The sequence below is a fragment of the Lampetra planeri genome, unplaced genomic scaffold (assembly GCF_965212315.1).
Source record: "Lampetra planeri unplaced genomic scaffold, kcLamPlan1.2.h2 scaffold_160, whole genome shotgun sequence".
NCBI classification, from domain to species: domain Eukaryota; kingdom Metazoa; phylum Chordata; class Hyperoartia; order Petromyzontiformes; family Petromyzontidae; genus Lampetra; species Lampetra planeri.
In genome coordinates this window covers 6059-150237 of record NW_027614329.1, presented here as the reverse complement: position 1 = coordinate 150237, position 144179 = coordinate 6059, and the positions used below count along the sequence as shown (strand labels likewise).

The 144179-nt window shown below is 52.8% G+C and overlaps 3 protein-coding genes and 1 long non-coding RNA gene across 9 annotated transcripts in view; 2 read left to right on the top strand and 2 right to left on the bottom strand.

The window, feature by feature from the left end:
* The window catches only part of LOC144739616 (alkaline ceramidase 3-like), a 39599-nt gene extending 13700 nt beyond the window's left edge, over positions 1–25899 (bottom strand). Inside the window, exons 1-5 of the mRNA XM_078622540.1 lie at positions 25705–25899; positions 8797–8907; positions 8577–8629; positions 6365–6417; positions 1702–1783 (exon numbers count right to left, since the gene is read on the bottom strand). Coding sequence (XP_078478666.1) covers positions 1702–1783; positions 6365–6417; positions 8577–8629; positions 8797–8907; positions 25705–25795 — 390 coding nt within the window. The 5' untranslated portion in view covers positions 25796–25899. The remainder of the gene's footprint in view (positions 1–1701; positions 1784–6364; positions 6418–8576; positions 8630–8796; positions 8908–25704) is intronic.
* A 16872-nt stretch (positions 25900–42771) lies between these two features.
* Positions 42772–61626, top strand: AAMDC (adipogenesis associated Mth938 domain containing). Of its 5 annotated transcripts, XM_078622537.1 has the most exons (5): positions 42772–42860; positions 43214–43354; positions 46892–46987; positions 54105–54224; positions 61414–61626. In XM_078622537.1, the coding sequence occupies exons 2-4, from the start codon at positions 43223–43225 to the stop codon at positions 54204–54206; spliced, it is 330 nt and encodes a 109-aa protein (XP_078478663.1). In that variant the 5' UTR covers positions 42772–42860; positions 43214–43222; the 3' UTR covers positions 54207–54224; positions 61414–61626. The 5 variants fall into 5 exon arrangements, with proteins under 5 accessions (XP_078478663.1, XP_078478664.1, XP_078478665.1 ...); XM_078622538.1 differs by lacking the exon at positions 54105–54224; XM_078622539.1 differs by lacking the exon at positions 54105–54224 and having other exon boundaries at positions 43187–43354.
* An 11599-nt stretch (positions 61627–73225) lies between these two features.
* Positions 73226–116358, top strand: LOC144739613 (cyclic AMP-dependent transcription factor ATF-6 beta-like). 2 transcript variants are annotated; one of them, XM_078622533.1, is made up of 16 exons: positions 73226–73718; positions 76665–76747; positions 78652–78748; positions 89994–90091; positions 91251–91407; positions 92526–92702; positions 93021–93199; positions 93571–93762; positions 95874–95962; positions 99367–99516; positions 100570–100668; positions 103039–103129; positions 107435–107502; positions 110241–110355; positions 110775–110862; positions 115789–116358. In XM_078622533.1, exons 1-16 carry the CDS (start codon positions 73673–73675, stop codon positions 115986–115988), a joined length of 1929 nt encoding a protein of 642 aa, XP_078478659.1. In that variant the 5' UTR covers positions 73226–73672; the 3' UTR covers positions 115989–116358. The 2 variants fall into 2 exon arrangements, with proteins under 2 accessions (XP_078478659.1, XP_078478660.1); XM_078622534.1 differs by having other exon boundaries at positions 73650–73737.
* Positions 116359–129091: 12733 nt separating this feature from the next.
* On the bottom strand, positions 129092–135900 carry LOC144739612 (uncharacterized). The gene is made up of 3 exons (XR_013589478.1): positions 135829–135900; positions 135053–135155; positions 129092–129191 (listed from the first exon to the last, which is right to left on the bottom strand). It is a non-coding gene; the product is annotated as an uncharacterized LOC144739612 (long non-coding RNA).
* Between the last annotated feature and the right edge of the window lie 8279 nt (positions 135901–144179).

Sequence of the window (144179 nt, the reverse complement as noted above, 5' to 3'; positions counted from 1 at the left end):
TTCGCGACCAATATCATCCACAATACAGGTCTTTTGGATTCTACCACTTAAAAATATAAATGTGTCGTTAAACCCGCCACCACCCGACACAGCCAATTTGCAAGGTTTGTCACGTAAACAGAACGTGCCAATTCGTTACTAGCACACCGGTGTGTTGGAGAGCCAAGCCACAACATTTACAATCTGAGTACGATGTTTCGCCAGCAATTACAACTAGCATCATCAGGCGACAGCCAGATTTGTGGAGAAGTCCACCTGTTTCGTTCCTTAAATAGAGGGGTAGATGTGATGACAACACTTGTCTTTGTCTTGTGGTTATATTTAAGCAGCTGAGGAGGTGGCGGTGTCTAAGTGTTAAGTTAATTTATGTCAGTTAGGGTGAGGTGAGTAATGTATACGTCTGTAGATGTATGTGTGGTGTTTCAATTGCTGTTAAGTGTTTCAAAGAGATTGCCTGTGTGTCTCTGCGTGTGGCTATGTGTCACTGTGTTAATTTGTGTGTATGCATGTCTCCATTACAGTATTCAAGGGGCTGGTAACCCCGCCATTTTAAAATCACCTTACCAATTAATCACGGTGAACATACTATAATAAGCTTGTCCCGGATTCCCTGAGTGGACGTACATATGTACGTATGTATGGGACAAGCATCTTCTGGCCAAACCCCATTTGGTGGAGCCAGACTATACCCCTCCCCTAGGGATTCTTCCAGAGACAGCAGGAAACCACGGTGGGTGGCCACGTGGAATGTCCAAACGCTCAGTGTGGAGGAGAGGCCGCCACTCCTCTTCAGGAGCTGGACCGGTACTGCCTGAATCTATGTGTGGAATACAGGGGGGTCCAGTGGACCGGCTCTGGCTCCAGTCAGATGAGGGGTGGACAGTCCTCGACTTGGGGCAGGAAACTGCCAAACAATAGGGAGTGGCTCTTCTTCTAAACAATATAATGAAGGGGTGTGGGAGCATGGTGGTGATTTGTGGGAAGCTGTAAGCCCCAGGCTACTGTGGGCTCACCTTCCCATCAATCAGAGGCGAGGAGTGGTGGTGGTAGCTTATGCCCCTTAGGATAGAGTCATCCTGTTGGGTGACTTTAATGCCTGAGCAGGTTCTGATGCTGGCACCTGGTCTGGAGTGATTGGAAGGCATGGGCCAGATCAGCTCAAACACAATGCTACGAGGCTGCTAAACTTCTGTGCAGCCCATGGGCTTGTAATTACCAACACGCTGTTTCGGCATCGGCGCATCCACACAACATCATGGATGCATGCCGGGTCCAAGCAGGAACATCTGCTGGACCACATAGTGACGAAACAGCGGATGTAAGCCCATGTCCTTGACATCAGGACCTACCGTGGAGCTGATCTGCCCACTGACCATTGGCTTGTCAACTTAAGATGCGCCTGCTGCTGAAGCTGGAAAGTGACGGCGATGTTGATGTTGATGGCGATGTTGATGTTGATGGTGATGGCGATGGCGATGTTGAGGGCAATATTGATGGTAATTTTTATGGTGATGCCGATGGTGATATTGATGGCAATACTGATGGTAAAATTGATGGTGATATTGCTGGCGATGTTGATGGCAATGTTGATGGCGATGTTCGTGATGTGGATGGCGGTGTTGATGGTGCTGATATTGATGTTAGTGATGTTTATGTTAGTGATGTTGATGTTAGTGATGTTGATGTTAGTGATGCCCTCACCCCTGTGACGAGGCAGCTGAATGCCACCAGAGTGAGGATGAACGGAACATTCATGAAGTTTGGCTTCTCAAAGCTGAGAAACCTGCAACATCAACAACATCATGATCAACAATATCAACAACATCAACATCATCATCATCAAGCACTCACAGGCAAAGTACACAGTACACCAGTCATCTGTGATGTAGAGGTCATCCGTGATGTTGTAGAGGTCAGAGGTCATCGGTGATCTTGTAGAGGTCATCCGTAATGTGGTGGAGGTCATCAGTGATCTTCTAGTGGTCATCAGTGATCTTGTAGAAGTCATCCGTGATGTGGTGGAGGTCATCGGTGATCTTGTATAGGTCATCGGTGATGTTGTAGAGATCATCGGTGATCTTGTATAGGTCAGTGGTGATCTTGTAGACGTCATCGGTGATGTTGTAAAGATCATAGGTGATCTTGTATAGGTCAGTGGTGATCTTGTAGAGATCATCGGTGATCTTGTATAGGTCAGTGGTGATCTTGTAGAAGTCATCGTTGATGTTGTAGAGATCATCGGTGATCTTGTATAGGTCAGTGGTGATCTTGTAGACGTCATCGGTGATGTTGTAGAGATCATAGGTGATCTTGTATAGGTCAGTGGTGATCTTGTAGAGATCATCGGTGATCTTGTATAGGTCAGTGGTGATCTTGTAGAGATCATCGGTGATCTTGTATAGGTCAGTGGTGATCTTGTAGAAGTCATCGTTGATGTTGTAGAGATCATCGGTGATCTTGTATAGGTCAGTGGTGATCTTGTAGAAGTCATCGGTGATGTTGTAGAGATCATCGGTGATCTTGTATAGGTCAGTAGTGATCTTGTAGAAGTCATCGGTGATGTTGTAGAGATCATTAGTGATCTTGTATAGGTCATCGTTAATGTTGAAGAGATCATAGGTGATCTTGTACAGTGAGGGAAAAAAGTATTTGATCCCCTGCTAATTTTGTACGTTTGCCCACTGACAAAGAAATGATCAGTCTATAATTTTAATGGTAGGTTTATTTGAACAGTGAGAGACAGAATAACAACAACAAAAATCCAGAAAAACGCACGTCAAATTTTTTTTTCATTGATTTGCATTTTAATGAGGGAAATACGTATTTGACCCCCTCTCAATCAGAAAGATTTCTGGCTCCCAGGTGTCTTTTATACAGGTAACGAGCTGAGATTAGGAGCACACTCTTAAAGGGAGTGCTCCTAATCACAGCTTTGTTACCTGTATAAAAAACACCTGTTCACAGAAGCAATCAATCAGATTCCAAACTCTCCACCATGGCCAAGACCAAAGAGCTCTCCAAGGATGTCAGGGACAAGATTGTAGACCTACACAAGGCTGGGATGAGCTATAAGACCATCGCCAAGCAGCTTGATGAGAAGGTGACAACAGTTGGTGCGATTATTTCGCAAATGGAAGAAACACAAAAGAACTATCAATCTCCCTCAGCCTGGGGCTCCATGCAAGATCTCACCTCGTGGAGTTGCAATGATCATGAGAACGGTGAGGAATCAGCCCAGAACTACACAGGAGGATCTTGTCAATGATCTCAGGGCAGCTGGGGCCATAGTCATCAAGAAAACAGTTGGTAACACTCTACGCCGTGAAGGACTGAAATCCTGCAGCACCCGCAAGGTCCCCCTTCTCAAGAAAGCACATATACATGCCCGTCTGAAGTTTGCCAATGAACATCTGAATGATTCAGAGGACAACTGGGTGAAAGTGTTGCGGTCAAATGAGACCAAAATGGAGCTCTTTGGCATCAACTCAACTCGCCGTGTTTGGAAGAGGAGGAATGCTGCCCATGACCCCAAGAACACCATCCCCACCGTCAAACATAGAGGTGGAAACATTATGCTTTGGGGGTGTTTTTCTGCTAAGGGGACAGAACAACTTCACCACATCAAAGGGACGATGGATGGTGCCATGTACCGTCAAATCTTGGGTGAAAACCTCCTTCCCTCAGCCAGGACATTGAAAATGGGTCATGGATGGGTATTCCAGAATGACAATGACCCAAAACACACGGCCAAGGCAACAAAGGAGTGGCTCAAGAAGAAGCACATTAAGGTCCCGGAGTGGCCTAGCCAGTCTCCAGACCTTAATCCCATACAAAATCTGTGGAGAGAGCTGAAGGTTCGAGTTGCCAAACGTCAGCCTCGAAACCTTAATGCCTTGGAGAAGATCTGCAAAGAGTGGGACAAAATCCCTCCTGAGATGTGTGCAAACCTGGTGGCCAACTACAAAAAACGTCTGACCTCTGTGATTGCCAACAAGGGTTTTACCACCAAGTACTAAGTTATGTTTTGCAGAGGGGTCAAATACTTATTTCCTTCATTAAAATGCAATCAATTTATAACATTTTTGACATGCGTTTTTCCGGATTTTGTTGTTGTTATTCTGTCTCTCACTGTTCAAATAAACCTACCATTAAAATTATAGACTGGTCATTTCTTTGTCAGTGGGCAAACGTACAAAATCAGCAGGGGATCAAATACTTTTTTCCCTCACTGTATAGGTCATCGGTAATTTTGTAGAGATCATAAGTGATCTTGTATAGGTCAGTGGTGATCTTGTAGAAGTCATCGGTAAGTTGTAGAGATCATCCGTAATCTCGTACAGGTCAGCGGTAATCTTGTATAGGTCATCGGTAATGTTGTAGAGGTCATTGGTGATGTTGTAGAGATTATCGGTGACTTTGCAGAAGTCATTTGTGATCTTGTAGAGGTAATCAGTGATCTTGTAGAGGTCATCAATGATCTTCTAGAGGTCATCTGTGATCTTCTAGAGGTCATCTGTGACTTTGCAGAAGTAATTCGTGATCTTGTAGAGGTCATCGGTGATTTTGTAGAGGTCACCGGTGATCTTCAATAGAGCTGTCTTAGTGCTTGTGGCACCTCTGGTACAGACTGCAATGGAGTTGAATCTGACCATTGCAGCGATGTGGGGACGTAGCGACCGCTTCAGACGCAGGCGCTCCGTGACCACTGATGTCGTACTCAGGTTTGAGATTGGGGACGATAGTTGGTGGGGTCTCACTATATGTATATTTACATTGACTCAGGGCAACTTCTTTTCGGGAGCAGTGTTAACTCCTCCATTTCGACACAGGTCTGGGGGAAGCAAACCCCTCGCTCAACTAAAGATTTTGCCACGTGGACAATCAGAATGGACAGCGTGGATGCGGTCGAGTGGCGGCGTCTTCATTTGGCAGCCGTGGCGATGAATATCGACGCCCGCCTCCTGCTACCGACGTCGCATCCGGGCCCCAGGTTGATAAAAACTCAGAGGGCAGGCCGGGAGAACGCCGTTGCCTCCCTCAAGTGAGAAACCATTGCCTCGATCTTCACGCTTTAAATTGGTGAAGAACGTCGCGAGAGCCGTGCACAGACCCCGGGTTGACCGGTTGATGGGTGGTCAGAGTGCAGTGGAACTCTTCACGATGCGCCACGGAGGCACAGGGGGAGGCAGGGGTCGCGAGCCGACTCAGAGTGCAGTGGTTGGGGGGAGGCACGTGTTGTGGCCGTTGTGTCACTGTGTTGTGGCAATGGCGTCGTGGTGTGAGGCCGCTGCTCTTTGGGCATTGCTCTCGAAAACATGGCTGCCGATGTCATTCTTTGACAACTAAAAGCCGTGTATGGAGTGATCCTGGCCAGACGGCTCGGCAACATGGTCAGTCGGCAGATCTACAGCGGTGGGTCTGCAGGCGAGGTGTCTCGACACTCCCACAACCTCCTCCTTTGTCTCCTCCCTCCCTCCAACTTCTCCCTCCCTTCCTCCAACTTCCTCCTCCTCCCTCCTTGATCCTCCCTCCTCCTTCTCCTCCCTCCAACTTGCTCCTCCTCCTTCCTCCCCTCCCTCCCCTCCCTCCCCCTCTCTCCCCCCTCCCTCCATCCCTACCTCCTCCTCATACCCCCTCCCCCCTCCCTCCCCCTTCTTCCCCCTTCCTCCCTCCTCCCTCCTCTTCCCCCTTCCTCCTCCGTGTGTCTGCTAAGCAGCGATTGCCTGCCAGTGACGGCCGCTGCAACTGCACCGCTTTTGCCATTCTCTTTGTTTGTGCTCGTCGCTCGGATTGGGCGCGAGTCCGTGGAAAAGAGAAACAGCAGCGATGTCATTTTTCCCAACTGAGCTGCAGAATGAATGGATCGTCGATGCGGGTTTTAGACAAGCCGATGCTAATGGCCGCCAATGCCACCGATGCCCCCGCGCCAACGATGACGACGACGACGATGGCGGCAATGACGAACACCGGATCTCCTGACGGAGCATGTCGCGATGTCCGGTCGCTTGCGGTCCCTCTGCGCGATGTTTGTGCAACGACGTGGGCGAACAATCAACAATAATAATCGTCATTAACACCATTTTGCGCGGCACGAGACTGGGATTTAAAATTACCGTCACCCCCATGTCTTCAAGAGCAATGTTGGTACAGTACTCACGTACAGTGTTGTACAGTATGTACGATGCTCACGGGTAGTGCACAGTGCCGAGAGGCAGTTTGTACAGTATAGAGTGTCCAGCTGTAGTTTGTACAGTATGTGCAGTGTCCCGCGGTCACTTTGTGCAGTGTGTACAGTTCCCCGTGTGTGGGTTGTACAGTATATACAGTGCTCCGGTGCAGCTTGTGCGGTGTATCCAGTACTCACAGGCAGTACACGAAGACGCAGCATGTGTAGATCATGGGTAGCTCATCCAGCAGCTAATAGAACATGACCGACATCAACATCATCAACATCACCATTCACATCATCAACATCATCACCATGACCATAATCATGAACATCATGATCACCATGAACATCACCATGAATATCACCATGAATATCACCATGAACATCATCACCACCATGAACTTCACCCTTCGTATTTGTGGATCAGGCGTAATTGCGTAATTACGTGATGTACAGTAATAGGGTTAGATCGCCTAAATATAAATGTGCCGTTAAACCTGCCACCACCACCGCAAATTTTTGTAAGGTTTGTCGCGTAAACAAAACGTGCCAATTCGTTAATAATTCAGCACTAACCGGTGTGTTGGAGAGTGACAGCCTCATCTGGATTTCGCCTGATGAGGCTGGTTGTTGTAATTACCGGTGAAACGTCACAGTACTCGAATTGTAAATGCTGTCGTGGTTTTACTCTCCAACACACTGGTTAGTGCTGTGCTAGTAACTAATTTGCACGTTTTTGTTTACGTGACAAACCTTACTCGTCAGCCGTGTTGGGTGGCGGAGGGTTTGACGACACATGTTTATATTAACACGATCTAACCCACAAACCACCTATATCAAGGATAACATTGTGGTCACGAAAGTCTCCTACGATGTGTTAATCTCTGTCATACGGTCTCTGTTCTGGATGGCCACAGTCGCATCACCACCACTCCTGGAGCGTTTTTAATTTCCCGTTTGTGCATTCGATTGAGAGTATCTGGCTACTCCTAGAAATGTTCCCGCGGGATGACGATGACGATGATGATAAGCGACTTTGTAGAGCTGCTATCATTTGTGATGGGCCAGGTCGCTTCTGAAAGAGCCTCACAGCTCAGTGGGGCCTTACTACCTCGTAAAATACAAAACATTTTTGCTTATGGGTCTCCGTCTCTCTAGGTATGTCTATGGGTATCTATGTATGTCTATGGGTCACTATGTATGTCTATGGGTCACTGTGTCTCTAAGGATCTCTATATGTCTATGTGTCTCTATGTATCTCTATGTGTCTCTATGTATGTCTATGGGTCACTATGTATGTCTATGGGTCACTGTGTCTCTAAGCATCTCTATATGTCTATGTGTCTCTATGCATCTCTATGGGTCTCTATGTATCCCTATGCGTTTAGAGTATTTGGCTGCAATGCATGTTCACGGGACGATGACGATAAGCCACTTGGTCGAGCTGCTATCATTTGTGATGGGCCAGGTCGCTACACAGCAGCTCAGCGGGCCTTCTCACCTGGGTTAAATACAACATCTGCTGCTGCTGTCATGGTTTGTGCAGTGGACAATGCGTGGGTTAGGGTGGACCACGAGCAGCCTCATACTCTTTGTTTTTTTCGGTAAAGTCATGTAGGTATAAAATAAAATAAATCACGACGTTTCGATGGCAACACAAGCAATCATCACCAGGTGGGAAAGCCACAGCAAGAAATGTTTTTGCTGTGGTTTTCCCACCTGATGATTGCTTGTGTTGCTATCGAAACGTCGTAATTTAATTAATTTTATTTTCTACCTACGTGACTTTACCGAAATAACCAAAGAGTATGGATCCCTGCAGTCCTGAAAACTTCAAATCTAGAATGAGCAGCCTCAGTGAAGATCAAACCCCAGACATATTTCTGCCGTTGGCTCTTTCACAGCAAGGCGGTATCTCTACACAGACAATGATGATGCTGCTGCTTCTTCTGCTTTGTGCACAACAAACATATGCAATGAACGATACAAAAACAACGTGGCTTCACCCGCTCTGGCATACATAGAGGAGGCGTTAAGATGGTCAGACACCAAATAAACACTGATATTATATTGTCTCGTTAGTCACGAACCGGCCATCCGCGATGTTGGCTATCCGATCTCTGAGCTAGTGAATGGGTAGGTAAATGAATAGGTAAGTGAATAGGTGAGAGAATGTATGACTGTGAGGGAGTGAATGCAAAGGTGAGTGTATGCAAAGGTGAGTGAATAGGTGAGAGTGCGTCTTAGAAAGTGAATGAGTGGGTAAATTAATAGGTGAGAGAATAGGTGAGAGAGTGAGTGACTGAGAGAGTTAATGGGTGGGTAAATGAATAGGTGAGTGAATAGGTGAATGAGTAAGTGAATCTGAGCGGGTGAATGGGTGAGTGTATAGATGAGCGAGTCTCACCTGCATCTCGTACAGGAGGGTCATGTGGAAAAACCAAGAGCCGATCCCGACCACTACAGAAACAGAACATCATCATCATCACGACATCCCTCACCATCATCGTTACAACATCATCACCGTCATCGTCATAACATCATCACCATTGTCACCAACGTCATGTCTTTGTCTGTCCCCCCCCCCCCCATGTCTCTCTGTGTCCTTCCCGTGTCTCCGTGGGTACCTGAGATCCCCACAAGCGCCAACAGGTATCTCCACTCCACGTGGGCTCGAGCGCAGAATGGCGCGGAGAGAAGAGGGCCAGCCACCATGGGCAGGTTACTCAGCGTGTTCCCTACACACAGAGAGACACAGGGACAGCAGCACGGGCAGGCGACTCATTCAGCGTGTTCCCTACACACACAGAAAGACAGCAGCACGGGCAGGCGACTCACTCAGCGTGTTCCCTACACACAGAGAGACAGCAGCACGGGCAGGCGACTCACTCAGCGTGTTCCCTACACACAGAGAGACAGCAGCACGGGCAGGCGACTCACTCAGCGTGTTCCCTACACACATAGAGGGGCAGCAGCACAGGCAGGCGACTCACTCAGCGTGTTCCCTACACACACACAGAGAGACAGGGGCAGCCACCACGGGCAGGCGACTACTCAACAGTGCTGCACTGCTGCCCAGCGCGTCCGCAGGTAGCGGGATAGTGGATCGACCTTCCGTGAAGGTTAGCTGCTAAATAAGCAGGGGCCTGATGAATACGCAGTCGTGGACCAAACAGCGATAGCACCACCAGGGTGTGGTTAGGACCCCAGAGTGCAGTGCTTTTCCTCTTGAAACGCCACATATACCCGTTGATGATGCTGTGACATGGCAAGTATAGGCCGCCATTACAATAAGCCCCCAGCTATGGGTTAACAAGTCCTCAACGGCAGCGCAGGCGGAAGAAGATGTGAACATCTCAACGGCTGTGAAGCCGGACGAAGGCTGCAGCAGAATGATATGCCCAATCGTCCTTGGTTTCCTTGCTATCGGATTCATGGTCCCGTTCCGTCAAGAATTGTGTGGAGGCTGCTCTGCAACCGCTTCTCCACAATAAAAGAAATCGTGCACAGGCGTCTTTCATGAAAGGGACAACATCTTCCGGCACGTTCAAATCAAGTCCTTGGACATCCGGCTAGTGATGACTGGAGCAGGATTGTGAAGTCTTGAAGCTTCTAGCTACAAACTGGCGTGACGGCGGCAGCTACAAGACAGTCGTCCAACACTCGGCGGAGACAAGAGTGCATTTGGACAGCTGCAATTGCGACCGAACAGTCCTTTTTTGGATCCACTTTGCTCACCCCACGTGGGGAAGGGCGCGAGAAAATGTTCCCTAAACAAAATCTGTCTCGGCGCTTCCCGACTGGATGACCGCGTCCAGAGGGACCACCGTTGCTGCGGTGGAAACAAAAATTTAAGTCAGACGATATAATTTGGGACCTGGAATGTCAGGAGCCTCATGGACAACCCTAAAAGTGAATTCCCAGAACGCCACACCGCAATCGTGGCCCAGGAACTCAAGACAACACAACATTGACGTGGGGCTGCCCTCAGTGAGACTCGGCGAGCAGGGGAAGCTCAAGGAAACAGGAGGTGGCTATGCTCCCCTCTTCTGGAAAGGCAGCCAGGAAGAACAACAACGGCGGCTGCGCAGAGTTGGTTTCACCATCAAGAATGAACTCATCAATCAGCTTGACGAGTTACTTATCGGAATCAGTGAGCGCTTCGTGACTATGCCTCAAACTCGTGGGAAGTCAATAGTGCCACTGCCATCAGCGCATATGCCCCGACTCTTGACTCCGATTATGAAACCAAGGAAGAATTTTACACCAACCTTTACCGGGTCTTTACGACCGTTCCGCTGGGAGACAAACTTGTTCTTCTCGGTGATTTTAATGCCAGAGTTTGAACGGACTTAAGCCTCTGGAATGGAACCATCGGCAAGGGAGGAGTGGGAGAAGTCAATTCCAACGACATCCTCCTCTTGACTAAATGCACGGAACGTGGACTCATTGTCGCCAACACCGTGTTCCGCTAGAAAAGAAAATACAAAACATCATGGCAACATCCACCATCTAAGTGTAGTGGTGGTATTGACGTGCGCCGACTGTGACAGTGATGGATCACGGGGCGGCGCGGGGTGCGGGGTTGGGCACGCGTTGTGGGCGTGGTGTGGACGCGCGCGCCGGGAGTGACAGATGACGAGGCGGCGCGGAGTGAGTGGTGAGGCACGATGAGATGTGGGAAAAGAGGATCGTAGCCAGCGCCCGGCGATTGGTCGAATAAGCGGGTGCTCGCAGCGACGTCCGCAGGTGGGGTATAAAGGGGGACGCGCGAGAGCACCCGGGGAGAGTTACCCAGTTGAAGACCCGAAGACGGAGCTGAAAACCTAGTGAAGCCGAGTAGCTCAGTGGCGTTAGTCGCCGAGTAGCTAAGTGGATGTTGGTCATCCGAGTAGCTCAGTGGCGTTAGTCGCCGAGTAGCTAAGTGGATGTTGGTCATCCGAGTAGCTCAGTGGGCGTTAGTCGCCAAGTAGCTAAGTGGGTGTTTGTCACCCGAGTACTCAGTGGATGTTGGTCATCCGGGTAGCTCAGTGGCGTTAGTCGCCAAGTAGCTAAGAGGATGTTGGTCATCCGAGTAGCTCAGTGGGCGTTAGTCGCCAAGTAGCTAAGTGGGTGTTTGTCACCCGAGTACTAAGTGGATGTTGGTCATCCGAGTAACTCAGTGGGCGTTAGTCGCCAAGTAGCTAAGTGGGTGTTTGTCACCCGAGTACTAAGTGGATGTTGGTCATCCGAGTAGCTCAGTGGGCGTTAGTCGCCAAGTAGCTAAGTGGGTGTTTGTCACCCGAGATACAAAGTAGGTGTTAGTCACCTGTAACCAAGTTTGATAAAATAAAGAGTGTGTTACCCGTGAAGTCGTCTCCCGTGGAGTTACTACATTACAACTGGCGTCAGAAGTAAACCTGTCTTCAAGAAGTATGGACACAAGGAAGACTACCCGTACCCACGAGCGAGGTCGGGATGACGACGGCGTACCGGGGACACCAACCTCGGGAGGAGAGGACGAGGAGTGGCCGCCGATGCAGCACCTCGCGGTGATGGCCGACGCTCTGCTTGCCTCCGACACCAGCCTCCAAGACGCACACTCCCGGTTGGCGGAGTTGCTGCTCGCCGCCGCTGCAATCTTGGCCGAGATCTCCGTTCCAGCGGGCGGGAAAACGGCTGCGGGGTTGGAGGAAGGAGCGAGGCTGGCGGGATCCCGCCAAACGGCGCTTCGCGCCGAAAGCCTGGAAGTTCCCGCCGTTTTTGAGGGGCCGCCATTGATTGGCGGGAAAGACGGACGCCACGTGGCCGGACACCTCCGCGCAGCGCAGCCCACGTCATCAGCGCGCGCCGGAGCCCTCCATTTTGCGCCTGACAACCGAGCCGACATTTTACACAACTCCAGCGGAGCGCGGGAAAATCTCTCCGACGTCGACGACGATCGGGTCCTCCAGCAAAGATTGCCCGCGCTGTCGGCGTTCAAGGCGGATGGGGGCGACTGGTGAGCCTTCCAACGAAGGTTCCTCGCTCATCAGGAGATGTCGGGGTGGTCCGACACCACTGCCCTGCGTGCGTTGCCAGCGATGCTTGACGACGACGCGCTTGCAGCCTTCACATCTGCTGCAAGGTCGTCCCGCTCTACGCTCCAGGCCGCACTACACCTGATGGCGAAGGTGTTCGGGCCGCCCTCCACGTGCCGCCACCAGTTCTACGATCGGCGGAAGGTGGCTGGGGAAACGACGCTAGCCTACCGCACGGCACTGCTCGCCTTGGCGGACGCGGCTTTTCCCCGCATGGATAAGGAGGGGAAGGACGCCATGGTGACGGAGCAGCTGCTGGTGTTGGCCCACGAGTTGGGGGTCCCCATCAACGTGGCAGACGAGATGGAGATCTGCTCCCTGGCGATCGCCATGAGCATTCACGCGTACGAGGTCCTCAAACGCAAGCCGGGGGTCGTCTGCAAATGGCCGGGGAATGTGGCACTGGCCGCCACGATCGCCGAACCTCAGCCAGCTGCGGTGCAGGAGCGGGGCTTCGCTGCATCGTGTCCGGGGGAGTGGAGAACGGGAGGTCGTTCGCCCACACGTTCGCCCCGCAAGCTGGAGCAACCGAAACCTACGACTTCCGTCGTCTGCTACAACTGCGGCCTTCGGGGTCACGTCGCAGCCGGGTGCCGGGCCCCGCGTCCGCGCGCCGCAGGACCACGTCGGGACGACGACCAGGGCCACAAGTCATCCCAACAAAACCCGGCAAGTCGCGGCACCTCACACGTTCGGTCCACAAACACGGCACATTCGGGTCGCCGCTTCGCGGTGGGGGGTTCGCGGCTGGGTGCCGGGGGTTCAATTCGGCGAGGGGGGTCCGTACGCGGCCCGCAAGCAGTCGAGTGGTCCGAATTGGCCCACAGGATCGTGGCTGCGTCAGCCGGGTCGTCCGTGGTAACGGGGTTCATTGACGGGGTTGAGGTCCGGGTGCTTGTTGACACGGGTGCGTCGGCCACCATCATCTCGGACCTTATTTATAACATTCTTCCCGTCCAAAGTAGACCCCTTCTGCCGGTAGACGTGCCATTTTATGCGGCGAATGGGGGATCCCTGGGGATCATCGGCCAGATTCGGGCGACTATTTGCATTGGGGACATTAAATTAGCGGGCCCTATTTTTGTATCATCATCGCTGGCTGTTCCCTGTTTGCTAGGTACGGACTTTTTGTCAAAAATGCCCATCAAAATTCTTATTGATCAGGCCTGCATAGAGCTTCCGTCAGGTCGGCGGGTTGCCTTCTTGTCGAGCCCTATCAAAGTGCGCACGGTTTGTGCGACGGTGCAGGTGCTGGCGACTCACACTGTACGGGTACCCCCGGGATCGCAAATGTTAGTACCCCTTCGGTTCAGGAAGCCACTCGAGGTGGGTGCGGAGGCACAGGGGGTGCTGTTGGGGCCGTCAAACAGAGCCAGTAAGGGCCTCGACTTAGCGGTTGCTCAAACCGTGGTGAGAGGGGACAGTAAGCCGTTCGTAATGGTCCTGAATACGGGGTCGCGGCCGGCCGTAATTGCGCAGGGAACGGTGCTGGCTCACGCCGCGCCGCTGCCCGTTGAGGAACGGCTCGTGGCTCAAGCAGATTTTACTGTCGAGTCGCATCCTCAAAGTGGTGAGGGGACTGAGTGGTTGGACTCGCTGTGTGCGGGTTCTGATAACTTGTCCGGGGTGCAATTGGGAGCATTGAGGGGTTTGCTCATCGAGTTTGCTGACGTGTTCAGCAAACATAAGTACGATATCGGCTGCACTGACCTGTTGCGCCACCACATAGCTACAGGGGACGCGGCCCCTATTCGTCAGAATCCCTTCCGGCTCAGCCCGGCCGAGAAGGAACATGTGCAATCGGCGGTTAATGATATGTTGGCGGCCGATATCATTTCGCCCTCTTCTAGTCCGTGGGGTGCTCCTATTGTCCTAGTAAAGAAACAGGACGGGTCCTTGCGGTTTTGTGTCGATTTCCGCCGCTTAAACAAAATCTCGATGGCGGATGCGTATCCGCTCCCCAGGATGGATGAGTCGCTGGATGCCTTGGCGGGAGTGCAGTTTTTTTCCACACTCGATCTGCTTTCTGGATTTTGGCAATTGCCACTCGATAACGAGTCTAAACCTAAAACTGCTTTCCGGACACCTGGGGGCCTTTTTGAATTCAACCGTTTGCCCATGGGCTTACATTCCGCTCCCGCCACGTTCCAGAGACTCATGGAATTGGTTTTGTCGGGCCTCCAATGGGATACCTGTTTGATTTATCTTGACGATATTATCGTCTTTAGTCGGACTTTCGAGGAGCACCTCCAGCGACTGAGAGCGGTGTTCCTCAGGATGCGTTCCGCTAAGCTAAAATTTAAACCGGCTAAATGTTTTCTGCTTCGGGAATCGGTCAGGTATTTGGGCCATATCGTGAGTCGTTCAGGGATCTCGACGGACCCTGCTAAGACGCATTGCGTCAGCTCATGGCCAACGCCAACCTCGGTCACGGAGGTTCGTAGTTTCATTGGTTTTGCCTCCTATTACCGTCGTTTTGTCAAGCAATTTGCCACCATAGCCAAGCCCCTGCACGCTTTGACGGCTAAGGGTGTGAGGTTTCACTGGGGGGCAGAGGAGGAGGATGCGTTCTGCTCCCTCCGTGACGCTTTGGTGCAGGCTCCCCCCTTGTGTTACCCCGATTTCACACAACCGTTTTTGCTTGACACGGACGCCAGCAATACGGGTATCGGGGGGGTGCTCTCACAGTTGGTCGGGGGGGTTGAACGGGTGGTCGCCTACGGTAGTAGGGTTCTTTCCCCCGCAGAACAACGCTATTGCGTAACTCGTCGTGAATTGTTAGCCATTGTGTTTTTTACACAGCAATTCAGGCCGTATCTTTACGGCCGTCATTTTACGGTCCGGACGGACCATGCGGCTCTACAATACGCTATGCGCGTAGCGCAGCCATCGGGCCAATTGTCCCGATGGTTGGAGGTCCTTCAAGACTACCAATTCACGACGATTTACCGCAAGGGGTTGCGGCACTCAAACGCGGACGCCTTGTCGCGGTTGCCGCCGTGCACGGACTGCACATGTTTGTTGGGATCAGCGCGGTGCAAACCCCCGGTCGCCGGCACCCCGGGAGTTGCGCTCGCCGCCACTGACACCCCGGGAGAGGACGCCCCCACGGGGAGGGATTCGCTGTTGTCGTTGCCCCTCATTGAGTGGGGCCGCCTCCAGATGTCCGACAGCTCCCTACTTACGCTGCGTCGGAAAGTTGGCGCTCCCGAAGAAGGGGAGGCGCGGGTCGGTTCCTGGGTGTGCAGACAGGGCCTTTTGATGAGGTGGGACAACATGTCCCGGCGTCACGTGCTCGTTGTGCCTGTTGCTATGCGGGGTAGGGTTGTTCTGGCAGCTCATGAACGGCTCATGCATCTGGGTTTTCACAAAACGCTCGCCCTAATCCAGCGAGACTATTATTGGCCGGGGATGGGTAACGACGTGGCGAATATTCTTAAGGGATGCGTAGGGTGCGCAAAAAGGAAACCGCCACCATTGGCAGCTAATCCACCGCTGCAATCCATTCAGGTTTCGCGTATAAACGAATTGGTAGCGTTGGACATCTTGGGGCCCTTTCCGGTTACACCAAGGGGAAATAGGTTCCTGCTGGTTGGCGTGGAATACTTCACCCGATGGCCTATGGCATGGCCGCTCGCCAACCAGTCGGCTGCGGCGGTGGCGGACGCCTTTGTCCAGGGTTATGTGTTGGACAAGGGCGCCCCCGAACGCTTGCTGACGGATCAAGGGAAGAATTTTTCGAGCGTTTTGTTGCGCGAGGTGTGCGACCTGTTGGGTACAAAGAAAGTGCGTACTTCCCCCTACCACCCGCAGACTGACGGGATGGTTGAGCGTCTGAACAGGACGATTACGTCTATGTTGTGCCAACAGGTCTGCGACGATCAGGTTGATTGGGACTTACAGGTGCCGGGGGTACTCGCGGCCTATCGAATGGCCCCTCATGCGGCGACGGGGTTTTCCCCATTTTTTCTTATGTATGGGCGGGAGGCCGATCCGGCCATGGACGTCCAACTGGGGATTTCCCAGCCACGTGCAAAATCTAAATTGGCAGACCACATCAAATTTAATATCGCCAAATTGACTGAAGCGCGGGAGGCGGCAAGGTTGAATTCGCGGTCGCAGCAAATTGCAAACGAGAAATTGCATGAGCGGAGGGTGCATACGCATGATTGGAAACCAGGCGATAAGGCCTGGCTGCATTGTCCACATGCACCGTTGGCTACGTCCCCCAAGTTGTTGAGACCTTGGAGGGGACCGGTGGAAATTGTGCGGGTTGCACGGCCCCAGAGTATACAGATTAAATGGGGGAAACGCCGTTGGTATGTGCACCCCTCCCGACTGAAGCCCTATGCGGCACCGTGTGACCCCGTTCTGTGCCGTGACGACCGGGCGTGTGATGTGACCGTCGACTCGGGGAGGGAGGTGTCGCAGGCTGCTCCTCACGTGTCTCCACCTGACCCACCCCCAGGTGCCTCGGGCTTGACGGCTGCTGACCGTCGAGAGCCTGAACCCCGGGGCACGCACGAGTCCTCGATGCCTGGCCGATGTCTTCCTGAACCGCCGGCACCACCGGACGTTCAACCGCGTCTGGTGCCGTACGACGGACCGGCAAGGCGGACTCGGGCTAGGTCTCAACAATTTTCATGAGGACGGTTTTTTTTTGTGCTCTACACCGAGCTCGCCCGGTGTTCCCCTCTGCCGGGGTAATGTCCCGTTGTAGGGACGCTCGGAAGAAAAGGGGACACTGCACGAGTCGAAAGAAAAAAAAAAATTCCATTTTTTTTTTTTGTATACACATTGCTATTGTCACTCGCCGGTTTGTATATATTGTTCTATTGTCGCGGTGGCATTGGTTGAGGGTTGCGGATGGTGGTGTTCGCGTCGTGTTGTGTTGTTAGCTTAGTTGTTGTTCTTGTTGTTGTGTTGTGTTACGGGGCACACAGGGAGGGTTTGTGTGTTTTTGTAGCAGCCGGGGCGGCTGCGAGCTATGTGGTAGGGGGTGATGTAGTGGTGGTATTGACGTGCGCCGACTGTGACAGTGATGGATCACGGGGCGGCGCGGGGTGCGGGGTTGGGCACGCGTTGTGGGCGTGGTGTGGACGCGCGCGCCGGGAGTGACAGATGACGAGGCGGCGCGGAGTGAGTGGTGAGGCACGATGAGATGTGGGAAAAGAGGATCGTAGCCAGCGCCCGGCGATTGGTCGAATAAGCGGGTGCTCGCAGCGACGTCCGCAGGTGGGGTATAAAGGGGGACGCGCGAGAGCACCCGGGGAGAGTTACCCAGTTGAAGACCCGAAGACGGAGCTGAAGACCTAGTGAAGCCGAGTAGCTCAGTGGCGTTAGTCGCCGAGTAGCTAAGTGGATGTTGGTCATCCGAGTAGCTCAGTGGCGTTAGTCGCCGAGTAGCTAAGTGGATGTTGGTCATCCGAGTAGCTCAGTGGGCGTTAGTCGCCAAGTAGCTAAGTGGGTGTTTGTCACCCGAGTACTCAGTGGATGTTGGTCATCCGGGTAGCTCAGTGGCGTTAGTCGCCAAGTAGCTAAGAGGATGTTGGTCATCCGAGTAGCTCAGTGGGCGTTAGTCGCCAAGTAGCTAAGTGGGTGTTTGTCACCCGAGTACTAAGTGGATGTTGGTCATCCGAGTAACTCAGTGGGCGTTAGTCGCCAAGTAGCTAAGTGGGTGTTTGTCACCCGAGTACTAAGTGGATGTTGGTCATCCGAGTAGCTCAGTGGGCGTTAGTCGCCAAGTAGCTAAGTGGGTGTTTGTCACCCGAGATACAAAGTAGGTGTTAGTCACCTGTAACCAAGTTTGATAAAATAAAGAGTGTGTTACCCGTGAAGTCGTCTCCCGTGGAGTTACTACATTACATAAGCACTGGCACTTTATTGATTATGCCATTGTCCATGCCCGAATTCGGCAATATATCCACATCACTCAGGCTGCTAGCAGCTGATGATTGCTGGACTGATCATCGACTCAACTGTTCAGTTATGTCCAGAAAACTCGCTCCCAAGTGATGGCTGCAGCGGAAGAGATGCCGACGAAAGATCAACGTCGAAGGTCTGAAGGACTCGATTAAGCGAGACCTCTTCCGCCAATGCCTCATTGAAAAACTGTCAAAGTTGAATCGCCAACACTAGGAGTATGTGGGCGGCGCTAGGGATGTCCTTAAGTCCACCACCATTAACACTTGGAGTCTCTACCAAGAATCATGAGATCCAAGAGTTGATAGTGAGACAAAGCCATAAAGAAGGCTACCCTCTCCGGTGTAGGAATAACCAGCTTCAAAGACAATGCGTAATATTATAATCAGAGCATGTCTGTTTGCACATTCACCAAAAGCACTGTGTGTAGTTAATGCAGCAACTTGATTCCTTGAAAAAAATATATATTTTGTGTTTGAAAATCTTAACACCCGTTTTATTTCCAGAAAGGGCACGAAACGTATTCTTACTTTTCATACTTTGATATTGATACCGGCAAAAATGTCCCATGCTATATCCCCCATGATGTAGCGTACTCCAACACAAGCCAGCAAGCACAGAAGTCCCCGCACTGTCCTGTGGGCTGAACGAAATCTCCTCGTCCATGGGAAGTCTGCTGCTGCTGCTGCCCCCTGGACTTTGCCTGCCACGTGTCCCGGCAATCGCTCTTCGCTGGTGTCGTTTCAGTGTCTCCCGATGACGCTGTGCGTGTGTGCAGCGGATAAATGGCAGTGGTTGATGTCTGCTGCTGCTGCTGGCCATGACAGATAGAGGGCTTCAGCAGAAAGACAGTGCATGTCGTGTGGCTGTTCCTCCTCTGTTCAAGGAGCGCAGGCCGCCACAGTGGGCTACCTGCGCAAATAATAGAGGCTAAACGAAGTGGCTTATCATTAACATCATCATCATCATCACGCGGGATTATTTTTTTTATTGCAGTCGCCAAATAATCTAAACGCGTGGCGACGTTGATTCGAAATGTCAAGGGGAAAAAACTGGAGGACTCGGAGGGAAATCCAGTGACCACCACGGGGGGAGAGAGACATGGACTCTAAATATACAGCAGCAGGCATCGTCAGGGGTCGGGATCGAACCCATGAACTCCTGCATACCAGGCGAGGGAGAACACATCTCACCATGGCGAGAGAAAGACGCAGATGCCAAACATACAGCATCAGCCATCGTCTGGGCCGGGATTGAACCGACGACCTCCTGCAGCACACCAGGCAAAGAAATTAACATCTCCTAGCCACTGTGATGATGATGAAAGAGCAAGATACAGACTCCAAATACACAGCAACAGGCATCCTCAGGATTGGGATCGAATCCACGACATCCTGCATACCAGGCGAGGCATTTAACATCTCACCTGGCCATCACAAATGATCGCTCAAAAAATGCGCGTGATGTTGATTCTAAATGTGGAGGAAAAAAACGGAAAAAAATTAACCCGTAAAAACAAAGTTTTTCACTATAAATCCTTTATATGCGTGGCGGCTAGAGTCCTCTCGTCCTCTGGCTTGAGATGGCTGCCACCTATGGGTCAGATGATTACATGCCACCATTAAGCAATTGGTAATTAAATATAAAAAAAAAATCCTAAAATATTGAAAATTTTTGAAAAAAAAATTTTTGAAAAAAATTTTCACGAAAATAAATTGTCACGCACAACGAGTCTGTGTGCAAAATGTCAGCTTGATTGGATCACGGGAAGTGGGTTAAAAACCGACCAAAAGATTTGCACGGTCGTAAGCGCGCAAGCAAGCAAGCAAGTGAACTTAATATAAAGGATTTAAAAACGGAGAACCCGGAGAAAAAACCACGCGACAACAGAGAGAGAGACGCAGACTCCAAATATAGAGCAGCAGGCATCGTCTGGGTCAGGGTCGAACCCACGACCTCCTGTAGACCAGGCGAGGTAGTTAACATCTCCTAGCCGCCGTGATGATGAGAAAGAGACGCAGACTCCAAATATACAGCAGCAGCAGGCATCGTCAGGGTCGGGAACGAACCCACGACCTCCTGTAGACCAGGCGAGGTTGTTAACATAGCCTAGCCACCGTGGCGTGTCGATCGCTCCACCCGGCTTTAACAGCATCCAGCATCGTCACGGCTCAGCAATTTCGACAACAGCCGCCGACATTCGGTGACGTCACTACGTCGCTTGGTGCCAGGCTAGGTGTACCTCGAGGCCGCCACGTGAAGCGTAGAAGGCTCTCGCTGCTGGCAAGAGGTCATAGGACAGACCCAGGTGCCACGGGTTGACTGCTGTGCCAGGCTATGTGCACGAGGAGGAGATCACGGGACACACCCAGGTGCCACAGGTTGACTGCTGTGCCAGGCTAGGTGCACGAGGAGGAGGTCACGGGATAGACCCAGGTGCCACAGGTTGACTTCTGTGCCAGGCTAGGTGTACGAGGAGGTCACGGGACACACCCACGTGCCACGGCTTCACTGACCGAGCTGACCGGCAGATGCCCCCCCACTGTTCATACCCCGCACCGGGAGCTCATTTAGGGCTGAGTCGACCTAGGGGAGGCCTACACCACTGCCCACCCCCCACCACTCCGCACCCCCACCACTCCCCACCCCCCCCCCCACCACTGCCCACCCCCCACCACTCCGCACCCCCACCACTCCCCACCCCCCCCCACCACTGCCCACCCCCCACCACTCCGCACCCCCACCACTCCCCACCTCCCCCACCACTGCCCACCCCCCACCACTCCCCACCCCCACCACTCCCCACCCCCCCCACCACTGCCCACCCCCCACCACTCCGCACCCCCACCACTCCCCACCCCCCCCCACCACTGCCCACCCCCCACCACTCCGCACCCCCACCACTCCCCACCCCCCCCCACCACTGCCCACCCCCCACCACTCCGCACCCCCACCACTCCCCACCCCCCCCCCACCACTGCCCACCCCCCACCACTCCGCACCCCCACCACTCCCCACCTCCCCCACCACTGCCCACCCCCCACCACTCCGCACCCCCACCACTCCCCACCTCCCCCACCACTGCCCACCCCCCACCACTCCCCACCCCCACCACTCCCCACCCCCCCCCACCACTGCCCACCCCCCACCACTCCGCACCCCCACCACTCCCCACCCCCCCCCACCACTGCCCACCCCCCACCACTCCGCACCCCCACCACTCCCCACCCCCCCCCACCACTGCCCACCCCCCACCACTCCGCACCCCCACCACTCCCCACCCCCCCCCACCACTGCCCACCCCCCACCACTCCGCACCCCCACCACTCCCCACCTCCCCCACCACTGCCCACCCCCCACCACCCCCCACCACTCCCCACCCCCCACCACTCCCCACCTATCTTCACCACGTGCTGCGTCCGTGCAGGAATGTGAGGAGCGGTGGCGGAGCGGTTAGCGCCCTGCACCACGAACCCGGGACCTGGGTCGGGGTTTGACTCCCGCTCACGGCCACCAGCGTCAGCGACGGCCATCTCTGAACCGGTTCTGGGCCTCCCCTAAGTCGACTCGGCCTCAAATGAGTACCCGACGGTTGCCGCGGTGGCCCTCGCCTGGTCTACAGGAGGTCGTGGATTCGATCCACGACCCTGACGATGCCTGTTGCTCGTGCTGTATATTTGGAGTCTGCATCTCTCTCCCTGTGCTCGCGTGGATTTTTCTCCGGCTCCTCCTGTTTGCCCCTCCCCACATGGAGACTCAACATCACCACGCGCCTTTCGAGTATTTGGCTTCTGCTAGAAATGTCCACGTGATGATGATGAAAATGATACCAGCCACTCCGTTCAGCCAGCATCTGTGATGGCCAGGGCGCGTTGGAAAAAACACATCGCTCTACATAATAGCTCAGTGGGACTTTGCTGGTAACATTTTTAAAAAGTTTAGTTTTGAATAGTTTTAGTTTAGTGTAGTAACCGTCAGCACTTGGGAGACGAAGGCAGCCGGGCCTGCTGTTGGCAACTCAACCCCCATCGTGTGTCACAGTGCAGCCCTTCATGAGGTGCTCCTGCTACTCGCTCCTAACAGCACTTGCCCCTACAGTCTGTTAGAGGCTACACGGGGGACCTTTATCTGTCTACCTTCATAGGCGCTGCTGCTCGCTACTCACAGCACTTGCCCTTACAGTCTGTTAAGAGGCTACACGGGGGATATTTGTCTGTGTCTACCTTCCAGAGGTGTGGACTCGAGTCATGTGACTTGGACTCGAGTCAGACTCGAGTCATGAATTTGATGACTTGCGACTCGACTTGGACTTGCATAACAATGACTTTGTCCCACCTATGAGATGTGGACTCGAGTCATGTGACTTGGACTCGAGTCAGACTCGAGTCATGAATTTGATGACTTGCGACTCGACTTGGACTTGCATAACAATGACTTTGTCCCACCTCTGCTACCTTCATAGGTGCTGCTGCTGCTCGCTACTAGCAGCACTTGCCCCTACAGTCATTGACCTTTATCAATGATTAATATCGCATGGCTGCTTAGGTACGGTGGGAAAGAAATTCGGTTCCAACTAAATTCTTTGAGTGGTCATTTGCGATGGCGAGGTCGCTTCTGAAAAAGTGCTACACAGCTCAGTAGGGGCCTTACCTCGTCAGTTGGGAAAAACATAGTGAATATGTCATTGTATTCATGTTGTCTATTTGTATTTAAAGTTATTGTTTACCTTGCATATACTTTGCAACGCCCACCGTGTCTGTTGTAACGTTCTGAGCCCATGCCCCTACTGGAACATCCGTGACAACAAAAAGCTTTATAGCTCATCGGATTCCTCCTGCGGTCTATGAATACAGATCCTGAAGTTCACGTGTTAGCCGTGGTGGGGTCACGGTGGGGTCACGGTGGGGGTCCAGGCGCAGCCCTGCAAGTGCCCACTCGCTCGACTGGAGCCGAAAGAAGCCCCCCCCCACAGGGTGGGAACTTTGGTCTACTCGTCTATGCCGGGCTGGACTAAAAACTAAACTATTTTTTTTATATTCGCTTTTATTTAACTCACTCTGTCTGTTGTATCCTCAAATCTTGTAACTCAATGTGCTATCGACTGCAAACTTTGTATACTTACGTCATACTGATGACAATACTATATTCTATCATAAAAAAAAATTTAAACAATCTTTTCTATATTTTATGTTTCGGCTTGGTTCTAATTGTCCACGCTCAACTGACGTTGGCTATAATTGGCCACGGTCCCCTTACGTCATGGCAAGCTTCGGGGCCACTTGCTGGAGTCGTGGAGTTCAGCCATTACTCGTACGGTTCATTAAAGCGTGTTTTTCAATAAGTATTTTTAAAGGTTACTTATTTTTTACGTAACCAGGTACGGCCCACCACTGAGCTGTGTGGCTCTTTTTCAGAAGCAACCTGGCCATCACAGACGATAGCTCAACGAAGTAGCGGCTTCTCGTCGTCATCATCATGCACGTGGCAATGTATAGCAGTAGCCAAATACGCGTGGCCTTGATTCTAAACGTGGAGGGGAAGAGCCGGATAAAGATCCACGCGACCACGGGGAGAGGGAGAGACACGATATGGACTGTGAAAATATTTTTTTGGGTTAGATTGCGAAAATATAAATGCGTCGTCAAACCCGCCACCACCCGACACAGCCAATGAGGGAGGTTTGTCACGTTAACAAAACGTGACAATTTATGCGTTGGAGAGTAAACCCGCGACCTCCTGTAGACCAGGCGAGGTAGTAAACATATCCTAACCACCGTGATGATAATGAGAGAGAGATGCAGACTCCAATCGTCAGGGTCGGGGATCGAACCCACGTCCTCCTGTAGACCAGGCGAGGTAGTCAACATCTCACGCTCCACCCCCACACGCTCCACCCCGACACGCGCCACCCTACCCACGGCGGAGTGGAGCCGCTCTCAGCCACGAGTCGCAGAGAGTGGAGGAGAAACTGGTTTCTCCGGATCCAGAAACCGGTTCGACTCGCCGAAGCTGGCTGCATTTTGGGGGCCAAATCAGACAGAGCCGCACACAGACAAAGGTGCCCCGTGTAGCCCTGTGCAGATTGCAGGGGCAAGCGCTGCTTGCCAGCAGCACGGTTACACGCCTCGGGCGAGGGGCGGCAAATCCACCGCGCGCCCGGCCGCCTTCGTCTCCCGCCATGCCCACGTCTACGACCGCACCGGATCTGATTTGTGGCCGAGTCAACCCAAGGGAGGGCCGGTTACCGGTTCAGACATTCGCCTTCACCGCTGGCTGTGGTGGCGAGCGGGAATCGAACCCGCGCCCTCTCCGCTCCGGGGGCGTCGTTCGCCATAGTGCGCTAAGCGCTCCCCCACCGCTCCCCGCGCTACTCTGCTCGGGATGAATCCACACTCTTTGGAGTGACTCATGCAGCCAGCCATTGCTACAGGGTTTGGTGGTACATGTTGTTTGTAGTTTATTGTGAAATTTCGGTCACAGTTCCTATGATCACTGTTACATTGCTTTTATGGTTTATTTTGGTGATTTCGAAAAGTTTTTTTGGTTTGGCCATGTTTGTTTGTTGTAGTACGGAGTTAGAATGATGGCTTTAATCTAAGTTGTCTTGTGGTTGTTGTTGTTTGACTTGCATCTCACTGGGATTTTTGCACATCGTTGGTGTACGGTGCTTTTTTTCTGGAAGACTTTGCAGTTTTTTCCTGGATTTTTCTGTTTGCGCAAAGTCACTTTAAGAAGTTTTCTTGTTCATGTTTTTGTTTGTTGCGGTTGCACCCGATTCAAGAGCCGAATGGCTCACAGGGCTATACCTAATAAATACAACTGAAACTGGTTCTTTCGGTAAAGTCACGTAGGTATAAAATAAATTAACTCACGACGTTTCGACTGCAACACAAGCAATCATCAGGTGGGAAAACCACAGCAAGAACATTTGAAAAAAGATTGCTTGTGTTGCAATCGAAACGTCGTGAGAATTTTATTGTTTTATTATTATTTTCTTATTTCCCTTCTACGTGACTTTACCGAAAGAACCAAGAATGTGAATCCCTGCAGTCACGAAAGCTTTAAATCGGAATAAATCTGTCACGCTCAGAGCCTCCATTCGACAACACGACAAAGAGACCCCCCCTGCCCGCCCTCAGTGTAGCCTCGACAAGCTCTTGGGGCAAGTGCTGCTAGCCAGTGGCGGCACGGCGCGCCGCCTTTGTCTCCCCTGGGCGATGCTTACGGTGCATCGCACCGGGTTACTCATTTGAGGCCGAGTCGACCTAGGGGAGGCCCAGCACCGGTTCAGAGGATCGTCACCGTTGGTGGTGGTCGTGAGCGGGGTGCTAACCGCTGCGCCACCGCTCCCCACCTCCACCTCTCACAGCCTGAAACTCACCCCGCAGTCACCCCCCACGTGTGACTACTCAGTCAGTCAACCCCCGTGAGTGACTCACAGAGGCAGTCAGTCACCCCACAAGTCACCCCCCGTGTGAGGAGTGACCCACAGAGTCAGTCACCCCCCGTGGGTGACTCACAGAGTCAGTCAGTCACCCCCCGTGAGTGACTCACAGAACTCGGCTACGAAGGGCGAGTGGTCGTAGTTGTCCTCGCACCAGTCCAGGGTGGCTGTGGGGGGGCCCCAGTAGCCGAGAGGCGCCATGGTGAGCCGGGGTGGAGCAGCAGCAGGAGTCGAACTCAGGTGGCCGGGTGGGACGAGAGTTCCCCACGCCCACTAGAGATGTAACCACGCCTACTAGAGATGTAATCACGCCCACTAGAGATGTAACCACGCCCACTAGAGATGTAATCACGCCCACTAGCCAGGTACCCACGCCCACTATAGGTGTAACCACGCCCACTAGCCAGGTTATTAAGAAAACTCTTCGGAATTTTCAGTAGTCACGTAGGTAAACCAATGAAAATAAATCTATTAAATTACGACGTTTCGGAGGCAACACAAGCTTCCTTCGTCAGGCGTAAAAAGGCACAGCAAAATAACTACAGTTATAACTACAGTTATTTTGCTGTGAAGGAAGCTTGTGTTGCCTCCGAAACGTCGTGATTTAATTGATTTATTTTCATTTATTATTATTTTATTATTATTTTTAACTTACGTGACTTTACTGAAAAACCTAAGAATATAAATCCTTGCAGTCACGAAAGCTTCAAATCTAGGTTATTAAGAAGTCAATTTAATTAAGTAGAACGTGTTATCTATATTTATTTAAAGTTGCGCATTTTGATGTGACGTCACATTTCTCAATCCCTCGTCACACATCGTCACAAATGTCTGACCCCCCCCCCCAGGTGCGTGACGTCATTTATGGACGGCCCCAAAGGGGATCTGCGCGGTTTATTTGTGGCAAATGCATCGTTGTGTGCAAGAAGGAGTGATGCTGCCCGATCCACAAACGCGACGTCGCGACTGCTCCTCACGTGGTTTGTCCGTGGCTGGACCGCCTCAAAGTGAAATTGGAGTCGTTCTTTGGAGAGGCCGAAACCGAAACTACATTTCTGGTTTCGGCCGAAACCGAATATCGGTCGGCCTCTAGTTCTCGAGTCGGTTTAACACACACAGGCTCACCAGGCGACAGCAACACATCTGACTGTCGCCTGATGAAGCTCGTTGTGATTACTGGGGAAGTGTCGTGCTTAAGATTGTAAATGTTGTGGCTTGGCTCTCCAATACACCGGTGTGCTGTACTAGTGACGAATTCACGATGTACTTACAAAAAAATCCGCAGACTACCTGCTGGATCACTTCTCTGTTTCGAACCAATGTGACCTAAGGTCTTCGCTCATTTACCAGCTTCACATTCCTTATTGCCGTACAAATACTGGAGGAAGGTCCTTTGCTGTTGATGCCCCTAGGGTCTGGAATGCTATCGCCAATAAACTGAAACTTGGATCACTACCTGTGAGATCTTCACTCAAAACTGCTCTAGAGGAGCTGGACACCGCTAGCTGCCACTGCTATTCAGAGTGGCCTGAAATCAAATGTATCGCCCCGGATGACCGCTGCAAAGTATGATCTTGAGTTTTGATTATAGTGTGCTGATCTTTAAAGGTGCATTGAAAATTTGTGATACTCCTACTGATACTCCTGCTGTTATGGAGTGACTCATGCAGTCAGCAATGGCTGCAAAGTTTGGGAGTACATGTTATGTACAGTGAGGGAAAAAAGTATTTGATCCCCTGCTGATTTTGTACGTTTGCCCACTGACAAAGAAATGATCAGTCTATAATTTTAATAGTAGGTTTATTTGAACAGTGAGAGACAGAATAACAACAAAAAAACCCAGAAAAACGCATGTAAAAAATGTTATAAATTGATTTGCATTTTAACGAGGGAAATAAGTATTTGACCCCTCTGCAAAACCTGACTTAATACTTGGTGGCAAAACCCTTGTTGGCAATCACAGAGGTCAGACGTTTCTTGTAGTTGGCCACCAGGTTTGCACACATCTCAGGAGGGATTTTGTCCCACTCCTCTTTGCAGATCTTCTCCAAGTCATTAAGGTTTCGAGGCTGACGTTTGGCAACTCGAACCTTCAGCTCCCTCCACAGATTTTCTATGGAATTAAGTTCTGGAGACTGGCTTGGCCACTCCAGGACCTTAATGTGCTTCTTCTTGAGCCACTCCTTTGTTGCCTTGGCCGTGTGTTTTGGGTCATTGTCATGGTGGAATACCCATCCACGACCCATGCCCTTGCTGAGGGAAGGAGGTTCTCACCCAAGATTTGACGGTACATGGCCCCGTCCATCGTCCCTTTGATGCGGTGAAGTCCTGTCCCCTTAGCAGAAAAACACCCCCAAAGCATAATGTTTCCACCTCCATGTTTGACGGTGGGGATGGTGTTCTTGGGGTCATGGGCAGCATTCCTCCTCCTCCAAACACGGCGAGTTGAGTTGATGCTAAAGAGCTCCATTTTGGTCTTATCTGACCACAACACTTTCACCCAGTTGTCCTCTGAATCATTCAGATGTTCATTGGCAAACTCCAGACGGGCATGTATATGTGCTTTCTTGAGCAGGGGGACCTTGCGGGCGCTGCAGGATTTCAGTCCTTCACGGCGTAGTGTGTTACCAACTGTTTTCTTGGTGACTATGGTCCCAGCTGCCTTGAGATCATTGACAAGATCCTCCTGTGTAGTTCTGGGCCGATTCCTCATCGTTCTCATGATCATTGCAACTCCACGAGGTGAGATCTTGCATGGAGCCCCAGGCCAAGGGAGATTGACAGTTCTTTTGTGTTTCTTCCATTTGCGAATAATCGCACCAACTGTTGTCACCTTCTCACCAAGCTGCTTGGCGATGGTCTTGCAGCTCATTCCATCCTTGTGTAGTGGTGATACGCGCTGGGGTAGCGATCAGGTGCCAGCGCGTTGTGATTGGATGTGTGGGTGGTGACGCGCGCTGACGGTGTGGGAGGCTGTTGGTTAGCAGCCGGGACGGCTGCAAGCTATGTGGGGGGGGGGGGGTGATGTAGTGGTGATACGCGCTGGGGTAGCGATCAGGTGCCAGCGCGTTGTGATTGGATGTGTGGGTGGTGACGCGCGCTGACGGTGAGGGATCAGGGGCCAGCGCGGGATCGTGGGTTGTGTGGTGTTGATTGGCTGGGTGCCGGTGACGTGCTGGTGTGGGAGTGATCGAGTGGCAGCGGGGCGTGATTGGTTGGTGAGTGAAAACACGCGTTGGGGAAAAAGGATCGTAGAGATAGCGCGTTGTGATTGGTTCACTAACAAACGATGCTCGCATCGAGGTCCGCATCTGCTCCGTCTCCCGGGAGGAACGACTATATAAGGGGATGCGCACAGGCGCACGGGGAGAGTGTAACCAGCGAAGACTGAAGACGGGAGGAAGAGCCAGGGCCCTGCGGTACCTAGTCCCGCTGTCCTGCGAGGACCGGGACTCTGTGTAACCCAGAGGCGGGGGTAGTGTGAGCATGCAGTGTCAGCATGCCGAGTGTGTAGCCGGGGCCTAGAGTCTACACGAGACGAGTGATATGGGTGTAGCCAGAGGCGTAGGGTCTACACGAGACGAGTCTACACAAGAAGAGTCTACACGAGACGAGTGAGGCGTGTGTAGCCAGAGGCATAGGGTCTACACGAGGCGAGTCTACACGAGACGAGTGAGGCGTGTGTAGCCAGAGGCTAGAGTCTACACGAGTTCAGTACGGTGTGTTATAAGAAGGACAGAGGTTACGAGTTGTACCGGTGTCTGGTGACCGTACGCGGAAGAATAGAGACTACACGCTGTATCGAGATAAGCGAAGATTTAATAAAAGAAGTGTGTTACCCGTCAAGGAGTTTCCTGCCGTCATTTCCAATACTTCACTTGTGTAGGTCTACAATCTTGTCCCTGACATCCTTGTAGAGCTCTTTGGTCTTGGCCATGGTGGAGAGTTTGGAATCTGATTGATTGATTGCTTCTGTGAACAGGTGTCTTTTATACAGATGTAACGGTGTAAGTAGCGCAGGAGACGGTTGACGGAGGCAACACGTATTTATTAACAAATGCGTACTATCTTCTTGGTTCTTTCGGTAAAGTCACGTAGAAGGGAAGTAATAAAATAATTAAAATAAAACATGATACAATAATTCTCACAACGTTTTGGCCACAACGCAAGCAGCCGTCCTCAGGTGAAGAACAGGTCTGTCGAGAAGCCAGAGTCTGAATGACAACCCCAGGCTTGGAGCGTCTTTTTAAGCTGGGTTGGAGGGGGTAAGAGCGCCTTGACAAAATAATTAGCATATCAAGAGGAATTTAGCATATATATATATAAGCTGGGTTGGAGGTGGAAGAAGAGCGCCTTGACAAAATAATTTGCATATCAAGAGGAATTTAGCATATTTATGGGAAATGCGTAGGAGGTGGGCTGGGTGGTTTCAAAGTCATATTATGCCCATGCATTATGCAGGATTAGCAGCATCAAAGGGAGGGGGTAGGGGGTAGCATTAACAAAGGGAGGGAATGTTAATAGTATGTAGAAGCAGGAGACCCGCAGCGGAGCAAATAATGCATTCCCTGTGGAGAACACAAGATACACAGTCAATTCCAGTGAGTGGACTGCGGTCTGAAAGTGACCGTAAACGTGAACAACAATCAGTTAAGATCCAAAATGGTTTATTACGTCCTTCCAATGATTGCTGAGCCAGAATCCATCTTCTCGGTTGAAATTGTCTCTGTGTTTGTATATGTGGATCGCCTCATGAACGAATCTCTCATGGTAGCCAGATGGCTTGCAGAGAACCTCCGTCTTGGAGAAGTAAATGTCATGTGAGCCCACTGAATTGTAACAGTGATCTGCCACGGCTGAGGTGTTTGTCCTACCGTGTTTCAGGTCTGCTTTATGTTCACGGATGCGGTCCGAGACATGTCGTTTGGTTTCTCCAATGTAACTGCTGCCACAGAGGCAACTTAGTAGACGCCAGAGTACTGTATGTCTGGAACCACGTCTTTTACAGACGGGACCAGATCACGGATTTTATTTACTGTGTTGAATCGGACCTGGATCTTGTGTTTAATCAGGATTTTGGAGATCTTTTTTGTGACCCCAGCAATGTAGGGTAAGGAGATGGTTTTGATAGGCTCCTCAACAGGATCCTTCTTGATGGTTGGAGTGATGGCCTTGCGGATTGTGTAGTCGGAGTAACCATTAGCCTTAAGAGCTTGGCGTACGTGTTTGAGTTCACTGGGAATGTGTTCCTGGTCGGAGATGCATTGGGCTCTATGGTATAGAGTCTTGATGAGGGAGTTCTTCTGGGATGGATGGTGGTGGGAATCCAGTTTTAGGTAAGCATCCGTGTGGGTGGCTTTCCTGTAGACAGAATGAACCATCAGGTCTCCTTTTAATTAGGACATCCAAAAAGGGTAGCTTGCCATCTTTTTCGACTTCCATGGTGAATCTGATGGCTGGGTGTATGGAATTGATGTGGTCGAGGAATTGGTCTAGAGCAGGCCGGCAATGTGGCCAGATGACAAAAGTGTCATCTACGTACCTCTTCCATAAGGTCGGGCGTAGAGTGGCAGTCTGGATGGAGTCGGTCTCAAATTTCTCCATGAAAACATTGGCTACAACCGGAGATAGGGGGGAGCCCATTGGGGTACCCTCAGTTTGTTTGTAGAAAGTTCCATTCCAGGTGAAGTATGTATTGGTTAAGCAGTGTCTCACCAGGGGGGGTACCCCAGCATTCAGTCCTTGATGAACCAAGTCTTCAATGATTGCGATGGTGTCAGGTACAGGAACTTTGGTGAATAAGGAAACCACATCAAAACTGACAAGCAGGTCGTCTGGGGACAGGGAAATCCCCTTGATTGTCGATACCAGGTCAGTAGAGTTCAGTACCGCAGAGGTGGGTTTTCCAGTGAAAGGCCGTAGGATTTCAGACAAAAAACGAGCCAGTTTGTAGGTGGGGGAGTTGATAGTAGAGACAATGGGACGAAGAGGTGTATCTTCTTTATGTATCTTTGGCAAGCCGTATAATCTTGGTGGCCTGGCTGCAGAAGGTTTCAACGAGAACTGTTTGGTCTGATGGCAGATCACTGTTACAATTCAGTGGGCTCACATGACATTGACTTCTCCAAGACGGAGGTTCTCTGCAAGCCATCTGGCTACCATGAGAGATTCGTTCATGAGGCGATCCACATATACAAACACAGAGACAATTTCAACCGAGAAGATGGATTCTGGCTCAGCAATCATTGGAAGGACGTAATAAACCATTTTGGATCTTAACTGATTGTTGTTCACGTTTACGGTGAATTTCATACCACAGTCCACTCACTGGCATTGACTGTGTATCTTGTGTTCTCCACAGGGGATGCATTATTTGCTCCGCTGCGGGTCTCCTGCTTCTACATACTATTAACATTCCCTCCCTTTGTTAATGCTACCCCCTACCCCCTCCCTTTGATGCTGCTAATCCTGCATAATGCATGGGCATAATATGACTTTGAAACCCCCCAGCCCACCTCCTACGCATTTCCCATAAATATGCTAAATTCCTCTTGATATACAAATTCTTTTGTCAAGGCGCTCTTCCCCCCCTCCAACCCAGCTTAAAAAGACGCTCCAAGCCTGGGGTTGTCATTCAAACTGTTTTCTCGACAGACCTGTTCTTCACCTGAGGACGGCTGCTTGCGTTGTGGCCGAAACGTCGTGAGAATTATTTTATGATGTTTAATTTTTATTATTTTATTACTTCCCTTCTATGTGACTTTACCGAAAGAACCAGAAAGATGAGTCCCTGCAGTCACGAAAGCTTTAAATCGAAATGGGTACTATACAATACGTAGCGCACCCTAACACAGGAAGGGGTAACGGCCCCTTCACCCGGTCTGTCCGAGGCAGTGTCCCTCGGCTAACGTTTCCCCGTTAGCTCCTACACTCCTCTAACCCAGACCATCCTAGTAGAGGCTAACTCACCTGGCCCAGCTTCGGCTCAGGTCCGACCCTCAGCCACACGAGCCCGGTCCTCACAAGGACACAGACCTCGCTGCTCTGAAGTCGCCCCTGGCTTGCCCTGCTCGGCTCTTATCAGAGTAGCGAGTCAGGGTAGTCCCAGGGCTAGCTAGCTGGTCTTCAGTCTTCACTGGCTCTTCTGCTCCAACGACTGCCTCGAGCTCTCTCGCGCACCGCCTTATATACCCAACTGCCCCCCGAGGGGCGGGGCTGTATGCGGACGTTGATTTAGACACCCCACGCACGGACCGTAATGTAGACACCGCAACGTAATGGCTTGCTACACCCTGGTACGTAACACCTCTACACAGGTAACAAGCTGAGATTAGGAGCACTCCCTTTAAGAATGTGCTCCTAATCTCAGCTCGTTACCTGTGTAGAGGAGTAGAGGAGAGTGGTGGCGTCATGTGCGCTGTCCGGTGCGGTGACATCACGGGACGTGGGGTCGCACATGCTGGGCAGTGCACGTGACGTCACGCCTCAGAGGGTATTTAAGGGAGACCCCGTGACGTAAGCGGGGTCACTGGAGGAACGGGGATAGTAGAAGGGGTGAAGAGGGAACCAGGGATAGTGATACGTGTTAATAAACCCTGGCGGAAGCCCTTAACTCACCTCCGTCTCCGAGTACCTCCGTCTCCTACTCAACAACTGGTGTCAGTAGTTTACACCGTCGCCAACATGTCTAAAGCGGGCGCACGGCATAAGAACCCACCGGCACATCACTTGGAGGGTGCCGAAGGCAGAGAGGAAGCTCCAGCAGTGACCCCGGAGCCCGGGACCCCGGTGACGGTCCCCATGGAGACGAGCGGGCCGGAGCGGGAGGAGTCGGCTGCGGGGAGTGCCAGCTCACCGCCGCCGCCAGAGACGGAGAGCGTCCCCACAGCAATGCTGCAGCAGGTCCTGCAGGCGGTGGGGCAGCTGACCGTCAGGTTGGCCGAGGTGGAGGCGCGGACGCAGCCAACCGGCCCGCACTCGGGATGGGAGCAACCGTCAACCGCCATCGTTGAAACCGCCGCCGTTTTCCCAGCGACCGCTCCACCGGAAATGGCCGCCATTTTGGCTGCGACGCAATCCGCGGCGGCCATGTTGGCTCGGGAGCCGTATGCGGCCGCTGCTACGGCTGCGACGCGGCGGCCGGTGGACATTGTTGCTGCGACGCCGCAAGTCGGCGCCATGGCTGCCATGGCGACCGCGACGCCGCGTCTCTCCACCGACGCGGCCGGGGTTTCTCGGCACGCCGCTCCTGCGGGACCAGCCGCCGGCGACGACGCGGCTACACATCAAGCTGCGCCCGCCGGGGGGCCCCGGGTAAGTACGCGCGTGCCGTCCTTGCCGGGCCGCCGGGGTGGCCAGCGGCGGCTGCCGCTGCCCCGTACATCGCCGTGCCGCCGGAATGGGCCGCGGGTGCTGCCGCGGCTCCACCTGTCGCCGCGCTCACGGGGCCGGCCACCGGCGATGCCGCGGCTCTGCACCTCGCCGTGCCTGCGTCCCTTGTCATGGATGCCGCCACGGCTCCGTGTTATACCGCCGCGTCTTCGGCGTGGCCCGGGGAGGCCGCAACGCCGTGGTGCCTCGCCGCATCGCGAGAGGTTGCCGCGGCTACGGCCGCTGTCCCGCACCTCGCTGCGCCGGCGGGGTGGGCCGCGGGGGCCGCTGCAGGCCCGAATTATACCGCCGCGTCTTCGGCTTGGCCCATGGAGGCTGCAACGCCGTGGTGCCTCGCCGCGTCGCGAGAGGTTGCCGCGGCTGCGGCCGCTGTCCCGCACCTCGCTGCGCCGGCGGGGTGGGCCGCGGGGGCCGCTGCAGGCCCGAATTATACTGCCGCGTCTTCGGCGTGGCCCGTTGAGGCTGCAACGCCATGGTCCCTCACCGCGTCGCGGAATGACGCCGTGGCTTCGTACGCCGCCGCTGACAGGTGGGTCGCGAAAGCGCAGGCGCCTTCACACCTCGCTGCATCTACGGCGTGGCCCATGGGGGCCGCAACTCAGCCGCACTTCGCTGCATCTACTGCGTGGCCCATGGGGGCCGCAACTCAGCCGCACTTCGCTGCGTCTACGGCGTGGCCCATGGGGGCCGCAACTCAGCCGCACTTCGCTGCGCCTACGGCGTGGCCCATGAGGGCCGCAGCACCACCGCAAGGGCGGCGCATCCGCCAAGGCCGTGCGAAGCGCCACAAAAGCTGCCGCCTCCTCCGCGCCCCAGTGAAACCTTTGGCCTTTGGCGGAAAGGGCGTGCAGTGGCTTCGCAATTGTCGCAAAATCGCGGACAAACCGGCGATAGTATGATGCGAAGCCAACGAAGCTACGCACCTCCGCGACAGATGTGGGAGTCGGCCACGTCCGGACACAAGCCGTTTTATCCGGGTCCATGGCGACACCTGACGTGCTAACAATGTGTCCCAAATACTTCACCGATGGTTGTAGTAAGTGGCATTTCTGGAGTTTGAATTTCAAGCCAGCAGCACGCACTTTGACGAACACCGCCTCAAGGCGTTGCAAGTGCTCGCCAAACGTACGGCCAAAAACAATAACGTCATCCAAGTAGATTAGACAAGACTCCCACTGCAGCCCCGCCAAGACCATCTCCATGAGACGCTGGAAGGTGGCCGGGGCCGAATGGAGACCCATAGGAAGCCGATTGAACTCGAACAACCCCTGGGGCGTGCGGAACGCTGTCTTGGGTCTAGAGGCCTCATCCAGTGGCAATTGCCAGAAGCCGGAGAGCAAATCTAAAGTCGAAAAGAACCGCGCGCCCGAGAGGGCGTCCAGGGAATCATCCATGCGAGGCAATGGATATGCATCAGCCACCGAGATCTTGTTCAATCTACGGAAATCGACGCAGAACCGGAGACTCCCGTCCCGTTTTTTGACTAGCACAATGGGGGCACCCCAAGGGCTAGTAGATGGGGAGATGATGTCCGCCGCCAACATTTCGTCGATAGCCGAGCAGACATGATCTTTTTCCGCTGGGCTAAAGCGGTTGGAATTAAGTCGAATAGGAGCCGCGTCGCCCGTGTCTATGTGGTGGTCCAAAAGAGTAGTGCGACCCAGATCAAACTTACTTTGGCTGAACACATCGGTGAACCGCTCGATGAGGTCGCGGAGTTGCCGACGTTCCCCGGAGGACAACGAGGCATTCTCGTCGCACAACGTGGCGATCCATTATGCGTCGGGGTCCCCCGTGCACATCACGCCCGCCACGACCCCTCCATCCGGGGCAGCGCTCTCGGGTGGAGGAGCCGGGGTCGCGTGTGCCAGGACGGCGCCGGCCGGGACTACGACCGGCAAGGGTCCAGAATTGAGGACCTGCAAAAAAAGGTACTGGCCCCCCGACACGGCTGTCAAGGCGCCCACCAACCCCTTCGTCCTTGAAAAGTAGCTTGACAGGGACAGGAGGATACCCGTCTCCGTGGAGCCCATTTCGAGCGGTTTGCGCAACCTAAGGGGTATCAGGATTTGTGACGCCGGTGGTACGGTCACCGGCGCTTTATTCAAGGCCCGTACACCGGCGACCAAGGGAGACAGGACGGTAGGCGATTGTAGGAATTGCAGCCGCCTCCCTGACGGCATTTCCACACAGCCCTGGTCAACGAGAATTCGGATGGGCATCCTAGACAAAAAGTCGGTCCCCAAGAGGCATGGCACTGCCAAGGTCCTGGAGACCAAAACAGGCCCGGCCAACTCAATCTCGTCAACCCGAACCAACGCTACAACGTGGCCCAACATGCCCAAACTGCCGCCGTTCGCGGCGACACAAGCCCCGCGAACCGGCATTTAACAGACCCACGCTGCGGGGTAGCAGCCCTAAAAATGGCCTCAGAAATAATGGTGGCCGATGCCCCCGTATCCACCAGGAGGCGAACGTGCACCCCTTGCACATATCCTGCCACCGCTGAGGAGCCGGCAGCTGCCGCCACCATCCTATGCGCAAGCGCATCCCAGTGGCGGGTCTGTCTGGGCCATTGAGGGGGTGATGATGATGGTGCACCCGACCCTTCGAGGACAACCCCATGACGATGGGCCCTAGCCCCGCTAGATGCATGAGGTGAAGGGAGCGGCTGCGCAGATGATGCGTCGCGACTCGCCTTGGGCCCCGGACCTGATGCCAACGAGTGTCTGGGAGAAGGTGGAGTCCCTTTTCCAAAGGCCCCCGGGGCATTCCGGCAGCCCCGCTCAATGTGGCCCCGCTGACCACAGCGGAAGCAGGCCACAGTGTCCGCCTCCTGCGGACGGGAAGGTCCCGGCCGCCCCCGCTGCTCCGGACGGCGACCACCCGCCCCCCTTCCTCGATGATCGGGCATCGCCAGGGCCGCCAGGGTGTCCACCCCCTGAGAGGTGGCCCCCCCGTCCGGCGCCGAGACCCCCGCAGATGCCGCCATCTGAGGCCGTTGGCGGAGGGAGAGATGCGCCTGAATGTTTTCGGCGACCGCCAAGGATGTGATCTGCCGATCATTGTTGATCGACAGAGCAATTCCTAGCTCCCTTGCCAGGTCAAGCAGCTTCCCCAAGGCCATAGAATCAAGTGCCCTGCCGTACAGGTCAGGGTATGCAGCCTGCGCCAGGGCCAGAAGCGAGCAGCGGAAGGCCAGCGGCAGTTCCCCCTCCTCTCGCCGCCGCAATGAGAACTTCAGCTGCGCGCAGGACGGCGGCTCAAAAACGTTGGCCATTTGGATATGGGCCGCCGGGAGTGTAGCCCGATTGGCCGGATGGATGGACTTGAAGGCCTGCAGAGCCCTTTCGTCCAAGCAGGTCAGAAGCGCTGGCAAGGCCTCCTCCATGGACCAGCCGACCGACATGTATGCCGCGTCGAACCGGTCCTGGAAGGCCGACCAGTCGCCCCCTTGCGCGACAAACGGCGCAACGTCGGGTAACCGGCGCTGCCATTGGCCGCGCGGCGCCGCGAGGTGTGGAAGCCAAGCGGCACCTGCAGGCCACCCGGCGGACGCGACGTGGTGCGGCGGTGGCAGCGTTGCGGCTCCCGCGGGCCACGCCGAAGACGCGGAAAGGTGCGGTGGCTTCGTTGGCTTCGCATCGTACTATCGCCGGTTTGTCCGCGATTTTGAGACAATTGCGAAGCCACTGCACGCCCTTTCCGCCAAAGGCCAAAGGTTTCACTGGGGCGCGGAGGAGGAGGCGGCTTTTGCGGCGCTTCGCACGGCCTTGGCGGATACGCCGCCCTTGGGGTACCCGGATTTTTCGAAACCCTTCCTGCTCGATACCGATGCCAGCGACACGGGAATTGGGGCTGTCCTGGCCCAGGTGGTCGACGGGGTTGAGAGGGTGGTAGCCTATGGCAGTCGCGTTCTGTCCCCGACGGAACAGCGATATTGTGTGACCCGGAGGGAGCTTTTGGCCATAGTTTATTTTGTTCAGTTGTATAGACCATATTTGTATGGTAGGCTGTTTACGGTCCGAACCGACCACGCGGCCCTGCAATATTCGCTGAAGATTAATCAGCCCTCGGGTCAGCTGTCTCGCTGGCTCGAAGTGCTCCAGGATTACCCCTTTGATGTAATCCACAGGAAGGGGACACAGCATGGAAATGCGGACGGTTTATCCCGATTGCCGGCAGGCGGCGGGTGTGCTTGCGCCCTGGGCTCTAGCCGTTGCAAGGCCCCAGGGGACGCCGCGGTCCAGTTGGTCGCATCGGCCGAGGCGGACACCCCTCCAGGTGCGGCGGCGCACGCGGATTTCGGCCTTGGACTTCCCCGGGAGGTATGGTCCAGCTTGCAGATGGAGGATTCCTCTCTGCTGAAGCTACGGCGCCGTGTCGGACATAAGGCCCGGAGCTCAGCTTCATCGGCTGCCCCGGTGATCGCCGTGCATGACGGACTCCTCATGCGTTGGGATGCCCAATTGGAACGCTATTGTGTGGTTGTGCCCACTAGCCTGCGTGGTAAATTAACCCGAGCCATTCACGAGAAGCTTATGCACCTTGGCTACCACAAGACCTTATTGACCCTTAAGCGGGACTATTACTGGCCGGGTGTTGAGGGTGACGTGGCACTGATTTTGAAGGGTTGCCACGACTGCGCACGGAGGAAGGCCCCAGTTGTCCGGGACCGGGCCCCGCTGCAGTCCATCCGGGTTTCTTGCGTTAATGAGCTCGTGGCGCTCGACATTTTGGGGCCATTCCCTGCATCCCAACGGGGTCACAAATACCTCTTGGTGGGTGTTGAGTACCTCACACGTTGGCCCATGGCATGGCCTTTGGTCGATCAGTCGGCCTCTTCTATCACCAAGGCCTTCGTCCAGGGGTACGTGTTTGACAAGGGCACGCCGGAACAATTGTTGACTGACCAGGGGCGGAATTTCTCGTCTAGGTTGCTCAAGGAGGTGTGTGACCTCCTTGGCACCAAGAAAATCCGCACCTCGCCCTACCACCCCCAGTCAGACGGGATGGTAGAGCGCTTGAACCGCACCCTTACGTCCATGCTGTGCCACCAGGTGAACACGTCCCAGTCAGACTGGCGTATCGGTTGGCCCCTCATGCCTCCACGGGATTTTCGCCTTTTTATTTGATGTACGGTAGGGAACCGGAGCCCCCGGTGCACGTCCAGAGGGACGATGGCTCCTCCAAGAAGGAGTCGGCGGTGCCGACCCCTTTGAAGGTCGCGCTTGACCGGCTGCGGAGGCGCGACAGGCCGCTGCCGAGAATTCCGCAAGCCGGCAGGCGGCTAATAAGCGGATGCCCAAACACCAGGCAGCTGGCCTCCCGTGGGTAGCGGGTCAAAAAGTGTGGCTGCATTGTCCCCAGGTCCCCGTTGGCACATCGGCCAAATTGCATCGCCCTTGGCAGGGCCCCGTGGAGGTTGTGGAGGTCCGCCGGCCGCAATGCGTCCGGATTCGGTTCGGTCGCCGGCAGTGGATAGTGCACCCGTCCCGGCTCAAACCTGGGGGATCCACCCCCAATTCCGGAACGGCCGGCTGACGATGTATCCGGCGTGCCTGACCGGCCGGGTCTCGTTGACGGAGGTGACGTCCGACCTGTGTGTGTGCCCCCAGGTCCCTCTCGAGTGAGGCCGACAGAGACCCCCCGGTCACCGGAGGTCACGCCGGTGGGCCTGTTGCCCGCTGACGGGCCACCTGCACGGGTGGCGGACACCGCTCGGGGGAGCGGGCCAGCAGCGCATACCCGCTCGAGGGGGATGCGGCTCCGGTGACGGCCCTGATGGCCGTTCAGCGGGCCCAGCCCCTGGCGCCCGTTCGGCGCTATCCGGCGGATGAGGCCTTCATGCTCTATTTGTTTTGTTTTTTTGTTGTTATGGTTGTTGTTGCTGTTCTGCTTGAGGGGCCGTGCTGCCCTAAGGTTGAGTTTTCTAGCAGCCGGTTTTACCTTCAGGCACACGAACTCGAGATTATTCGGTCTTCGGTCCGGTGTGGGGCCCCGCTTGCGGGGTGATTGCAGCCGGGTCGGCTGTTTTTTTTCACGGGGGGGGGTGATGTAGAGGAGTAGAGGAGAGTGGTGGCGTCGTGTGCGCTGTCCGGTGCAGTGACATCACGGGACGTGGGGTCGCACGCGCTGGGCAGTGCACGTGACGTCACGCCTCAGAGGGTATTTAAGGGAGACCCCGTGACGTAAGCGGGGTCACTGGAGGAACGGGGATAGTAGAAGGGGTGAAGAGGGAACCAGGGATAGTGATACGTGTTAATAAACCCTGGCGGAAGCCCCTAACTCACCTCCGTCTCCTACTCAACACCTGTGTAGTGGTGATACGCGCTGGGTGTATATGTCGTGTGCCAGCGCGTATGTACGGGTGTGTGTGTGGTGACGCGCGCTGACGGGGAGGAGCAGGCGTCAGTGCGCGGGTGGGGGTAGTGCTGCTGATTGGCTGTGTGCCGGTGACGCGCCCAGAGGGAGTGATCGGGTAGCAGCGCGGTGTGATTGGTCGGGGAGTGGAAACACGCGCTGAGCGGAACCGGATCGTAGGGATAGCGCGTGGGGATTGGGTAACTGAGGAGCGGTGCCGACGTTGAGGTCCGCATCCGCTCCGTCTCCCGGGAAGAAGGGGTATATAAGGTGATGCACAGAGGAGCAGGGGCAGAAGTGGAACCATCTAAGAAAGGAAGACGAAGGTGCAGAGATAGAGCCCGGAGAGGAGAGTAATGGAGAGTAATGGAGAGTAGAGGAGAGTAAGGTATAAGTGTGTAGCCAGCGAGAGAGAACGGTCTACACGAGCTGAGTAATGTATAGTGTGTAGCCAGCGAGAGAGAACGGTCTACACGAGCTGAGTAATGTATAGTGTGTAGCCAGCGAGAGAGAACGGTCTACACGAGCTGAGTAATGTATAGTGTGTAGCCAGCGAGAGAGAACGGTCTACACGAGCCGAGTATGCATACGGTGTAGCCAGAGAGAGAGGAAGGTCTACACGAGCCGAGTATGCATACGGTGTAGCCAGAGAGAGAGATGCAAAGTCTACACGAGGCGAGTGGAGAGTGTAGCAGAGGCGCAGAGTCTACACGAGGCGAGAGAGGAGTGTAGCCGAGGCGCGAAGTCTACACGAGGCACAGAGAGCCGGCAGCACAGAATCCAGAGTCAAGAGAAGCGCATTGTGAAGAAGAGAGGCCACGCGTTGTATTGTTACAAGTCAAGATTTAATAAAAGAAGTGTGTTCCCGTCAAGGAGTTTCCTGCCGTCATTTTCCAATACTTCACCTGTATAAAAGACACCTGGGAGCCAGAAATCTTTATGATTGAGAGGGGGTCAAATACTTATTTCCCTCATTAAAATGCAAATCAATTTATAACATTTTTGACATGCGTTTTTCTGGATTTTTTAAAATTGTTATTCTGTCTCTCACTGTTCAAATAAACCTACCTTTAAAATTATAGACTGATCATTTTTTTGTCAGTGAGCAAACGTACAAAATCAGCAGGGGATCAAATACTTTTTTCCTTCACTGTATATCGTTTATTGTTAGATTTGATTCACAGTTCCTATGATCACTGTTACATTGTTTTTATGGCTTTATTTTGGTGATTTCGAAAACGTTTTGGATTAGCCATATTTGTTTGTTGTAGTACAGAGTTAGACTGATAAATTTAATCTAAATTGTCTTACGGTTGTTATTGTTTGACTTGCATCCCACTGGGACGCTTAGTAACTTGAAGATTGCACCCGATTCAAGAGCGGAATGGCTCACAGGGCTATAACAAATAAATGAACTGAAATGAACCGAACTGAATTGGCTTGTTGTGTTTACGTGACAACCCTTACTAATTGGCTGTGTCAGGTGGTGGCGGGTTTAACGACACATTTATATTTTTACACGATCTAACCCAACAAACCTCTGTTATCGCTCTGTCGTCTCTGCATCTAACATCAGCAGCCGTACGACAGAAAAACAGCCTTAGTCCGCGCAAAACTATTCAACTGAAACGACGAGTAACATTTGTTTTATTAAATCCTTTATATTAAGTTCACTTGCTTGCTTGCATGCTTACGACCGTGCAAATCTTTCGGTCGTTTTTTAACCCACTTCCCGTGATCCAATCGAGCTGACATTATGCACACAGACTCGTTGTGCCTGACAATTAATTTTCGTGAATTTTCTTTCTCCAAATTTTTACACTTTTAGGATTCTTTTTAATTTTTAATTACCAATTGCTTAATGACCCATAGGTGGCAGCCATCTCAAGCCAGAGGACGAGAAGACTCTAGCCGCCACGCATATAAAGGATTTATAGTGAAAAACTTTGTTTTTACGGGTTATTTTTTTTTACCACTTTAAAAGGCCCCACTGAGCTATGTATCTCTTGTTCAGAAGCGACCTGGCCACCACAAATGATAGCAGCTCAACCAAAGCATCATCATCATCACATGAAATTTACAGTAGCCGCCAAATCACTCTAAAGACGCGTGGTGATGTTGATTCTAAATATGGAGGGAAAAAACGGAGGACCCGAAGGAAAATCCACGCGACCACGGAGAAGAGAGACGCAGACTCCAAATATACAGCACCCCCCACGTGCTACCCCCCCCCCACGACATGCTCAACCACCCCCACGTGCTCCCCCCCCCCCCCACGTGCTCCCCCCCCCCCCCACGTGCTCCCCCCCCACGTGCTCCACCCCTCCATGTGCTCCTACCCCCCGTCATCCCGCCCCATGTGCTCGACCCCTTCCACGTGTCCCCTCTCCCCCGTACTCCCCCGCCCCCCGTGCCCCCCCCCCCAGGCGGCACTCCGTGACGTCACTTCCGCCAGACCCCCACGTGTTTTTCTCGGAGCCGAAAACTTCGCGAGGCTCCGCATCGCGAAGTGGTGAGGAGTCAATCAGTCAGTGTCGACCTCGTGTGTGTCAGTGTCCACCTCGTGTGTGTCAGTGTCCACCTCGTGTGTGTCAGTGTCCACCTCGTGTGTGTGAGTGTCCACCTCGTGTGTGTCAGTGTCCACTTCGTGTGTGTCCACCTCATGTGTGTCCACCTCGTGTATGTGTGTCCACCTCGTGTGTGTCCACCTCGTGTGTGTCCACCTCGTGTATGTGTGTCCACCTCGTGTATGTGTGTCCACCTCGTGTGTGTCATTGTCCACCTCGTGTGTGAGTGTCCACCTCGTGTGTGTGTGTGTGTCCACCTCGTGTGTGTCAGTGTCCACCTCCCGTGTGTCTGTGTCAGTGTCCCTGCATGGCATCTCCGCGAGTGGAGGCGCTGCGGTGGGGGGAGCTGCGTGTCTCTGGCGCCAGCTGCGTCTACAAGGACTGCAAAGTTTGGCCTGGCGGCAGCCGAGCCTGGGACTGGCGGGAGACCGGCACAGACGTCAGTCCCTCATCCTCCTCCTTGCCCCTGCAGCAGTAGCAGCAGTCGCAGCAGTCGCAGTGCTAGTACCAGTCGCAGGAGGAGTAGCAGCAGTAGTAGCAGCATTAGAAGTAGTATCAGTAGTATTATCAGTAGTAGTAGCAGACTAGTAGCAGTAGTAGTAGTAGCAGTCGCAAGAGGAGTAGCTGTCACAGTAGTAGTAGCAGTCGCAAGAGTAGCAGCAGGAGTAGCAGCAGTAGTAGTAACAGGCATAGTAGTAGTAGCAGTCGCAGGAGGAGTAGTAACAGGAGTAGCAGTAGTAGTATCAGTAGCAGCAGTAGTACCAGGAGTAGCAGTAGTATTATCAGTAGTGGTAGCAGGAGTAATAGCAGTAGTAGTAGCAGTAGTGGTAGCAGGAGTAGTAGCAGTAGTAGTAGCAGTCGCAGCAGTAGTACTAGGAGTAGCAGTAGTATTATCAGTAGTGGTATCAGGAGTAATAGCAGTAGTAGTAATAGCAGTAGTGGTAGCATGAGTAGTAGCAGTAGTAGTAGCAGTAGTGGTAGCAGTAGTAGTAGCAGTCGCAGGAGGAGTAGCAGTAGCAGCAGTAGCAGAAGTAGTACCAGGAGTAGCAGTAGCAGGAGTTGCAGTAGTAGTAGCGGAAGTAGTAGAAGTAGTAGTAGTCGCAGGAGTAGTAGTAGTAGCAGCAGTAATAGTAGCAGGCATAGTAGTAGTAGCAGTCGCAGGAGGAGTAGTAGCAGGAGTAGTAGCATTAGCAGGAGTAGTAGTGGTAGTAGCAGTATCAGGAGTAGTAGCAGGAGCAGTAACAGGAGTAGTAGCAAGGGAAGTAGCAGTCGCAGGAGTAGTTGTAGCAAGATTAGTAGCAGGAGTAATAGCAGCAGTTGTAGCAGTAGAAGTAACAGTCGTATCAGTAGTATTAGCGGTAGTAGTAGCAGCAGTAGTTGTAGCATTAATAGTAGGAGAAGTAAGAGCAGCAGTAGTACCAGTAGTATTAGCAGCAGTATTAGTAGCAGCAGTAGTTGTAGCAGTACTAGTAGCAGCAATATTCGTAGCAGCAGTAGTAGCAGTATTATTAGCAGTACTAGTAGCAGAAGCAGTAGTGCCATATTTTCCTGCATATAGCCCGCAGACACAAACACCCCGCAAAAATAGCGTTTTGTGTAAAACTAATTTCAGATAGCCCACACCTCCATATACCCCGCATGCATTCATATCTTTAACGTTGTTAACGCAGCTTAATTCCATATTAATACAAAGTTTACATTTGTAATACATTCCACTATCAATTGTTAACATAAAAATCATAACGTGCACAAAGAAAACAAACTAATTGGAAACGAGTGAACTTAAAACAGTAAATAAGTAGCAAAAGTAAATATCCAATAAATAAGTAAAACAAAACTGGTAGATACGTAAGTAAGCGTACTGTTAGGCTTACCAGCATTCGACCTCATCATTACAGCTACTGGACTGGTAGTTACCCCTGTACAGTTTTAGCACTAGTAGATTGCGCACTGCGCAGACAATAGCGGCACTACGGTAACGCCATTGCCTCCTGGCAACAAAGCCATTGGAAGTTTGAAACAAATCTCATGGTCGCGACTGTATAGTGCTCAGACAATAGCAGTGGCCTAAGGGACTCAGCAATTACCGGTATGATTCCGTGTCTAGTAGACGCTTGTTAAGGCCCTTCCCCATTGTGCAATCCATAGCCTCAGCTGAAACTTTTGCACCCCTCTACAGCCACTGAAAGTGTTACGGTAAACAAAGTGCGCCCACTTCAAACATTGTCGTTTCATTGTACAAACAACTCGAATAATTTAAAACGTGATAACATGCAATTTTAGTGTGGGTGGTTTATCCAGCAGTGCTTTAGTCAAAGGTAAGTGTTATCATGAAAAAAATAAACGAGTTATGACATGTCACACGTGTAGAATATTTTTGGGATAGCCCGCACCTCTATATACCCCGCAGGGTCTTGTTTTGTTTCTAAAAAGTGGTCTACCCCGCGGGTTATATGCGGGAAAATACGGTAGTAGTGGTAGTAGCAGCAGTAGTAGCGGTAGTAGTAGTAATACAGGGTGACCCAAAAAAAACGGGCCCCAACTCTAATTAGGCCCCGTTTCCTAGTGTTTTGTCCGAATGAAATGAAACTTTGGTCATAACTAGTTTATTATATTCAAAACATCAAATCAAAACACTAGGGTCTTTGGCCTTTTTTTCTCCGTTCTACAGCATGTGCTCTAGATGGCCTCCATTTAGCTCCGTGCATTTCTTGAGGCGCAGCACGAAGTTGTCCATGACGTTCTTACAGACTGAATTGGTAATGGCTCTCATCTCCTCCCTGATGGTTTCCTTGAGTTCCGTGATGGTTCTGGGTTTCCCTGCGTAGACTCTGTCCTTAAAATAGCCCCAAAGAAAAACATCTGGGGGGCTTAGGTCCGGGCTATGGGGTGCCCACTCAAAATCAGTCTTGAGACTGATCACTCGGCCTCCGAAGTTCTCTTTCAGCCAATCTCGGGACAGGTTTGAGGTGTGAGAACTTGCTCCGTCTTGCTGGAACCAGAACTTGCTCATGAGCGACGGGTAGAGGGTCTGGAGCTCACTCTTGAAGGTTTTGAGGACCTCCACATACCGCTCCTTGGTGACTGTCACTGCTGCGCCAGATTCTTCGATGAAGATTGGTCCGATGATGCCTCTGGCCGAGATTGCAGCCCACACCGTGCACTTAGGAGAGTGCAAGGGCTTGGTGGCTACTTCATTGGGTCTGGAGGACCCCCAGAAGACATTTGTCTTGGAGTTCGCCTTTCCGTCAAGATGGAAGTGGGCTTCATCTGAGGTCCAAAGGAGGTTAAGGAAACTTGGTGTCTCCTCGATCTTCTCGAGCATCTTGACTGCCATAGCGCTCCTCTGCTTCTTGTCTGAGGCTGTAAGGGTCTGCAGCGTCTGTATTTTGTATGGGTAAGCCCTGATATCGTTCACCAGCACTCTCCTGCAAGTCTCACGGGACATACCGAGGGACTGACTTCGCTTACGCACAGAGCGTTTCGGACTCTGCTGGAGAGACTCTCTCACACTTTCGACCAGCTCGGCTGTTCGCTTCTTGGGACGTCCCGAGTGGCTTGGACGGTTCTCACTGGCAGCGTTGAGGTTCTCCACGGTCCCATACTTCTCGAAGTGTATTAGCAGCAGTCGTAGTCATAGCAGTAGCATTAGTAGTAGCAGAAGTAGTTCTAGCAGCTACCAAGTCTGGGGAATCCATAGACTTGCACATATACCCATAGATTCACACAGAGACCTATAGAGTCACACAGAGACCTATAGAGTCACACAGAGACCTATAGAGTCACACAGAGCCATAGACTCACACAGAGACCTGTAGACTCACACAGAGACCCATCGACTCGAAAAGTGACGTCCCACCTTGTAAGTAAGTCGATGTCTCCTCTGCAACCAATTGCAGAGGAGACATCCACATCTTAAGCTACTCAGCTGCATGCAATCGAAGGGGCGTCCACTCCCCACTATGCTATATTGCAGCACCGGCCCGGCGTGCAGCCAGCCGACTTGCAGGAGGTGCTGGATGCCGGCATTGAGACCCTTGTGATCGGATGCGGTATGAACCAAGCCCTGCAGGTGAGCGCAACAACAACAAACTCAACAATAATTCCAACAACAGCCATTCACCACTGAGTGACGGTGACGTCACCACGGTGCCTGTGCCAGGCCAGGTGCACATCGAGGCCATGTGAAGTGTCGAAGGCTCTCTGCTTGCAGGAGGTCACGGGACATACCCAGGTGCCATGGGTCGACTGACTGAGATGACTGGCCGATGCACCACCTGTGCCCCCTACTGTGCCAACTTTCTGTGTTTTAGCCACCAGGCGCTCCGGTCGTTGTTGTGAGCATTGTTTCTCTGCCCTTCATTGTTGCTGGAGGGTGACTGCCTCCAACTGCCAAGTAGTAGTGTCCTTCACGAGCATCCTCCTCTATAGAGGCCGATCTTGACACCGCTGGTACCAGTCATCGGTAGGTCCACTCTGTTTTACATCTTCCTGTACCGCATCAGCTCCATCTCTTCTTCAGCCCATGAGCGCAACACACACACATAGACAAATGTGCCCCGGGTAGTCCACCCAGCTTGCTGGGGGCAAGTGCTGTTAGCTGGTAGCAGTGCCTGTGAATGCCGGCACGGCGCATGAGGTGTGTGTGTGGTTAGCACTACGCTGTGCTCTGAACCCGGCAGAGACCCGAGTTATATTCCCGCTCACAGCCAACACCAGTGATTTATGTCTGACCTGGTATTGGGCCCCCCTAGTTCAACCCAGCCTCACATGAGTACTTGGTGCGGTGTGTAAATATGTCGCCACTAGGGAGACAAAGGTGGTTGGGCGGGGTGCCGGCCACCCACCCCGTCATGAATTTCAACAGGATCTACATCTCTGCTTTATTGACCTGGTCAATGCCTATGATACCATTAGTATTCCTAGGCTCTGCGTTGTTCTCCATGCTTTGGGGGTCCCTGACTCTGCTCATATTCATTGAGGACCTTCAGGATGGTGGGCAGGCCCGGGTAAAACCACGTGGCTGGGATTTGGAGCCATTCCCTGTTCATCTTAGTGTGCGGCAGAGATGTCCTCTGACTCCCACATTATTAAGCATCATCTTTGACCACGTAGTTCGAGAAGCCTTCCATGGCTGTGCTGGAGGAATCTCCATCTGGTAAAGATGGAGATTCCTCCCTATTGATCAATAATGTTATATATGTATGCTAACGATTTGCTTATTGCTGCTTACTCTGAGTAGTTGGAGGTGCTGCTGCTTAACCTGGAGCTTGCCACTAAGAGGTGGGGCCTTCCATCATCCCCACCAAAACTAAGCACCTGCCTGGGTATTTTGTGTTATCAAACACTTCAATCCCGCAACTCCCAATCGGTGATCGGGCAGTTGTGGAGAGAGTGGAGAGGTTTACGTACCTGGGCAGTGTGCTTTTGACCAGCTCCGGTTTGACAGCACAGGTCTTACTCAGAATCAGTCGGGCAGAATTATCGTTTAATAGGCTGCGTAATGCTGTGTGTAAGTTACCTGACCTGTCATTCCACATGAAGCTTCGGGTCTTCTCAGCCATGGGTCATGCCCTCCATTCTCTATGCTTGTGAAACGTGGACCCCCCTAAAGGAACATTTTCGACGATTATAAAGTCAGGCTGGCCTGCCTACGATTTATCCTGAGTTTAACCAGGCCAGATTGTGTGAGGAACTCGCATATCTTGGAAGTATCTGGAGAAAGTCCCATCGGTGAGTTCCAGTAAGCGACGCTGTGTTGGTTGGGTCATGTAGCCTGCATGCCCAACCACCGCATGCCCAAGCAGCTTTTGTTTGGCTGGATAGATGGGGCTAAATGGGCATGACACGGGCTAGAGAAGAGATTGACTGATGCGGTACGGGAGGTTGTGGAGCTGAGTGGATTTTCCGATGACTGGTACCAGCGGTGTTAAGATCGGTCTTTGTCGAGGAGGCTCGTGAAGGTCGCTATTGGGCAGTTGGAGGCAGTCGTCCTCCAGCAACAACGGAGGGCAGACGAGCGATGCTCACAACAATGAGCGGAGTGCCGGGTGGATAAAACACAAGTTGGCACAGTAGGGGGCACAGGTGGTGGTTCATCTACCAGTCATCTCAGTCAGATAACCCATGGCACCTGGGTCTGTCCTGTGACCTGTCAGAGTGTCTTCCACACTTCACGTGGGCTCAAAGTGCACCTGGCTTGGCACAGGTGCCATGGTGACGTCACCGCCACTCAGTGGCGAACGTCGATGGCTGTTGTTTCTGTTGTAGTTGTTGTTTCTGTTGTAGTTGTAGTCGTAGTAGCAGTTAAGAGTAGTAGTTAGCAGTAGCTGTAGTAGTAGTCGTAGTCAGTAGTATCTGTAGTAGTAGTTGTAGTAGTTAACAAAAGAAGCAGTAGCTGTAGTAGTGGTTAGTAGGAGTCGTTGCCGTAGCTGTAGTAGTCGTAGTGGTTGTAGTAGCTGTTGTACTTTGTAGTAGTAAGTAATAGTAGCTGTACTAGTAGTTAGTAGTAGTTATGAATATTTGTAGCGTGCTCAACTTGGGTTCATGCAGGTGCCGCGCGCCACCCAGGACTTTGTCCATGCCCACGGGGTTTCGCTGCTCATGCTAGTTAAAATAAGTAGTTAGCAGTAGTAGTTATTAGTAGTAGTTAGTAGTAGTAGTAGTCAGGAGTAGTAGTTGTAGCGTGCTCACCGTGGGTCCGTGCAGGTGCCCCGCGCCACCCAGGACTTTGTCCGTGCCCGCGGGGTTACGCTGCTTGTGCTGCCCACGGAGCGAGCCGTGGACGAGTACAACCGCCTCATCGTCGGCGGTGCCACCGCCGCCGCGACGGGGGGGCACGGGAGGGGCTCCCCCCGGGTGGGGGGGGTCTTCCACTCCACCTGCTAGAGCCCCCCCTCGCCCTTCCCCTCTCAACACAGTGCCATGTGTTTTTCAAGCGAGGCTTGGTGGCGCTACGATTTTTACGCTGCATGATCCGCATGTCGCTTGCGTGTGGTTAGCACGTATCTTTCCGGCGTGTAGTTTGGCATGATGTCCGACATTTCGCTCCGCTCGCTGGGGAGCTAATTCAGGTGCAAGGTCATTGGGTGCCTCAGAGGTTGTTCTTCCAGACCCATAGACGCTCTCAGAGACATGTAGACTCATTAAGAGACCCATAGACTCACACAGACCCACAGACTCGCATATAGACCTACGAGTGACTCACAGATATTCCACGTGTCACGGTCACCCTGCATCACCGGAGGCGCAATTTGTGTAAAAAATAATAACATGACTTAAACGTTAATTAATCAGCTCGCAACCCCTCCGTGTCTCCGTGGCGCGTCGCGAAGGGTTCCGCTGCACTGCGACCGCCCATCAACCGGTCAACCCGGGGTCGGTGGACGGCTCTCGTGACGTTCTTCGCCAATTTATAGAGTAAAGATCGAGGTGGCGGTTTCTCACTTGACGGAGGTAACGGCGTTCTCCCGGCCTGCCCTCTGAGTTTTTATCAACCTGGGGCCCGATGCAAAAAAACACTCTAGACCCTGGCACTGTTGACGTCGGTGGCAGGAGTCGGGGCGTCGATGTTCATCGCCACGGCTGCCAAATGAAGACGCCGCAACTCGACTGCATTCGCGCTGTCCATCCTGCGCTGCCGATTGTCCACGCGGCAAAATCTTTAGTTGAACGAGGGGTTTGCTTCCCCCAGACCGGTGTCGAAATAGAGCAGGTAGCACCTCTCCCAAAAAAAGTTGCCCTGAGTCAATCTATATATAAAAATAAAAGTAAAAAATTGTGGCGGGGTTTGTGGGTTTGTGTGTGGATTTGTATGTGGGTTTGTGTGTGGTCGCGCGCCTGGCTCTCCAACGGTGGGGTTTATGTAAAGAAAAAATAGCCAGGTACCACGCCGTAAGCCCCGCGGTGTCCAAGCGCTATTCCTTTTTCACATCCGTCAACTTTTAATTAGTTTAATTAGCGAGTTTGTGAGATTTTGTGCGCTTTTATTTTATTTATTTATAACGCCTGCACGACCGTACCAACTCACGCACCTTTGGTGAAGGGAACGGCCCATGCCAAGTCGTACGCCTTCGGTGGGAGTGAGGGGGACATTTTCTTTTGCGTTAAAAATGCTATAAAAATACACTAAACGCTGACATAAATTCTTCACTGTGTAATGTCCCCCCCACCCCGATGCGTGCAGTTACTCATATATACAGTCGCTAGATGCTATCACTATAGGCCGTACATATTACTGCAGAGCGGCCGGGGAGATCGTGGCTGTAGGGGGGGCAGGGGTAGCAGCCCAGCCCCAGCCTGCCAAGGTGCCACCTCGGCCGGCTGGACAATCTAGGTGAGGCCGGAGGCTCTGCACGGCACTAGGCCTCACCAAGCCACACTGTCAGGTGAGTACTTTGTGCTATACAGTCGATAAATACTGCTATAGAGTCAGCATGTACTACTGTAGTGATAGCAGGTACTACCATAGTATGTACTGCTGTAATCAGAGCAGGTACCACCACAGTCGGTATGCACTGCTGTAATTGGAGCAGGTACCACCACAGTCGGTATGCACTGCTGTAATCATAGGTACCACTACAGTACGCACTGCTATTAGATTTTTAAGAGTAGTTTTGAAATATTTTTAGGACCCGGGCAACGCCGGGTACTTTCCGCTAGCATAAATATATATATAGAGAGACCCCGCAAACTGTCGTCCCCAATCTCAAATCTGAGTACGACATCAGAGGTCACGGAGTGCCTTCGTCTCAAGCGGTCGCTCCGTCCCCACATCGCTGTGACGGGCAGATTCAACCCCATTGCAGTCAGCGTACCAGAGGTGCCACAGCACCAATAACCTCTACAAGATCACTGATTACCTCTACAAGATCACCGATGACCTCTACAAGATCACCGATGACCTCTACAAGATCACCGATGACCTCTACAAGATCACTGATGACCTCTACAACATTACGGATGACTAGCACGCCGCAGCGTTGGTTGGCCTTAATCTCTCAGCCGCCTTCTACACCATCGACCATGAGATACTCATCGGGCGGCTAAGGTTCAGTGTATCGGGTACGGCACTGGGGTGGATTGAGTTGTAGCTACTCAATACGGTCGATCGCAGTTCGTCAAGCCGGGTGATGAATAGTCATCGCCTGTGCCATACCTAGCCGGTGTACCATAATGGTCCATCCTCGGGCCCTTCCTATTTTGAACAAACGTCTCTCTCCGATCGCCGACGTCGTCTCATCACATGACATCACGTTCCACGGACGTGGTGATAACGCACGACTGTACACCACAGTCAAGTCAAAGTTGGTTATGGAGAGCCTCGGTAGCCGCGGTGCACGTGTGTGGTTTGCACGAAACGAGACGCCGCTGAATCCAGGAAAGTAAGGAGGTTTCCGCTGGTCGGCACTCGGGCTTAGGCGAAAACATTAGTGGGAGGATCAGGTGTGGTGCTCACAGACTCCAGGACTCCGTTTCCTCCACATCTAAAGAGCCTCAGCACCATACTCAATCAAAATATATAATTTGATCACCGCATGCAAAATTTCGTCAGGTCCTCAAATGTTTATATCAGGGCTCCACGACACATTCCACCACTATTGAGTCGTGACAGCCAACGCGGTGGCGTGTAGCGTCGTATTGTAGACAAGGCTCTATTATTGCAAATCGCTACTCTACGGGACGTCTGGCAAGCTGCAGCGTGTACAACATTGCCTGGCACGTGTCATGACGGCAGGGGCTGTTTCTTCATTAGGGCGATTGGGCGACGCACCACCAATGTCATTCAACCACAGAGTCACGCTAGCCGTCACCGTCAGCCTCTGGATATAGTCCAATCAGCGTCATGTCACGTTCTGTGGAGTACTGCCTCTTTTTGGGCGATTTCACTACGGCTGAGAATCGCCCCGAGTGGCCCCATAGACTTACATTCAAAGATGTTTTTTTTCGAACGGGGGCGCTGCAATGCATTCTCTATGGCTTCCGGGAGGGCATGCACTAACGTGCTTACGTCATCATACGTGCTAACGTCATCATACGTAAGCACGTTTCATCCAACAATATAATTTATCGCCACTTAGTGGAATCTTTAATAAAATAAACTTGAGTGGTTTGTTTTAATAGTGAGTATATAAACAAACAAGATGTATTGTAAGAGTCACTTTATTTTTCATTAATATTAAAGAAGTGAAGTTGCCTTTACATGCTTAAGCTGTTAATTTATTCATTGCATGGGTGGACCTTATCAATCATCCAGACATTTGCCCCCCCTGAGAGATTTTGCAGGAGCCGCCACTGCATGACGGGGTACTGCTACAACATCTGACCGTGTCCGTCCAGTGCTCAACGAGCTGCATTGGCACCGGTTGCACTCTCTACACACAAAGTGATTGTAACAAACTAACCACAACACGTCGCTAATCTCAAGGAGTGTAAACCATCACACGAAGTCTGGCTTATGGCGAACCGTTGAACAAAGACGGTCACCGCGTTGCCCGGTGCTTCCAGATGTGCCTTTGCGGCCGTCTGGAACGCTCTTCCAATATCAGGAAACCACTGGAGCTATGCACTTTTAAATTTCATGAGAACTGCTTTTTGTATACAGTTTGATGTCCTTCCCCGAGCCTCCGATCAGCACGTTGCGAAGTTTAACATACATAACTGTTTCACGTTGAACCCTACAACCACGAGAGGCCACTATATTCACCAGATGTTTGAAAAAAAAAATGTATTGCATTGTGCGGGTGCTCGAATGAGGTTGGGAGGCGATGATGCAAGGAACGTGTGAACTATTATCCGTGCTCACTTTGATAGTGCTGTTTGTTGCTGGCCGTTTGACGTTTTGGGCCATCTTTAAAGCCTGTGCCCATTAACAGCAGTGCCCCACAGTGGGTGGGTGAATGAGTGGCTAAGGCCCAGCCCACCGTATGCCCAAACCAGCTTCTGTTTGTCCGGATCGAGGGCGATAAATGGGTACGGCATGGGCTGGAGAACAGATGTAGCTGATGGGTGAGTGGGTGAGTGACTGGGTGAGAGGGTGAGTGAGTGACATGGGCTAAAGAAGAGATGGACTGATGGGTGAGTGGGTGAGAGAATGAGTGACACGGGCTGGAGAAGAGATGGAGCTGATGTGGTACAGGAGGATATGGAGCTGAGTGGAATTGCCACTGACTGGTTCGATTGGTTTCAAGATCAGCCTCTGGAGGAGGAGGTTCGTGAAGGACGCTGCTACTGGGCAGGTGGAGGCAGTCGCCCTCCAGCAACAGCGGAGGGCAGAGGAGCGAGGCTCATAACAACGAGCAGAGCACCAGGTGACTAAAATGCAGCAATTTGGCACAGTAGGGGGCACGGGTGGTGGTGCATCCTATTGTTGTGTATCTGGTGTTGTGTATCTGTTGTTGTGTGTTGTGGTGGTGGTGCATCTGTTATTGTGTATTTGGTGGAAATAATTATATTCCGATGAGACAGACAATCAAGAGGAGGAGTTGTGGCAGTGTATGTAAACAATTACATTACTTACCATGCATTCAAATTACTGCTGTATCCGACCCGGGCACTTTTGAATGTATCACACTCATAATTTCTTCTCAAGGTAACAAAAATTTTACTCCTGATGTGTTACTGTAGACCAACAAGTAGCACACATATAAAATGGATCATTGGATAAAATTACATCACCCCTTCCGAAAGGTGAATGATTGATCATACGGTACCAAAATTGGAATTGGATAAACCTACCACATGATGCATTAATTTGACTTTACAAACCAGTGCAATCTATATCAAGTGATTACCGTATTTTCCCGCATATAGCCCGCAGACACATATACCCCTAAAAAATAGCGTTTTGTGTAAAAAAATTCAGATAGCCCGCACCTCCATATACCCCGCATGCATTAATATATTTAACGTCGTTACCGCAGCTTGATTCCATCATATTAATTACATTTGTAATACATTCCACTATCAATTGCTAACATTAAAAGCATAACGTGCACAAAGAAAACAAACTAACCGGAAACGAGTGAACTTAAAACAGTAAATAGGTAAAAAAAACAGTAAATAGGTAAATATCCAATAAATAAGTAACACATAACTGGTACAGGTAGGTTCCACACTGCCCACCAGGGATTATTTGTCTGTCGTGCATAGCCCCTCCCAAACAAGTGCGTCACGTGACCGCGAGCTTTCTGTCGAGCACAAATGCGCTGTCCAACCAAGTTCCTACCTGCCCACTCCGAAGGAACGTGTTAGATACGTAAGTACAGTTTTAGCACTGGTAGATTGCGCACTGCGCAGATAATAGCGGCACTACGGTAGCGCCGTCGCCTCGCCACCAACCCCCTACCTCTCTCTCCCCCCAGCTGCCCCAACCCCCCACCTCTCTCTCCCCCCAGCTCTCCCGTCGCCGGTAAACAGTGCGCGCACTTCAAACATTGTCGTTTAACTGTATAAACAATTCATTTAAAACTTGATAACATGTGCAATTTTAGTGCGAGTGGTTTATTCAGTAGTGCTTTAGTCAAAGGTAAGTGTTGCATAGTGGATAGTCTTACCAAGAAAACATTTAATGAGTTATGACATGTCACACATGTAAAATATTTTTGGGATAGCCCGCAGCTCCATATACCCCGCAGGGTCTTGTTTTGTTTGTAAAAAGTGGTATACCCTGCGGGTTATATGCGGGAGAATACGGTACTTCAACCACTAGACCCACATTCGAGATTTGAAGCTTTCGTGACTGCAAGGATTCATACTCTTAGGTTTTTTCGGTAAAGTCACGTAGGTATAAAATAATAATAAATGAAAATAACTCAATTAAATCACGACGTTTCGGAGGCAACACAAGTCTCCGTCTTCAGGTGGGACCGTCACAGCTAAATTTACTGTATCAAGTGAGGAGAAATCCAAGAGACAAGAGCGTTTAACAGTACTGTTATTTTGGATTTGGCAGCCAACATCGGCCGTAATCCAGATTGAGGTTCTCCAATTGTACCCTCCCTTCTAGCCCCCCCCCCCCCACCGTTTCAGTCCCTGACTACCACATTTAAATAAGCCCCTCCCCCCTCCCCTTAACTTATATTTAAGATCTTGTCTCTTGGATTTCTCCTCACTTGATACAGTAAATTTAGCTGTGACGGTCCCATCTGAAGACGGAGACTTGTGTTGCCTCCGAAACGTCGTGATTTAATTGATGTATTTTCATTTGAACTCAACTTTTAAACCATTGCGAAGCCCTTGCACGTGTTGACGGCGAAGAACCAGAGGTTTTATTGGGGACCCCTGGAGGAGGAGGCATTTTAGCAGCTGCGCTCGCGTCTGACAGACGCACCACCATTGGCCTTTCTGTATTTCGGCCTCCCCTCTATCCTGGACACGGACGCCAGCGATGTAGGCATCAGCAGCGTCTTGTCACACATCCAGCAGGGTCGGGAGGTGGTTATCACCTACGGCAGTCGCGTGCTGTCATCAGCGGAGCAGCGGTACTGCATCACACATAGGGAGCTCTTGAAGGTCGTCCACTTCATGCAGCAATTTCGACCCTACCTGTATGGTCGCAAATTTACGGTCCGCACTGACCACGCGGCCTTGCAGTATTCGCTCCACATCGACTAGTCTTCGGGCCAGCTGGCCAGGTGAATAGAGCGCCTGCAAGAGTACATGTACCAGGTGGTGCATCGCAAGGGGACAAGACACGCCAACACGGACGCATTGTCAAGGCTGGCGCCCCAGGGCCCTTGTGTGCATGCACCACAGGCGCGGCACGCTGCAAGGAGGCAATGCCGGAGGGAACGGTCATCGCTCCCGTACACACGGCAGAGGGCGCACAGGATGAGGTCCAGCTGACCGACCACGACTACAGTAGGAGGAGGCCCCACTGCGAGCGCTACACGCCTCAGCGGAGGTAGGGGGGGGAAGGAGTATGTCATATGGGAGGACCCCCTCATGCGATTGGACTCGCAGGACGCCAGCGATGCCTGGTGGTCCCGGAGTCGCTGCATCGACAATTGGTCATGGACGTGTAGTGAGTCCAACTGAGTCGCAGACGTTGTCTTGGGAGCAACACGTTTTCTTAAACTCTTAGCACAACATACTCCAGGCTATTAACACAACACACTCTCGGGTGGTGACCACCCAACTAACCACGCTACGGCGGAACTAGACACGGTTCCACTATCCCGTTCCGGACCATAAGCTGGGTCCCGGTCCGCGTGGCTGGAGGCTTCTTGAAGCTTGATGTGGACCTCCTGCCTCTCCAACAATAAGAACCCCAAGCCCCTCACAGGGCCCCCTTCATATCGGGCCGGGCTGGGGCTGGCTCCACCTCTCGCCCCGCCCACCTTCTCCAGCTCTCTCGCCCATGCCCGAAGGCTCTCAAGAGTTCTTCTCGGACCATGTGACCACCCATTGGCTCCCTCCACCGGTGGCCCCCCTCCAGTATCATCCGGTCACGTGTCCCCAGGTCAGCCAGAGTATCATGCCCCCAACGTAACCCCAGCTGGCTGACACTCTCTCCGCACTGCACGCTGTGCCTGGCCACCGCGCTTAACCAGCGCTCACCAAAGCCCCCACTAGGGCTGGTACTACACCCCGTGTCCGGGGTGTACACACAACAAAATACATCCCGCCGTGGCCTCGCAAGCCTGGCACCACACAGTGACATTCCCAGTCACTACAGATGTGCACTGCCGTCAGCTGATACACCTGGCTGGGCGGAAGACACTATCCACATTATGGGGTCAGTACTTCTCGCCAGGCATGACTGCTGATGTGCACCGATGGGTCGCAACCTGCGTCGAATGCGCGTGGCGTAAGCCACCACCCCGGGTAACCTGGGCGCCCCTGAGCCTATTACAGTGACCAGGGTCAACGAATTGGTCATGTTGGACATCCTGGGACCACTGCCGGTCACGCCACGGGGAAATAAATACTTGTTGGTTGGAGTCGAGTATTGCACAAAGTGGCCGATGGCGTGGGCCCTCCCGGACCAAACGGCACAACCCATTGCCGATGCCTTCGTGCGGGGGTATATTTTTGATAAGGGGGCTGTTGTGTATATGCCCCCTTTTTATTTTTTTAAATATTTTTTATTTTTTTAAGAATTATTCTGCCAACATATATAATATCGTTTTTTTAATAGACACGCGGCAACGTGGGAATGAACACGCCCCCACACTTCCACATATGCGCATACCTCATATCAAAAGACTAGAGGGCATGAAAGAGGGCAATAAAGGTAATAAAAACTCCCCTAATTTCACACAAGAGGAACAAGGGAGGGGGGAATTGCAGGCGGGGGGGGGGGTCAGGAGGACATCCTTTCGTTAAAAAAAACCCTTTGATAAATACAAAACCAGGCCACGAAATATATAATTATATTCTTAACAAAGGAAACAACATTGACGATAAAAAGCACAGACGGGTTTTTAACCATGTTAGATAAACAAGTTACCAACTTAGCCATGAAGAGTAAGCAAACAGTATCTATCCTTACTCCAATTGGAAACCAGACTACAGTCTGCACCAGAGTCGCGATTCATCAATTGTTAATTAAATACGGACATTATTTACCTTAAATAATTTCTACGCGGCCGGGCCGAAGCATCAAAGAATAATTATGGCTTGGGTCGCTCCAAAACAAAATTCCTAGCCGGGATATCAGATTAAATAATCACAAGAAGTCAAATAATAAGTACGGAATTAAAGTAGAAGAGGAGCTAAGGGCGGAGAAGTCTCCCATAATTAACCGAACGCAACACGGCCGTCTTTGTTTTCCCGAAGAGGATCTCCACACCCACACACCAGGGGCCAGGAGATTGCCCCAATAAAGGTTGGAACACATGCCTCCGAAGATAAATAAATAAGCGCATGCGCCGGGTGCTTCCACCGTGGAAACAACCGTCTTTGTCTCCCCGCAACACGGACAGCAAAAATTGCACACGCGAGCAAATAACATTTCCATGGGAGATCGGGTCACGATGAAACATCGTGAACACGGTTTCGGCATAACTTGGGCATAATGGAAATAAGTCGCATTTCAACTTCCAAACCAAAACAACTTAAGCTGTGTGAGACAAAAGATATGATCCCCGAGCAAGGGGGGGAATAATTAAGCTCGCTTAACGCGTAGGTTTTCGCGACAAATATTATTCAGTAACAAAAACATGGATTCGAATATTTTTTTTTATATATAACTCGATGCGAACGCGAATCATCGGTCTGGTTAATGGATAACTTAGGTGGCGCCGTCACGAGGCCCCCCCCCCACCCCTTCTTCCAGAACGACACACAGCTGTGTCTTCAAAGCTAATAAACACACGGACAAACACGCACGCGAAACACACGGACGGACACGCACACGACACACACACGGACGCAGATGGTTCACCCCCACAGGAATGTTTTATGACACAGCCTTTTGGACAACTCGGGAAACTGAGTGGAATTTCCCAATATAAGCCAAGGAAAAATCCATCCAAAGCAGATCGTCAGGGGCTCTGGGCCCCATCTCGTCACGGGGCGTCGGCCCCATCTCATCTCAACGCCGACAACGAAGAAGTTTTCGTCATCCAGAATGACGAGGTTTGCGGGGTAGCGACGTGCAGCTACAAGCCGAGGTCTGCACCACCTGAGAAGAATCGCTACCCTGAGTCGCCAAGCTGCGAGTGAAGCCAACAAAGACGCCAACGTCCACCCTGCCACGAACGAAGCATCGCTCCTCGTCAGAGTGACGACCAGCGAACCACCCGCAGGAAAGGCGGAGATCGCCAAGCGAGCAAAGCAGAGAGCGCGAAGCAGTGGAGAAAGCCTGGTCAAACGGCTGTGAGGAGGAGGACAGCGCTGTCGAATGCGCCGCGTGTTTAAAACACACACCGACCAACGGCCAGTGAGAATAGACTATACGTCCAGAGCGACGGCGAGCATCGTGCCGACTCAACAATCGTCCAGCAGTGGAGAAGCCGGGGGCTGCCACCAAGAGAGAGCAAGAGCTATCGAATGCGCAGTGTGTTTGATGCACACCAACACCCAGTGAGCACCACAAGACGTCCCGCAGCGAGGACGGGATCATCGCGCAACACGACGGCGAGCGTCGTGCAAAATCAATCGAGCAGTGGAGAAAGAGAGTCAAAACCTTCAGAACGAGCGCCGCCAAGCGCCGCCGCTCACCTCGCAGCGGAGAAAGTCTCGGCTGCAACTCGCACGGACAGAGGAATCTCCTAATCGGTCGTATCGCTCCCCACACACAGACTCAAGGAAGCACACAGGAATCTATCTTGTCAAACCGGTTTCTTTGTCCTAGAGTTTCGCCGAAGAATTAATTAAAACAGAGCTAGATTCGCCCTCACACCACTACACACGCCCTCACCCACCATTATATCAAACATTCCGTTAAAAGGATTTTATACTTGCCGATGAATCTATTGACATATACCTTCGCCTCTGGGATACAATAAGTGCTTTTATTACCGCAAAATGAAGTGTGTCATGCTTGTTTTCAAACTCGGCCAGTCGCCGATTGTGATCGATACAAAAACGAACTAATGAGATGCCTGGTGGAAAGGTAGAGGTTACGATTGTTAGAAGTGTTTTAGTCATCCATTTTCGTTAATTGCATAATCTTGCCCATGAATTATTGACGCATGTTTGACCTGCATGATAGAATGTCACATGCTTGTTAGAATAAAATTGTTATCACAGAAGCATATCGAGTGTTCCTTCCAAGTCCATGCAAAACTATCTTATTCTTGATAACTGTATCCTGTGATGAGATATGAAAATGGAGACCTAAAATATCATAACACACACTAGGATAATCGGTAAACGTTTAATCGATGATAATCGTGTTATCCTGATTGATATAACACTGGATAAACGAAGCTAAGCTTAAATATCACAACTGCACACATTAACATAATCGCAAGCATCCGCATAAATTACTACGATTATCTCTGTGATTATCATAATGTATGCATATAGTTACACGCATTATCATAATTTATGCATATTAATACACACATTAACATAATAAATGCGATTTGCGCATTTTTCGGAAAATTATTAATTTTTATTATTTTTATCAAAATTTCACAATCCAACATATACAACAGGGCACTGGAGCGGTTGCTCACAGATCAAGGCAGGAATTTCTCCAAGTGGCTACTAAAGGACGTCTGGTCTAGCCTGGGCACTAAAAAGGTCTGAACATCTCCATATCATCCCCAGACCGATGGGATGGTGGAGCGGCTTAACCGCACCATAGGTCGTTGAAGCACTCCAACCTCAGTGCGTCCAGGTCCAACTAGGCAAGCGACGATGGTTTGTGCACCTCACCCGCCTTAAGCCAAACAACTCTCCACCTCCATCACCACCATCGTCATCGCCATCGTCACCGCCATCATCACCGCCATCATGATCACCCCTACCCAGGCCAAGGTCGCCGGCCACCACTCGCCGACCTGCAGGGGGTTCAGTGCCCTGTTGTTCCCTTGTCACCTACAGCGCCCCATGTGAGGCCCCGATGGAGAGGTGGCACGACCAGGGGTCGCAGGGGCTGGAGAGATGGCAGCACTGGACAAGGCGACACCGACACCACCGAACCAGGGAATGCAACGAGAGGGCCTCCGACAGAGGGAGCTGCCGCGGTTAAAGGGGGCAGAGAAGGCTGGGGACGAGTGTGGACTGGGGGAAGAATAAAAGACGAACCCCCTGCAACCTTGTGTCGGCTCTCCTTTACACTTGTGTAGTGACATCTCTGGATGTCACTGTGTGAAGCCGGCCTGGGAGAGGCACGGCGTGCAATGTATTGACTTTGCGGACACCACTGAATGTGGATGCAGTACCGGCCCTAGTAGGGCTCAGGGAGCACTGACTGGCAGTGATGGAGGGCATCACGCTCTGCATTGCAGTGCCAGCCCCTACAGGAAAGGGTGCGAGAGTGCCGGCCATGGAACGGGGTTGCAAGGGGCCATGGCACTCTGGTTGACCCCAGAGGACACGTGACCGGAGGTGTCTACCATGGGACCCCAAAAGTGGGGCTGGGGTGATCACGTGTCCAGGTGGAGATCCTCCTCGAGGATTCCAGAAGGGGGTCGTAGCCAGGGGCAGAGCGAGCCCCGCAACAGGGATATAAGCGGGTCCCCCAGTGGAACCGGCATTGTTATCCAAAAGAAACTTTCATCGGCGTTCTACATTCTGCAAAAGTCTACAACACGTGGACCTGGACCCAAGCTGAGGTCCGGTCCGTTGTGGCCAGTGACAGTGTAATTAGTGCAGTTAGCCTGGTGGTCCACCACCATAGCTTGTTATATGGCTAAGGGGCAGTTACCCCTTTGTGTTGGTAATAATACATGTGTAGTGGGTTCACAGGCGACAGAGACGGTGTAGTCGAGGCACACTATTTATTTTAACTTTACACTTGGCACAGGGCAACGTATACAACACTTGAAGGGGTAACGGCCCCTTCACCCGTACTGGACTGGGATACACCCCTATGCTATCTGCCTAACTGGTCTGCTCCCAGGTCCTCCGCTAAGGGTGCTAGGGGAGGCTATCTGACCCAGCCCTGGTCAAGGCACAGGTCACGACACCCAACCAGACAGACCCGGCTCTTAGAAGAACATCGGCTCTGAGGCTCTGGGGCCACGCCACTGGCTTGCCCTGCTCGGTCCTGAGAAGGACGGCGAGTCAGAGGAGTTCCAGGGCCTATCTGCCCGGTCTTTAGTCTTCACTGGTTCTTCACTCGTTAGTTTTCCAACACTGAACCACGAGCCCTCTCGCTCCCCGCCTTTTATACCAATTTGCCACCGAGGGGTGGGGCTGTGTGGGATCCCAGCATCCCCCCTCAGCCCCCCAGGGTGGTAACTGTTTGCGGACGTGGATGTGGACACCCCTGTGTGCTTGTCCGTTTCCCTCCCGTAACACCCCTACACATGTGTTGCCTCCAAGAATACGTCTGAATCTCTGTTTGAGCCCACTACACTAGTATCAGGTAAATCTTTTCACGGAGTCAAACAGAATCTCCAACACAATAAAACAATGTATTCACCATCAACTGTCACCACTAAAATTGCTCCTAAATCCTTTAAAAAACGAAGATCATGGTCGTTTCCTCAAACAAAAATCCGGTTTCATTTTCTTCACCTATTACTGATATCAGAAACACCATAATTGAACAGAATGCTTCCAATACTTGGGTTTACTAATATATTAAAAACGTACATTCCAACCCCATATTGATTACATCTTAAAGAACATAAAATAAAACTTTAGATTTTTATACCGAAACTAAAACTTTGCATTCCCCATTCTATTACACCTGCAAATTATTGAAGCTATCTTTCTACTACTGTTTGACTACGGTTATGCTGCTTACAGATAAGCTCCTAATGAATTACGAAACAGACCTCTACTTGTGACCTCTACTTAAAATCCAATCTCTCATCACTTGAAGGCATCTACATTGGGCACTGTTCATCCATAAAGTGCTTATTGTCAAATCTGCGCTATACTTAGCTGATTCATTAACCCCATTATCAAATCTAAGAAACCTAAGGCGTGTCCAGGTGGAGATCCTCCTCCTCCTATCCCAAGAACAAGAATTGGAATAGGTGACACAAAGCCTTTGCCATTGCAGCACCAACGTTTTGGAAAAACTTTGTTTCCTTCCCTTAACATTATAAATGTTCCTTAAAAAATATTTTGAAGCAGAAGATTAGTGCTGGCCACACCGAAGGATCGTAACCTTATCGTGGTGGTGAGGTTTGTGAGTTCCAATGACATTCAGAGCTACGTCGCCTGGCGTCTTGTACTCCTGGTAGGCTCTCCTGTTGGCAAACAGGTCTGGGGAGAGGTTCCAGACAAATAACGGTCCAAACAAAAACACCTTATGAATTGTTCTTAAATATAAAGAGACCCCCTGGAGCCAGGCCTGGGGGTGGTGTTCGCCGGTAAGCACCTGGTGGCCGGGTGACCCACGTAACCCGGTCGAGCCCAGCCCGAAATGGCTATGTAGCGCCGTCCTGTTGGCCCACCATCCTTTGGGTGAATGGTGAGGGGCGGGTGCAATGCCAGTATGACAGGGGGAGGGATGGTCTCGGACGGACTGGACCTGGGCAATGGACACTAGCTATTGGGACGTGGAATGTCACGTCACTGGGCGGGGAAGGAGCCGGAGCTGGTGGAAAGGTATCGACTAGATATCGTGGGCCTCACCTACACACACAGCATTGGCACTGGTACCAACCTTCTCTATTGGGAGTGGTCTCTCTCCTATTCCAGAATAACCCTGACAAGGTGTGGGGATACTCATAAGCACCTGGCTTGGCGCTGTTCAGTTGGAGTTTGTGCCAGTGGATGAGAGGGTTGCCTCAATGAGACATCGGGTCTTCACCAAACAGCAGTTCAGAGTATTTGGCCTTCTTGGGGACGGGTGCGGTTCTCGAAAGATTGCTGCCTACCGACTCCATAGTTTTACTGGGCGACTTCAATGCTCACGTGGGAAATGATGGAGATACATGGAGATGCGTGATTGGGAGGAATGCCCCCCCCCCGTTCTGAACCCGAATGATGAGATATTATTGGAATTATGCGCGAGTCTTGGAATGTCAATAACAAACACCATGTTCGAACACAAGGATGCTCATAAGTGTACTTGGTACCAGAGAACCTTGGGCCAAAGGTCAATAATTGACTTGATAGTTGTATCATCGGACCCAAGGCCGCATGTTCTGGACACTCAGGTGAAGAGAGGGGAAGAGCTGTCAACTGATCACCACCTGGTGGTCAGTTGGATCTGACGATTGGGGCACAGACAGGATAGATCTGTTAGTGTGTGTCGTTGTTGTGTATTTGTTGTTGTGTGTCGTGTGTCGTTGTTGTGTATGTGTTGGTGTGTTGTTGTTGTGTATGTGTTGGTGTGTGTCGTTGTTGTGTATTTGTTGTTGTGTTGTGTATGTGTTGGTGTATGTTGTTGTTGTTGTGTATATGTTGGTGTGTGTTGTTGTTGTGTATCTGTTGGTGTGTTGTTGTGATTGATTAATTTTATTTTATACCTATGTGACTTTACCGAAAGAACCAAAGAGTATGTGTTGTTGTTGTGTATCTGTTGGTATGTGTTGTTGCTGTGTATGTGTTGGTGTGTGTTGTTGTGTATGTGTTGTGTTGTTGTGTATCTGTTGGTGTTGTGTATGTGTTGTTGTTCACGGCCAATTGGTGACGATTATTTGAACCAGTCCTGGGCCTCCCCTAGGTCGACTCAGCTTCAAATGAGTACCTGGTGCGGTGTGTAGTAAACATCGCAACTAGGGAGACAAAGGCGGCCGGGCGTGGTGCTGGCCACCCACACCCTCGTGTGCCGTGCCGACCTTCATAGGGGCTCGCTACACAGGGGATCTTTGTCTTTGTGTATGTGTATGTATATGTGTGTACCAGTGTAGATGTAGTAGGTTCAAGAGAGACTTGGACGACGTAGTCGGAGGCACACTTATTTATTAACCGTTCCACTCTATACAGGCCAAGGTATACAACACTTGAAGGGGTATCGGCCCCTTCACCCGTCTAACAGGGAGATCCCACGATCTCTATCTCGGCTAGCCTACTCCCAGGTCCTCCACTACAGAGCTAGGGGAGGCTAGCTGATCCCGCTCTGGTCAAGCTGGGATCACAGCACCCTGACACACCAGACCGGCTCTTACAAGAGCATCGGCTCTGGGCTCTCGGGCCCACGCCACTGGCTTGCCCTGGTCGGTCCTTAGAAGGACAGCGATCCAGGGGAGTCCCAGGGCCTCTCTAGCCGGTCTTCTTGCTTCACTGGTTAAAGCTAACACTCAACCCCGAGCCCACCGGCTCAACGCCTTATATAGCAACTCCCCCCCCGAGGGGTGGGGCCGTGGGGGATCACAGCGCCGTTTCAGCCCCCCCGGCTAAACGATGCGGACGTGGATGTAAGCATCCTTCCGCATGCGGGCATAACCACCCCTGGTGTGTTTGTTCGCCCTCCCGTAACACCTCTACATCACCCCCCCTTGTACAGCCCGCAGCCGTCCCGGCTGCAACAAAATTCACAATAAAGATGCATCTCCCCCCCTTTACCCGTGTGTGCCTCGCGTAAAAACAACAACAACAAGAACAACAACCGAGAGAGAGAAAAATATCCCGACGCACCCCCCCAATAAATACCCCATCCCGTAAAAAAAACAACATATGTACAATTTCAAGGACCCCTCACCCCCGCGATCCCAGCAAAGGCTGCACGAGCGGCCGACCTCACAAAAGCCTGCGCGTTTTAGCGCGCGTTCTTGCAGCGGGACCGTCACAATGGGCAGCCCCGGGTGCGAGAGTGTCTGGCTTTGCCGACGAACGACCCCCGACCCCCCCCTGGGAGGGGTTGACGGTCGCGAGCACGTCAATCCTGGTGCACCTGGAGGCGGAACAGTCGGTGACAAGTCAGGCGAATGCAGCGAAGTCGGACTCCGGGAGTCGGTGGACCCCTCACATGTTTGGCCATGTGTGAGTGTAGTAGGAACATGGGGCGCAACGAACGGTTTCAACCGCGAGGGGTGCACGAACCACCGACGCTTCCCCCACCGGATGCGTACACATTGTGGCCGCAAGACCTGCACCACTTCCACAGGCCCCCGCCATGGCCGCAACAGCTTGGAGGAGGTCGCCAGCGGAACTTGGGGACAGTGCAACCACGCCTTGTCACCCGGTTTCCACTGGAGTACATGTACCCGGCCCAGCCTGAGCCTTTAATTCGCCCTCTGGCGGAGGTCTGAATTTTGGATGGCCGCCTCCCGTGCCTCTGTCAATTTAGAGATGTTGAATTTGACATGGTCGACCAATTTGGATTTCGCATGCGGCGCCGAGATCCGCAGCTGAGTCGCGACAGGCGGGTTAGCCTCGCGACCGTACATTAGGAAGAAGGTCGAAAATCCGGTCGCCGCATGAGGAGCCATTCTGTAGGCCACCAAAACGCCCGGAATGTGAAGGTCCCAGTCGGTCTGGGATTCAGACACCTGTTGGAACAGCATGGACGTGATAGTCCGATGCAGACACTCCACCATCCCGTCAGTTTGAGGATGATATGGGGAGGTACGGATTTTGTTCATACCCAGGAGCTCGCACACTTCGTAGAGAAGTTTACCCAAGAAATTTTTCCCCTAGTCGGTCAGCAGCCGCTCCGGAGTACCTTTGTCGAGGACGTAGCCCTGGACAAAGGCCTCCACGATGGCTGCTGCTGACTGGTTGGCGAGGGGCCAGGCCATAGGCCATCACGTAAAATATTCCACCCTGGTCAATAGGTATTTATTTCCCCTAGGTGTAGCGGGGAATGGGCCCAAAATATCAAGTGCGACGAGTTTGTTAACCCGGGAAACCTTGATAGACTGCAATGGTGGGTTGGACCCCCTTGCTGGTGGCTTCCATTGCGCGCACTGAGTACAAGACCCTACAAGATCATCCACGTCCCTTGCCATGCCCGGCCAAGAAAAATCCAGCTGGAGCATGGCAAGGGTTTTGTGAGTCCCCAGGTGTAGGAGTCGCTCGTGAGCAGCCCACACCACTCTAACCCTCAGTGTGGAAGGCACCACCAGCCGGTGTCGGCGGGACCTCCCATCCCAATGCATCAGGAGACCCTGGACCAACCACCACGAGTCGACATTTTGCACCCCCCGATGCGACGGCGCAACGCGAGGAGGGAGGTGTCCTCCATTTGGAGGCGCCCCCACTCCGCAACAGATAATCCCAACAAAGAATCCCTCCCTTCTTGCTCAATAAGACCCACAATTAAAGGTGCATCAGCGGCGGCCCCAAGGACCGAATCCGAGATTACATTCGGAGGTCTGCAACGCCCCGAACCCAGGAGGCAAGCGCACTCGGAGGTGGGCGGCAAACGCGACAGAGCATCTGCGTATGTGTGGCGAACGCCCTTACGATATGTAGTCTCAAAGTCGAAGTCTTGGAGAATCTCCAACCATCGGGACAATTGTCCCGATGGCTGTTGAACCCGCAAGGCGTACTGCAGCGCCGCATGAGCTGTGCGGACGGTGAAATGGCGACCGTACAGATATGGGCGATATTGCTGAACAAAGTAAACGATTGCCAACAGTTCCCGACGGGTAACACAGTACCTCTGTTCCGCCAGAGACAAAACCCGACTGCCATATGCTACTACATGCTCTACACCCCCAACAACCTGGGAAAGCATGCCCCCAATTCCCGTGTTGCTTGCGTCCGTATCGAGCAAGAAGGGTTTAGAAAAGTCGGGATAACTTAATGGCAGGGCCACCACTAGGGCGTCCCGAAGGGAGCGAAAAGCAGCCTCCTCCTGTCCCCAGTGAAACTTGACCCCTTTTGATGTCAAGGCATGTAAGGGTTTAGCGATCGTCGCGAAATCGGCAACAAACCGTCGGTAATACGACACGAAACCAATGAAACTCCTGACCTCCCCCACCGAGGTGGGAGTCGGCCAGGAGCTGACACACTGCGTTTTGGCGGGATCTGTGGCAATACCTGACCGTCCGACAATGTGGCCAAAATACCGCACCGGTTCGCGGAGCAAATTACATTTCTGCGGCTTGAATTTCAAATTAGCAGCCTGCATTTTGAGGAAAACAGCCCGCAACCTCTGGAAGTGTCCGTCGAATGTTTTACTAAAGACGATGATATTGTCTAAGTAAATCAAACACGAATCCCATTGCAACCCAGCCAGGACCAATTCCATTAATTGCTGGAAAGTTGCCGGTGCTGAGTGGAGCCCCATCGGCAAGCGGTTAAATTGGAATAGGCCGTGCGGCATACGGAAAGCTGTTTTAGGTTTAGATTCATCATCCAGAGGGAGCTGCCAGAACCCTGACAGTAAATCCAATGTGGAGAAGAACCGCGCCCCCGCCAGGGCGTCAAGCGATTCATCCATCCGAGGGAGCGGATATGCATCGGCTACGGAGATCTTGTTTAGCCAACGAAAATCAACACAAAACCACAAGGAGCCATCGTGTTTTTTCACTAACACGATGGGTGCACCCCAAGGGCTGGTAGAAGGGGATATTATATCCGCAGCTAGCATGTCGTCTACAGCCGATTTGACATGATCCTTTTCGGCGGGACGCAACAAAAAAGGATTTTGGCAGATTGGTGCGCTGCCACCCGTGTCAATATGGTGTCTCAGCAGTTTAGTACAGCCAATATCATATTTGTGTCGACTAAAACCGTCGGAAAACTCGCGCAGAAGGGTTCGTAGCTTCTCACGCTGTGAGTCGGACAGGTCCGTTGATCCCGCGCAAAACGCATCCAGCCATCCCTCATCACGGTCCGAATGCGGTTGCGACGATGGAGTGGTGCTCACATTTCCAATGACCGGTTCCTCACAGGGTACCAGCATTGCGTACGCAAGCACGGTCCCTTGAGGAACCACAGCTGTTCGCAACCCAACATTGAGGACCGCGATGAAGGGTTCCCCGTCCCCTTTCACAATGGTCTGGGTCGCTATTAAATCAGGTCCGTTGACTCCGGCCCTAGACGGTCCCAACAGAACACCCCGATCCCCAATCCCCTTAGCGAATGGTCGCCGCAGCTTAAGAGGCATGAGCATCTGAGCCCCCGGCGGTACGCGTACCGTCCTTGTAACGAGCGCTTGTACCGTCGCAAATGCCGTACGGACAGTAGCGGGGGAAGACAAGAACATCATACGTCGGCTCGATGGGAGTTCGATGCAACCCTGGTCGATCAAGATTCGAATTGGCATTTTGGCCAAGAAATTCGTCCCCAACAGGCACAGAACTGCCAGTGAGGAGGAGACCAATACCGGCCCAGATAATTTGATGTCCCCAATACAAATTTGCGCGCGGATCTGACCGATAATGCCCAGCGAGCCCCCGTTGGCAGCATAGCATGGAACATCAATGGGGAGCAAAGGACGGCTTTGAACGGGAAGAATGTTATAAATTAAATCGGACACAATGGTCGCCGATGCCCCCGTATCAACTAAGACCCGCACCTCAACCCCATCAATATGCCCCACAACGACCGACGACCCCGCCGACACGGCAACAACGCGGTGCGCCAACTCAGACCACGGGTCCGGTTGGAACGCCCTCCCCATCGCGGCACATTTAGACGCAACAACAGGCGATTTCTGAACCCTGTTCGTTGCAGTGCATGAGTGTGTCACAGGTGTGTGAATAGGCCAAACATGTGGGGTGCCACGACTTGCCGGAGTTTGCTGCGAAGCCTTGGGTAGAGACGCGTCGTCCGGCCGAGGCGTTGCACCGCGCTGTCGAGGAGCCCGGCATCCCGAAGCCACATGGCCCCGGAGCCAACAGTTGTAGCACCGCGTGAGTGCCCCAGACGGCTTGGGCTGATCTTGGTGGCTCGGCCCGTCCCGAGCTGGCCGGCCCCCGGATCTCCACTCCGTCGGGCGACCCACAGCGCAGACCTCTTCCGATGGGAGGCTGGTTGCAGCCATGGCATGCCTGGCCGCCGCCTTGCTGGCCTTGCGACGCTGGGATAGCAAGTTTGCGTGGATGTGCCATGCGGCCCGCAGGGAACACATCTCTTTGTCGTCTTGCGCCAAGATTACGATGTCCAAATCGTCCGCCAACAGCAATATCTTCTCCGCCACCATAGCGTCCACCCCTTCCTCGTCCATCCGCGGGAAAGCCGTCTTCGCCAGGGCCAGGAGAGCTGTGCGGTATGCCAGGGGCGATTCCTTGGCGCCCCGCTGACGATCGTAAAACAGCTGTCTGCAGTCAGAAGGTGGTCCGTAGACTGCAGACAGGAGTCGAAGCGCCGCATGCAGCATGGTGCACGCCGATCTCGGCGCCGTAGTAAGAGTGGCGAAGGCGTCACTGTCCAGCATCGCCGGCAGCGCGCGTAGCGCCTCGTCGTCCGTCCATCGCGACATTTCTTGGTGGGTGAGAAAGCGTCTTTGGAAGGCTCCCCAGTCGCCATCTTCCGCCACAAACTCTTTGAGGACCGGCAATCGCTGCTGGAACGTGGCCTCCGTAGCCGTAGATCGCCAACCGTTGTTCCCGCCAATCAGTACAGTATCGGCGGGAATGGCGGACGCCATTGGCGGTCGCACCGCTGGTGACGTGCTGGCCGCTGATTGGTGTTTGCCGTCGCCGGCCACTGGTGATGACGTGGCGGCTTCTGGTCGGCGACTGTCGGTCACATGATGTAGCCCGGCCCCGCCCTCAGCACCCACTGTAGTGATGGCGGCAAATCCAACCTCCAGCCCCGTTGAAATGGCGGGAACTGGCTTTGCGAGTCGTCCGACGTCACCCCGTGCTGCTCCTCCAACCCCCAGGCGAGTGATTTCCTCCAACGTGGCGGCTGCCGCGTAGAGTAGCTCCGCCAGGCGGGAGTGGGCCACCCGCAGTCCGTCAGCCGACGGTCCCCACCCGTCCGGCCGCTGCGGTGTGGGTGGACTCGGCCCCGGTTGCTCGGATTCGCCCTCGGCGATTTCAGGCTCTGAGTCGGCCGAGGTGTCCTCCTCCCCAGGTTCCTTGGTACGAGCCGTCCATCTTGTGTCCATCTTTAGAAGACCACTTCTGACTCCAGTTGTAGTAGGTTGAAGAGAGACTTGGACGACGTAGTCGGAGGCACACTTATTTATTAACCGTTCCACTCTATACAGGTATACAACACTCGAAGGGGTATCGGCCCCTTCACCTGTCTAACAGGGAGATCCCACGATCTCTATCTCGGCTAGCCTACTCCCAGGTCCTCCACTACAGAGCTAGGGGAGGCTAGCTGATCTCGCACTGGTCAAGCTGGGATCACAGCACCCTGAGTCACCAGACCGGCTCTTACAAGAGCATCGGCTCTGGGCTCTCGGGCCCACGCCACTGGCTTGCCCTGGTCGGTCCTTGGAAGGACAGCGATCCAGGGGAGTCCCAGGGCCTATCTAGCCGGTCTTCTTGCTTCACTGGTTAAAGCTAACACTCGTCCCCGAGCCCACCAGCTCAATGCCTTATATAGCAACTCACCCCCGAGGGGTGGGGCCGTGGGGGATCACAGCGCTGTTTCAGCTTCCCATGCTAAACGATGCGGACGTGGATGTAAGTACCCTTCCGCGTGCGGGCATAACCACCCCTGGTGTGTTTGTTCGCCCTCCTGTAACACCTCTACATAGATATAATGGGAGGCTGATCGATGCCCGGGTGCGATCAAGGGATGGCTCCCTATTGGTCAACCACGTTATGTATGCCGATGATTTGGTAATAGCTGCTCATTCAAAGGAGGAGTTGGAGATGCTGCTGCTGAGACTGGAGCGTGCCACTAAGAGGTGGGGCCTTACCATCAGCCCCACCAAAACTAAGCACCTGCCTGGGTATTTTGTACCATCGGACACTCCACCCCCACAACTCCCAATCGGTGATGGGGCAGTAGTGGAGAGAGTGGAGAGTTTCCCATACCTGGGCAGTGTGCTTATGACCGGCTCCAGTTTAACAGCAGAGGTCTCACTCCGAATCAGTCGAGCGGCAATATCTTTTTATCGGTTGCGTAACGCTGTGTGGAAGCTACCTGGTCTGTCTCTCCGCACGAAGCTTCAAGTCTTCTCGGCCACGGTCATTCCCTCCCTTCTCTACACTTGCGAAACGTGGACACCCCTAATGGAACATCTTCGCCGGTTGGAAACATTTAGGCTGGCCTGCCTACGATCCATCCTGGGTTTAACCAGGTTGTATTGTGTGAGGAGCTCACAAATCCTTGAAAGATCTGGACAAAGTCCCATCAGTGAGCTCCTCCAGCAGGCAAGTCTGCGTTGGCTGGGTCATGTAGCCCGCATGCCCAGCCACCGCATGCCTAAACAGCTTTTGTTCGGACGGATCGAGGGGGCAAAACGGGCGCGGCACGGGATAGAGACGAGATGGAGTGATGTGGTGCAGGAGGATGTGGAGCTGAGTGGACTTGCCGATGACTGGTACCAGCGGTGTCAAGATCGAGCTCTGTGGAGGAGGATCGTGAAGGACGCTACTGGGCAGTTGGAGGCAGTCGCCCTCCAACAACGGAGGGCGGAGGAGCGACGCTCACAACAACGAGCGGAGCGCCGGGTAGCTAAAGCACAGCAAGTTGGCACAGTAGGGGGCACAGGTGGTGCATCAGCCAGTCATCTCGGTCATCTCAGTCAGTCGACCCGTGGCACCTGGGTCTGCCCCGTGACCTCCTGCGAGCGGGTGTTCGACACTTCACGTGGCAGCCTCAAAGCGCACTTAGCCTGGTACAAGCGTCGTGGTGACGTCACCGCCAGTGGCGAATGGCGGTTGTTGTTGATGTGCGGGTCACGTGCTCGCGCTCTATTTCTGGCTCGACCCCGTGACGTCACGACCCGGAAGCGGTGGCCGCACGGCACTGACGTGTCCCTAGCGCTGCCTCATTCACTCGCCTCGTCTCCCTCCTTCTTCACTCATTCACTCGCCTCGTCTCCCTCCTTCACTCATTCACTCACTCGCCTCGTCACTCATTCACTCGCCGTCTCCCTCCTTCACCCGCCGTCTCCCTCCTTCACCCATTCACTCGCTCGCCTCCTTCACCCATTCACTCGCCGTCTCCCTCCTTCACTCATTCACTCGCTCGCCTCCTTCACCCATTTACTCGCCGTCTCCCTCCTTCACTCATTCACTCGCTCGCCTCCACCCATTCACTCGCCGTCTCCCTCCTTCACTCATTCACTCGCTCGCCTCCTTCACCCATTCACTCGCCCTCTGCTCCTCGTCACCCTCTGGACTGGCCGCGTCCGCGCGACGCGGCCCCAGCCATGGAGTCGTTCTTAGCCCCCAACCACCTGGGTGTGGACGACTGGGGTAACCACACACACACAGGGTAACCACACACACACAGGGTAACCACACACACACGGATAACCACACACACACACGGGTAACCACACACACACACGGGTAACCACACACACGGGTAACCACACACACGGGTAACCACACACAGGGTAACCACACACACAGGGGTAACCACACACAGGGGTAACCACACACACACGGGTAACCACACACACGGGTAACCACACACACGGGTAACCACACACAAGGGTAACCACACACACGGGTAACCACACACACACGGGTAACCACACACAGGGTAACCACACACACACAGGGTAACCACACACAGGTTAACCACACACAGGGGTAACCACACACACAGGGGTAACCACACACACAGGGTAAACACACACAGGGTAACCACACACACGGGTAACCACACACACAGGGTAACCACACACACGGGTATCCCCACACACGGGTATCCCCACACAGGGTAGCCACACACACAGGGCAACCACACACACAGGGTAACCACACACACCCACAGGGGTAACCACACACCCACAGGGGTAACCACACACCCACAGGGTAACCACACACACACAGGGTAACCACACACACAGGGGTAACCACACACAGGGGTAACCACACACACACACAGGGTAACCACACACGGGTAACCACACACACACGGGTAACCCCACACACAGGCGTAACCCCACACACACACAGGGTAACCCCACACACACACAGGGTAACCACACACACAGGGTAACCACACACAGGGGTAACCACACACACGGGTAACTACACACACACAGGGGTAACCACACACACAGGGTAGCCACACACACAGGGGTAACCACACACACAGGGTAACCACACACACAGGGGTAACCACACACACACAGGGGTAACCACACACAGAGTAGCCACACACACACAGGGTAGCCACACACACACATGGTAACCACACACACCCACAGGGGTAACCACACACACAGGGTAACTACACACACAAGGTAACCACACACCCCACAGGGGTAACCACACACACAGAGTAACCACACACACACAGGGTAACCACACACCCCACACCCCACAGGGGTAACCACAAACAGGGTAACTACACACACACAGGGTAACCACACACCCCACAGGGGTAACCACACACACACAGGGTAACCACACACGGGTAACCACACACACAGGGTAGCCACACACCCCACAGGGGTAACCACACACAGGGTAACCACACACCCCACAGGGGTAACCACACACACAGGGTAACTACACACACAGGGTAACCACACACCCCACAGGGGTTACCACACACACAGGATAACCACACACAGGGTAACCACACATACAGGGGTAACCACACACCCCACGGGGTAACCACTCACCCCACAGGGGTAACCACACACAAACACAGGGGTAACCACACACAAACACAGGGGTAACCACAAACACAGGGGTAACCACAGACACAAGGTAACCACACACACACAGGGGTAACTACTGTACAGTGTTACCTGAGATGAGCTGTTCGGGGTAGTGGTGGCTGTGATGGTTGTGGTAGTGGTAGTAGTGGTGATGGTTGTGGTAGTGGTGGTGGCTGTGATGGTTGCGGTAGTGACGTTAGGGGGGATGGTTGTGGTAGTGGTGATGGTTGTGGTAGTGGTGATGGTTGTGGTAGTGGTGGTTGTGGTAGTGGTGGTGGCTGTGATGGTTCTGGTAGTGGCGTTAGGGGGGAAGGTTGTGGTAGTGGTGGTAGTGGTGATGGTTGTGGTGATGGTTGTGGTAGTGGCGTTAGGGGGTGATTGTTGTGGTAGTGGCGTTAGGGGTGATTGTTGTGGTAGTGGTGGTGTAGTGTGGGGAGCGGTAGTGTAGCGATGAGCACTGTACTACGAACCTGGCGACCCAGGTTCGATTCCCGCTCACGGCCAACACCAGTAATAGTGATTATCTGAACCGGCCCTGGGCCTCCCCTAGGTAGACTCAGCCTCAAATGAGTACTTGGTGCGATGTGTAAACATCGCCGCTGGGGAGACAAAGGCGGTCGGGAGTGGGAGTGGTGTTGGCCACCCACCCCCTCGTGTGCCGTGTCGGCCTTCATAGGTGCTCGCTAACAGCACTTGCCCCAACAATCTGTAAATATTACACGGGAGATCTTTGTCTTTGTTGTAGCGGTGGTGGTGGTGCTGTGTTGTCCGTGGGGTCACGTGCTACACCCCGACATCCCCTCGTCCCCCCCTCTCCCCCATGTGACCACTACAGCTGCCTCCACATAAAACTTCCTCTGGGGATTCCGAGACCCCGGTGATTTGCTTCTCGAGCTTGACGGTGGTGATGGGCCTCAGGACAGACACGTGGCCTGGCTGTCGATTCACACAGAGACCCAGATACTAACACAGACACGCATAGACCCACACAGAGACCCATAGACTCACGCAGAGACCCATAGACTCACACAGAGACCCATAAACTCACACGGAGACCCATAGACTCACGCAGAGACCCAGATACCCACACAGACACGCATAGACCTACACAGAGACCCATAGACTCACGCAGAGACCCAGATACCCACACAGACACGCATAGACCTACACAGAGACCCATAAACTCACACGGAGACCCAGATACTCACACAGAGACCCAGATACCCACACAGACACGCATAGACCTACACAGAGACCCATAGACTCACGCAGAGACCCAGAGACTCACGAAGACCAATAGACTCATGCAGAGACCAATAGACTCGCACAGAGATCCATAGAATCACACAGAGACCCATAGACTCACTCCGCTGTGAGGAGCTGGAGCGGTACCATCTGAACCTCTGTCACTGCCACTTGGTGATAGGTGGTTGCTGCTGTTGTGTGTGTGTGCACGTAAACAGCACTGCCCCAACAGTCTGTGTTAAAGGCTACCCGGGTGCATCTGTGTCTCTCTATGTAGAGATGGGGAACTTCGATCTGGAGGAGGAGATGGATCTCAACGAACTCAACGACATTTTCCGCGCGCTCAAGAGGGACATGGAGGTGCGTGGACCTCGATCGCTCGCTCATGCACTCGATCGCTCAATCGCTCACTCGTTCGCTCATTCGCTCGCACGCAGGGGCGCGACTCTGGCGGGGGTGGGTGTGTTTGCCCCATAGGTATGTCTCGTCGGCCACAAGGGGGGTGTGGAGCCCCCCATATGAAGCAGATATAATAGACAAGTAACAACCAATGTGAAGACAAAAATAAATTCCAACATTTTTGATTTAAAGCTTTCGTGACTGCAGGGATTCATATTCTTGGTTCTTTCGGTAAAGTAACGTAGAAGGGATGATTGCTTGTGTTGCAGTCGAAACGTCGTGAGAATTGTATTGTTTTATATTTTTATTATTTTATTATTTGCCTTCTACGTGACTTTACCGAAAGAACCAAGAATATAAATTCCAACAGTTATCTGTAAACGCATTGAAAAATGAGAACACGGTGTGAAAATGCAGCAGCCGCTACTGCCGCTGCTGCCGCCACCACTGCTTGTTCCTGAACAGCAGCACCAGGATGTTGTTGCCGGCTGACGTGCGCATGACAGCAAGACGCAGGACTTCGTGTATTATTATGAATACCGTCGTCCGCGGTCAGAGCCATCTCCCTCTGAACTCCAATACACGGCGCAACTGAACTAAAATCTGAGTAGTTAGAGCCTGCGTATATCACTGTGCATGCGGAGTTAAACATCCCTCCGCCGTAACCACTTCAGTCACAGTGAGTTGGGAGAAAGGAGGGCGGCCCACAGTCGCATCTTGCATAGCCCCCCTTCCGCTTCTCGCACAGAAAAAGGTCCCCCAGGTAGGCCGTTGGGGCAAGGGCTGTGAGCGAGTAGCAGCAGCGCCTACGAAGGCCGGCACTGTGGCGCACACGAGGGGCGTGGTGCGGCCAGGACTGCTCCCAGCCTCCTTTGTATCCCCATTAGCGATTCTCACCACACCAATTTATAACTTGAGGATGAGTCAACCTCGGTGTCGGTAGACGTGAGCGAAAATTTTACTTTGGGTCGCCGGGTTTAGTGGCGCGGCGCGCTAACTGCTGCGCCGCCGCTCCCCATAGACACAACACAAAGACGAAGATTTCCCCCCCACTTTGTAGCCTTAATAGACCGTAGGGGCAAGTGCTGTTAGCAAGGCCGTAGCCATGGAGTCAACATTGGGGGGGACCAAATCTTCCAGGGTGTCTGGCGGTCCCAACCCAGAAAAATATCTAAATTTGAAAACGAAATTTCCTGCCTAAAATATTTAAAAATTCACTAACACATGGGAAGGACTTTTCATTTTTTTTTTTATAATAATGTATAATAGTGTATTGTATTACATTGCTCTGTTTTTACAGAGATTAGGGATTAATAAAGTACAACCATAACCACAATCATATTAAAACGAAGACAAGTCCAGATATTGTGGCCAAGGTTTAGCAAATTGTTGTTTTTATTTACATAGCATAGCAATTATTTTTCTAGTAATATATTGGGGGGGGGACATTTTGAGCATATTTGAATATTGGGGAGGATGTGTCCCCCCCAATATATATTATAATTACGGCCTTGGCTGTTAGCAAGTAGCAGCAGTGCCTTTCAAGGCTGGAACGGCACATGACGGGGCGGGTGGCCAGCACCACTCCCGACCGCCTTTTGTCTCCTGATACTCATTTCAGGCTGAGTCCACCTAGGGGAGGACCAGGGCCGTTTGCGTTTGTTCAGATAATTATCGCTATCATCGGTGTTGACACGAAGGACAATGAGACACCAACATTCACGCACCTCGGGGCTTGTGTGTCACGGGCCGTCCCGTGGTGTCACGTGTCGTCCCCTCGCGCCCCCCCTCGGCAACCCCCCCACACACCGACCTCACCACCCCCCCCCCCACACCCCCCCCCACACCCCCCCCCCCCCCGCCAGCTGGAGGAGGACGTGGAGCTGGACATGGAGGCGCTGGCTGCTGCTGCTGTCGACGTAGCGGAACCGTGGAGCGACATCTACAAGCAGATCTTCACTGGTGGGGGCACGCGGGGGGCGGGGGGGAGAGGGAGGTGCCTCTTGTAGCAGGGTGGGGGGTGACGCGGTGGGAGGGAGAGTGATGGGGGGGGGGGGTGACGCGGGGTGGGGGGGGTGACGCGGGATGGGGGGGTGATGTGGTGGGGGGATGACGCGGGGTGGAGGCATGCGAGAGTGGAGGGGGGATGCTCCAGAGGGGATCCCAAGGCCTGACTCTAGGGGAGTCTCTTGTAGGGGAGTCTCTTGTAGGGGAGCCTCTTGTAGGGGAGCCTCTTGTAGGGGAGTCTCTTGTAGGGGAGCCTCTTGTAGGGGAGCCTCTTGTAGGGGAGCCTCTTGTAGGGGAGTCTCTTGTAGGGGAGCCTCTTGTAGGGGAGCCTCTTGTAGGGGAGTCTCTTGTAGGGGAGCCTCTTGTAGGGGAGCCTCTTGTAGGGGAGCCTCTTGTAGGGGAGTCTCTTGTAGGGGAGCCTCTTGTAGGGGAGTCTCTTGTAGGGGAGCCTCTTGTAGGGGAGCCTCTTGTAGGGGAGCCTCTTGTAGGGGAGCCTCTTGTAGGGGAGCCTCTTGTAGGGGAGCCTCTTGTAGGGGAGCCTCTTGTAGGGGAGCCTCTTGTAGGGGAGCCTCTTGTCGGGGAGTCTCTTGTAGGGGAGCTGTTGTATCCTAACCCTTCTTCCAAACTTGATATTTTTATATATTATCATCATTGATATATAATGAATGAAAACACACCAAAGCGCAGTAAACTGCAAAACACCAGGTGTTGTAGTAATGAACGGGAGGAGGGCTAAGATGGCAGAATTGCAACCTTGCTTCAGGGATAGATAAGGCCTGATAAACGGACACCTGTCACCCGTGCAGGCGGCAGAGACAGTGGGAAAGTCAGCCAGACATAGCTAAGGCAAAAAGCCCAACCATCTATGACCTCAGCACATGGGCGAATAATGGAACAGTGTCGACTCGAATGCAATGAAAGGAAGCAGAGGCGCCTTTGTCTGGATCACGGCCACAGAAGGCCGGGGGGGTCATCACTGATTGTGTGTTAGGGATTTCGAGCTAATTGGAACACGTGCACACAGAGAGGAGAAACACGCCTTGTTCTCTGCAGCTGAAAAAGCCAAGATAAACTCAGCTCAAGGTTGTGTATACAGGAGAGGGGGCTGATTAACAACCACTGCACGTCTGAACGTGAGGGGGCCTTGTCCTGAAATTAATCACACTCCCAGAGCAGAAGGTTGGATGACCACAGTGAGGCGAAAATAAGGGTGTTGCTCTCTCTCTCTCAAGGCTGCAGGCTCAGCTGAACAGCGAGGCTGCGGGGGGGGGGGTTACCAAAAGTTCGTGTTTGCCTAGTTAAGTCGAAAAGCTCAATTATTCTGTATTGCTATTAAAATAACGTTAAAGTCGGAGTTTAACAACAGGGTAGGCTAAAGTTATTGATACAACTCGACCCGAAGCATAACGGGATAAATCACCACCAGGTCGAATAAATACATAATAAAAGAGCGATGTTAAATCCAGGGTCGGAGAGAAAGGGAGATCCCGGCCGTCTTTGTATCCCCGCAGCGCGGGATGGGAGTGTGTATGTGCTCGGGGAGGCACCGCCACTTGAGTCAAGCACCACGATGGGAAACGACACACCTTAGGCTACATACAGAATCATAACTGGGAAATGGTAAGGGACAAATGTTAATTTAAAACTTTTAACCATGTCTTTGTGTGCTGTGAGGATCGGAGGGAGTGTGCCCCTCCCTCCAGGTCGTGCAACACGGACAGAGGTGCCTATGAGACGATTTGTACGTCTGTGTTTTGGTTCATGAAGAAGGCCAAACAAGGGATAAATCGCACCCAGACAGAGAGACGACCTCGAGGCAATTTGTAACACCTGATTGTTTGCTCGTGGATTTTATGGAGGGAATATGATCACGGGATATATCGTGGGTGATGCACACAAGGACACACGGACGTACGGACACACACATGAACACACCTACACACGGACAGATCCTGACACAGTAAATCAAAAGAAAACCCCGCCTTGTGGGCAGGACCCAAAGGGATTTTTCGGCATAAAAGAAAGGACTCTGAGCATTGGAAACCAGTTGGACCAGAGGAGTCAACTCATCACGAGTGCGACCAACGGGTCGACTCATGAGCGAGCTCGACCGGAAGGGTCGGCTCGACTCATCAGCCGAGTTGGACCAGAGGAGTCAACTCATCACGAGTGCGACCAACGGGTCGACTCATGAGCGAGCTCGACCGGAAGGGTCGGCTCGACTCATCAGCCGAGTTCGACCAGGAGTCAACTCATCACGAGGGCGACCAACGGGTCGACTCATGAGCGAGCTCGACCGGAAGGGTCGGCTCGACTCATCAGCCGAGTTCGACCAAGAGGGTCGAACTCACCAGCCGAGCTGCGACTAACGGGTCGGCTCGACTCTTCAGCTTCTGGGACTCAGCCGAGTTCAGCTGGCTCTCGGGGCTCGACTCAAGCAGCTCCCCGTCTCCTCTGCAGGCGGGCAAGACCCGCTTGACAGCTCAACCTGCCGCGTCAGAGGCCCCTGCTGGCAGCCAGGGTCGCGGTCTGGTGACGAGAGGACGACGGTGCGCTGCGAGCGAGCTGCGGGCGCCACCTACCGACCGGGTTCCGAACTACGACAGCGTATCAACAGGCATCCAACCAATTCCCCACGGCGACAGAGGAGCGACTAATACGTATGACGCGCACCGCCCCCTCACCACACGACCACCAGGCGTTTGTTTGACATAAAGAACCGACTCCGAACACTGACTATTGAAGACAACTCTTACCACTCAAACCCACTCGAACCCATAAGCCATCCGTGGCTGTGAAGAAAAACTCGAGACCGAGTGATGGCCATCCGTCATTTGTAAGAGTATTATCTTTAATATTTAGTGGACTGTACTCTTAATCGCATAAATTCCCAACAGATCCATCAATACGAATTGATTCTTGGCACCTCCTTCCGCCGAGCCACTCTGTTGTCAGATAACCTGCGATGTATCTGTTGAGATTGGTGCCTTTAAGAATAATAACTGTTTTGATTGTGTTTTATCGCCGTATAATCTTTCAAGTATCTTTCATTCATTAACGTTAAGGTTTTCTTAGCATAGTATTTGCATGTTTTAACGACTCTCTCCCACTAACAACCATCGCGTTACGCGGGATCCATGTGCCGTTGTCAAGTGAAATCAGACAATCATTGATGATACTGTATTGATGCCGTGTTGACGTTCCGGGATTGAGAGTTCGCATACTATATCATAGTCGAAGTTGAATTAGTAATAAATTGATTAATACAGAAGTGGTTGTGTGATTCTTTCCTGAAGTCTATGCATAAGATCTGCTTCTGCGTTGAGATCTGAACTTGGTGACCTTAATAAACACACTAACACATACTCAGTAAATGTTAAAGCGATAACGGGGCGAACCGGGGACCTAAATAAGCGAGAATGAGACGAACCTAGACAACGAGGCCGAGTTAATCTAAGTTAATCTTGTATACTTACACCACACCTGCATAACTGCATACGATTAATTGCCTTATTCCGATCGATAACCCACCCTCGTCACCGAGGCGGGGTCTGGTTATCATAACGACTTGCATTATCATAATTACACCCACTCGCATAATTACTACAATTACCTCTCGAATTGGCATAATTAAATGTGCGTAATTACATGGATTAAAGTATTTCCGGATAATTACACCTTTGGCCAAATTTCGATTGATTATTATTTTCACTGAATATTCATAACCCACATATACAACATAATAATTTCACCCACGCACGCATACAACACATCAAAATTTTCACACCCCACATATACAACATAATGGGGGCTCTTGTCCGGGATTTCTCGCAGACAGTTTGTGCATGAATTCAGGAACGAATCACTGTTGTGTTAATCAAAGTGGTGTGAACTAACGTTGCCTTGTGATTGTAAACGGGCGTAAAACAAAACAAAACGCGCTCTGAAGGGAAATACCAGAGTAGCAGAGTATAACAAAGACAGCTGGGCTGAAATTATTTGCTCGAGTTGAACTGACGCATCCTGTGATACAATTGTTTATAAGTGCTCTGAAGGGGAATTCTAGAGTAACTCCTGCCACTTGAGATGATAGGATTAAGAATAATTTTTGAATTGGTGACGGGGTACGGGGAGCTCGTATTAAAACGTACCGACCAATCTGTTACAAAGCAGTACAGTCAGAGAGACATATGGGGAGGGAGCTGTATCGATAACACGAACACACCTCGGAGGAAACTAATTGACTGGATAAAATGTAACAGAGGCGAACACGATGCAAAAGCTGCAGAGAAGGCAGGACAGGACTCATTCCTCCTCACACAGGCATACAGACAGGGATGGTGGAATAAAGGGAAATTTGGAAAGGAAACGGGAGATAAATCGTCTCTAATAAACGAGGAAAAATGTCCTCACACCATCGTAAGGGAGGAGAAATCAGGGCTCGCGACACCAGCGGAACTCACAGACGTGGATCCACAGAATAAATATGGAAGTAACGTTAAATCACACTCATTCGAGAGAAGGGATGGAGAGATACATATGCAGACAGGGACATGTGAGATTGACGGCTTCACAGATAGAGGGAAGCAAAATGTTAAAGTAAAGTCGACAGGACGTGCTCCGCTAAGGGCAGAGGCAAAACTGAAGGGAAATGGCAACACGAGCGACACGGCACTGGGCACGCACACAGAAAATGCACACTGCTTAATCACGCCCCACGCAGAACAGATAAAAGTGACAGATTGCCTGATGATAACTTGTTTGATGATGACGCTGACGGCGACCAACTTTCGGAATACTTTTTCAACAGTAAAACCCTTAAATTGATGGACAAGGCTCTAGTCAGAATTCCCGATTTTGACCCCCACAATAAGTCCATGGATATCCACACACATATCGCGACAGTGGAAGAGGAGGCAATGATTAGAGGGTTGATGAGACGGGATGAAAAAGCGAGTTTGTTGAAACGAAGCTTAAATAAAGATTCTATTACATGGGTAAAGTCACTACCACACAAGGTTGGAAATGATTTTAAACAACTGAGCCTGGCAGTGATTCGGAAGTTTGGAGAATATTCGACACTCACTGAGGGGTTTTATGCTGTAAAATCGATGACCCAGGGCATGGACCAAGATCCACGTGACTACCTCGTGCAATTTAAAAGAGCGTATTACGCAGGCGATGTGAATCAATACCACGAAGGAGATAAAATGTTCAAAATTATGTTTTTTGAATCCTTGAGCCCAGAGATTACAGAAAGGGTGAGAATGGTTGTGAATCCAGAAACCGCATCCTTACGCCGCATAGAGAGCAAGGCGTACATGGCATGGTTATACAGAGCTAAGAATCATAATTCGGATCCAGAACACAGGGAGAGGGATAAAGAACCCAGCCTCTCAGAGAGGAATAAAAATCACCGAGCAGTCCCACAATGCAGGGCGGAGCAAACAAACACGCACACATGGCAAAATAACCCAGAGAGAGGTTGGCACGAGAATGAGAGCGGCATAAAGCCGGACATTCAGAGGAATCGTAGGGGGGGGAGGTTCAGAACAGAACCATATCAACACCATCCAGCGGGAAGGGGTTACACAGACCGCGGAGGTATGGATGCGAACATTCAGAGTAATCGCGGGATGGGAGGTCAAACACAATCGATCCAATTCCGACCAATTCCTCCACCGGCTATACCAGGAGGGAATAGAGGAATAACACAGAATGCGGTCCAAAGACTTGATGAACTACCCATAGTGAGCGCGAGCGAGCGGCCAACACGCGCCCCACCCGCCGAGGTATTAAACCCTGAGCTCAAAGGGGAATACAGGCAGAGTACAAGTGACAGGGCGGGCAGAAACGTGGACAGTACTCCCGTAAGTGACGCGCGGATCGAATACAAGGACCGGGTTGCATTGAAGCGGGATCGGACAGTACAAAAACCGACAGCAGGGACACGCCCTGAGGAGCGCAGGCATGAGCCTTTGAATGGAAAATATCCAAGGGAAACCAAAATTTATGTGGATCGGAGTGCTAAAATGGAGACGAATGTCCATGACGTATCGGGAATGGTGTTGAAATCCAACACACTCGTAAAAGCAAAGAGGGCAACATTACGAGGGACAGAATTAAATCGACACACTGACTCGGCAAATGTGCATGTAATCGCAGAGAGAGCGAATGCCAGTGAGGACGGAGTACAGAAGTTGGTTGTGTGCGCGAATTCTGATTATGTGCAGCACAATTTTACACCCCACACTCCCACGACGCGAGAGAGTGAGAGGGGAAATTACAAAAACGAACCGGAAAACCGTGATCGAATGATCAAAGTGATAAGTGGTAAACCAGACACTTGGAACTTGGTAAAAAGATTGCCAGGATGTAACAGGAGGGAATTAACGCAAAAATGCGTTCGAAACCGCTACCTAGCGTTTCCCAGGATTTAACAAAAACAAGAAAATTAATATCCGTCGGAGTTATGAGGGATGAGAACCATGTAACTGGTGATACCGATGTTAACGTTGTGTTTTATTTTTTTTTGCTTATTTCAAAAGTAACCATGTTACGATTGTGATACATAGGCGCGCGTCGTAAGAAATAACCGCCGAGAGTGAGGGCGGCTTATAGATTCATAACACAAGAAAAGGGGCATTTACGTGGTTTGAAAATTCGCCAGTGGCCAAATCGACCCCTGATAATTTTCAAACGGCCGGATTGTTGTGTCTATTTTTTTTAATTAAGAACAATTCAAAAAAAATATAATAATTTTTTTAAATTTATATATATACCTTTTTTTAATTAATTAATGAAAACAACTCACTTCTCCTCACAAGAACACCAGGAATCCATGAAACATGGAGGGCGGTTAAAGTGTTGAGAGTTCGGTCACAAAGAGGTCATGGACATCCAAATGGACAAAAGATGTATGGACTAGCCTCCCAAGACATCTAGAGATACAGATAAGGGCAGAATAAATAACGGTTGAAACTTCGCGTTTTCTTAACGTTTTCCGTACCGAAAAGTAGAAACTTAACAAAGATAATTAACCAACAAACAATACTTTTTTATTATTATATGTTTCCTACCTATACGACCTTCCAAAAAAAAATAAAAATAAAAACTAAAGGGTACGAATTCCAGAAAGCTTAAGTGGAAACATAATAACGCTTAACCTTAGGACATAAAAAAAATTAACTCAGAATAAAACACCAATCTCTGGGGAACTAAACTAATGGGCATATCACACTACGATAATATGTAACATGTTTTCCAGGAAATGGCAGCCCTCCTGCTCACGCTCCTGCTAACGTACCTTGCCAAGCTAGAAGGGAGCCAAGGCCTGATGATGCCACCCAAGAATAACCGTAGAAACTATATTTTTAACGATATCTCCTATAACACGTAGTCAATAGAATAATTTCTCCCTCCCTTATCGTGTTACCTTCCTTTAGAATTTTTTTTTTCCTCCTCTCTCTTGTCACATATAACCATGTTAAGTTGTGACACGTACGCGCGCGTTGTAAGGAAATAGCAGCAAAACTTGAGGACAATCGATGGTTCATGATGGAAGAAGGGTATACATTTTTTTTAAAATAACCCGTGGCCATTTGACCACTGGCCATTTTTAAAAGGGCGGAATGTTGTATCCTAACCCTTCTTCCAAACTTGATATTTTTATATATTATCATCATTGATATATAATGAATGAAAACACACCAAAGCGCAGTAAACTGCAAAACACCAGGTGTTGTAGTAATGAACGGGAGGAGGGCTAAGATGGCAGAATTGCAACCTTGCTTCAGGGATAGATAAGGCCTGATAAACGGACACCTGTCACCCGTGCAGGCGGCAGAGACAGTGGGAAAGTCAGCCAGACATAGCTAAGGCAAAAAGCCCAACCATCTATGACCTCAGCACATGGGCGAATAATGGAACAGTGTCGACTCGAATGCAATGAAAGGAAGCAGAGGCGCCTTTGTCTGGATCACGGCCACAGAAGGCCGGGGGGGTCATCACTGATTGTGTGTTAGGGATTTCGAGCTAATTGGAACACGTGTACACAGAGAGGAGAAACACGCCTTGTTCTCTGCAGCTGAAAAAGCCAAGATAAACTCAGCTCAAGGTTGTGTATACAGGAGAGGGGGCTGATTAACAACCACTGCACGTCTGAACGTGAGGGGGCCTTGTCCTGAAATTAATCACACTCCCAGAGCAGAAGGTTGGATGACCACAGTGAGGCGAAAATAAGGGTGTTGCTCTCTCTCTCTCAAGGCTGCAGGCTCAGCTGAACAGCGAGGCTGCGGGGGGGGGGGGTTACCAAAAGTTCGTGTTTGCCTAGTTAAGTCGAAAAGCTCAATTATTCTGTATTGCTATTAAAATAACGTTAAAGTCGGAGTTTAACAACAGGGTAGGCTAAAGTTATTGATACAACTCGACCCGAAGCATAACGGGATAAATCACCACCAGGTCGAATAAATACATAATAAAAGAGCGATGTTAAATCCAGGGTCGGAGAGAAAGGGAGATCCCGGCCGTCTTTGTATCCCCGCAGCGCGGGATGGGAGTGTGTATGTGCTCGGGGAGGCACCGCCACTTGAGTCAAGCACCACGATGGGAAACGACACACCTTAGGCTACATACAGAATCATAACTGGGAAATGGTAAGGGACAAATGTTAATTTAAAACTTTTAACCATGTCTTTGTGTGCTGTGAGGATCGGAGGGAGTGTGCCCCTCCCTCCAGGTCGTGCAACACGGACAGAGGTGCCTATGAGACGATTTGTACGTCTGTGTTTTGGTTCATGAAGAAGGCCAAACAAGGGATAAATCGCACCCAGACAGAGAGACGACCTCGAGGCAATTTGTAACACCTGATTGTTTGCTCGTGGATTTTATGGAGGGAATATGACCACGGGATATATCGTGGGTGATGCACACAAGGACACACGGACGTACGGACACACACATGAACACACCTACACACGGACAGATCCTGACACAGTAAATCAAAAGAAAACCCCGCCTTGTGGGCAGGACCCAAAGGGATTTTTCGGCATAAAAAAAAGGACTCTGAGCATTGGAAACCAGTTGGACCAGAGGAGTCAACTCATCACGAGTGCGACCAACGGGTCGACTCATGAGCGAGCTCGACCGGAAGGGTCGGCTCGACTCATCAGCCGAGTTGGACCAGAGGAGTCAACTCATCACGAGTGCGACCAACGGGTCGACTCATGAGCGAGCTCGACCGGAAGGGTCGGCTCGACTCATCAGCCGAGTTCGACCAGGAGTCAACTCATCACGAGGGCGACCAACGGGTCGACTCATGAGCGAGCTCGACCGGAAGGGTCGGCTCGACTCATCAGCCGAGTTCGACCAAGAGGGTCGAACTCACCAGCCGAGCTGCGACTAACGGGTCGGCTCGACTCTTCAGCTTCTGGGACTCAGCCGAGTTCAGCTGGCTCTCGGGGCTCGACTCAAGCAGCTCCCCGTCTCCTCTGCAGGCGGGCAAGACCCGCTTGACAGCTCAACCTGCCGCGTCAGAGGCCCCTGCTGGCAGCCAGGGTCGCGGTCTGGTGACGAGAGGACGACGGTGCGCTGCGAGCGAGCTGCGGGCGCCACCTACCGACCGGGTTCCGAACTACGACAGCGTATCAACAGGCATCCAACCAATTCCCCACGGCGACAGAGGAGCGACTAATACGTATGACGCGCACCGCCCCCTCACCACACGACCACCAGGCGTTTGTTTGACATAAAGAACCGACTCCGAACACTGACTATTGAAGACAACTCTTACCACTCAAACCCACTCGAACCCATAAGCCATCCGTGGCTGTGAAGAAAAACTCGAGACCGAGTGATGGCCATCCGTCATTTGTAAGAGTATTATCTTTAATATTTAGTGGACTGTACTCTTAATCGCATAAATTCCCAACAGATCCATCAATACGAATTGATTCTTGGCACCTCCTTCCGCCGAGCCACTCTGTTGTCAGATAACCTGCGATGTATCTGTTGAGATTGGTGCCTTTAAGAATAATAACTGTTTTGATTGTGTTTTATCGCCGTATAATCTTTCAAGTATCTTTCATTCATTAACGTTAAGGTTTTCTTAGCATAGTATTTGCATGTTTTAACGACTCTCTCCCACTAACAACCATCGCGTTACGCGGGATCCATGTGCCGTTGTCAAGTGAAATCAGACAATCATTGATGATACTGTATTGATGCCGTGTTGACGTTCCGGGATTGAGAGTTCGCATACTATATCATAGTCGAAGTTGAATTAGTAATAAATTGATTAATACAGAAGTGGTTGTGTGATTCTTTCCTGAAGTCTATGCATAAGATCTGCTTCTGCGTTGAGATCTGAACTTGGTGACCTTAATAAACACACTAACACATACTCAGTAAATGTTAAAGCGATAACGGGGCGAACCGGGGACCTAAATAAGCGAGAATGAGACGAACCTAGACAACGAGGCCGAGTTAATCTAAGTTAATCTTGTATACTTACACCACACCTGCATAACTGCATACGATTAATTGCCTTATTCCGATCGATAACCCACCCTCGTCACCGAGGCGGGGTCTGGTTATCATAACGACTTGCATTATCATAATTACACCCACTCGCATAATTACTACAATTACCTCTCGAATTGGCATAATTAAATGTGCGTAATTACATGGATTAAAGTATTTCCGGATAATTACACCTTTGGCCAAATTTCGATTGATTATTATTATTTTCACTGAATATTCATAACCCACATATACAACATAATAATTTCACCCACGCACGCATACAACACATCAAAATTTTCACACCCCACATATACAACAGAGCCTCTTGTAGGGGAGCCTCTTGTAGGGGAGCCTCTTGTAGGGGAGCCTCTTGTAGGGGAGCCTCTTGTAGGGGAGCCTCTTGTAGGGGAGCCTTTTGTAGGGGAGCCTCTTGTAGGGGAGCCTCTTGTAGGGGAGCCTCTTGTCGGGGAGTCTCTTGTAGGGGAGCCTCTTGTAGGGGAGCCTCTTGTAGGAGAGTCTCTTGTAAGGGGGCCTCTTGTAAGGGAGCCTCTTGTAGGGGAGTCTCTTGTAGGGGGGCCTCTTGTAGGGGAGCCTCTTGTAGAGGAGCCTCTTCTGCCTGCCAGTAGTTGCAGGAGCTGTGAGCGAGCAGTTGCAGGGGCTGCGCCTTTACCGCTCACAGACACGGAGGTGAAGGAGGAGAAGGAGGAACCGGTGGCATCCTCGCCGGACTCGCGCTGCCTGGGCTCCCCGGCCTCCATTGGCCCTCTGGGGCCCGAGGTGAGAGCTTGCACAAAGACAAACGTCCCCCGTGTAGTCTCAACAAATCGTCGGGGAAAGCGCTGTTAGCGAGTAGCAGCGCCTATGAAGGCCGGAAACTGTGGCACACAAGGGGGTGGGTTGTCAGCACCACGCCCGGCTGCCTTTGTCTCCCCACTGGCGACGTTTACACATCGCACCAGGTACTAATCTGAGGCTGAGTCGACCTAGGGGAGGCCCAGGACCGGTCCAGATAATCGTCACCGGTTTTGGCCGTGACCAGGAATCGAACTCGAACCCGAGTCGCCGGGTTCATAGCGAAGCGCGCTAATCGCTGCACCACCGCTCCCCACTCACACACACACTCAACGCACACACACGCACCCCCGCTCACACGCACACACGCACTCACACACACTCACACACGCACTCACACACACAGGCGCACACACACGTGCGTGCTTCACCGTTCCGTGGCTGTATGTACATACGATATGTTGAACTTCTTTCGCACCGGAGCCAACCGCCTGATGACGATTGCTTGCAGTGCGATCGAAATGTCGTGATCTATTATTTTTTCTACCTTCGTGACTTTACGGAAAGAACCAAAGAGTATGGATTCCTGCAGTCACGAACGCTTCAAATCAAGATTGAGGGACAACAAACTAAACACAACAACAACAAGCAGCAGCAGCGGTTCTAAATAAACGAGTTTGTCAATCTAAATGATGTAAAAGTGCAGCATAGCTCCAGTGGCTTCCTAATATCAGAATGCAAGATCATTCCAGACGGCCGCAGAAGCAGAGCATCTGGAAGTGCGCGATGTGGTGGCCGTCTTTGTTTAATGGCTAGCCAGAAGGAGTGTATGGTGTATTGTATATTGTATAGTGTAGTGTATAGCAGTGTAAAGCGTAGTTTATAGCAGTGTATAGCATAGTGTATAGCATAGAGGATAGTGTAATGTATAGTCGTGTATAATGTAGTGTATAGTAGCATATAGTGTAGTTATAGTAGCGTAGTGTATAGTAGTGTAGTGTATAGTAGTGTAGAGTATTGTGTAGTGATAGTAGCATAGTTATAGTAGCGTAGTGTATAGTAGTGTAGTGTATAGTAGTATATAGTGTAGTGTATAGTAGTGTATATAGCACGTGAACGCGCCGCGCGGTGCTGTGACCGTCAGGACGTGAAGGGGGAGAGCGGTCCGCCCACCCCGCCCACCTTGCCGGGTGACGTGCCGTGTCCGTCCCCGCTCCCCACCGTTGCCGGCAGCTCGGCAACCGCCGCAATCGCCGCACTCCGGCCAGAGGAGCCGCGTGGTTCGGCCGCGCGCACCGGTGGTGAGCGGCACGGCACTGCACCACACGGACACTACGAGTTGTGTGGTGTGGTTGTGTGGTATAGAAGTGGTGTGGTTGTGTGGTATAGAAGTGGTGTGGTTGTGTGGTATAGAAGTTTGTGGTGTGGCTGTGTGGTATAGAAGTGGTGTGGTTGTGTGGTATATAAATGTGTGGTTGTGTGGTATAGAAGTGGTGTGGTAGTGTGGTATAGAAGTGGTGTTGTGTGTGGTATAGAAGTGGTGTGGTTGAGTGGTATAGAAGTGGTGTGGTTGTGTGGTATAGAAGTGTGTGGTTGTGTGGCATAGAAGTGGTGTGGTTTGGTATAGAAGTGTGTGGTGTGGTTGTGTGGTATAGAAGTGGTGTGGTTGTGTGGTATAGAAGTGGTGTGGTTGTGTGGTATAGAAGTGGTGTGGTTGTGTGGTATAGAAGTGGTGTGATTGTGTGGTATAGAAGTGTGTGGTGTGGTATAGAAGTGGTGTGGTTGTGTGGTATAGAAGTGTGTGGTGTGGTTGTGTGGTATAGAAGTGGTGTGGTTGTGTGGTACAGAAGTGGTGTGGTTGTGTGGTACAAAAGTGGTGTGGTTGTGTGGTACAAAAGTGGTGTGGTTGTGTGGTATAGAAGTGGTGTGGTTGTGTGGTATAGAAGTGTGTGGTGTGGTTGTGTGGTATAGAAGTGTGTGGTTGTGTGGTATAGAAGTGTGTGGTTGTGTGGTATAGAAGTGGTGTGGTTGTGTGGTATAGAAGTGGTGTGGTTGTGTGGTATAGAAGTGTGTGGTTGTGTGGTATAGAAGTGTGTGGTTGTGTGGTATAGAAGTGTGTGGTTGTGTGATATAGAAGTGTGTGGTTGTGTGGTACAGAAGTGGTGTGGTTGTGTGGTACAGAAGTGGTGTGGTTGTGTGGTACAGAAGTGGTGTGGTTGTGTGGTACAGAAATGTGTGAGTGTGTGGTTGTGTGGTATAGAAGTGGTGTGGTTGTGTGGTATAGAAGTTTGTGGTTGTGTGGTATAGAAGTGGTGTGGTTGTGTGGTATAGAAGTGTGTGAGTGTGTGATTGTGTGGTATAGAAGTTTGTGGTTGTGTTGTATACCAGCGGAGTGGTTGTCCGCCGTACCCTCCACCAGGCCCCCTGCTTCTCCCACGGTGCCCGGGGCTGTCTGGCGCTGGCCCGGCTGGCCCGGCTGGCACCGTGCCACCTCTGCCCGTGCTGCTCACGCCGGTTCCCCTCCTCGCTCCGGCGACAGCCGGCCCACGCTGCACCGCCACCCACAGCATCGCCGCTACTGCGATGGGACCAGCAGGTGACTCCTGCAGCCACAAAGAGACTCACTCAAACATCCATAGACTCACACAGAGACCCATAGACTCACACAGAGACCCATAGACTCATCACACAGAGCGTGTGTGCGCGCGTGTGTTTGTGCGTGTGTGCGCGCGTGTGCGCGCGGGCGCGTGTGCGTGCGCGTGCATGTGTGTGCGTGCGTGTGTGTGTGCGCGTGCGTGTGTGTGCGTGCGTGCGTGTGTGTGTGCGTGCGTGTGCGTGTGTGTGCGTGCGTGCGTGTGTGTGCGCGCGTGCGTGTATGTGCGCGTGTGTGTGTGCGTGCGTGTGCGTGTCACAGCCCGCACCGTGGTGTTGCGGTGCCCCAGCCAGCTGCTGGCTCCTGCTGGCTCCAGCGTGGTGGCCGTGCCGCTCCCAATCACCGCCAGGAACGTCGTGGTGCCGGCATCAGCATCGGCAGCCAAGCCCATAGTGCCAGCACCGGCGGCTTCTATACCCTCCGCCCCCGCTGGCGCTGACGTACGTTACCCCCTCTCGCCACGGTGGCCGTGTACACAAAGTGTTTAAATGCGATCGCACCTTAAGTCTGTGGGTCTCTGTGTGATGAGTCTATAGGTCTCTATGGCTCTCTGAGGGAGTTTATGGGTCTCTGTGTAAGTCTGTGTCTCTGTATCAGTAATTTCTGTGTGTGTATGGGTCTCTATGAATAGTGCATGAGTCTATGAGTGAGTAAACCCATTCACCCACGGGACCCGTAACTCGGACAGGCAGTATGAGAGAGGTGACTGACCGTGTGGGACCGGTGACCCCCGACTAGTGACTCCTGACCAGTGACCCCTGACCGGTGACTCGTGACCCCTCACCCCCCCCCCCCCCCCCCCCGTGGCCAGGAGCGAGTGTGGAGGCGGCAGCAGCGCATGATGAAGAACCGGGAGTCTGCGTGCCAGTCGCGAGCGCGCAAGCGGCAGCAGCTGCAGCAGCTGCAGGGGCAGCTGCAGGCAGCGCTGGTGGAGAACGCGGCGCTGAGGCGCGAGAACGTGGCGCTGCGGAACCAGCTTGCTCAGCTGCTGGCGCTCGCACAGGTACACGCACAGACACAACAACCGCCATTCGCCACTGGCGGTGACGTCACCACGACGCTTGTGCCAGGCTATGTGCACCTTGAGGCCACGTGAAGTGTCGAACGCCCGCTCGCAGGAGGTCACGGGGCAGACCCAGCAGGTGCCACAGGTCGACTGACTGAAATGACTGAGTTGACTGGCTGATGCACCACCTGTGCCCCCTACTGTACCAACTTGCTGTGCTTTAGCCACCCGGCGCTCCGCTCGTTGTTGTGAGCGTCGCTCCTCCGCCCTCTGTTGTTGTTGGAGGGCGACTGCCTCCAACTGCCCAGTAGCGTCCTTCACGAGCCTCCTCCATAGAGGCCGATCTTGACACCGCTGGTACCAGTCATCGGCAAGTCCACTCAGCTCCACATCCTCCTGTACCACGTCACTGCATCTCTTCTCTAGCCCGTGCCGCGCCCGTTTAGCCCCCTCGATCCGGCCGAACAAAAGCTGTTTAGGCATGCGATAATTATGCATGCGGGCTACATGGCCCAGCCAACGCAGCCTTGCCTGTGTGTGCATGTGTGTGCACACACAGGTGTGTGCACACACAGGTACACGCACACACAGGTACATGCACACACAGGTACACGCACACACAGGTACACGCACACATGCACAGACACACAGGTACACACGCGCACATACAGATGCATGCACGCGCACACGCACACATGCACACACACACAGGTACACACACACACACACAAATGCAAAGCTCCCACGTAGAGCCTGTAGCAAACTGTTGGGGTAAGTACTGTTGGCGAGCAGCACCTATGAAGGCCGGGACAGCACACAAGGGGGTGGGTGGCCTGCACCACACCCGGCCGCCTTTGTCTCCCCAGTGGCGATGCTTATACATCGCGCCATCTACTCATTTGAGGCTGAGTCGACCTAGGGGAGGCCCAGGACCGGTTCAGATAGTAGTCACCGGTGTTGGGCGGGAATCAAACCCGGGTTGCACACACAGCTACCCACACACCACGAGGGATCTTCGTCTGGTGTGTGTCTGAGTATCGGTAGACCCATACATGTGTAGTAAGTTCAATGAGACGTGGACGACGTAGTCGGAGGCACACTTATTTATTATAACGTTTCACTCAGCACAGGCCAATGTATACAACACTCAAAGGGGTAACGGCCCCTTCATCCATCTAACAGGGAGACCCCACTATCTCTATCCCGGCTAGCCTACTCCCAGGTCCTCCACTCGAGAGCTAGGGGAGGCTAGCTGATCCAGCTCTGGCCAAGCTAGGATCACGGCACCCTTAGTCACCAGACCGGCTCTTACAAGAGCATCGGCTCTGGGCTCTCGGGGCCACGCCACTGGCTTGCCCTGGTCGGTCCTTAGAAGGACAGCGATCCAGGGGAGTCCCAGGGCCTATCTAGCCGGTCTTCACTTTTCACTGGTTTAAGCTGAACACTGAACCCCGAGCCCACCGGCTCACCGCCTCATAGAGCAACTCCCCCCCGAGGGGTGGGGCCGTGGGGGATCACAGCGCCGTTTCAGCCCCCCAGGGCTAACCGATGCGTACGTGGATGTAAGCATCCTTCCGCGTGCGGGCATAACCACCCCTGGTGTGTTTGTTCGCCCTCCCGTAACACCCCTACACATGAAATGAAACTTAATTTTACCAAGTAAGAAGGCCCCACTAAGCTCCGTAGCTTTTTTTACAGAAGCATCTTGGCTATCACAAACGATAGCTCAACCAAGTGACTGATCATCATGATCATAACGTGGAAATTTATAGCAGGGATCAAACAATCTTAACGGGTGGTGACGTTGATTTTAAATGTGGAGGGAAAAACCGGAGGACCCAGAGAAAAATCCACGCGACCACAGGGAGAGAGACGCATACTCCAAATATACAGCAGCAGGCATCGTCAGGGTCGGGATCGAACCCACGAACTCCTGTAGGCCAGGCGAGGGAGTTCACATCTCCTAGCCACCACGGGTGTGTAAGCTAACACGGGGGACCTTTAACTGGTGTGTGTGTGTGGGTATCGGTACACCCATACACACTTGCCCCACGAGTGTGTGAGGCTACACGGGGGATCTTTGTCTGGTGTGTGTGTGGCTGTGGCAGGGTGGAGGGGGTGGTGCTGCCCGCACCACGAAGGCTGTCTGTGCCATGGCGCTGCTGGCGTTCATCGTCCTGGGATACGGCCCCCTCGGGTGAGTGGTGGTGGTTGGTGATGGTGGTTGTGGTGGTGATGCTAGTGGGTGATGGTGGTGATAGGGGTAGTAATGGTGGTAGTAATGGTGGTGGTGATGAGACCGGCAAAAACAACCCCCTAGCTCCTCGTGGTGCCAGACCCTGTGGTGGGCAGTGCCATGGGGGGAGAGCTAATTTAATTTGCACTTTCCTCTCATGGCGTTTGTAACCACCGCAGCGGCCAAATGGGGCTTTGGATGCATGCGAGGGGCTGGTAACCCCTCCAACTTCAATTAATTACCACTAAAACACGACTGAAAATTGTGATTAATAAGTTTGTGCCAGAGGCCCTGGGGGGACAGGTGTCTATGACGTCTCTTGGCCAAACCCCATTTGGCGCACCCAGGAGACTGAATCCTTACCCTCGGGGCTCCTCCAGAAACAACAAAAAACTACTACGTGTGGCTACGTGGAAAGTTGGAATACTCACTGCGGAGGATAGGCTGCCACTCCTCTGTCAGGAACTGGACCGGAACCACCTGGATCTCTGTGGTATTCAGGAGGTCCGGTGGACCGGCTCTGGCTCCTGCCACCATGAGGGGTGGACAGTCCTCTTCTCGGGGCAGGAGATTGCCAAACAATGGGGAGTGCTCTTCTTCTGAACAAAAGAATGAAGGTGAAATGGGAACATGGCTGTGAGGTGTGGGAAGCTGTAAGCCCCAGGCTACTTCGGGCTCGCCTTCTCATCAACCAGAGGCGAGGAGTGGTGGTCGTGGTTACTTATGCCCCCACTGAAGACGAACATCCGTGGAGGGATGCAGGCAAGGCCGATGAGTCAGATGCCTTCTATGACCTCCTGTCACAGGTGCTAGCTAAAGTGGCCCCTCGGAATAGAGTCATCCTGTTGGGTGACTTCAATGCCCACGAGTTGGTCATGATGCTGGCACCTGGTCTGGAGTGATTGGAAAGGAATGGGCCAGATCAGCTCAATAACAACGGCAGGAGGCTGCTAGATTTTTGTGCAGCCCATGGGCTTGTAATTACCAACACGCTGTTCCGGCATCGGCGCATCCCCACAAACATCATGGATGCATGCCGGGTCCAAGCAAGAACATCTGCTGGATTACATAGTGATGGAACAGCGGATGGGGGCCCATGTCCTTGACACCAGAACCTACCGTGGAGCTGATCTGCCCACTGACCATCGACTTGTCATCCGTAAGATGTGCCTGCCATTCTTCCACTCCGGTGGTGGGTGTACACCCAGGACCTCATTCAAACCCTTAGTGGCAAGGTCTCGGCTAGCTGATGAAAGTTGCAAGCAAGAATTTAATCATCGCTTGCGGCTATGGTTTGCATCGTCCCCCACTCCTGATGTCGAGGGGAAATGGGCTAGGTTTAGGACTGTGGCTCATGCAGACCTCAGAGACCCTGGCTGACAGAGGAGGTGTTCAGGGTGGCTGAGAAAAACCAAAAGGCCCACTCTCATCGGCTACAGCATCCCAAGTCGGAGAATGAGGAGGCTTACCGCAGCCTTTTAGGGAATTCCAACAAGACCTACATCTCTGCTTTATTGAGCTGGTCAAGGCATATGATGCCATCAGTAGGCCTGGGCTCTGGGTTCTTCATGCTTTCGGAGTCCCTGACCCGCTGCTCACGATCATTAGGGACCTTCATGATGGTGAGCGGGCCGTAGTAAAACTACGTGGCTGGGAGTCGGAGCCATTCCCTGTTCACTTTGGGGTTGCGACAGGGATGTCCTCTGGCTCCCACATTATTTAACATCTATTTCGACCACGTAGTTCGTGACGCCTTCAATAGCTGTACCGGAGGAATTTCCATCTGGTACAGATACAATGGATGCCCGGGTGCAGTCAAGAGATGGCTCCCTATTGCTCAACCATGTTATGTATGCCGATGATCTCGTAATTGCTGCTCACTGCTGAAGCTGGAGCTTGCCACTATGAGGTGGGGCCTTATCATCAGCCCCACCAAAACTAAGCACCTGCCTGCGTATTTTGTACCATACTCCACCCCCAGAACTCCCAATTGGTGAGAGGGCAGTTGTGGAGAGAGTGGAGAGTTTCCCATACCTGGGCAGTGTGCTCATGACCAGCTCCGGTAGAACAGCAGAGGTCTCACTCCGAATTAGTCGAGCAGCATTATCTTTTCATCGGTTGCGTAACGCTGTGTGGAAGCGACCTGGTCTGTTGCTCCGCACGAAGCTTCAGGTCTTCTCGGCCACAGTCATTCCCTCCCTTCTCTACGCTTGCAAAACATGACCCCCCTAATGGAGCATCTTCGCCAATGACTGCTACCAGCAGTGTCAAGATCGGCCTCTGTGGAGGAGGCTCGTGAAGGACGCTACTGGGCAGTTGGAGGCAGTCGCCCTCCAATAACAACGGAGGGGGAGTAGCGACGCTCATAACAACGAGCAGAGCACCGGGTGGGTAAAGCACAGCAAGTTGGCACAGTAGAGGGCACAGGTGGTGCATCAGTCAGTCATCTCAGTCAGTCGACCCGTGGCATCTGGGTCTGCCCCGTGACCTCCTGCCAGCATGCGTTCGACACTTCACGTGGCCTCAACGTCCACATAGCCTGGCACAAGCGTCGTGGTGACGTCACCGCCACTTAGTGGTGAATGCACTGCGCTACGAACCTGGCGACCCGGGTTCGATTTCCGCTCACAGCCAACACCAGTGGCGATTAACTGAACCGTTCTTGTTCCTCCCCTAGGTAGACTCGGCCTCAAATGAGTACCTGGTGTGGTGTGTAAACACTGCCACTGGGGAGACAAAGGTGGCCGGGCGTGGTGCTGGCCACCCACCCCCTCGCGTGCCACAGTGCTGGCTTTCATAGGTGCTCGCTCACAGCACTTGCCCCAACAGTCTGTTAAGGCTATATAGGGGATATTTGTCTTTGGTGATGGTGGTCATGGTTAACGATGTTGACAATGATGAGGTTGACAATGATGATGTCGATGTTGACGATGTTCATGTTGACGATGTTCATGTTGACGTCGACGATGATGACGATGTCGATGTTGATGTTGACGATGTCGATATTGAAAATGTTCATGTTAACGATGTTTACAATGATAATGTCGATGTTTACGGTGGTGACGATGTTGACGATGACAATGTTGACGATAGTGACGATGACGATGTTGACGATGTCGATGATGATGATGTTTACAGTGGTGACGATGTTGACGATGAAGATTTCCATGGCGATGATGACGATGTTGACGATGTTGACGATGATGATGTCGATGTTGGCGATGTTCATTTTGACGATATCGACGATGTTGATGATGACGACGATTTTGACGATGATGACGACGATGTTGACGACGATGATGACGACGATGTTGACGACGATGACGATGACGACGTTGTTGATGTAGTTGTTGCTGCTGTTGCAGGCTGGGCCCGCTGGGGGAGGCCCCCCACTCCCCTGCCCCCCACCCCCGCCTGCTGCCCCCCCTGCCCGGGCGGAAGCTGCTGGGGTACGAGGAGCGGGCACAGCCACCCCCCTCGACCCCCCCCACGGAGGCGCAGCGCCCACACAGCCGGTGAGGGGTCACGCGGAGGGGTCAACAGCAAGCTCACAGCTCCCTTCATGCCAACTCGCCCACCCACTCACTCACCCACTCATTCACCCACTCACCCCTCACTCACCCACCCACTCATTCACCCACCCACTCACTCGCCTACCCACTCACTCACCCACCCACTCACCCACTCACCCACCCACCCACTCACCCACCCACTCACCCACCCATCCACCCACTCACACACCCACCCACTCACCCACCCACTCACCCACCCACCCACTCACCCACCCATCCACTCGCCCACCCACTCACTCACCCACTCATTCACCCACTCACCCCTCACTCACCCACCCACTCATTCACCCACCCACTCACTCGCCTACCCACTCACTCACCCACCCACTCACCCACTCACCCACCCACCCACTCACCCACCCACTCACCCACCCACTCACCCATCCACCCACTCACACACCCACCCACTCACCCACCCACTCACCCACCCACCCACCCACTCACCCATCCACTCATCCACCCACCGACCTTCACTCTTTACTTACTGTGTGTGTCTCTGTGTGAGTCTCTGGGTCTCTGTGTTAGTCTATCGGTATCTGTGTGAGTCTATGGGTTTCTGTGTGAGGCTCTAGGTCTTTGTGAGTCTATGGATATCTTTGTGAACCTGCAAGTCTATGTGAGAGTCTGTGAGTTTGTGAGTCTCTGTGTGAGTCTGTGAGTCTCAATGGCTTGCGGATTCCTTTATCCAGCATGTTAGCGCTGCCCTGCGCTACGAACCCAGAAGAGACCCGAGTTTGATTCCCACTCACGGCCAACAATGCCAGTGACAGCAATGATCTGAACCAGTCCTGAGCCTCCGCTAGGCTGAGCCCTGTCCTTCAAATGAGTACCTGGTGCAATGTGTCGTAAATATCAGCACTGGGGAGACAAAGACGGCCGGGCGTGGTGCTGGCCACCCTCGTGTGCCACAGTGCCGGCCTTCGTAGGTGCTTACTAACAGCACTTGCCCCTACAGTCTGTGTGAGGCTACCCGGGGGATCTTTGTCTTTGTTGTAGTGCGCGCTGGGCTGACTCGGAACTGGTCCTGAGGAGGGACGACCAAGTTGTGATCCTACCCCAGTCCTGCATCCAGCTCAACAGCAGCGAGATCCTGCGGTAGCTCGCTCACCACTCGCTCACCACCCGCTCACCACTCACTCACCACTCACTCACCACCCACCAACCGCTCACTCACCACTCGATCACCACTCTCTCACCACTCACTCACCACACACTCACCACTCGCTCACCACTCACTCACCACCCACCAACCGCTCACTCACCACTCGATCACCACTCTCTCACCACTCACTCACCACACACGCACCACTCGCTCACCACCCACCAACCGCTCACCACACACTCACCACTCGCTCACCACTTGCTCACCACTCGCTCACCACTCGCTCACCACTCACTCACCACTCGCTCACCACTCACTCACTACTCGCTCACCACTCACCACTTGCTCACCACCCACCAACCGCTCACCACTCGCTCACCACTCGCTCACCACTCGCTCACCACTCGCTCACCACTCTCTCACCACGCGCCCACCACTCACCACACACTGACCACTCGCTCACCACTCACTCATCACTCACCACTCACTCACCACTCGCTCACCACCCACCAACCGCTCACCACTCACTCACCACTCGCTCACCACGCGCCCACCGCTCACCACTCGCTCACCACGCACCCACCGCTCGCCACACACTCACCACTCGCTCACCACTCGCTCACCACGCGCCCACCGCTCACCACTCACTCCCCACTCGCTCACCACGTGCCCACCGCTCACCACGCTCACCACTCACTCACCACTCGCTCACCACCCACCAACCGCTCACCACTCACCACTCGCTCACCACACGCCCACCGCTCACCACTCGGTCACCACGCGCCCACCGCTCGCCACACACCACTCGCTCACCACTCGCTCACCACGTGCCCACCGCTCACCACGCTCACCACTCGCTCACCACTCGCTCACCACTCGCTCACCACTCACTCACCACTCGCTCACCACTCGCTCACCACTCGCTCACCACCCACCAACCGCTCACCACTCACTCACCACTCGCTCACCACACGCCCACCGCTCACCACTCGGTCACCACGCGCCCACCGCTCGCCACACACCACTCGCTCACCACTCGCTCACCACGTGCCCACCGCTCACCACGCTCACCACTCGCTCACCACTCGCTCACCACCCACTCACCACTCACCACACACTCACCACTCGCTCACCACCCACCAACCGCTCACCACTCATTCACCACACACTCACCACTCACTCACCACTCGCTCACCACTCGCTCACCACTCGCTCACCACTCACTCACCACTTGCTCACCACTCACTCACTACTCGCTTACCACTCACTCATCACTCACCACTCACTCACCACTCGCTCACCACCCACCAACCGCTCACCACTCACTCACCACTCGCTCACAACACGCTCACCACGTGCCCACCGCTCACCACTCGCTCACCACGTGCCCACCGCTCGCCACACACTCACCACTCGCTCAGCACTCGCTCATCACGCGCCCACCGCTCACCACTCACTCACCACTCGCTCACCACCCACCAACCGCTCACCACTCACTCACCACTCGCTCACCACTCGCTAACCACACACCCACCGCTCACCACTCGCTCACCACTCGCTCACCACGTGCCCACCGCTCATCACACACTCACCACTCGCTCACCACACGTTCACCACTCGCCCACCGCTCACCACTCGCTCACCACTCGCTCACCATGCGTCCACCGCTCACCACTCGCTCACCACTCGCTCACCACTCGCTCACCACTCGCTCACCACTCGCTCACCACTCGCTCACCACTCGCTCACCACTCACTCACCACTCGCTCGTGTGCGTATTTACGTGTGTGTGTGCGCGTATTGACGTATGTGTGTGCGTATTTACATGTTTGCGTATTTACGTGTGTGTGTGTGTGTGCATGCGTATTTACGTGTGTGTGCATGTATGTGTGCTCGTATGCGTGTGCGCGCGCATCTGCGTGTGAGTGTGTGTGCGCGCGCGTGTGTGTGCGTGCGTGTGCGCGCGCGTGTGTGTGCGTGCGTGCGCGCACGCGCGCGCGCGTGTGCACGTGTGTGTACGTGTGTGTGTGTTATGGGGAGCGGTAGCGTAGTGGCGAGCACGCGCTGCACTACGAACCCGGCAACCCGGGTACGGTTCCCGCTCACGGCCAACACCGGTTACAGCGATTATCCGAACCAGTCCTCGGCCTCCCCGAGGTCGACTCGGCCTCAAATGAGTACCTGGTACGTTGTGTAGTAAACATCGCCACTGGGGAGACAAAGGCGGCCGGGCGTGGTGCTGGCCACCCACCCCCTTCGTGTGCTGTGCCGGCCTTCATAGATGCTGCTCTATAATAGCACTTGCCCCTACAGTCTGGAAGGCTACATGAGGGATCTTTATATTTTTTGCATGTGTCTGTCAGGCTGTCTGGGGAGCTGCATGGATGGATTCTGCGGCACGAGCGGCAGCGCAATCGCACCGTGCTCACTCCAGCGGCACGCTCAACCCCCCCGGTGATCACTCACAGGGATCACTCACTGACTCTCACAACAACAACAACAACCGCCATTCGCCACTAAGTGGCGGTGACGCCACCACGATGCTTGTGCCAGGCCATGTGCATCTTGAGGCCATGTGCATCTTGAGGCCACGTGAAGTGTCGAACGCCCGCTGGCAGGAGGTCACGGGGCAGACCCAGGTGCCACGGATCGACTGACTGAGATGACTGAGATGACTGGCTGATGCACCACCTGTGCCCCCTACTGTACCAACTTGCTGTGCTTTAGCCACCCGGCGCTCTGCTCGTTGTTGTGAGCGTCGCTCCTCCGCCCTTCGTTGTCAGAATCAGAATATGTATTATTCTGGAGGAAGCCGATGAGCTATACAGCTCTTTTTCAAACAGGGCGACTGCCTCCAACTGCCCAGTAGTGTCCTTCACGAGCCTCCTCCATTGAGGCCGATCTTAACACCGCTGGTACCAGTCATCGGCAAGTCCACTCAGCTCTACGTCCTCCTGTACCACATCACTCCATCTCTTTTCTAGTCCGTGCTGCAGCCGTTTAGCCCCCTCGATCCGTCCGAACAAAAGCTGTTGAGGCATGCGCTGGCTGGGCATGCGGGCTACATGACCCAGCCAACGCAGCCTTGCCTGCCGGAGGAGCTCACCGATGGGACTTTGCCCAGATCTTTCAAGGATTTGTGAGCTCCTCACACAATCCAGCCTGGTTAAACCCAGGATGGATCGTAGGCAGGCCAGCCTAAATGTTTCCAACCGGCGAAGATGCTCCATTAGAGGGGTCCACATTTCGCAAGCGTAGAGAAGGGAGGGAATGACTGTGGCCGAGAAGACCTGAAGCTACGTGCGGAGCGACAGACCAGGTAGCTTCCACACAGCGTTACGCAACCGATGAAAAGATATTGCCGCTCGACTGATTCGGAGTGAGACCTCTGCTGTTAAACTGGAGCCGGTCATAAGCACACTGCCCAGGTATGGGAAACTCTCCACTCTCTCCACTACTGCCCCATCACCGATTGGGAGTTGTGGGGGTGAAGTGTCCGATGGTACAAAATACCCAGGCAGGTGCTTAGTTTTGGTGGGGCTGATGGTAAGGCCCCACCTCTTAGTGGCATGCTCCAGTCTCAGCGGCAGCATCTCCAACTCTTCTTCTGAATGAGCAGCTATTACCAAATCATCGGCATGCATAACGTGGTTGACCAATAGGGAGCCATCCCTTGATCGCACCCGGGCGTCGATCAGCCTCCCATTATATCTGTACCAAATGGAAATTCCCCCGGTACAGCTATTGAAGGCTTCACGAACTACGAGGTCAAAATAGATGTTAAATAATGTGGGAGCCAGAGGACATCCCTGTCGCACCCCAAGGTGTACAGGGAAAGGCTCTGACTCCCGGCCACGTAGTTTTACCCGGGCCCGCTCACCATCATGAAGGTCCTTAATGATCGTTAGCAGAGGGTCAGGGACTCCGAAAGCACGAAGAACAACCCAGAGCCCAGGCCTACTGATGGTATTATAGGCATTGACCAGGTCAATAAAGCAGAGATGTAAGTCTTGTTGGAATTCCCTACACCTCTGCTGTAGCAGATGGACAGAAAATATGGCATCTGTGCAGTACCGCCCTTTCCTGAAACCGCATTGGGGCTCCGCAAGCCTCTCCTCAGCGTGCCTAGCAAGGCAATGTTGAATAATCCTTGCCAGGACCTTTCCCGGCACACTGAGGAGTGAGATGCCCCTGTAGTTATTAAAGTCTGTGCGGTCCCGCTTCTTAAAGAGGGGGACCACCAGGGTATCCTTCCAATCCTGCGGAACCCGTTCAGTGGTCGTGACTGTTGTTATGATGTCATATAGGGCAGTCTGTGCACAAACGCCACCCTCCCTCAGCATTTCGCCTGGGAGATCATCTCTGCCCGGTGCCTTTCCTGGTCTCAGACTCTGGATCGCCTTCAGTACTTCCTCAACAGATGGCACCTCAGCCAGCCACTCACAGGGGGTGACCTCTTCCAATATTTGAGGCACCACAGCCTCAGCAGGGTTATCCCCACTTTGTGCCATGATGTTTTCCTGGCTGAGGAATTTCCCCTCCCCCAGGACCTCACAGAAATGCTCAGCAAATCTGCAAACCTGTTCCTGGGGGTCGGAGATTGGATCACCGTTTTTTCCCCTAATGATGGTAATAGGTGTGGCGCTGCAGGTTACTTTTTTGATGGAGTTAAATAATGATTGGTGATCGCTGGCCACTGAGGCAGACTCTATCTCCTCAGCAACCCGCGACCACCACCCATCCTTGCAGCGCCTCACGGCTCTCCGAACCTCCGAGCGAAGGCTGCGGTAAACCTCCTCATTCTCTGACGTGGGATGCTGTAGCCGATGAGAGTGGGCCTGTCGCTTTTTCTCAACTAACCTGAACACCTCCTCTGTCAGCCAGGCTTTCTGGGGAGGTCTGGACCGCGTACCCGAAGCAGCCATTGCAGCTACATGAGTCACAGTCCTAAACCTCGCCCATTTACCCTCGACATCAGTAGGAGTAGGGGACGATGCCAACCCCAGCTGCAAGCGATGATGAAATTCTCGCTTGCAACTTTCATCAGCTAACTGAGACCAGGCCACTTTTGGTTGGAATGGGGTCCTGGGTGTACACCCACCACCGGAGTGGAAGAATGGCAGGCGCATCTTACAGATATCTCGTCGATGGTCAGAGGGCAGATCAGCTCCACGGTAGGTCCTGGTGTCAAGGACATGGGCTCGCATCTGCTGTTCCATCACTATGTAGTCCAACAGATGTTCTTGCTTGGACCCGGCATGTATCCATGATGTGGTGTGGATGCGCTGATGCCGGAAGAGCGTGTTGGTAATTACAGGCCCATGGGCTGCACAAAAATCTAGCAGCCTCCTACAGTTGTTATTGAGCTGATCTGGCCCATGCCTTCCAATCACTCCAGACCAGGTGCCAGCATCATGACCAACTCGGGCATTGAAGTCACCCAACAAGATGACTCTGTCTCGAGTGGCCACTTTAGCCAGCACCTGTGACAGGAGGTCATAGAAGGCATCTGACTCATCGGCTTTGCCTGCATCCCTCCATGGATGTTCGTCTTCGGTGGGGGCATAAGTAACCACGACCACCACTCCTCGCCTCCGGTTGATGGGAAGGCGAGCCCAAAGTATCCTGGGGATTACAGCTTCCCACACCTCACCGCCACGCTCCCTCGCCCCCTTCATTCTTTTGTTCCGAAGAAGAGCCACACCCTGTTGTTTGGCAGTCTCCTGCCCCGAGTGGAGGACTGTCCACCCCTCATGGTGGTAGGAACCAGAACCGGTCCACCGGACCTCCTGAATGCCACAGAGATCCAGGCGGTACCGGTCCAGCTCCCGACAAAGGAGTGGCAGCCTCTCCTCTGCAGTGAGCGTTCGAACATTCCACGTGGCCATCCGTAGTGGTTTTTCGTTGTTTCTGGAGGAGCCCCGAGGGTGAATATTCAATCTCCTGGCTCCGCCAATTGGGTTTTGGCCAGGAGACCTCATAGAAGCCTGTCCCCCCGGGGCCTCCGGCACAAGCTTATTTGTTACAAATTTATGTTTAATTCGTAGTTTAGTGGTAATGAATTGAGGGTGGAGGGGTTACCAGCCCCTCGCACCCGTCCAGAGCCCCCGTTTAGCCACTATGGTGGTCGCAGACGCCATAAGGGGAGAGGCCAATGGGCATTGGCCCCCCCCCCACAGCGCTGTCCATGACTCACTCACACGCACTCACTCACACGCACTCACACGCACTCACTCACACGCACTCACTCACACGCATTCACTCACACGCACTGACTCACATGCACTCACTCACACACACTCACACTCACTCACACGCACTGACTCAAACGCAACTCACACACACTCTCACTCACAAACTCACTCACTCACTCGCACTCACTCACACGCACTCACTCACACGCACTCACTCACACGCACTCACTCACTCACACGCACTCACTCACACGCACTCACTTGCACTCACTCGCACACACGTACTCACTCACTCACTCTCAGTCACACGCACTCACGCACACACTCGCACGCACTCACTCACATGCACTCACTCGCACGCACTCACTTGCACGCACTCACACGCACTCACACGCACTCACTCACACGCACTCACTCACACGCACTCACTCACACGCGCTGACTTACACGCACTCACTCACACACACTCACACACTCACACACACAATCACTCTCACTCACTCACGCGCACTCTGACAGGGGGGTCACTCGTTGTGTGTGCGCGCCACTGTCCGTGTCCCCGCAGAGGAGGTCTCAGCGCCGCTCCCCCCCACTCATCCCCCCCACGGCCCCCACCGACAACAGCGCAGAGAGGTACCCCTGCATACATACGACATACTATCTACATACTACTTGCATACATACTACATACTACCTACATACTACCTACATACTACTTACATATGTAATGGGTTCCGGAGACACTTGTAGAGGTAACTTCTTTATTACGATACAACACTCCAAAAGTCCTGATACTCTGTTACAGCCTAGGGACACAGCCTAGGGACACAGCCTAGGGACACGGCCAGCGGCCTAGGGACACAGCCTTCTCCTAGCGTGCCTGACACTGGCTACGCTATGGGGTCCTCCGGCTACAATTACCCTAGGGGAGGCTACCTGACCCGACCCAGCCAAGGTGCGGGTCTAGACTCTGGCTTCCTCGGAACTCGCCCTTACAAGGACGTAGAGCCGGGAGTCCCACCACTGGCCCGCACAGCGTCCCGGCCCTTACAAGGACAAGCGGGGTGAGGGGGTCCAGGGTCCTCAGCTGGCTTGTCTTGGGTCTTGAGCTGCGACTGGCCCCCAATCGGCTGGGGAGCAGCCCTTTTATCCCTCTTGCCCATCGAGGGGTGGGGTTGCGTGGGATCCAGATCCCCCGCAGCCCCCCGCTGGTGGCCCCAAGGGGCTCAGCTGTCTGGGTTGTCTGGGATCCTGAGGCCCGGCGCTGAGGGCTTAGCTGCCTAGGATCCTAGAGCCCCCAGCAGCCCCCCCCCCTCTTGGGCTGGCACAGTGGCCCCTCCCCTAGGGGTCCGAGGTACCTGCAGATGGGCCCTATCCACCACTGCCGGTAAGTGTGGCCCATCTACGGCACTACACATACATACTACATACATACTACTTAAATACTACCTACATACTACATACTACTTACATACTACATACTACCTACATACCTACTTACTCTCCTTACCAATATACCAGCCTACCCCCTACCAGCCTACCTCTACCCTGTTACCCCTCTACCCCTCTACCAACCTCCTCCCACACTCCCTACCAACCGAGAGCAGTGAGGACATGTTACCTCCCTCGCCTGGTATGCAGAAGGTTTTGGGATCGATCCCGACCCTGACGATGCCTGCTGCTGCTGTTGTATATTTGGAGTGTGCGTGTCTCTGTCATCATCACGGTGGCTAGGAGATGTTAACTACCTCGCCTGGTCTCCAGGAGGGCGTGGGTTCAATCCCGACCCTGACGATGCCTACTGCTGCTGCTGTATCTTTGGAGTCTGCGTCTCTCTCTCATCATCACGGTGGCTAGGAGATGTTAACTACCTCGCCTGGTCTACAGGAGGTCGTGGGTTCGAACCCCGACCCTGACGATGCCTGCTGCTGCTGGCTGTATCTTTGGAGTCTGCGTCTCTCTCTCATCATCACGGTGGCTCGGAGATGTTAACTATCTCGCCTAGTCTGCAGGAGGTCGTGGGTTCGAACCCCAACCCTGACGATGCCTGCTGCTGGCTGTATCTTTGGAGTCTGCGTCTCTCTCTCATCATCACGGTGGCTAGGAGATGTTAACTACCTCGCCTGGTCTGCAGGAGGTTGTGGGTTCGATCCCGGCCCCGACGATGCCTGCTGATGTATATTTGGAGTCTGCGTCTCTCTCTCCCTGTGGTCGCATGGATTTTTCTCCAGGTCCTTCGGTTTTAGAGTATTTGGTTGCTGCTATAAATGTCCACATGATGACAAGCCACTTGGTTGAGCTCATCTCCCTTCCGATATTAGGAAGCCACTGGAGCTGTGCACTTTTAAATAATCAACGAGATCGAAAACTCATTTCTTTAGAACTGCTTTTTTGTTTAGTTTGTTATCCTTCCCCTGCACCTCCAGTTAGCACAGTTGGCTACTTACGGTGCGAAAGAAGTTCAACATGGAGAAAAACACATGCAGACTCACATACTCACTGACCCACCCTCCGATGAGCACGGTTGGCTACACATGGTGCGAAAGTTCAACCAATATTACCAATAACTGCCATTCGCCACTAAGTGGCGGTGACGTCACCAATGCGCCTGTGCCGGGCCAGGTGCACTTTGAGGTCACGTGAAGTGTCGAAGGTTCTCTGGAATGAGCTCATGGAACAGACCCTGCAGGTGCCATGGGTTGACTGACTGAGATGACTGGTAGATGCACACCAGCTGTACCCCCTACTGTGGCAGCTTGCTGCTTTTTATCTGCCCAGCGCTCCGCTCGTTGTGAGCGTCGCTCTTCTGCCCTCCGCTGTTGCTGGAGGCTGACTTTCTCCAACTGCCCAGTAGCCGCGTCATGAGCCTCCTCCTGCAGAAGTTCAACACAAAGACAAAGATCCCCCATACAGCCTTACAGACTGTTGGGCAAGTGCTGTTAGCGAGTAGCACCTATGAAGGCCGGCACGGCACACCGAGGGGGTGGGTGGCCACCTTTGTCTCCCTAGTGGCGATGTTTGCACATCACACCAGGTACTTATTTGAGACCGAGTAGACCAAGGAGAGGCCCAGGACCAGTTCAAATGATCATCACTGGTGTTGGTCGTGAGTGGGAATCGAACTCGGGTCTCTGCCGCTACACCACCACTCCCCCCACACACACACATTCACGCACACTAACACGTACACACAGTCACACACACACTAACACTTACGTACATTCACACACACACACTAATACGTACACACATTCACACACACACTAACACGTACACACACACACATACATCATTTGTGATAGCTCAGTGGAGGGAGGGCCCTTGCACACAGAGGCCACCAGCGTGGCCTTGGTATCTCGTGGCTTGCCCAGGGCGCTGTCCAGCCAGCTGCAGGTGCCGGGCGAGTGGCGCTGGCGCCAATCCTGGGACTTCCTGGAGCTGATTGGACGCCGGGACGACACCTTCTACGTGGTCTCCTTCCGACGGGTGAACCTCCCGACCAGCGGCACGGGGACCACGCTGATGCTGCTGTGGCTACAGTCACACTAGACGTTCGGTTGTACGGTCGTGCTTCTTTACTGGTGGACAGTGATACAGTCACTCCATCCTACTGGCGTACAGTCGTACAGTCATGTCGTTCGACTGGCGTACAGTCGTACAGTCACGATAGCACAGTCGCATTGTCGTACACTCACCCATCCATACAGTGTCATTGTGTTTCTTTACATCACGTTCTATTGCATTGTTGTCGTGTTGCAATGTTGTGTTATTGTGTTGTCGTCTTGCAGTTGTTGTGTTGTGCTTGTTGTGTTGTTGTCGTGTTGTAATGTTGTATTGTGCTTGTGTTGTTGTCGAGTTGTTGTGTTGTGCTCACAATCGTGTTGTTGTTGTCATGTTGTGTCCAGGACCACCTGCTTCTCCCGGCCCGCGCTCACAACCACACACGGAGGCCACGCATGTCGCTCCTCATGCCCGCCATGGCCCCGCACAACGGTGATGCTCGCACGGTCACACGCACGATCACATGCACGGTCACACAACAACAACCATCATGAAGGTCCCTAATGATCGTGAGCAGAGGGTCAGGGACTCCGAAAGCACGAAGAACAACCCAGAGCCCAGGCCTACTGATGGTATCATAGGCCTTGACCAGGTCAATAAAGCTGAGATGTAGGTCTTGTTGGAATTTCCTACACCTCTGCTGTAGCAGACTGACAGAAAATATGGCATCTGTGCAGGACCGCTCTTTCCTGAAACCGCATTGGGGCTCCGCAAGCCTTTCCTCAACGTGCGTAGCAAGGCGATGTTGAATAATCCTTGCCAGGACCTTTCCCGGCACACTGAGGAGTGAGATGCCCCTGTAGTTGTTACAGTCTGTGCGGTCCCCCTTCTTAAATAGGGGGACCACTAGGGCATCTTTCCAATCCTGCGGAACCCGTCCAGTGGTCCAGACTTTTGTTATTATGTCATGTAGGGCAGTCTGTGCACAAACGCCACCCTCCCTCAGCATTTCACTTGGGAGATCATCTCTGCCCGGTGCCTTTCCTGGTCTCAGATTCCGGATCGCCTTCAGTACTTCCTCAACAGATGGCACCTCAGCCAGCCACTCACAGGGGGTGACTTCTTCCTCCAATATTTGAGGAACCGCAGCCTCAGCAGGGTCGTCCCCACTTTGTTCCACGTTGTTTTCCTGGCTGAGGGATTTCCCCTCCGCCAGGACCTCACAGAAATGCTCAGCAAATCTGAAAACCTGTTTCTGGAGTAGTTCAATCTTAATTTTAGAACTTTCGTGACTGCAGGAATTATTATTTGGTTCTTTCGGTTAAGTCACGTCTAAAGATAAAATAATAAATTAAATTAAATAATAGAATACGACGTTTCGATTGCAACACAAGCAATCATCATCAGGTATAATGAAATAGTGACATAATATCTAACCATAAAACTATAGACAGACATATTAGCAGACAGATATCACCAAGATACATACATAGCGAGAGCAACACAGGTAACAGAGAGGGGTGATCGTCTCTGTGGGGTGGCCTTAAATAGACAGAGGGGGGGCAGAGGCAGAGAGAGGGAGGGGGGTTAGAGAAAAAGTTAGCATATCAATGAGTGGTCAACAAAACGTGGTGCTGCAAGTACGATGACACGGCAAGCAAGCCTGAAAATCAGGAGAAAGACACACTAAAATTAAATAACCTAGTATAACCTAGTAAAAAATTTCGATATTTTACTAGGTTATTTAATTTTAGTGTGTCTTTCTCCTGATTTTCAGGCTTGCTTGCCGTGTCATCGTACTTGCAGCACCACGTTTTGTTGACCACTCATTGATATGCTAATTTTTTCTCTAACCCCCCTCCCTCTCTCTGCCTCCGCCCCCCCTCTGTCTATTTAAGGCCACCCCACAGAGACGATCACCCCTCTCTGTTACCTGTGTTGCTCTCGCTATGTATGTATCTTAGTGATATCTGTCTGCTAATATGTCTGTCTATAGTTTTCTGGTTAGATATTATGTCGCTATTTCATTATACCTGATGATGATTGCTTGTGTTGCAATCGAAACGTCGTATTCTATTATTTAATTTATTATTTTATCTTTAGACGTGACTTAACCGAAAGAACCAAATAATAACTGTTTCTGGAGGTCGGAGATTGGATCACGGTTTTTTCCCCTAATGATGGAAATAGGTGTGGCGCTGCAGGTTACTTTTTTGATGGAGTTAAATAGTGATTTGTGATCGCGAGCCACTGAGGCAGACTCCATCTCCTCAGAAACCCGCGAACACCACCCATCCTTGCAGCGCCTCATGGCTCTCCGAACCTCCGAGCGAAGTCTGCGGTAAGCCTCCTCATTCTCTGACGTGGGATGCTGTAGACGATTAGAGTGGGCCTGTCGCTTTTTCTCAACCATCCTGAACACTTCCTCTGTCAGCCAGGGTCTCTGGGGAGGTCTGGACCGCGTACCCAAAGCAGCCATTGCAGCTGCATGAGTTACAGTCCTAAACCTCGCCCATTTACCCTCGACATCAGGAGGAGTTGGGGGATGCCAACCCCAGCTGCAAGCGATGATGAAATTCTCAATTGCAACTTTCATCAGCTAACTGAGACCAGAACACCTTAGGTTGGAATGGGGTCCTGGGTGTACACCCACCACCGGAGTGGAAGAATGGCAGGCGCATCTTACAGATATCTCGTCGATGGTCAGAGGGCAGATCAGCTCCACGGTAGGTCCTGGTGTCAAGGACATGGGCTCGCATCCGCTGGTCCGTCACTATGTAGTCCAGCAGATGTTCTTGCTTGGACCCAGCATGCATCCATGATGTTGTGTGGATGCGCCGATGCCGGAACAGCATGTTGGTAATTACAAGCCAATGGGCTGCACAAATATCTAGCAGCCTCCTACCGTTGTTATTGTTTAAAGTCACGGCAATTAAGAAACATTTCCCGAAGGCAAAAGTATACGTCAATTAATTCATTGGCAAGATTATGCAATTAACGAAAACGAATGCCTAAAATACTTCTAAACGACCGTATCCATGTAACTCAATGGGCAGTAATGCTTTTTATGATCAGTTTATATTTAACGCACCACCTTGGAATGGCAACCCTTCTTGAAACACAAAGATAACTTTTTGGAACAATCTTATTAGTCCCGATATGCGTGTTATGTGCGTGTGTCTTCTTTGATCAATTCTTTGCGTAAAGCAGACGCCGAGGTTGGGCATTCCTTGTACCAAAAATGTAGTTTGTTCCCTGCAGAGCAGTGAGCGTGTGAGGGTGGGCGTGTCATACAAACGGCTTCGTTCGTCCCCGTCTCGCTTGGGGCGTCGTCTGCAGCTGTTTGTTCGCTGCTGGATGACGAGTCGGCATGACGCTCGCCGTCGTGGTGCGCGATGATTCCGTCGTCAGATAGCGTGCGCAGCTCGTCTGCTGGTCACCGCTCCTCACTCTTGCCTTGGTTCCCAGCTGGTGCTTGTCGGTGTGTGTGTGGGTCGAACCCACGGCACTCTCGCTGGCGCGGACACTCTTGCTCATGGGCGGCTGGTCAGGCTCTTTCCACTGCTCCGTGCTCTCTCCTTGATCGTGCAGCTGCCAGCTTCACATGGACACCTGCCCTTACTTCAGGGCTGCGCTGGCTCAGGCTCTTTCTCCTGCTGGATGAGCTGAGTCGGCACGACGCTTGTAGCTTGTCCGCTGCCAGCTGACTTTGCTCAGTGGTGCTCAGTGGCGCTGCTGCGTGCTGGCTTAGTCGATGCTTGGTGCTTTCCGCTCTTTCTCGAGGTTGATTGCTTGACGTTGCTTGTCAGATCAACTCGAGCTGCAGCTGCCCGTGGGAGCTGGCACTCAGTGTAGAATAACTTTGAGCGATACTTCTTCTGTCAGCGCTGAACTCGTACTCGTTGACCCATCGCTACTCGGCAAGCCTCGCCATCCTTGTCTGTCGCTTGCAGTGCTAAACTCTTTGCGTTGACTTCGTAGACTCGTGGCTTCTGCTGTTGCAGCTCGTTGACGATGTGCCAGTCACGGGGGCAGGTTCCCGAAGCCTGCCAATCGCAGCTGCTCGTGGGAGCTGGCACTCGCTCTCAAAATTTGTGAATTGTATTCGCACACCTCTTAAACAACTGTGAAAGCTTAGTACAATACAACTTGTCGCAATCCTTGACTTTGCAAGCGACTCAAAACATCAGGATAAATGTAGAATTAAACTTTCAGCGATACTCTGTCGGTCCATGCCGAACTCGGCACCGAGCATCACCTCGCCCCTCTTCTCTGTGAGACACCACACCCAATGCTAATATCGAGGCCAAGCCCCACAGCCTGCTCCTTTGCAAGACTCTATGTTGCTTGTTGTAGAACTGGTTGCATGATCTGCGTCGTTGGTTATATCCGAAATTCTCTCCCCTCTCTGCGCGTCTCTTGCGAGAGAGGAAAAAAAACAGATGCCCTCTATCACTGTCCTCTCTCCGTGGCCACGCCTGATTGCCCCCCCCCTCATCCCTTCATGACCCCGGGCAGGCTGTTTTCCGTCGAAGTTTATGCTTGTTTGCATCCCCCCCCCCTTCATAGTGTTTGTTATCTTGAGGCCAGACACCCTTCTTACGTATTTGTACCATGTGTTTGTGTCAAATTGTTGTTAGACAAAAGTGGCCGGGGAGGATTTGATTCCATGGAATACATATTATCTGGTCTTGTGTGTGTTGAACCTATTTCTTGTATCTCTTATGAGTTACCCCTGGTCTAATATCTCGTGGTTATTATTGGGTTCATGTTTAACCAAGATTCGTAATGCCCCTCGTTACCACCATTATTCCGAGGGTTTTGCCAAGCTTTGTTATATGTCTTTGTCGCCAGGGATCGGTGTTTTATTTTGGAGTTATATTTGATATCCCGAGGCTGGAGATATAACCAAGCCCTCACTTTCTTGACTGCCAGAATTCACATGGATAGAAAGATACAATACAAAATAATATATGAATTTAATAAGGGTGAAATAAAATAAGTAATAATAAAGCCACTAATATAGACTGCAGTCTATAACGTCGATTTGTTCTTTTTGCTGAGTTTCAAACTTTTACCGTTAACGAAAACCCGAGTTGTAACGTCCGTTTGTCTCTACTATGTGCGTGTTTTTTTATGGCTCTGTTTGTGTGGCGAGGTCATGGCATGCGGTCCTTTGACAATCTGGAGATTTTGCAGATAGTCGTTAGCCTTCCTTTGCCCCGGAGTTTATTATTTAATGGCCTTTTACGACCTCCTGATGCTTGGTGCGGCTTGTGAGGGGTAGCAGAGTGTTGGTTTCATTTATTTAATATAACAAAAAATATTGGCCTAATTATTCTTAATATGAAATAATGGAAAAAGGCCTATATATACAACATGATGACGACGAAGGCGGTTGTTGTTGTTGTGACGTAGACTCGGTGGTCCAGGAGGATGTGGGAGAGTCGATGATGCAGATCGACTGCGAGGTGACCAACACGCGGCTGCTCCACGCGAAGACGCGGACCACACCCTCCTCCTCACCACCCTCCTCAGCATCCTCCTCACCACCACCCTCCTCACCGCCACCCTCGTCGTCATCGTCGTCGCTGCACACGGCACGCGGACGAGGATGAGCCAATCGGAGACGAGCGGGGTCCGACACACACAGCCAATCATATTCGAGACATGCAGCCAATCGGAGACAAGACACGCAGCCAATCAGATACAAGACATGCAGCCAATCAGATACAAGACATGCAGCCAATCATTTTCCAGACATGCAGCCAATCGGAGACAATACACGCAACCAATCAGATTTGAGACATGCAGCCAATCAGAGATAGTGGTGCTCCGTGAGGCGACTGCAGGGGGTCTGTTGACCCCTGGTGCTCCGCGCGGCTACTGCAGGGCGAGTCCACGGAAAAGAAAAATGAGAACATCCTCACCAAGGAAACGTACAAACATTTCCTTGGAAAATCATGCGGCAAATCACCCGACCATGGATCACACACAGCAGCCATCGTCGCACCCGTTCCCCCGCCTTCCCCCTTCCCCTCTCCTTCCTACGCGCTGTAGACTCATACCCTGGTCTCCGGAGCTCCCTCAACCTGTGTGACACAACAATGAAGTTGAAGCTTGAGATTATCATACTCTTAGTTCATTCGGTAAAGTCACGTAGGTAAAAATGAAATTAAAATTAATAAAAATAAAACAATAAATATCACGACGTTTCGGAGGCAACACAAGCTTCCGTCTTCAGGTGAAACCGTCACAGCAAAATATATTTACCTTATATAGTGGTTAAGGGGGGAGGAGCCAGGAAGGGCAGCGGGGGAGGAGGAGTCGGGAAGGGCAGCGGGGGAGGAGGAGTCACAACTCCTCCTCCCCCGCTGCCCTTCCTGGCTCCTCCCCCCTTAACCACTATATAAGGTAAATATATTTTGCTGTGACGGTTTCACCTGAAGACGGAAGCTTGTGTTGCCTCCGAAACGTCGTGATTTTTATTGTTTTATTTTTATTAGTTTTAATTTCATTTTTACCTACGTGACTTTACCGAAAGAACTAAGAGTATGAATCCTTGCAGTCACGAAAGCTTCAAATCTAGAACTTGAGATTATCCACATCTGCCAAATGTGAAATAGAGACTCATATATTTACGAACGAGTTGGGTTCCAGAGGTCTGTTTGTAAGTCGATTTGTTTGTGAGTCCAACTTTAATCATGTCTATTCCAAACATGGTGTACGACATGTACACTAAACACGGGGAATGGCTTTAATAGTTGTATAATCTCCTGTAGATGCCACTGGTTCTTCATGTTCTGCAGATGTAGATACCACTGGTTCTTCATGTTCTATAGATATAGATACCAATGGTTCGTCATGTTCTGCAGATGTAGATACCACTGGTTATTCATGTACTGCAGATGTAGATACCACTGGTTCTTCATGTTCTGCAGATGTAGAAACCAATGGTTCTTCATGTTTTGCAGATGTAGATACCACTGGTTCTTCATGTTCTGTAGATATAGATACCAATGGTTCGTCATGTTCTGCAGATGTAGATACCACTGGTTATTCATGTTCTGCAGATGTAGATACCACTGGTTCTTCATGTTCTGCAGATGTAGAAACCAATGGTTCTTCATGTTTTGCAGATGTAGATACCACTGGTTCTTTAAGTTCTGCAGATGTAAATGCCACCACCACCATTTATTGCGCGGTGGTGGAACTTACGACTCTCGGTCCGAACGGGCAACTGGACATATGGACAGGTTTGTTCGTATCTCTGAAAGTTCGTAAGTAGCGGAGTCTCTTGTACATTTTTTTACGATATTACAATTTACGATCACATCATTGGGACAGCCTGACAGATGCCTCCCTACTGGCTGCGAATTCTCGCTCTCAAATCCTCGGGGAAACAGAGTTGCCTCTGTGCCGCACAGAAGCAGCTGCCACTGGGGGTGCCCCCTAGGCTAAAAAATAAACACCCAGTACAGTCAGTTCTGCTATTGCGCGTTGCTTCCTTCAAGTGAATTGGATGATACAACGCGATGAATGTATTCAGGGAAAGCATTTTTTTTATATAACGCGGATGCCAATTGAATACGTAATACGATCGAGTGAATGGAACTACGTCGCAGTGCGAGTAAGAATAAAGCGGTGGTATGTACGGCTGCTGCCTCGGCATAGCATCGTCATCGCAAGAGGATGCTGCTGGATGCAGCTTATGGACGCTACCTGCCACCACACGCCTCGGTCTTTGTTCGGGCCCTGCGTTACACCATCGTCTCCCGCGTTATCGTGGACTCTGCTTTACCCGCCTATATCGATTATTATTATTAATTATAACGCGGTGTTCTTCAGGAACGCAACTACCTGAGTGTGGAGAGGTAGTGTCGTGGTTAGCGCTACCCTGTTCTACAAACCCGGCGACCCGAGTTCGATTTCCGCTCACGGCCAACACCAGTGACGATTATCTGAACTGATCCTGGGCCTCCCCTAGGTCGACTCAGCCTCAAATGAGTACCTGGTGTGGTGTGTAAACATCGCTACTGGGGAGACAAAGGTGGTCCGGCGTGGTGCTGGCCACCTACCCCCTTGTGTATCAGAGTACCGGCCTTCATAGGTGCTACTCGCTAACAGCACTTGCCCAACAGTCTGTAAGGCTGTATGGGGGATCTTTGTCGTTGCAAATCTTCTGTTTTGTACTCTCCGTCATGGAGATCCTTTTTTCCCACGCCACAACCGAGCCGTAGCCAAGCCGGCCACCCAGCATGGCCAGGGGGGCAGGGGGGCGCTAGCCGTAGTTTTTCCACTGCGGAGGCCAGTCGATGTCGTGACTCGGTGCGCCGAGTCGTTAGCCCAGCCACCCCTCCCCCCCCTTCCTGACCCTGCTTTGCCCCCAGCCAAACTCGGACTTCTTCTAAGGGTGGTAGCAGCTACAGTAGCAGCGGCGTAATTGTCGCGGTTCAGTTCTGGCATGGCTCGGATGCACCAGTGGGCAAACCAACACTTGTACCGTGCTGGCCCTGCACTGGCTCGGGTGTGACCAAGGGGAAAACCACCATCTGTACTGTGCTGGTGTAATGTAGTAACTCGGCGGGAGACGACTTCACGGGGAGCACACTCTTTTATTTTACCAAACTCGTTCACAGGTGACTAACACCCACTTAGTATCTCGGGTGACAAACACCCACTTAGCTACCCTGGCGACTAACGCCCTCTTAGCTACCCTGGCGACTAACGCCCACTGAGCTATTCGGGTGACTAACACCCTCTTAGCTACCCTGGCGACTAACGCCCTCTTAGCTACCCTGGCGACTAACGCCCACTGAGCTATTCTGGCGACTAACGCCCACTGAGCTATTCGGGTGACAACCACCCTCTTAGCTACCCTGGCGACTAACGCCCTCTTAGCTACCCTGGCGACTAACGCCCACTGAGCTATTCTGGCGACTAACGCCCACTGAGCTAATCGGGTGACAAACACCCACTTAGCTACCCTGGCGACTAACGCCCTCTTAGCTACCCTGGCGACTAACGCCCACTGAGCTATTCTGGCGACTAACGCCCACTGAGCTATTCGGGTGACAAACACCCTCTTAGCTACCCTGGCGACTAACGTCCTCTTAGCTACCCTGGCGACTAACGCCCACTGAGCTATTCTGGCGACTAACGCCCACTGAGCTATTCGGGTGACAAACACCCACTTAGCTACCCTGGCGACTAACGCCCTCTTAGCTACCCTGGCGACTAACGCCCACTGAGCTATTCGGGACACTCCCTGCCCGGGGTGTCCGTCTTGACTGTGGGTCCCCAGCCCGACCCACGTGGGCGTCGGACCCCGGGTCCCACAGTCTCGCCTCCGAGCCACACAGGGCCCCGGTCCCCACAAGGACGGCGGGACTAGGGGTCTCGGGGCACCTGGTCTTCAGCTCCGTCTTCTGGTCTTCAACTGGGTAACTCTCCCCGAGTGCTCTCGCGCGTCCCCCTTTATACCCCACCTGCGGACGTCGCTGCGAGCACCCATCCTATTCGACCAATCACTGGGCGCTGGCTACGATCCTGTTTTCCCACATCTCAGCGTGCCTCAGCACCCACGCCGCGCCGCCCCGTCATCTGTCACTCCCGGCGCGCGCGTCCACACCACGCCTACAACGCGTGCCCAACCCCGCACCCCGCGCCGCCCCGTGATCCATCACTGTCACAGTCGGCGCACGTCAACACCACCACTACACTGGCACCACTCTGGCTCAGGTGTGCCATTGGAAAAGGGGCACGTGAGATGCATCCGCGCGGTTGTGTTTGTACGAGGCGGGGGGGGGGGAGGTCTGGACCGATTCCCTGGCGCTGTGCTCATCACGGTTGTTGGTATTTAACAAGTGAGCAAGCTTGTCATTATTTATGCCGGTCGGGTGGCCCCTTGCCGCGGCGACCTGACTCTGCGACCGGGAGAGGGGCGCGCCCATCGCCGGGCTCTATGCCGCAAAGACACGGCTCTCTCTCATGATGCTCGAGAAATAAAACCGCATGCGTGGACGCTCGGACACCCTCGTTTGTCGCTCGTGGAAATATTCAGCCCACACCGTCGCCATGTTCAGTAAAGGTGTATTCATTAGATGACCCACGGGTAACGTCCCCGGTCATACGGCCAGGTAACTCACCGCGGCTGCAGCCCTCCACAACAAGAACTCCCCTCTCCTTGCTCTCTCCCCCTTTTAATAATAACTAGCTTTTACACCTTGCGTTGCTCTGGCCAATTTTTTTTCTAAAATATTAAAAATCTAAAATGTCCCCCTCACTCCCACCGAAGGCGTGTGACTTTGCATGGGCCGTCCCCCATCAAAGGCATGTGACTTGGTCTGGCCGTGCACGCGTAATAAATAAATAAAAAGACAGTGCAAAAAAATTGCACTAAATCACTAATTTAACTTATTACATGTTTAAGGATGTGAAAAAGGAATAGCGCTTGCTCACGGGCGGGGCTTACGGCATGGTACCTGGCTATTTTTATTTAACATAAACCCCACCGTTGGAGACCCAAATCCTTTGCAAGCGCGCGAACACACAAAGCCACAAACCGACAAACATTTTTTTACTTTTATACATATAGATAGAAGATTAACATTGATCTGTAAGGCGCCTTGTAAGAATAAGGATAAAGGAAAGGTGAAGAGAGACAGAGAAGCTAAATAGAATAAACGGACTTCAGGAGACATAGTTTTAAGATAAGACTTAAATATATCCACATTTGTCGGATTAACGAATTTCCAGCAGCAGGGAATTCCACGGCCATGGCACAGATGCAGGAAGTTGCCGCGCACCCCAGGAACGCGACCGAGATCGAGATTTGCGCAGTAGGGTGGAGTCTGCAGATCTCAACGACCTTGAGGGGGTGTACGGATGAATTAACTCATGAATATATGGTGATGCCAGCCCATGCAAAGCTTTAAAAACTAGTAGAAGGCCATACTCTTTGGTTATTTCGGTAAAGTCACATAGGTATAAAATAAATTAAATCACGACGTTTCGATTGCAACAAGCAATCATCAGGTAAGAAAATGATTGCTTGTTTTGCAATAGAAACGTAATTTATTTTATTTTATACCTATGTGACTTTACCGAAAGAACCAAAGAGTATGATCCCTGCAGTTAACTTCAAATCTAGATAGTAGCAGGCTCTTAAACTCCACTACTGGTTTCAAGAAGGGGAAGAAATTTGGTCATGTAATGGGGTTTGGGCGAGCACGTTCTTTACCAGTTAACCATTTCCCAGAGCTTTGTGTCCCTGAAGATGACTCGCTGACCAAGCGTGTCCGAGTCTTAATACAGAACTCAGGGCTTTGTGTCCCTGAAGATGAAGTTGGGGGGGGCTCTTCTTACCCCCCCCCAACTCAGCGTCTATATAAGCTCCCAGCTTGACAGGTTCTCATTCTTTACCTGAAGACGGCTGCTTGCGTTGTGGCCGAAACGTCGTGAGAATTGTTTTATTATGTTTTATTTTTATTATTTTATTACTTCCCTTCTACGTGACATTACTGAAAAAAACCAGGAAGATGACTCGCTTACTAAGCGTGTCCGAGTCTTAATACAGAACTCATATCTGCCCAGGGGCTTTTGTCTCAGGTGCCTGCCGAGAGTCTCCCCCCGACACTTGCAGCGCTTGCCGAGCGCCGGCCCAGCGACGCAGAGCGGCCAGCGCAAACTCCAGACAGCAGCGGGCATCGGTGTCGGGGTTGAACCCACGACCTCTTGCATACCAGAGAAGGGAATGAACACAGTGGTGTGACTGTACAACAACACAGCGGTGATGTGCTGCTGCTGAAGCTGCTGAAGCAGCACATCACCGTTTGTTCGCGACGTCACAACACAATCACATTCACTGTGCCGGGTGGAGAAGAGGTGCACGACACAACGTTGTGCTCGGGCGGCGATCCAAACCCCAAAAATTTCCACGGAGAAGAACGACTGCGAGTCGGGAGTAGAGCGAGGGTGGTGTTATACCGGAGACGAGAGGGAGGCCACAGAGACCAATAAGTAGCACACCTATTACTAAACTATTGTAAGGGTGTCAGGGGAAGGATTCCCACTAATAGGAGGGTTAGTGGGAGGGGTAATCGAGGAGATATAAGGGGAGAATGGGCAGGAAGAAGGGGCCTTTGGCGGGAACGAGATTGGGACGGCTGGGGTCAGGTGTGGATGGGAGAAAATGATTAAAAGACGAACCCCCTGCAATCTTGTGTCGGCTCTCCTTTACATCTGGTGGCAGCGGTGGGATTTACAATGGCTACGAAGAAGAATCCCCGCGGAAAAGAGCCAAGGGAAGAGGAAGCATGGGCCGGGGATCCTTCCCATCCTGGGCAACAAGGGGGCCTTCTACCAGAATCAGCAGCAAGGGGCCCGGATCGCCTGGAGGACCCTATGGAGGACCGCATGGCCCGCGTGGAGAGGGCACTCCAGGAGCTACTGCAGAGGCTCCCTATGGGGGGCCCGCCGGCACCGGGACCCCCACGCGTACCACGGGAGGAGAGGTCACGGGACCCGGAGGCCGACCAGCCAGCCGGGCAGGAGCCGCAACCAACCTCGTCACGCTAGCCTCCGTCGCTCCCGCCAAAACCCCCAGGGCTAAACACCCAACACGGAGAGCAGGTGGCAGGATGGGTGCGTCGACTGGGGCCCGTCGACAAGTTCGTGGCCGAGGGAGGAGATTGGGAGGCGTTTGTCTGCCGATTGGAGGCTGCCTTCCACGCTCTCGAGTGGTCAGATGAAGAGGCATTATGAGCGTTTAATCTGTTCTGGACGACGATGCGCTCTCCTCTTACACCTCCCTTCCCTCGCACAGCAAGACCACGCTACAGGCGGCCTACGAGGCTTTGGGGGAGATCTGCCCAGCTGAAGGAGCCTTTAAACGATTCCAGGACCGCCAGCGAGGGGCTAGAGAATCCCCTTTAGCCTACAGGGGTGCACTGCTCGTGTTGGCGAGGAGGGCTTTCCCTCGCCTGACTTAAAAAGTGCTCGAGGACCTCGTGGTCGAGCACCTCATCGCCTACGCTTGCCGCGCTGGCGTTGTAATGCCCGTGGTGACGCCGGGGGAACACACCTCGCTGTGGGCTGAACAGGTCATGGGCCGGGCGCCACCCGTGGGCCAGGTGGCGGGCGTGGCGGGGGGGAACAGCTGAGCCGTTGCCGTGGCGCTACTGGGTCCAGCGACACCAACCGCCGAACCTGCACCATCGCCGCAGGCTGCCTGTGGGGCAGCTGGGAACGGACTCCCGACATCCGAGCCAAAGCCATCACTGCGGGAGGTGTACGCGGCGATCTGGGAGCTGGCGGGAGCAGAGAGACCAGGGGCGCGACCAGCCGCCGCGTCACTGGAAGCCGCCTCTACAACACCGCGCCGAGCCACCCCGACGGAACGCCCTGTGGGTCTGCCACCGTTGTGGTCGAGAGGGGCATGTGGCGAGGGGGTGCCGCACGGAGCCGGAGGCTGCCAACCCCACCTGGAACCCGCCGGGGCCGAACACTGACAGGATCCAGGCGAGTGACGCCTCTTGGTCGGGCCGACCAGGACAGTGGGGCCCCGGGCCCCACTGTCCTGGTCAGAAGGGGATCGCGCCGGGGCCGGGGACCGCGCCGGGGCTGGGGATCGCGTCGCGGACTGCGATCGCGTTGCGGACTGCGATCGCGTCACGACCGGAAGCAAACGGACGTGACGTCGTGGCCCGAAGTGACGATGCAGCCGGAAGTGGTGTCGTGGACCGCGCCGGGAATCACATCGGGGCCAGGAACCGCGCCGGGAATCGCACCGGGGCCGGGAACCGCGCCGGGGATCATGCCGAGGCCGGAAGTGACGTCGCGGCCAGACGTGCCGTCGCGGGCGGGCGTGGTTTCGCGGGTGGACGTGACGTCGCAACCGGAAGTGACGTCACTAGTTACCTGCGACGCCGGCGAGTTGCCAGGGGCAACGGCCCCTGGGCTGAGGCAGCACACACAATTGCCGTTGCGCCCTGGAGCAGTTCCACGCCCCGCCTCACCATCGCTTTGCGCCGGAGCGAGACAGGACCAGGGGGACCACACCATGAAGGGGGCCCACGCCCCCGTGACAAAGGAAGGGGAGAAGGGATGGGCTCACGGGAAGGCCCACCCCCCAATCCCCACCACCCACTACAATGGGGGGGCCCCTCCACACCACAAGGGGGGCCCATCCTACGTCACCAAGGGGGGGGCAATTTGCACCACATAGAGAGCCCAGCCCGCACCCCAGGGGGAAGCCCACACTATGTAACAAGGGCGCATTCACCGTGCTGCGACACACTCCAAAGGGGGGGGGGCCCATCCTACGTCACCAAAGGGGGGCAATTTGCACCACATGGGGAGCCCAGCCCACACCCTAGGGGGGAGCCCACACCATGTAACAAGGGCGCATTCACCCGGCTGCGACGCACTCCAAAGGGGGGAACCCCATCTTCGGTCCATTCACATCCATCCCCCATCATTTCACCATGCACCGCAGGATAACTAGACGCCGCCTGGTCAGTGGCCGGACTCAGCCACACAATGGAGGAAGCTGGCAAGGCGGGCGGTAGCGACCATGTCAGGAACCTCGGTCCTGGTTGGTGAAATCGCGGGAGTGTCAGCACGTATCTTGGTTGACATGGGGACATCAGCCACGATCATCTCGAGCACCATGCACGAGATGCTGCCAGATAAAAACTGACCTTTATCCCCCATCAAGACGACATTCATTGCAGAAAATGGAGGCAGCATGGGCTTCCTGGGCCAGGTTGAAGCCCCGATACAGATTGGGCAGCTTTCGGTAGCAGGACCCATCCTTGTCTCCGCAATGTTGCCCGTACAATGCCTGTTGGGGACGGACTTTCTGAGTCGGATGCCAATGAAAATCGATCTGGCCAATGGGCGGGTGGAAGTCCAGGGAACGCATCTCCATTTCCTGAAGGCGGAGGGGGCCGGCCGGGGTGTACCCTACGTGCAGGCTCTGGTCAGTAAGTCTGTCTCCATTTCCCCGGCAGCCCAGATGCTGATTCCGCTGCGATATCGGTCCTCCCTCGTGACAGCCCGGCCGGACTCACCCATGCTGGTGTCTCCGGCATCAGCTGCCACGGATCGCCATGCACTGGTGGGAGCCGAAACTATTGTCCAGAGGAACCAGCATCTGTTCATTCAGGTGCTGAACACCTCCAATAGGCAGCATCAGCCAGTCCGAGGACAGAGGGGACGAATCGTGGATGGACCAGCTGGCGGGGCCTGAGCCGGGATTGCCGCCCGACCAGAAACACCAGCTGCACTCGTTATTGCATGAGTTCTCGGACGTGTTCAGCCGGGGACCGTTCGACCTAGGACACACAAATCTGTCGCAGCACCACATCAACACGGGTGACGCCGCACCCCTACGCCAAAAAATATATAGAATGAGCCCGATGGAAAAAGGGCACATTCAACAAGCGGTGCAGGAGATGCTGCGGGCCGACATAATTTCTCCGTCCTCGAGTCTCTGGGGGGCACCGGTGGTCCTATTCAAGAAGTCAGACGGGTCATTGAGATTCTGTGTGGACTTCCTACACCTCAATGCCGTCATGCTGGCCGACGCATATCCCCTACCACATATCGACGACTCATTGGATGCACTGGTGGGAGCAACATTTTTCAGTACGCTGGATTTATTGTCCGGGTTCTGGCAGGTTCCACTAGACGCGGACTCCCGGCCTAAAACAGCGTCCCGGACACCACAGAGCCTGTTCGAGTTCAACTGCCTGCCTATGGGCCTCCAGACTGCGCCGGCGACGTTCCAACGCTTAATGGAGTTGGCCTTAGCAGGCATCCAATGGGAAACGTGCTTCATCTACCTGGATGACATCATTGTCTTCAGCCGATAATTCGAGGAACACATTGACCGATTACGTCAGGTATTCCTGCGGTTCCGGAACGCAAACTTGAAGCTCAAGCCGTCGAAGTGCCACCTTATGCAGTCGTCGGTACGCTACTTGGGCCACGTCATCAGTGAGTCTGGAGTGGCTACAGACCCAGAAAAGATGGCCTGCGTGAGGGCCTGGGCTGTTCCCACAATGGTTCCAGAGGTACGCCAGTTTGTGGGTTTCGTTTCTTACTACCGCCGATTTGTACCCAACTTCGCAACCATTGCCAAGCCCTTGCACGTGTTGACGGCGAAGAACCAGAGGTTTTATTGGGGCCCTCTGGAGGAAGAGGCATTCCAGCAGCTGCGCTCGCGTCTGACAGATGCACCACCATTGACCTTTCCGGATTTTGGCCTCCCATTTATCCTGGACACGGACGCCAGGGATGTGAGCATCGGCAGTGTCTTGTCGCAAGTCCAGCAGGGTCGGGAGGTGGTTATCGCCTACGGTAGTCGCGTGCTTTCATCAGCGGAGCAGCGCTACTGCGTCACACGTAGGGAACTCCTGACAGTCGTTCACTTCGTGCAGCAATTTCGACCCTACCTGTATGGTCGCAAATTTACGGTCCGCACTGACCACGCGGCCTTGCAGTATTCGCTCCGCATCGACCAGCCTTAGGGCCAGCTGGCCAGGTGGATAGAGCACCTGCAGGAGTACAGGTACCAAGTGGTGCATCGCAAAAGGACCAGACACGCCAACGCAGACGCATTGTCCCGACTGGCACCCCAGGGCCCTTGTGCATGCACCACAGGCGGGGCACACTGCAAGGAGGTGAGGCCGGAGGGGACGGTCATCACTCCCGTATGCACGGCGGAGGGCACACAGGGTGAGGTCCAGCTGACCAATCACAACCTGGGGCTGACCTTGGACGATTGGAGACGTCTACAGCTGGAGGACGCCCCACTGCGAACGCTACGTGCCTCAGCAGAGGCAGGGGGGAGGAGTACATCGTATGGGAGGAGCTCCTCATGCGATGGGACCTGGCAGGGCGCCGGCGATGCCTGGTAGTTCCGGAGTCACTGCGTCAACAATTGCTGCACCTGGCAGGGCGGAAGACACTGTACACATTACAGGGTCGGTACTTTTGGCCAGGCATGACCGCTGACGTGCACCGATGGGTCGCTACCTGCGTCGAATGTGCGCGGCGAAAGCCGCCACCCCGGGTAAGCCGGGCGCCCCTACAGCCCATTATGGTGACCAGGGTCAACGAATTGGTTGCGCTGGGACCACTGCCGGTAACGTCACGGGGAAATAAATACCTGTTGGTCGGGGTCGAGTACTGCACGAGGTGGCACAGACCATCACCGATGCCTTCGTGGGAAGCTATGTTCTTGATAAGGGGGCACCGGAGCGGTTGCTCACGGATCAGGGCAGGAATTTCTCCTCACGGCTATTGAAGGACGTCTGCTCTATCCTGGGCACTAAAAAGGTCCGAACATCTCCATATCATCCCCAGACCGATAGGATGGTGGAGCGGCTTAACCGCACCATAGCGGCCATGCTGTCCCAAGTGGTGGACGAAAACCACTCCGACTGGGACCTCCACATTCCATCGGTCTTAGCGGCGTATAGGGTGGCCCCGCACGCGGCAACGGGGTTCTCGCCATTTTTCCTGATGTACGGACGGGATCCCGTTCCACCTATTGAGGTGCAGCTGACGGACATTCCCGCAAGAGCTGACGCATGGCCAAAGGCACTAAAGACCTCCATCATTTATTTGAGAGAGGCCCGCCAAGCAGCCGAGGCCGCATCGGCCACGAGCCAAGAGAGTAATGTACGGATACGGGAGAGGACAGTGACAGCCAAGCCCTTTAAAGTCGGGGACCAGGCATGGCTGCACTGAACTCAGGTGCCGGTTGGCCTCTCACCAAAGCTGCACCGACCCTGGAAAGGGCCGGTCGAGGTCATTAAAGCACTCTGACCGCAGTGCGTCTAGGTCCAACTGGGTAAGCGACGATGGTTTGTACACCCCACCTACCTTAAGCCATACATCTCTCCACCACCATCTCCACCATCATCACCGCCAACATCATCATCATCATCATCATCCCTACCCGGGCCAAGGTCGCCGACCACCACGCGCCGACCGGCAGGGGGTTCGGTGCCCTGTGTACCCTTGTCACCGACAGCGCCCCATGTGAGGCCTGATGGGGCGGCGGCACTACCGGGGGCCGCGGGGGCCGGAGAGACAGCGGCACCAGGCAAGGCGACACCGGCGCCACCGAACCAGAGACCGCGACGAGAGGGCCTTCGAAGGAGGGGGTCGCCACGGTCATCTGCTGCCTGTGGATGTCCGGGCTGTTACGGGACGCTGGCTGGAGACCCAGGCAGGCCACGCTATTGATTTTGTTGTGTTATATTGCATTGTATGGTTATGGGGGGGTTAAGGGCTGTTGTCACTGTCAGTGGGGGGAGGCATAGGGAGACTTAAATGGTCCATGAGGGAGGCAGAACCGAGGACGTTTTTTTTTTCTCCGGGGGGGGGGGGGGGTGGGGGTGATGTAGGGGTGTCGGGAGTAGAGCGAGGGTGGTGTTATACCGGAGACGAGAGGGAGGCCACAGAGACCAATAAGTAGCACACCTATTACTAAACTATTGTAGGGGTGTCAGGGGAAGGATTCCCACCAATAGGAGGGTTAGTGGGAGGGGTAATCGAGGAGATATAAGGGGAGAACGGGCGGGAAGAAGGGGCCTTTGGCAGGAATGAGATTGGGACGGCTGGGGACAGGTGTGGATGGGAGAAAAGGATTAAAAGACGAACCCCTTGCAATCTTGTGTCGGCTCTCCTTTACACTATTTTGTACTCGCCCGATCATTGTGCTGCCGGACAGTGGTTGACTGTCCTGGTCGACGCCGTCGGTGCAATGCGGACAGGGTCGTGTCTGGGACGGGTCGTGCGGCAGCCTGGTCGTGAGGGAGAGAGAGAGAGGGGGCCCGAGTGGTGGCATGAGCTGTTACAACTCTGTGGGTTCTCATGAAATTGTCTTTTCCGAGACCAAGGTGCTCTGCAAACCTACTGGCTACCATCAAAGGTTTGTACACGAAGCCATACAAATATACAAACACAGACATAATTTCAACCGTGATGAGGGTTACAAACTGAGTAATCATTGGAAAGATGTGATTAACCATGCAAAAAAGATGTAACTACACTTATTTGGACCATCTTATTTGACAGACAACTATTACAGGTCATTGATAGACAGCCAGTTTGTTGTTTTACCAGTTTTAGTTTTTTACTTGCTTTTCTTTTTTCACACTTTTGTCATGTTTGCCATGTGTTAGTTACAAACCGCACCTCTCCATAACAAAGGCTCAGTCCTATGTTATGCAGTCTACTCTTGGTCTTAAGCCTCACCTTACCATATTAATAAAAGAGTGTGCCATTCCTGGCCCTTCCCCCCTCAACCATTATATATACAGGTATTTCTTGTGATCTCTCATTTACTTGATACAGCTGTCGTGGCTGTGACAGTTCCACCTGAAGACGGAGGCTTGTGTTGCTTCCGAAACGTCGTGAATTTTTAATTTGTCTTATTTTACTTTTATTAATTAAATTTTTTTACCTACATGACTTTACCGAAAAAAACCTAAGTATTATAAGCCAGGTGATCACGAGAAGCGCACAGGAAGATGGGAAATCGGTTCTGATGTTTGCTGTTGCCATTCTTAACCGTGAGATTGACTCGAACTCGGCTCGCCAGGTCCGGAACGTGGTGCGCTATCCGCTATGTGAGCGCCAATGCCTCATCAGTTTTTTCTGTTGCAGTTGTTGCCCCTGCTGCTCGCACCCGTCGCCCTCATCATCGTCCTCCCCGTCGTCGTTGTTGCCCGCGCAGCGACCTGGCATCCCGTCTGGCGGCCGCCTGCAGCGGACATCCCCATACTTCCAGACCCTCACCGTGGCCGACTTGCAGTGCCAGCGCCCCGAGCCGGCCTCCCTGAGCTCGCGGGAGGATCTCGACCACTGGTAAAATGGTCACGGCCGGCCCAAGTTCGAGTGCGCGTCCTCCCTTCTTACAGTTGGCCCAACTCGGAATTGGAGCTGGAGCAAACATCCCCAAGTCAGCAGCCTCTCACAACCGGTGTGACAGTTCAGAACTGGTTTCTACTGCATTGCACATAATACCTGCTTGACGACTCAATGTGCGATCACGGCCACGATGCACCACTCCGCTACTCCTTACGCAATCAACTGGCTCGATCACCTCTATCCAATCAGAGCGGTCTACATCGGCCGCTTGTACTGCCATCCACGCGCCCACCACTCGCTCTGCCTGTCGATTACCTTCAACCCAATGGCTTTGAATACACCACACAATCTCATTGGCTCTGGGAGAGTAAGCAGGCCTGGGCTTAGTGCTTAGATGGGAGACTCCCTGGGAATACTGGGTGTTGTGGGCTTAGGCTACAAGATGACTAGTCGAAGGCGTGCATCAATGGATTCTTGATTCCATCTATCCGTATCATTGAGGTGCATCCTTGTCATATGCATGGCGTTCTACTTGGTACCGTTTCCTCCCACACGCACCACTCCATTCAATTGGCCAAACATTCCAATGTAGCGGGAGGCTCCTGATAATGTCTTAAGAATCAGTAAGGCTATCCTGGGTAAACAGAAGGCAGCTTTCACATTTTGTTATTATCAGTCACCCTTTAACCCTTGTAGAGACACACCAACCTGCAACATGTTCAGAACTCATCCAGCTGACCGTTCATCAACCCACCCTGGCCACCTGCTTCCCATCAGCTGTTCCCTCACTTGGCCATTCATCCGAATGGAGGCAAGGGTTGGTCACTGGGGAGACAGAGTGAGCCGGGCCTAGTTCTGGCCACCCACTCCGTGCTGGCCACTTCACCCCCTCATGTGCCGTCCTGGCCTTAGCAGATGTTCGCTCGCAACATTTGCCCCGGCGGTCTCTTGAGGCGATGGGAGGGATCTCTGTCCTCTTGAGTTGGTGACCGAGCAATTGTTTGAGTGACACGGCTCTCTGCCCACATGTCGCCACTACAAGGCGCGGGTCGCATGGTCCAGGACTCGGGCGAGCTCAGCCTCACGGTCGCGCACGAGGAGCCAGAATGAAACCCCAATGAGGAAGTGGAACGTTGCGGCGACGTCCTCTTTGGTAACAAATGCCCTCCACCTCCACTTCACTCCCATCACTTCTCAGTTTCCTCATTCCGAGTGTGGCAATATCTGACAACCCCTGTGTTTTCACCGTCCCCAATTAGACTGTCAAGAAACTCTCGGCATCCTCTTGAGCGAGTGGAAGCAGCCCATGAGATGTGGTCTTGGTCGTGAAGTCTGTTGCGCTGACGCTACCGACGGCAGTATCGCGCTTTTATTCTGCCCTCGGCTTCTTGTGGTGTTCACAAGGGGCCGGCATTCCACCCCACTCCCTCCCAAGCAACTCAACTACTCTCATTGCGAGGCCACTATTCGATTCCTGATCAGATAATTTGTATGGTCTTGTTATCATTCGTATTGTTTCTCAATTATTCTCCGTTTAACGATGAAATGTAATAACTTATTACGTTTTGTGTGCTCTGTTAGCCGCGGTCTCGCGTGGTAGGGGTGGCTCGCAAACCAACCTGCCACACCGGTGTCACATTGACCATCACCACCATGGGCCTAAATATCAAATATATTGAACGATTGTAAATAATAACTTCTCACGCATGCAACTCGGCGCTTTTATCAGGTGCGTATGGCGTGGCGTGATTAAAAATCGTGCAGTTAGGGTCAAAGCTAGTTTTGTTTTGTTTATTAAAGTCGGGGCCCAAGTGCATGTCGAGTCCGGGCTCTGCTCGGTTCGGGGTACTGCTGGTGCCACCACGCTTGTGACGCCGGCACTGGTGTCTCTCCGCAGCTTGAGCGAGCGCTTCGAGGAGGAGATGGCAGTGCGAGCCGAAGCTCTAGTCAACTCCGGCAGGCGGCTGGTACAGAGCTGGAGAAGAGCCATCTCGCCGACGGGCTACTCCACCCATGCTTGCACGGATGGCCAGATGACGTCGCGGCAACCGAACGGCCAAACCACCAACCCGACGGATGACCCCCACCCGACCGCCAGCCCACGGGTACCCCCACCGAGTAAATGACCCAACACGCATCATCCTGACACACTGACCAAATAACTTACAGACCGATAACTCGCCACCCCATCCTATGACCCAATAAAATACTTTCGCAACAATATATATGAACCCGACACCCGACTTGCCCACCCTCTGACTCTTTAAGACACCGAGGCCAATACAATACACCGACTTGGTGAAACTCTGACCCATCAATCGACCCATTTGACTTCGAGCCTATCCACCAGATCACTGATCCAATAAACACTCTAACCTGGTAACTTACTGCCAAAATACTGATCCACCAAATGACCCTATAACCTTGCCAGCTAGGCTCAGACTCACGACCAGCTGATCTAATAATCCAAAAACCCACTGTCCCACCAGGCTATCCCCGCTATGAAAGAGGGACCGGTATTATAAATTGCGTCTGGCAACGCAAAACTAGTTTAGCACCAATGGATTTGACTAAAACCACTCGTGCACAAGACCAGTTGAAAAATTATCCTGACATTTTTATAAATTAATACACACCGTGAGGAGGGTAGTTCCTTAAACAGCATGCTCAAAGTGGTCGAGTGACACGGACGTATGTTCTCCTGTACGTGCATTACACGTAGTTATGTTCTCCTGTAAACGAGGGCTACTCCTAGGAAAATGTGCACAATGCACGCTGCGCTGCCACGGTTTCATCTTTACAATGAACTGCGCTTTCCATGTCACAGCGATCTGCAGGTTCTGCGCTTGTTTAGCTTGAGGCTGTAGTCATCGCCGGGATGCCGCGAGGGAGTCTGCTGAGTGAGCTCCTGCGCCCCGTTATCAATCGAAGGCTCGCGTTGCGGAGCCACGTGTCGCCAGGCTCGATCGGAACACGACGGTGGCTGGGAGGGCTCGGCGGGTTGTTTAAAGTTCTTGGGAGACGCCACAATGGGGGGATCAACGTAGGCTCGGAATGAACTTAGCAAAATTATATCACTTGAGAGAGAAGGCTGCAGTTGTCTCGTTACCAGCTTTTGTTGAACACTTGGGTGTCATGTGGTGCATTTTATAATTCTCGTGACAGACTGCAAAGGCTGAAGTGGAATTCCTCACACATCCGACAGGACACAATATACGCACAGACACACGTAAACTTTACCCCCTGTATTTCCAATATTCCTATAACCGTGCTCGATTCAAGACACTTATTATCTCTTTATCGGTGACACAATTAATAGTCATGTTTTTTGCTGTCTGTTTTGTGTGTGTGGGTCTTTGGGTCTGTCTGATGAACAAAAATAAAATTAGTTCCTTGAGTGTTAGCCCCTCCATATATGTAGGCTTTGTTCGGGCATTCCAGTTTCCTGCCACACACGACGACCAATTCAGCTCCTGCCCTCAGGACCCTCTTGGAAATGCAGCTTGAGACCACCAATCACTGCACCGCCACTCCCCAAATGCAGGATATTGCAGCATGCGTCAAAAATAAAATCCATTCCAGTCATTCTCAGCACAACAACGGATGAAGGGCCCCTCCCGTACGTCGCGTTAACAATGGGAGTCATTTGATCATATTTCACCACGCTGGTGAGTGCGAGTGAAAAATTATTCCCGGTGTAAGCGATCCGGAGCGTTCCGGCTGAAAGTAAACATTGAGCGTCGCGATGGAGAGAAAGAGCAGTCTAATCACGAGAGAAGAAGGCGCGATGAAGGGACCACTCCTACCCCTTGTAGCAAGCCACCCTCCCTTATCACGCCTCTTGATACTTCTCCACTGTCTATCAATGCTCACAACACGCTCGATTTTTTTCCCTGTTTTTTTTTATTCTCGTCGATTCTTTTGCATGAAAGCCCCCGTTTCAGCGAGGCCGGTGCTCTCCTCCATCCCGTAGGCATTCAGACGTGACTCTCCTCCTCTCGTGCAACGTCTGACCTCCATCCCCCTCCCTGCGCTCCTCTCCTACAATGCTCCGTCTCCTCACAAGTGGCCAAGTTCTCCATTCGGTGGCCACACTTCCCCTACAAGGTGACCCTGGCAGCGCGGACCTGGGAAGCTGCGATCCTCCGTGAACGCACCAGCGCTTTCCTTCAGCATCTTCCTCGGGAGGCTTGCTGGGGTCCGGAACTCCGAGAAGGTGGGAGGGGGGTTCCAGGCGGCGTGGGCCGGGTCTTCACGAACCGGCTACCCTTATGCCGCCCCCTGCTGGCGTGGGGTGGCGACGCCTGTTCATCACCCAAATTCGGAGGCCTCATTCCCCGCCGGTCTGGCCTTAGTGACGGAATATGGAGGTGCTTTGGGATACAAATTAAATGTAACTAAATCGGACTTGATGCCCCAAATAAGTTCTCAAGAAATTAGTTTTCAATCTAGATGATTTAAAAGTGTATAGCTCCAGTGGCTTCCTAATATCGGAAGCGCATCTGAAAGCGTGTGATGTGCTGAGGCCAGAGCACAAATAATCATCCCCATGCAACATGGCCACCATGATGCAGTCCCCCATGCAACATGGCTACCATTAAGTCCCCCATACAACACTGCCAACATGAAGTCCCCCATTCAACTTGGCCACCTGGATATCACTCATGCATCATGGCCGCTATGAAATCTTCAATGCATCATGGCCACTGTGACATCCACCATGCAACATGGCCATCGTGATGTTCCACCATTCACCACGGCCCTCTGTGACATCCCTCATTCCTGTTCTTACCTTGCGGTGATTTAATGCAAATGGAGGCGGTGCCCTCTGAGGACAGCGCCCTCCACGTGGTACAAAATTCGCCCTTATTCCTCGCCTCTCCAGATTGGCTCATCTACACACACACAAAGACAAAGGTCCACCACATAGGCTTTAGCAAGATGTGGGGGATAGTGCAAGCGGCGAGCACTGAGCCAGGATCTCTGAGATCCTGGGCTCCACATTCAGGAGGGTCCTGCTGAGATGTCAGTTCTCAGCGTTCGGATATTTGGCCAATGTCAGATGTCACACTTGGATTAACAATGAGACACGTGTGCATTTAAAGGAAACACGCAGATTAATGGCATCCTTCAAACTGTTAAGAGAAGTAGGGCTGGGCCAGGACATGCCACGGCCACGAGGAACAACGATGGTTGAGGGTCTAGAACAATAACGGAGGTGCAGCCAAGTATCGGAACACGTCTGAGAGGACGGCTGCTAGAAAGATGGAGTGACAAAATCGGTGCTTGGTGGATTATTCCATCGCAGGATTGTGAGGGGGAGCAGGGTCTCAAGGGAGGAGGCCTTCATCCAGTAGTGGATAGATAAAAGTACAGTAGATTATTAAAACGTAGAAAGGCAGGTACACAGAGAGGATCTTGGGGAGATACTCTGATAGATGCACACACACTCAGGCAGCCAAGCGGATGCACACTTAGGTGTATGGATAGGTGACAGGTAGCCACACGCGGAGTGGAGAGCACACGTCCATTAATACTTCACCACACGAGTCGAAGAGCCACACGTACCTCCATGGTGGCCAATTGCAGAGCAGGGTGCACACAACTAACAGCGTCTCTCACGCAGTCCAGGTCTCTGCGTGCAAAGCAGGAGACGAAGCCGAGGATCACATAGAGTCGAGGGGGTGTGACGGCACCCACATCTCAACACGAGTCAAGTCACAATGCGGACTCACACCATGAACCCACATCATCAACACAGACTCACATCGTCACCAATCACTCACAACACGAAACACAAAAACAACAACCGACATTCGCCACTTAGTAGCGATGATGTCACCACGGCGCCTGTGCCAGGCCAGGTGCACTTTCCAGTCCCTCCAGAAAAACGCGATTATGCGATCGCAAGATTTCACGCAAAATCAGCCAAAGTCCGCATATTTATGCGGGGGACGCGTTTTTTCAAATACGCCGCACTTTCGCCGCATAAATTGCAGATTTCCGCGCGCAAAATATGCGGGCTTGCATGATTTCATAATCCCCGCATTTTCGTTGCAAAAAGTCACATATATCTTAGCAGAAAGTTGAAAAATGTTGCGTTTACTTCACACAAGCGCAGCCATTTCCCCTGTTGCCATGGGAACGTTATGAAGTGACGTCACTCATTACGCGACATCATTGAAAAGCTGCAAACCCCGCGATGCCAATGAAACCATGATGAAGCCCGCAAATCTTTCTCATTTGCCAACAAACATAAGCGCAAAAGACCGCGCAAAGCAGTTCCCCAGTGTGTTACATGACAGTGGGGGCAAATTATTTTGCATAGCTACCTCTGTAAAATAGGAAGCGCACATTTTATTTTTTAATATTTTATTTATTCATTTTTACAGAAGTTGTAGCATATTCATTTTGTAAAGCTACAGAACTTGTTCGACTCAATGTTTTGTAAGTTTGAGCCATCTGTTTGTTAAGGTCTGAAATAAAACAAGATGAGAACTTAAATATTCCCAGCACTTTCTGTGATGTAGTATGCTTGCTTATCATAGGAAGTAATAAGAAATGACTCTTTACATTAAAGTAGTAGCCTAGTGAATAGGGTGTTTGGGGGAATCACTTTTTTTTCTTTTTTTCATCAAACCGCAGTTTTTGCAAGTTCCCGCAATTTTTGCAAGTTCCCGCAATTTTTGCAAGTTCCCGCAATTTAATCGCATAAAATTGCATAAATATCCCGCATATTCCATCGCATTTTTTAAGAAAACGTGCCGCATAATCAACGATTTTTGCCCGCAACAATCACCAAAAAACTCCGCGTTTTTCTGGAGGGACTGACTTTCAGGCCACACGAAGTGTCGAAGGCTCGCTGACAAGACGTCACGGGACAGACCCAGGTTCCAAAGGTTGGCTGAGATGATTGGTAGATACACCAGCTGTATGCCCAACTGTGCCAACTTGCCGAATTTTATCCGCCACTCGTTGTGAGCGTCACTCCTCTGCCCTCAGTTGTTGTTGGAGGCAGTCTGCCTCCAACTGTCTAGTAGCCTCCTTCACGAGCTTCCTCGTGAAGGATGCTATTTACACCGCTGGTACCAGTCTTTCACAAGTCCACTCACCTCAACATCCTCCCATACAGCATCAGTCCATATTTTCGACAGCCCATGTCGTGGCCGTTTAGCCCCATTTATGCGGCCAAAAAGAAACTGCTTGGGTATGCGGGCTACAAGACCCAGCAAACGCAGCCTTGCCTGCCGGAGGAGCTTAATGGTGGGAATGTGTCCAGATCCTTCAAGGATTTGTGAGCTCCTCACACAATCCAGCTAGGTTAAACCCAGGATGGCTGGTTGGAACCACCACCGACACCACCACCAACACCACTAACACCATCAACATCACCACCAACAACACCAGTACCACCACCAACAAGAATATCACCATCATCAACACCGTCACCAGCACCACCAACAACACCAACAGCACCACCACCAACACCACCATCAACACCAACAACACCACCATCAACACCACCACCATCAACACCACCAACAACACCACCACGAACAACAAAGATAAATATCCCCCTTATAGCTGAAATAAACTGTTGGGGCAAGTTCTGTTAGCCAGCATCACCTATGAAGGCCGGAAAAGTGTGGGGGTCGCTAGCCCCCGAGATCCCTCCCTCGATAATACTAACGGCCGGACTAACATCATCAATCGCCCCCCCGCTGCTAAGCGAACCGCCGCTAGGCTCCTTACCCAGGGTGTGGGAGCCGTCACCCGAGGATTCCCCTCCACCGCGGGTCCGCGTAGCAGGCATGGATAACCACGCACGCGCACACCCACACACAGCTCTGCACGGCACTCACCCAACCCTGACCACTCACGTTAGGATCGCGCACCTGTGTTACACACGTCGTGAACATGCGCGCACACACGCATACAGCTCCACACGCGATACCCACTCCTGCGCCGCTCTGCGCCGCGCTGGCCGCCCACGTTACGATCGCGCACCTTGGGCACGCCGATTACGCACGCCGAGAGCTTACGCAAGTAACGAGCGCACGCAAGCGGGGCACACGCCGACACGACGACTCGTCCCCTCCCCCACTCGCGCGTGCACGTCAACACAAATATCGTACAAGGACGATTCTCCTCTCACACGGCTGCGTAGTCACGCCAACACACCAAAAGTGCTCTCCCCGGGCGTTAACGCACACACCTCCGTACCCGCACAATCGTACAGAGACCACGGCCTTTATGCGTACAACGACCACACACTCGCGAATGCAGTGCACGCTAATACCACGTTCCAAAAACACCCAACAACACGGTTTTGTTACTACGCTCGAGATTTTATTAGCCCTTGCTAACCAACCGAGCCACCCGTGTGTGTGTGCGGGACAGCAAGGCGCTTCTAACCCACACTCTGGTGCCGTGTAGCCCTATTCTATGCTGCGCTCTCTGCTAAACCGCTTTCCTACTCGTCCTTACCCCGAACTAACCCTCTCCTACGGATCCTACCCTCCGCTCTGAGGTGTTGTAAGGCGCGCAACACGATACCGTCTGTAGTCCTTGGTGACCTTGCGGCGCTCAGATCGTCCTGCAGACAATCTAGCGGCTCGCCCGATGACTCCTTCGTCGCTGACCCCGTGTCCAAACTCCAGAAGAAGAGAGTTCCCTACTGCCCCTGCGTTTTCTTTTAAACTATTCACATCAAAGGCTAGGCGCCCCCGTCCCGACCGCCTTGGTCTCTCGACCAATCCTGAGCCTAGGATTTCCCGCTCTTTTGCGATCCCGCCGGCCTTTGAACTTTCGACCAATCAGTCGTCCCGGGTCCTGATCCCAGCTATCTGCCTTGCTGACCCGTGTTTGTGTTTGTATGCGTTTCTAACTGCGGGGCTCTCTGAGCTCGCCGTGGTCGTGCGATCTCAAATCCGCCCACGGCGCCGCAGTGTTACTTGGCCTGGGAAGGGTCCTGTCCAATTCCCTGGCCCTGAGAAACCGTGGGGTAACCCCCCTAGGGGGCCCTCGGGTGAAAACTCAGGGTAGGTGACCCGACCACGAGGCCCTACGTGGGTGCGGGTGCGTGTTTATGTGGGGGGGGTGATGGGGGGCAGTGCGGCGGTGGAAGCCGGGCGGCTCCCTGGCTCGGCCGAGCGGCCCCGTCGCTGTGGCACCACAAAAGCACACGAGGGCGTGGGAGGCCAACACCACGCCTTTGTCTCCGAGTGGCGATATTTACACACCACACCAGGTACTCATTTGAGGCTGAATCGACCTAGGGGAGACCCAGGACCGGTTCATATAATCGTCACTGGTGTTGACAGCGCGTTAACCACTCCACACACACACAGACTCACACACGGATACAAACACACACGGACTCACACAAACACAGACTCACACCACACACACAGACTCACCCCACCGAATCACCCACCCACAGCTAGGATCCACTCCTCACCTTCGCGAGAATTTCTCCCCGCCTCTCTACCGGACAAACTGCCAGGGGGAAGCGCGTGACTCGAGACGAGGGTGCGGTACCAGGTGACCACGCCCACCAAGACGTCGATCCCTGAGCCCCTCACCCGAGCCCCCCCCCATGCCCACCCCTTGGCCCCACCTCTTCACCCCGCTCGGCCCGCCCCCTCTTCCCCTCTGAGGACGGGGCGAGTGGAGGCAGCGCTGTGCATTGTGGGTGGCGGGCGGCTGATTTGGATTCCCGCTCGCGGCCACCGTCGCTGCTGAAGCGGCGGCTCGCTGGCTGGTCCTCCTCTACATCGACTCAGCCCGAAGAAGGTGAGAACCTTGCACGGTGTGGACACATCAGCAGTGGCGGTGGTGGAGAGGGGAGGCAGAGGAGGCACCTGGCTCACAGCCGTTACGTTCTGGGCGCCAGCTGAGTTCACGGCGCTGCTCCAAGCAGAGCGCGGCCCGGCTGATGATGAGGAGAGGCACTGCCAGATTGTGGCTGATGGGATGAGTTAAATTTAGTTTTTTTGTATCTGGAGGGACGGATTTGTTGTCGTGGCAGAAATGGCCTCCACTAGAGGCCGCGATGTGGAGTATTTGGTCTACCCTTCCACGCTGGTCCAGACCCGTTGGAGCGAGGTGGGTGTACCCACAACTTTACCCCTCCACACGCGGGGGGCGTCAGCTCACTGCACTTGCAATGCAGAGATGCAGGTTCGAGTACATTTCACACTCAGTCATTCGCCCACCCACTCACTCACCCACAGAGGGATAAAGACCCTTTATGCAGTGGTTGTGTAGTATCTGCGTCAATGTTTTTGTTGTTTAGTTATGGTTGTTGTGGTTGCGGTTATAATCTTGGCTTTAGTTTTGGTTGTATAGGTGGTTGTAGTGTTGGTTGTAATTGTGGTGGCTCTGGTTGTGGTGCCTTTGGTGGTTTTGGTTGTGGTTATAATTGTGGTTGAGTAGGTTGTGGTTATATGTGCGGTTGTGGTGTTTGTGGTTATAACTTGATTTGAAGCTTTGGTGACTGCAGGAATTACTCTCTGGTTCTTTCTGTAAAGTCACGCAGAAAGAAAATAAATTAAATAATAGAGTACGACGTTGCGATTTCAACACAAGCAACCGTCATCAGGTAGAACTAAATTTGAGAGAGACAAAACACAGACACTGAGACACACAGACAGACACACAAGCAGAGAGAGACAACACAGAGAGGGGGGGGGCAGAGAGAGAGGTGGGTCTGCTGAAGCAGCTGCTGGAGCAGAGAAATTAGCATGTCAATGAATCCACCCCGAAGTGATCGAGGGAAAGAAGATCGAATGGCCCTATGAGAGCCTGGTAAATTTTAGAGAGAGAAATAGTTTGAGAAAACAATGTAGCAAATCTTTTGGAAATGTAATTTAATGCAACATAGAGTCGGCTAACACACAGTTAACGTATAGCCTGGTTGATTACGATCTCCAAAGATTGCTATAATTGGAAGTTAAGTGTGAAATTTGACGAACAGAAACACACAGAGAGATGTGTGGAAATCCACCCAGAAGCGGCCGGGGGAGAGAAAGAGCAAAGGGACCTATGAGAGACTGGTACATTTTAGAGAGATAAATAGGCCATTTTCTCTGTCTCTCTCTCTGTGTGTCTCTGTGTTGCATTACATTACGTTTTCAAAAGATTTGCTAAATTTTGTTTTCTCAAACTATTTCTCTAAAATTTGCCAGGCTCTAATAGGGCCATTCGATCTTCTTTCCCTCGGTCGCTTCGGGGTGGATTCATTGACATTTGTGGTTATATTTGTTGTTGTTATAATTGTAATGGTAATAGTTGTGGTGTAGGTTGTTATGATGGCTTTTATGGTGTTTATGGTAGTTGTATGTATTTTGAACTTCTATCGCACTGTACCCAGCCAACCGTGCTAATTTGAGGTGTGGTTATAGTTGTTATTTTATGGTTGTTTTGGTTATTGTTGTGGTGGTGATTGTAGTTTGGGCAGGTGCTGGGATGAAGGATGCGTTTCATGTCCCCTGCCCATGCGGCTCCAACAGCGATGGCTCCAGCCAGCACTTCCACCCCTGTGCCACATGGGTCACATGACCTCGCCTCCCAGCATACCTTGCAGTCGTCATTGATTCTGGGGCATTTTTACCTGAAGCATCTCTATCGAAGCTCTCATTTTCTCCACACACTCTCCTCCTACCTCTCCTCTCTCTCCCTTTGTCTCCCTCCACTCTCTCCCTGTGTCTCCACCACCCCCCCTCCTCTTTCTGGGTGGTCCAGATTCAGGGGTCAGGAGTTTACTGGCTGCACTCCGACCTTTGCCCTTGGCTGTCACATAACAGTCAACCCATAGAATCAGGATCTGTACCGTGACCTCCTCCTCCTGCACCAAGCTTGGAACAGCAGTCAACTTGTGGCACCCGGATCTGTGCCATGACCTCGACCTACACCTAGCCTGGCACAGCAGTTAACCCATGGCACCTGGGTCTGTCCCGTGACCTCCTCCTCCTGCATTTAGCCTGGTACAGCAGTCAACCCATGGCACCTGGGTTGTTGTAATGACATCACTGCCACATCGTGGCGAATGGCGGCCATTGTCGTGAGTTTGTGGGCTTGTGTGTGACTAGCATTTAGTGTGTGTTGGATGGTACGGGTGTGTTTATATGGGCGAATGTGTGTGGGTGTGTGAGTATCGTGTTGAGTATGTGAGTGATGGTATGTGACAATGTGAATGTGATGGTGAGTGTATCGTGGTGAGTGCAAGCAATACTGACTTTTTCTCCCTTCCTCCCTTTACCCACTCTTCCCCCCTCTCCCTCTCTCCCTCACTCTCCCCACTCCCTCTACCTCCCTCTCCTTTCTCCCGTAACTACCTCGCCTGTTATACAGAAGGTGGTGGGTTCGATCCCTACCCTCACACCTGCTGTATATTTTGAGTTTGCGTGTATCTCTCTCTACCTGTGGTGGCGTTCAGAGTTTTTGGTTTCTATAAATGTCGATGTGATGATAAGCCACTTGGTTGATTTGATTGAGTAATTGAGTGATTGATTGCGTGGGTGGGTGAGTGGGTGGGTGAGTGAGTGGGTGGGTGATTGGGTGGGTGGGTGAGTGGGTGGGTGGGTGAGTGGGTGAGTGAGTGAGTGAGTGAGTGAGTGGGTGGGTGAGGTGAGTGAGTGAGTGGGTGGGTGGGTGAGTGGGTGGGTGGTGGGTAAGTGGGTGAGTGATTGATTGAGTGGGTGGGTGGGTGGGTGAGTGAGTGAGTGGGTGGGTGAGTGGGTGGGTGGGTGGGTGGGTGGGTGAGTGGGTGGGTGAGTCGGTGGGTGAGTCGGTGGGTTGGTGGGTGAGTGAGTGGGTGAGTGAGTGGGTAGGTAAGTGGGTGGGAGGGTGAGTGGGTGGGTGGGTGAGTGGGTGGGTGGGTGAGTGGGTGGGTGGGTGAGTGACTGGGTGAGTGGGTGAGTGAGTGGGTAGGTAAGTGGGTGGGTGAGTGGGTGGGTGGGTGAGTGACTGGGTGGGTGGGTGGGTGGGTGGGTGAGTGAGTGGGTGGGTGGGTGAGTGGGTGGGTGGGTGAGTGACTGGGTGGGTGAGTGAGTGGGTGAGTGGGTGGGTGAGTGAGTGAGTGGGTGGGTGGCTGAGTGGGTGGGTGAGTGGGTGGGTGGGTGCGTGGGTGGGTGAGAGAGTGGGTGGGTGGGTGGGTGCGTGGGTGGGTGGGTGCGTGGGTGGGTGCGTGGGTGGGTGGCTGGGTGGGTGGGTGAGTGGGTGAGTGGGTGGGTGGGTGGGTGAGTGGGTGAGTGAGTGGGTGGGTGGGTGGGTGAGTGGGTGGGTGAGTGGGTGAGTGGGTGGGTGAGTGGGTGAGTGGGTGGGTGAGTGGGTGAGTGGGTGAGTAAGTGAGTGGGTGAGTAAGTGAGTGGGTGAGTAAGTGAGTGGGTGAGTAAGTGAGTGGGTGAGTAAGTGAGTGGGTGAGTAAGTGAGTGGGTGAGTAAGTGAGTGGGTGAGTACGTGAGTGGGTGGGTGAGTGAGTGGGTGGGTGAGTGGGTGGGTGGGTGGTTGGGTGGGTGAGTGGGTGGGTGGGTGAGTGGGTGAGATTTATTAAGTGGGTGAGTGAGTGGGTGAGTGAGTAAGTGAGTGAGTGGGTGGGTGAGTGGTTGAGTGGGTGGGTGAGTGAGTGAGTGGGTGAGTGAGTGGGTGGGTGGGTGAGTGAGTGAGTGGGTGAGTGGGTGGGTGAGTGGGTGAGTGAGTGGGGGGGTGGGTGAGTGGGTGAGTGAGTAAGTGAGTGAGTTAGTGGGTGGGTGAGTGGGTGGGTGAGTGAGTGGGTGAGTGGGTAGGTGGGTGAGTGAGTGGGTGGGTGAGTGGGTGGGTGGGTGTTTGGGTGGGTGAGTGGGTGGGTGGGTGAGTGGGTGAGTGGGTGAGATTTATTGAGTGGGTGAGTGAGTGGGTGAGTGAGTAAGTGAGTGAGT

Bases quoted from the DNA above. Each gene is read 5' to 3' on its own strand.
- LOC144739613 (XM_078622533.1), top strand. From the start codon at position 73,673: ATGGAGTCGTTCTTAGCCCCCAACCACCTGGGTGTGGACGACTGGG. The intron at 91,408-92,525 runs GTGAGCGGCACG...ACCCTCCACCAG, and splicing joins TTCGGCCGCGCGCACCGGTG to GCCCCCTGCTTCTCCCACGG. The intron at 93,763-95,873 runs GTACACGCACAG...TGGCTGTGGCAG, and splicing joins AGCTGCTGGCGCTCGCACAG to GGTGGAGGGGGTGGTGCTGC.
- AAMDC (XM_078622535.1), top strand. From the start codon at position 43,223: ATGGCATCTCCGCGAGTGGAGGCGCTGCGGTGGGGGGAGCTGCGTGTC. The intron at 43,355-46,891 runs GTCAGTCCCTCA...GCTATATTGCAG, and splicing joins GGCGGGAGACCGGCACAGAC to CACCGGCCCGGCGTGCAGCC. The intron at 46,988-49,623 runs GTGAGCGCAACA...GGGTCCGTGCAG, and splicing joins GTATGAACCAAGCCCTGCAG to GTGCCCCGCGCCACCCAGGA.